Source organism: Protopterus annectens, chromosome 9.part0 (genome assembly GCF_019279795.1).
Source record: "Protopterus annectens isolate FY-2018-M chromosome 9.part0, PAN1.0, whole genome shotgun sequence".
NCBI lineage: Eukaryota > Metazoa > Chordata > Ceratodontiformes > Protopteridae > Protopterus > Protopterus annectens.
In genome coordinates, this window is record NC_056743.1 from 706,142,922 (window position 1) to 706,287,100 (window position 144,179).

The window sequence follows — 144,179 nt, forward strand, 5'->3', positions numbered from 1 at the left end:
ATCTGCCAGGACATTGGCAATATCAGTTGGTTCTGTAATTTTCATGCCGTTGTGCTGTAACTCAGAGCAGATCTGTGTGTTGCCATTGAGATTCTTGACATTGCTATAGAATGCTTTGTGGTTGTCCCTAGAATCAGTGGCAATTTTGTTTTCGTAGCTAGCTTTGGAAGATCTTATAAGGGATCACAGCTTCCTACTGAGGCTGACCAGGGAACTCCTCCACTCATGGGATTTTACTCTCTTTTGCAACAGTTTCTTCCTTCTGTTGTAGAGTTTGTTTATGGCAGGGGACCACCAGATTGCCTTCCTTTTTTTGGAGGATAGCGTCTTAGTTCTGTTTGGGATAGTACAATCCATGCACTCATGTAAGTGCTTATAAAGTGCATCTGTGTAGGATTCAACAGTCGTAACTTTATTGTCCATCTGCATGAGTGTCATGAAGTTCACCACTTCTGTCTTAAGAAGCATGAAGTTGGCTTTGGAGAAATTTTTAACCATGATTTCCTTAATGGGGGGTGGGGGCGGGATGTGGATATCTAGGGTGATTAGATTATGGTTGGATCTGACCAACGAGGAGTTGACTTTAGGTGTGGAACACCAGTCATTCATGTTGGTAATGACTAGGCCTAGGCCCTGGTGGGGGTGTGGATAAGTTGATCAAGGGCATTGGAATTTATGAATTTCAGAAAGTGTTGAGTTAAGAAGTTGGTACATGAGTAGTTTTCCCAGTTAATGATGGGGTAGTTGAAATTGCCCATTACTAGGGTATTTGGTTGAACCCTAATATTTTCCAGTATATCAAGAAAAGAGGAATGGGAATCCTGGGGAAAGGTGGGGGAATCTGTAGCAAGCCATAATTTGGATTGCAGTTTTGCCCAGAGTTAGTTGCACTTGGATAACTTCGGATGCATTCTGCTGAGTAACTAGCCTGGAGGTTCGGATATCCTTAATGAATATGGATACACTTCCGCCTTTGGTGTTCTGGTCCAGGTTAGGTGGCCAAAAAGTGTGGTATGAGTTATAGCCTGGTAATGCAGGGGTGCTCTCTGGAGCCTTGAACCAGGTCTCAGTCACTGCCCAGACATCGATGGTCTCCATTTTAAGTAATGCCTCAAGGGAGTGCATTTTGAGATTTAGACTTCTAGCATTGAGTAGCATTACCCTCAGTTTTTGCTTGCCTGTTCCTGTTACGATGGTGAATTTGTCATTTGAATCTTGTCTAAAAAATGCCTAACTATCCTGATCTGCAAGGCCATGGAGCAGATTACATTGGACCTCATTAATAAGGACATTGGCAACCTCCAGACACTCGATTCCCACACAGTTTGGTTTCATCAAGAGGAGGTCATTCCTGTTAAATTTGGTCAACTTCTTTGAGACAGTCACCAAGCCCATGGATGAGGGGAAGATCGTGCACACCACCTACCTTGACCTAGCCAAAGCCTTTGAAACTATTCCCCACTCAGGTCTAATTGATAAACTCTCCCAACTAGGCATCAATCCATATGTTACCAGATGGGTAGCAAGCTGGCTTGCTGATAGAACCCATAGGGACACCACCAAAAACAGTAGACCCGTAACTAGCGGTGTACCCCAGGAATCAGTCTTGGGGCTTCTGCTGTTTGGGATATACTTTTCTGAGGGGCAAGCCAAAACCAGTGAGCTATGGCTGACCAAGTCTGCAGATGACTGTAAGCTGGGTGGTGTCATCAATTCCCCTAGTGATGCGGACATCCTCCAACCCAAACAAATTACTGCAGCCAGAAACATGTCTTCAAACTGAATGCCAAAAAATGCATCATCATCCCCTTTGGGAGAGTGATGTCCCTACAAATTATCACATTGATAATAAAGTCCTAAGCATGCAATCAGTCCTGAGGGACTTGGGCACCCACGTTGATAGCAAACTGACTTTTGACAAATATATTCCCTCCATTTTACGGAAAGCATTCTACATGGTCCACCTCATTAGTAAGGGTATCTTATCCAGGGACAAGGTGGTCATAACATTCCTGTATTCTTCCCTTATAAGACCCATTATTGAGTACAGTGCCCCTTTTGGCATGTACCTCACAAAGCACATGCAGCAACTGGAGAGACCACAGAGGTTCCTCACCAGAAGAATCCGGGGCCTCAAACATCTACCCTACACAGATAGGCTAAAGGCCCTGTCCCTCTATTCAGTCTGCCACAGACTCCTCAGAGGTGACCTCTGACTGAAATACAAAGCAATCTCAGACTCTTTCCTGATGGGACTGCTGCATATCTGCAAGTCAAGCTCCACTCGAGTAACCCGCATGTGCGACCTCAACCTGGTCTGTGACATCAATAGGACTTGTTGGCAGGACAGAGTTTTGTCCCAGAGACTCCCCCTTTTGTGGAATAGACTCTCTCTCCACGTCAAGCAGAGTACTTCATTAACTCTTTTTAAGCGCAACCTAGATAACTGGATGGGGAACAGAAAATGCACCCCTGGGATTCCACCAGTGTCCCTACTGGACAGGGTCATTGGGTATTGACTTGTCAGAACATGGGCTAAATTCTTGGCTAGGCTTGTAAGGTCCTCAGAGCCAATAGCCTAGTAACTTCCTATGATCCTACATAAGGAGAGGTTACATAAAACAATACCAACATGCATATTTGTTGGGATGAAATGAAAAAGTACATCAACTGTAATGTGAAATCCACTATAATGTTGGTATCAAGCAATAAGGCATAAGGATGTTAAGCAGTCAGATAGGTATTGTGGCTGAATTACAAATATTATTAAATACACGTGATATAATATAATATAGTATAGGTATGTGTGACAAGTAGCATTTGCCAAAGAAAGAAAAAACAAAAAGGGGGTATTGGAGTGAAGAAGGAGTAGTTAGTAGTAAACAGCAGTTAGGGCTAAGCTAGTTGTGGCTGAGTGGGAACAGGAGTAGAAGAAGAGAAAGAGATTAAGGGTTAATGTTGACAAGAGATCCAAAGCAACTGAAATGCTTCCACTATGTTAGAACATCTTACTGCATGATCGACTCAAAAAAAAAAAAAAAAAAAAAAAAAAGGTGGAGGTATTGCTATTCTCTACTCCAACCAGCACTCCCTGCTCCCTCTCTCTATCACTTCCTCAGCCTTTCACTTAGCTGAAATTCTCTTAGCCAACTGTCAAATAAATGCGCATAATAAAATATCTATTGCCTCCATTTGCATTTCTCCTGGTAACAGCATTCCTATCTTAGAACACTTTCTCTCTTGGATCTCTCAAAACATCACCTGTGAAACTGTTGTCTTAGGAGATGTAAACATTGCCTGGAATGCCCTTACCACTGACTGTCCTAACTCCTCCATTAACCTCTTCATCTTCTCCCAAATGATTGCAAAGCCAACCTGATTAAACAAAAACAGCATCTCTAGCCCCACTTTAGACTGGGTCCTCATCTCCAGCTCCAATCTGTACCACAACCCCTCCACTCTTCCTGATACCCTTAGTGATCACCATCTCATCCCATAATTAGACACACTCCTCAACTACACAAGCTCCAGCAATGCAAAGATTGCTGTAAACTCTCAAACTTTAATCCTGATACTTTCAATATCCTGCTCTCTTTAATTAATTGGTCCTTCCTCCACAATCTCCCCCTAGTGAATGTTGTCCTAGCGTTTAACAAAATCTTCCTAGACATACTGAATTAACTGGCCCCATCAGAAAAATAAGGATCAAAACTCAATTTACACCTTGGCTCACACAAGCCACCTGAACCCTTGTGTGTAGAAGAGATAGTGCATAGAAAAAAATGGAACAAATCCAAATCCAGCACTGATCTTCATACCTGCAGAGAGCTGCATAATTTAACCAAAAGAAAGTTCACCCTTGATGAGCAAAACTGTTTTCATATACCACTCAATAATCCGCACTCCAACATCCAAAAATTCTGGCAATCTGTTAATAAGTTGTTACATCCCAGGTGTCCATCCTCCCCTAATCTCTGCCCAAGCAGCTCTCCCTCAGATTCTGCTACACTCCTAAATTCCTTCTTCATTGACTCTATCCGCAACCTTACCAATAATTATATCAACAACTCCACACCAGCTACTTTTACCAGTTCTCCCATTTTCTGTCTAAATCCTGTCCCCACATCCTACATCAAATTCCTTCTGTCCAAACTTAAAACATGTTCTCCATCAGCTGACAACTTATCTCTTCTTCTTCTTCTTTTGGCTTTTCCCGGTTAGGGGTCACCACAGCAGATCACTTGTCTGCTCATGACTGGCAGTGGAGTTTTACAGTGTTGAGTTGCCAGCCCGGTGCCCAACCTTCCATGGAAGGCACACACATGCACGCACTTGCACGCACTCATGGCTAGGGCCAATTTAGAGTATTCAATCTACCAACAGCATGTCTTTGGGATGTGGGAGGAAACTGAAGCACCTGGAGGAAACCCATATGACCACAGGGAGGACATGCAGACTCCACACAGAAGGATTGAACCGGAGAACAACTGACAACTTAGCTCTGCAGTTCCTAAAAATGGCTGCTAATTCTGTTGCTTTCCCTATCTCCGTATTAATCAATAGATCTATTAAGTAAAACTTTGTGACTGATATCTGGAAAAAATTCTATATTATACCCCTGCAGAAAGGTGGCAATGCTACTGACCTCTCTAATTTCAGACCTATTTCCATCCTCTCTCCCCCCTGTCTAAAATATTTGAAAAATATATCCATAAACCGCTCCTAGATCACCTTTTCCAAGAAAATCTCCTGACCCCCACACAACATGGCTTTCGCCTAAAGCACATCACTGCTACTACACCAACGCCCTTTACAAATACTATTGCAACAGCATGTGATTACAATAAACTAGTTTCCTGCCTGTTTCTTGGTCTCTCCAAAGCCTTTGATACTGTTTCACATAGCTTACTTCTAGCCAAACGTGCTTCCCTTAACCTGTCTAACTCTGCTATCTCTTGGTTCTCCAGCTACCTTTCAAATAGACTCCAGGCCGTGAAATGGCAATCTAATTTATCTTCTTTTCTAGCAGTACAAATGAGGGTTCCCCAAGGCTCCATCCTTGGTCCCCTACCTTTCAACATCTTTATTAATGACCTCCACATTTCTTGTTCACTCTCTTCCATTATTCAATATGCTGATGATTCCATAATCATCTGCTGCTCTGAAAATATCACACATTTTCATACCCTCACCTAAGTATCTCTCCTCTCTGTCAAAAGATGGCTTACTTCCCACCAATTACTAGTGAACCCAAAGAAAACTAAATTTTTCTTATTTCTCCCTAATACTCTTCAGCATCACAAAACTTCCTTTTCTGTCTCCTCCCTCAACAATACTGTCACCTCTCCTGAACCCCACTTTAAACTCCTAGGTGTTATTATTGATGACCATCTAAAGTTCAATCTCCACACTCAACTGTGCATTAATAAGACCCATAAAAACTAGGCCTGTTGTACAGACACAAGAAATACCTCACAAATTCTTCCAGACACTCCCTTGCAGAAGCCTTCCTACTCCCTACACTGCTCTATGCACCCCTGTTCTCACACACCTCCAATCTAATCTTCTCACTAAACTAGAACTCACCTATAACAAAACTGCCCAATGTGCCACCAACCTTCCTTACCACACTCATCACTGCATCGTCCTAAGAAATCTACAGTGGCTAAAATTCCATCACCAAATCTTAGTACCCCAGTTGCTCATGGCTCACTTGGTCTTACATCTACCATCTTCCTGTCCCTGTCTCTCCACACTTATCCAGCTGCATACTCCCAATTGCTCTCTTTGTAGCTCTCAACAAAACCTTCTGCAAGTTTATAAGCCCAATAAAAACACTAGCAAATTACTATACTCCTATTCCATAGCAAATACTTGGAATAAGCTACCTCATAATGTCAGATGTATCACCAACCCTACGACTTTTAAAATAGCTATAAAAGACTACCTCCTTAAATCATGGTCACGTCTCTGTCATGACCCAGCATAAGCTAATAGACTGTAGTCATCTCAATCAGCTACACAGTAGTCCTATCACTGATTTCCTTTCGATTTTTTTCTTTTTATGTGTCTCCTGCAGTTTTTGTACCAAATACTTATTTTCTCTGCTTCTCCTTTTCTCCCTACTAGGCTGAGTTTACACCATATTACCTTTTTTTTTCTCTGTTGCTGTTTCTCTGTACAGTTATTTGCTATTCTTTAGATTTCTCAGCCTCTTCTTTACTGTTTACTATCTTATGATCTCCTGCAATCATCTTCCTAATTTTATTTATAACAGTTCTTATTTTTATTATCCACTACGTTTTGTACATGCTCAATATGCTATTTTTGTCTTTGATATTTCTCTCTTATTTACATGTACTGTGTTTATATTATTTAGAGACTATTCACATGTAACAACTGACAAATTATTTTTTTCTGTAATACATTTATACTTATATACATATGTATCCTATATCAACTATTGTACAGTCTTATAAAATGTGTTATGTAATGTACTTTGGAGCTTTTCTCCTCGGGTCTCTGCTGAAAAAGGGCTCTGCCCAATCAGACTAACCTGGTAAACAAATGTCAAATAAAATAAAATAAATGTCTGAAGACCTAGAGTACTGAGTGTAAAAGCAAGAGAGAGGGAATTGCATTGCTAATGTACATGATTAAAGGTACAGGAAAAGAAGAGCTTCATCATTCGCATTACACTTAAGACAACAGTAAAATTCTAGAGTTACCGATAAGAGAATCTCTGCAGTTTGAAAGAAGGAGTAGTTGTAGGGCACAAGTGATTAAACAGGATAGGAAAAACAGGGGCATACTTTAAATTAAGTGGATGAGTGTCGAGATTTTTCTGAGTTTGATGTTCTCTGAGAGCAGATGGCATCTGGTTACAGAGTTTGGCCACATGATACGAGTAAAGGCTTCACCATTTTCAACTGATGCCTTGTCTTGGCAGACAGGGTATTTGCTTGATTCTATCTTAGTTCATCAAAGGTTCACCTCTGTGATCCTCCATTCATCGGACCAAAAAAAAAATGAATATTCACTTCAGCAAATGTTCACATCAGCAAATGATTTAACAGGGAAAGGAATTAGATGGCCAGCATAAATAAATTTGCCTTTTTCCCACTGTAGTATGATCTTGGAATTGGTATATATAGTTATGGTGGATGTGGAGGGTACAGCCTCCCACCTGGGTGGGTTTGACATACTGTGGTGTGTGTGACGGTCAAAATGCTAGTCGAGTAATTCCTTTCCCTGTTTAAATCATTCTCTGATGTAAATATTTGCTGAAGTGAAGGTTTAGTGTTTTTGGTTTGATGAACAGAGGTTCGTGGATTTGAACCTTTCATAAACTAACATAGACCCTATTTGCCTTAGAGTGGCATTCTCTTATGAACAGTACCACTTCATCAAGTAGATTTCTGTTCACTGTAATTCTGAGGAATTTTGTATTTGGGATATTATCCAGGAAAATATTGTTGGAAGTGGTAATAGAAAAATAATATGTGTGACTGGAATAACTCTGAGGTGTTTGGTATTTGGGAAATTATCCAGGAAAATATCCTTGGAAGAGGTAATGGAAAATAATACTGTATGTGTGACTGGAATAACTCTGAGAAGTTTGGTATTTAAAACATTATCCTGCAGAATATTGTTAGAAGAGGCAATGGAAAAATAATATGTGTGATACGACTAGATGTAGGTAAGAAGAGCATGATTTTGTTTTTTTAGTATAGAAGTCATGTTGTTATAATCAGAGTTTGTTTGAGGACTATGATTCCTGGGTTGCTAATAGATGGGGAATAGCAAACAAAGATGGCATTGTCTGTATACTGAATAAGCAAAGAGAGGGTAGCAGTGGTATGTAGATCATTGACAAATATATAAAAGACCAATGGGCCCAGCATAGTACCGTGAGAGACATTTATGTTAACACAGAGGAAGGAAGAATATATTGTTTGTCACTTGAAACATTCTGTTATTTGTGTAGCTATGGACCTTTTTCATAATGTTATTAGGGAGGCTGAGAAAGTGGAATTTGTGAAGTAGTTTACAATGTGAGACTGTGCCAAATGCTTCTGGGGGATCAAGATAGGTGGTGGAAGCCAAAACATTATTACAGTGTAGGTAGAGGGTACTTAGGAAATATACTAAGGCAACTGTTGTGCTGTGTTCATGGCAAGATCTATGCTGAGAGCTATAGAGCAGGTTTTGGTCCAAGAATTACTGTAGAAATTCTGAGTGAACTTATCCTTTCAATATCTTTGGTAATGGAGATAAAAACAATTGGCATGAAGGTGTTAAGATGGTTAATCTGCCAACTTTGAGTAGAGGTACTATGTAGCCTTGCTTCCAGTTTTCAGGAACTTGGGGATTTAGTTATGGACCTATTGATATTTATAGAGATTAGGAAGGCTAGTACATCTGTGACTAGTTTAATGAATTTGGCTTGAAGATTTTTAGTTGCTAGAGTGGTTTTTGACAAGCTGAGAAAACCAAAGAGTCAGTGGGATTGGAATGGAATTGAGTAAGGGGGTTACTGGGGCTGCTTTGAAGGAGGTAAGCAGCTGTGTTGATGAAATGGGAGTTAAAAGATTATACTGTGTTGTAGTCAGTCATTGGACATAGGGTTGGGTTGAGGTGATTTGCCAGGGTTTATCAGATAGTTAACTGATGCCTAGAAAGTATCTGGGTTTGATTTTGGTGTAATGTAAAACAGAAGTTTTCATTTTTTAAAACTAAAGGTTTAACTTGATTTCATACAGTTTTGTACAAATAAAAGGCCTGAAGGTCTGATGTGTCTGGTTCTGTTGCCACTGGTTACAGGCTCTGTCTGTTTTCCCTCACTGGCTGTTTTATGTTCTAAGTTAGCCAAGGTGCAGGTGTGGCTTTTGAAACATTTTCTTCTTGAGGGGAGGGGGCAGGCTCAGTCAGTTAGAATATATAACAAAACTGGGTTGAAGGTTTCTTTTTGCTTCATCTTTGGTAAGGTGTTTTAGCTTATGCTAGTTTATTTGGTTGTGTGCATCTAAGAAAGAGCTGACGCATAGTTTAGTTAAGGTGAAGACTGTATTATAGTAGGGAACAGTTGAGTTCTTACTGTAATTTCTAATACCATAAATTCAGTGTTAGTAACTGATGTCTTTATCGGTTAGTGTGCCAGAGTGGAAGATTTTTTTGGGATGGGTTGTAAGGATCCAGTGCAGGGTTGAGAAAGAATAAATGGTTTTGTTAAAGCAGGTTATGGTTTCAATAAATTGTGTAAAATTGCACAGGTTCAGTGAATGGGTATTACATGAACTGTTACTGGTTCCCCAGTTAATACTGACATTGAGTATGGTGGCTTCCAGTTTTATGTTTGTTGATACCCAGGAGAGGATGTCTTCTAGTATGGTGTTTTTTTTTTGGGGGGGGGATATATAGACCTAGGAGACAGGTATATTTCATTTTGTTTTATGACATGCAGTAATTAGTATTTCAACATTATCAAATATGGAAATATAGAAGTGTTGTTAAATGTATAAGGAGTCCACTTGTATGACAGCCAGCTCCCCCCCCCCTGTTTTCACTGTGCAATCTAATCAAAGTATGCTATAGCCCTGTGGAGTAATTTCATTGCCTTAATGTTTGATTTTAGCCATGTTTCAATGAGGACAAGAATGTCCGGAGCAAGATTTGCCATCCAGGAATGGAGTTCAATGATTTTATTGCAAACACTTTTCTATATTTAAGTGAAAGAGTTCTATGGTAGAGTTGTTTGGGGGATGAGATATGGTATAGTTAGCAGGGCTTGGGCTATGGGTGTAAGAGGTGGGAAGCGTGGAAAGACCAGCATTTGGATGAATGTCTCCAGCTCTTTGAAGTTTAAAGAGTAACAAGGCTATGAACAGGTGAGGAGACTTGGAGTTTTTACTTATAGGTAGTAGGCATAGATATTGTTTGTACTGATATGAGAAAAAGGTAATTGAGAATTGAAAAAGCATACCACCTACCTTTGACTGCCATAGATAGAGTTATGATGCAGTTTGTGTCTTGGTATGAGAAAGGGCAGGTGCTTTTGTGAATTTAATTGCCAAGAGAAAATGGTTGCAACTATTCTGAGCCTACCACTGTTTAAAGATGACAATTCACTGAAGCTATGAAAGATGTTGCTGAAGGAATATTACATGTAAATTGACTTTTCCAGTGGTGTTAAAGGTGTTCTTTCCTTGTGGTGTGCAGGTGTTTATTAATATACTATTAACTTTGGACAGTATTTAAGGATTATGTCTGGGTTTGGACCATGAAAATGATAACCATGGTATTTGTGCTACTGTCAAGTTTCAAAGTAAGGTTCCAGTGGGTCTGTCGATGATAATAACAGGTCAGAAGGTGAAGATAATTTTGAGAGTGATTTATTTTCTTTACTTGTAGAAATATGTTATGGGAAGAAAAGATGATTTTACCTAAGAACACACACACACAAACACACACACACACACACACACACACACACACACACACACACACACACACACACACACACACACACACACACACTTCTCAACTTCTTAATTCAAGAAATCTGGACAAAGCATGACAAAATTGAGGGGCAAAGGCCCAAAAATAAGGACATATTTTGAATATTGCTCTTATAAACTTAGAAAATTTGCTAGAGTAACAGGGTTTGTTTAACATACATTTTCTGAAGGATTTGAAGTCTGAAACTCAAGTGTATGTCATTATTTAGTGACTTCAGTCCTCAGATCATCCCAGTGATTTGCCAGAAAACCACATAGTGTATAAGGCACAGACTGAATATATGAGCCAAAAATCTGGACATTCTTCAAAAATATTGACTGCTGAGAGATATGGCGCACATATACACATACACATATTCATTCTAAAGGCATTTACTCACACAGTGAACCATTCAGCCATACATGCAGTCACACATCTACTACCACCGCTCTACCTCTCTACTCCTACCCCCCCAGACAGACATACAGACAGAGACACAGAAACAGAAACAGAGACACAGACACAGAGACACACACACACAGCCCGTCACATACAAACATGCATACACCACCTAACCCTACCTTGCTATTAAACTTCCTGGTACTTACCTCTCCTGTGATGGCTGAACCTGCCCTTTTGTCTACGTTCATCACCACAATGTGGTTTGAGTGACTATGCTAATTTACACAGTTGAATGTTTCTATGAATCTCTCAGCCTGTAGATGCCATCCTGGAAGCAGTTCCTGGGGGAAACAGCACATGGCTAATTAACGTATGCCTCTCCTCTGAGCTGCCTCATTAACATACAGCATAGCCTCAGTGACAGTCTGATGTTGTGCTGCATGTCTATGCAAAAGCATTGTATTAGTGCTGATTTTGAGTTCAAAAAGGTTAATGTACCATTATGAATTCCCTTTTTTTTATCAGGAGTATGAATTCCCCATGTGTTTTATTGTTTTTTTTTTTAAATCGGATGGAGTTAACTAAATGAGATTTGGACATTAATATGTGCAAGCTTTTCAGATTATAATGTAATAGTATATATTGATTATACAGTTTGGAGTTTTTAATTTTTCCCCATGACTGTTTGATTAACTTTTGCAGATACAATTAAGGGTTTGTAATTAGATATACTGACACACTGAGTGAGTAAAAACTGTTAGTGGTATAACTGTCCATTTTAAGATGGAAGTTTTCCTGCCTACTTTAATGTTATCATCATTATGTTGGATGGATGACTGGATTCCAGGACTACAGTGGGATTAAAGTTGTTTAATTAAGGATCATGGGTACTTTGATTACTATACAAAGGATGTTTTATACTTTACTGATCACTGAATAAATTGGAGAATAATCTTAACAGTTTGTTATACACAGTTAATTACTGAAAATAAGGAAGATGTTTTATAAGATTGGGAGTGAATTGGGTTTATAAACTCATATGTAATTATTAATCTGATGGTCAAGGAGCCAATTGAAAAGCACAGTCATATCATACAGTGCCAGTAGTTGTTTAACAGTGTCACCCATTAAGTAGATTTTCCAGCATATTCCAGATGAATATCTGTGATCATCCATCCAGTCATCCAGACTGGTTTTAAATACTGCCAGGGAAGTACTTAGTTTGATATGTACAGGGAGCCTCTTCTAGAAATAAGGGGCAGTTTGTGCTATGTAGTTGTTGGACCAGCTGTTATTGTTAATGTGGTGGTAAAGGTTTAGGTCTCTAGTATGGGTGTTTGCTTTACCTTTGGTTATACGTAGGTGAAGAGGTTCAAAGAGAGAGAGAGAGAATGTGCTTTTTCATAACATAAACGGCTAAACAGAGACTACTGCCCTCTTCCTTAATTGAGACTCTGAGAGGGACAGGGCTATTATTTTATCAGAGAAGCTGGGGCTATTAAGACTTGGGTTCTTTAGGTTGGGGGAAACTTTGAGATCCCTCAAGATGGTTTATGTGCTTAGTGAGGTACATGCCAAAGAGGGTGTTATATTCAATGTTAGGCCTTATAAGGGGTGAATAAAGTGGAAGTTCAACATTTTGGACCATGAGCTGTTACCATGATGGATACATCGTTAGAATTATTTTTTAACCATGGCAAATAATGTTAAGCCCGTGATTAACATATCAGTCATTTGCTTGTTCAAGCTCTGGCTGCAGCATGTGAGTTACCAGCAATATATTTGATAATTGCCTCCAGTCTGTAATCATCAGGAATTATGATTAGTCATAGTCTGTTGCTGTGCAAAAGAGGATGGATCCCAGGACAGAACCCTATCCCTGCCAGATAATATTGGTGACATTCTTCTGTCTAGCCCACATGTCCTTAACCTTAGTGGTATGGGTACTATCAGATAATCATTTAACTATTCCATCAGCTATGTAGGAATTAATCAGTTGGGAGAGTTTGTCAATTATCCCAGCATGGGGTATAGCATTGAAGGCATTGAAGGAGGTATGTACTGTATGTCATTTATCCGGGGCTTAGTAAACCTTTCAATGAACTTATAAAGTCATACTTGTTGTGTATATCCAGGGATACAAGGTCACCTGCACTGTTGTTGATTAGTTCAGCTAAAAGGAATTCCAGAGCCTTGCAGATACTTGAGATAATAGACTTTAGATCCCAGAATCAGAAGAGGTACCATCTTTATACAAGGACAAAACAACAGCTTCTCCCCTCACTTCATGGATGCAACCGGTGGAGAGACTCAGGCTGAAAAGCTGATGGAGTTGCTTCTCTGTTGGAACTTAACATTTCACAGCAGTCATCTAGAGATATTGTCAGGACCGAATGATGGTATTTTTAATTTGAGAAAGTGCAGAAAGAACTTAATCTACAGTGAATTTTGCTTGCACATAAGCTCCCTAATATAGCTGAAGAAGGCTTTATAGCTGCTTTTGAACTAGTTGCAACACTAACTTCATAGTTAATATTGCATTTCCAAGTGGTAAGCTTTGAGAGCCTACCAGTTTTAAATGTGTTTTACAATGATGCAGTGCAAATCTTTTTTATAGATGGCGACAATTGTTTTTTTCTTTTTGTTGTAGAGTCTGTTGATATAGGAGTTCTGACACGGGTTTATTTATTATTTTTTCCCTCTATTCACTTATTTTTGTCCAGCCACACCAGTGCCCAGTCCATTGCTGGGTCTACCTGCTCCTCCTTTCTCCTTGGACTTCTCTGAGGGAGCTGTGGCCAGTATGGATCTTAAAAGCATCCTGGGGAATGGTGCTGGAAACTGCTTTTACTTGCTGAGGGGGAGTTATTATGACCTACTCTTATTTCCCTGGCCCCCCATCCTTGCATTCATTATCAATGTCTGAGGGTTACTCACGTATGTGAACCACACCTCCCCTCTGGGAGCATCTCAGATGAATGTTCTCATCCCCAGATGGGCATGCCCTTCCCTACTTGCTAGCACCTCAGACACTAGTGCTGCTAATTAAACTCAGGTCGCTGGGGCCACACATATGAGTTTAGTTTTAAAACTGCAGTTATTCTTGATTCAGATGGGCACAGATGCCTGAATACACTTTTCTAACAGGGAGTAGAATTCAGAGGAGAAGTTAGCAGCCTCACTTACAAGGTTTACTAGATAGCTATACCACGAATGATTATCAGTAAGGTTGTTAAATAGTAAGTGACTGATTTTGGAGAAATGTTTGAATGCAGTGGAGTTATTGGATGCTGAGAAGCAGGTTTTCAGGGACAAGGTCACAGACAAATGGTCAGATACTGGATCCAGCCCCTTTGTCAAACGCAGATCATGTCTACTTAGCTTGATGGACGTCTTTGAGAAGGTCATCAGTAACAGATTTGGGCAAAATGATGCATACTGCTTACCTTGACATGATTAAGGCATTTGATAATATATCCCACTTACGCATTGTAAACAAACTCATGGATATAGTTATAAACCTGTATGTTATGCACTGGATAGCCATCTGGCTCTCACATAGGACCCAGGAGGTTAGGATTGGAGTGACCACCTCCACAAGGAGGCCAGTCACTATTGGAGTCCCTCAGGGCTCTGTGCTGAGTTTGCTTCTTTTTGGCATCTGCTTCTCTAAAGTCAAGGCCAATGTCAAGGGCTTCTGGCTGACCAAGTTTGCAGATGATTTCAAACTGGGAGGAATTACAGAATTCTTTCAAGACACTAACATTCTACAGGAAGGACTAACATAGACAAATTACTGATGCTAAAGTCATGGTTTAAAACTCAGTACTACAAAAGGTATAATAGTACCCTTAGGGAAGTCAGCAACCCTAGGAAATTACCTTGTCAATAGCAAACCCTAAGGCTAGAACCAGCAGTCACGGATTTGGGTACACATGTAGATAGCAATCTCTATTTCAACCAACCTATGTCTAAGGTGGTAAGAAAATCATTCTGTGTTGTTCAACTGATAATCAAGGGTATGTCATATAGGTCCAAGTAAGTGATTGTTCCACTGTATTGGACCCTCATCATACCCGTCATTGAGTATAATGTCCCCTTTGGTATGTAGCTGACCAGGCACATGCAACAACTGGAATTTCCACAGAGGTTCCTCACATAAAGAATACAGAGTATAAACTGTTAGATTTTATGAATATAAATCTGAAATTAATTATGTTGTAAATATGCTGAAAGAAAAGGCTTGCTTAAATGCAGAAACAGAGTTTACTAATATGTGATCAGCAGTCATACTAAATGACCATGGCTTGGAAAAGGAATCTGCTGAATGGACATTTTTCCCTTAAAGCCCTGTCTCTGTACTCTGTTATCTGCAGACTGACAGTGATCTATGTCTGGCATACATGAAATCCTTGGACCCCAGTCTGATAGACTTTTTGCAAATCGGCTAACAAATAATATCAGAATTACTAGATCCTGGGAGTTAAACATTGAGTACAACATAAATGGGTAATGTTGGACGGACAGGTATATGTTTCAAAGAATTCCCCACCTCTGGAACAGGCTTCCCATCTATGTGAAACAGGGATCTTCCCTAACCCCATTCAAGAGAAACCTGGACCACTGGATAGGAAATTGAAAATACACCCGGGTTTAGTACTTACATGTTTAAAGGCCACAGGCAGCCTGTAAATCTTGCCATAGCTTACATATGCCCCTTAAAATAGCTTCTAATGCATATAAACTTGTGGGATACAATTAGGATGCTTGGCTAAGCTTATAAAGGCCCCACTGGTCATTAGCCTAGTATATAACTATTTATTTTATTTTATTTATTTAACATCTGTTTACCAAGATTGTCTCACTGGACACCCAGTGTCCATTTTCAGCGGAGTCCTGGGGAGAAAAGCTCCACAGGTTACGGAGTAATTTAATAAGAAATAGTTTAAAAAGTTTGACAATGCTAGCAATAGTTATAAGAAATAACAATAGTTTAGAGAGCTTGAGAAGTTATCAGAAAATTCAAAGTAAAAAAAATAGTTAACAAGGTTTAACACTGCTTAATAATAGCTTTAAGAATTAACAAAAGTTAAAAAGAGTTTGACAAGTTGTTAGCAGAAAATTGTTCTCAAAAACATAGTAGTTAAGCATAGGTATAGTGTATATGCAATCAACTTAATAGAAATGAGATTGTACTAGACATTTACACTGTGTTCAATCTGCCTAGGCGTGGTGTATAAGACAGTGGAAACGTGTTTAGTAAGGGGGACTGGAGTAGTAGGCTGGAGAAGGTGGGTTCAGGGAGGGTCATTGCAATTACATAGATGGTTTACTTGAAAGAACAATTTAAGGAGTTTTTTGAATGTAGCAGTGTCATTTTATAGCCTGAGTTGTGGGGTAGGGTGTTCCATAATTGTGCAATTTTGTAGGGGCATAGAGATTTCCCTGAGCATTTTTTACATGGAATGACTTCTACTAGGGCTTTGTTACTGGATTGTAGTTCCCTGCTGGTGCTGTGGTAGTTTAGTAGGCCTATTAGGGCAGGGGTTTAGTCTGGGTGGTACAGTATCTGATGGGCTAGGTTGAGCTGGTGGTAGTGAAGTAGGTTTGGAAATTCTAACCAGTGTAGCTTATGCAGGGATTGACAGTGATGTGAGCGTGATTTAGCGTTGGCTTTGAACCTAGCTATTTTGTTGTAACAGATTGATAGTTTGTTAAGATCGGTCTTATTGAAATTTGTTAATACTGGGGGATGCGTAAAATAGGGTTGACAGGAGGTGAGTTATGGCTATGGCAGTTCTGAATTCTGGGGTTAGACATTTGTTGCTATGATAGAGGCAGCCTAGCTTTTTATGGACTTTCGATATGGTTAGCATTATGTATTTATTGTATTTAATCGGTGGTCAATTGTAATTTCTAGTAATTTGGCTTCAGGGACAGGAGGTATGGGGGTGTTATTGGCTGAGAGAATGGAATAGGTGGAGTCTATAGTCTTTGTTGGGTTGAATAGTATTTGTTGTGTTTTTTGGCATTAAGTATTTGCTGAGACTTGTTTAGCCAGTTTTCTATTTCAGAGATGGATTTTTGGGCTTGGGTTTGTAGCAGTTGGATGTTGGGTTTATAGGTTCATAGGTTGATACTAGTCTATCGACCCTAGGGCCTATACAAGCCTAGCCATAATAATTCCCTGGATATTTCTTCCCACAATATTTACTTCCCTGGACCCCCGTCTAGCAGGGTGACTGACGTGATCCCCGGGGTAAATTTTCTATCTCCCATCCAGTCATCAAGGTTCCCTTTGAAGAGGGTCAAGTTCTGCTTGACATATATGGGCAGTCTATTCCAGAGTATGGGGAGTCTCTGGGTCAGGAACCCATCCCTCCAATATGTTTTGTTCATTGTGATGACAAGCTTTATATCCTTGGAGCGTGTGGCTCTGAGGGATTGGGATTTCTTTAAGTGGAGCATATCCAACAGCTCAGGGTTTGACATGGCCTTGTATGTTAAGCAGAGATCGCCTCAGAGTAGATGATATGCCACAGAGTATAGCTGGAGTTTTTTAGATGGTCAGCATAGGGCATCTGCTTTAGGCCTGCGATTCTTTTAGTGAGGTATTTTTGTGGCCTTTCCAGCTGTTTCAGATGTCTTGTGAGGTGCAGAGCAGATGAGGGTGGTGTCATCTGCATACTGGATAATGTTGGCTTTTGTGGTTGCTAAGTGGAGTTGGTTTGTAAAGATATTGAATAGGAGGGGGCCAAGTATGTAACCTTGTGATACGCTGCATTTGACTGGACTGGGGGGGATAGGGAGTTGTGCCATTTAACAGACTGAGAGCAGTTGCCTAGGTAGCTACTGAATCATTGTAATGTAGAATTATCAAGGCTGAGGTCAGAGAGGGAGGATAGTTGTTGTGGGAGACTGTCTCGAATGCTTCGATAGATTCAGGAAGGTGGCAGAGACAAGTTTTCCTTGGTTTCTGTATGTGTTTATGTATGTTATTGTTAAAGCTAATAAGGGCAGTGGTGGTGCTATGGCCAAGTCAAAATCCATGTTGGGTTTGGGAGAGTAGGTTGTTAGAGAGTAGGTGGGAGAGGAGTTGGTGATAGATACAGCTTTCTAGAATTTTTGAAAGGGGTGAAAGGATTGCGATGGGGTGGTAGTTGGATATGTCAGTGGATGGACCTCCCTTGTGTATGGGGGTGATGTATGAGGTTTTCCATAAGGATGGAACATGGTGTTCATTGATGGATCTATTTATTAGTATTGAGATTGGCTAGGCTATGGCCCGAGATGCAAGCTGGAGGAATTCAGCTGGGAGGTTGTTGGCACTGAGAGTGGTTATTTTGAATTTGGTTAGTTGTTTTTGGATGGTTGATGTGGATACTGGTTTAAGTGAGAAGGGGTACTATTTGTTTTGATGTTGATGGTTGGTGGGGGATGGTGGGGTTTGTGTCATTTATAAGTTTCAGTATGAAGGAGGTAACATAGTTGTTGAAGTTGGATGCTATGTCAAGGTTGATACCTTCTGTGTTTGGTTGTGGTGTGGTGATTTTTACAGGTTGGAGAATATTGTTCACTGCAGTCCAGAATTTCTGTGAGTTATCACTATATTTACCTTGTAGGGGTTGATAGTGATTTTGTTTGTTTATCCTAATCTGTTTTTTTAACCTTATTTCTAAGTTTTAAGCAGGTTTGTCTGGTTGTGGTTGTTTTAAGTTGTTACCGGGCTTTCCAGGCTTTATCCCTTTGTTTTAATAAAGCCTTTGTGGTTTTAAGTAACCAGGGGGCACGGTTTCTATGAAAAGGTTAGTGGGGAAGTTTTTGTGGGATCGAGTATGTAACAGGGAGGGTGGGTTGTTGCATTTAAGTTTATGTTGAAGGAGAAACATTGGGTTGTGGTCACTGAGAGAATTGGGTAGCGTCCCACGTTGGTAGATAGTGTTGGGTTGGTTAGTGAGGAGGCAATCTAGTATGGATTCTCTTTTGGTGGCTTTATCTATACAGGTGGAGGTTTGGATGAGTTGGGTCATGTTATACAGGTTAATGTGGTTGGATTGTGTTGGGCACTGGGTAGATTTCAGTCTATGTTAACATTGCCTAATATTATGGTTTTGTGAGGGAGGAGAGGGAGGCCCAGTTGAGTATTGATTCTAGGGTGCTTATGTTGTCACCTGGTGGGATATATATTCCCAGCAAGTTTAGCTGCTCACTAACCAACCCAACACTGCCCACCAATGTGGGACTATGCATTTATGAATCTATTTGATGGGAGGGAATAGCAAGTGGGGTGGCACAATTAAGGGATAGATCTGTAAGGATAAGATCAAAAAGACTGACACCTTTGGTGAGGAAGGGAGATTATTTTGCCAAATGTAGTGACATTTATAAAGTCTGTAAATCTCTGGGAATATTTGTATTGGTAGCATACAGCTACCAGTTAGTGTGTGAATAGCTGAAGCCACTTACAAGAAAGGTGTTTGGATTGATGATTAACTATTCTAACTTATTAATATATTCAAAGAAAAGAAAGGATGCAAATGACCTGACAAACTAAATAAACAATAAAACTACAAAAAAGTTTAACAAATCACAGCAGGAAATAAGCAGCAACTGTGTGAAAACAATACCATTTGTTAAACTATAGTTAGTGCTTTTGCCTCACATTAACACAGAGAATTTTTCAAACTATAATAATGAAACCATTCATTCATATTTTAGCATCTGTTAAAAAGTCACCTGATTGATCTCATGACATTTTGCATTTCATTTTCCATAGTAAACAATATAGTCAAACAATTGTTTATGATTATTGAACAATACATAAACATTTTATGATTACCAAATGGTATTTGCCAAACCTAACCGCTGCACCACCGTGGCCACCCATACAATCTATTGTGAATAAAAAGCCCAAAAATACTATTACAATTTAGATTACAAAGAATGATATGTGTTTTCTCTTCAGAATGATAGAAACATTTCAATCATGAAAGCAGATTAGTGCAGAGTTTTAGTTATTATGGCTGTATTTTGACTACAGAATCAAGATTATATAAATGTGTTGTTGCCCCTACTGCTCCAATATTCTGGAATGCCATGAAATTGCTTTGAACAACCAGGTGGTCACTATAAGAAACAGATTCAATTGTTGAACAACAAAGGTGGTATATTGTGCACTATGTATATTCTGCCCCTGTTTTTACATAGGAAAAACAGACAGGATACTGAGGGACAGAATATATGAACATTTATATAAAATCAGAATGAGAAAAGAGACTAATGCCCTCTACAAACACATAAAATGTTAGCAACACCACATGTTCTAATTTTGTATTTTGGAACAAATGCCTTCTAACAGTAATGAAAGTTCATGGATCTTGTTACTGGGAAAACATGAATTATACTGGCAGTTGCATTTGAATGCCAATAACTGGCCTGTTCTCAATGAACATATTTCAGTAGCATATTTGCTTAAGTTAAAAGCACTGGAAAGATTAACCTTAAATACAATGTTTATATTTTTATATAGCTTTGTCTTCATTTTTTTGGGGAAAGCATTTTGTTCTATTTTATGTATATGTATGTATATGTATATATATTTTTTATTCCTTGTTTGCAAATTTTGTCAATAGAATTGACTCAGTGGTACACACTGTGCAAATTTCTTTGTAGTGGCTCCTTTAATATGATGTGTCATTTCCTGGGGGCTTGGCAGTCATGTGATTGAACACAACATCTATAAAATGTGTGTGTACTTCCAGCAATGTTTATCTGATGAAGTTCATGTATTTTTTGAATGAAAGTGCTTATCTCTCATAATTTTAAACGTTTTTATTTCAAAAAGTTTATGGATTCAAAGGCATGCATAACAGAGGGTTAAACTTCCAGTGAATGCCTCCACCTATGGGATCCACTCTGCTAGGAACTGCAGTGGCTACACCATGGCATAGTGTGTATAATAAAAACCCTAAATGGGGGTAGCATTCTCATCCCAATGGGTGGCGAAAGCCACACACACTCTGGCTAGGCTTGTAAATGCCCTAGGGCAGATAGCCTAGTATGAACCTATATATATATATATATATATATATATATATATATATATATATATACATATATATATATATATATATATATATATATATATATTGTGCTACCTGACAGTGAATGAAGTCTGCTGGAGGATGTGCAACCTGACCATGACAACGACTATGGGGACACCCTCTCCTTGGTGTAAGCACCTCCTCAATCAATATTGCTGTGGAAGTGCTAGCACTGCCTGAGCAGGATCTTACCCATCTATGGCTAGGTTGGCTAACACCAATAGATGACTAGCTATAAAGATGGCCCCTTCTCTGCGTTATCTGGTAGGGACAAGGGGCCAGCTTTATAGCCAGTCATCAATAGATGATTGACTATAAAGAAGGCCCCTTGTCCTTACCAGATAACCCAGAGAAGACCCAGCATGGTCCAATGTGCCATTCAGTCTATTCTCTGAATTACACTTGCAACTCAGCATGTAAAAATCAACTGCCAATCATTAGCGGACCGGAGTTCCGCTGTGGCGACCCCTAAGCAGGAAAAGCCGAAAGACACAACAAGAACAACAACAACAACAACAACAACAACACATACAAGTCATGCATTCCTATAGGTCAGCATGCACAGCCTGGATCATCCACTACTTCTCCCATGGCTTTGGTGAAACTAGTCTGTGCCTCCATAATGACCCCTACACAGGCGTGTGGCAGCTACTGACACCCCAACCTTGGTGGTTCTTTGGAACCATACTTCTGGTGAGCATCAGTACTACTCCCTCATGTGGATCCCCTTCCCATGAGTGCTGAGGGCAGATTCAAACATTTCTCTAGTAGGGGCCACTAGACTTCCCTGATGTACAGTGTCCCCATCCAGCTGTACACTTTCAGATGTTTTTCTGCGAATCCACAGGCAGAGAGACTGTGTCAATAATCTGAGTAGAAGATGTGGACATCACATTCCCTGTATTCTACACAAACTTTGCACCCTCCATCCGCCGTACTAACTCATCCCCACTATTATTATCTTCAAATCCACTAACATCAGAAGGGCAGTTCAACAGTGCTGGTGGCAGATAAAAAATCACCTGTGAATATACCAAAGAGAAAAATATCCAGTGTAAGTATGACCCTGCACCACAACTACACATGCAACTGATATCCTTATAACTATACCAATCTGACAGCAAGTAATAACTCTGTCTATGCCTTGTACAGATGGGTGTTGAACTCAAATCCCAGATGTACCTGTATGCTACAAGTGAGACAGCTATTATAAACTGTACTGTAATGTAAAGGTAAGGATGGGTTGCAGATATTGATAAAAGGACTACAAAGCTCTAGCATAGGTTCATAGGTTGGTACTAGGCTATCGGCCCTAGGGCCTATGCATGCCTAGCCATAACAATTCCCTGGATATTTCATCCCACAATATTTACTTCTCTGGACCCCTGTCTAGCAGGCCGACTGACATGATCTGCGGGGTGAATTTCCTATCTCCCATCCAATCATCAAGGTTCCTTTTGAAGAGGGCCAATGAGGCACTCTGCTTGACATGTATGGGCAATCTATTCCAAAGTATGGGGAGTCTGTGGGTCAGGAACCTATCCCTCCAGCATGTTTTGTTCACTGTGATGACACGGTTTAGATCCCTGGAGCGTGTGGCTCTGATGGATTGGGATTTCTTTAAGTGGAGCATGTCCAACATCTCAGGGTTCGACATGGCTTTGTATGTTAAGCAGAGATCACCTCTGAGTAGACGATATAGCTGGACTTTATTTAGTCGGTCAGCATATGGCATCTGCTTTAGGCCTGTGATTCTTTTAGTGAAGTATTTCTGTGGCCTTTCCAGGTGTTGCAGATGCCTTGTGAGGTACATACCAAATGGGGCATTATATTCTATTATGGGTCTAATGAGGGATAAGTACAGTGGGACAATGAGCTCCTTTTTCTGGATGAAAAGCCCTTAGTGATGAGGTGTGCCACACAGAAGGATTTCCTGACTGTTGTGGCAATGTGGTTATCGAAAGTGAGACCACTGTCCACCTGTGTCCCTAAGTCTCTCATCACACTTTCGATGTTTAGTGTCATGCCACCTATGTGGTAATTCATGGGTACATGTTTTTTTCTAAAGGGGATAACTATACATTTCTTGGCATTAAGCTTGAGCCCATTGCTCTGGCACCAGGCATCTGTTTCTGTAAGGCCCTTTTGTAGAGTATCCACATCATTTGGGGATTCAGTAATGACTCCCAGTTTGCAGTCATCTGCGAACTTTGTTAGCCAGAGTCCCTTAGTGTTGGCCTGTACTTCAGAGAAGTAGATGCCAAACAAGAGTGGTCCCAGGACTGAACCCTGAGGTACTCCACTTGTCACCTGTCTGGAGCCGGATTTGAAGTCAGCTACTTTTACAGTCTGGGTTCTGTCAGTAAGCCAGTTGGCAACCCATCGAGTGACATAGGGATTTATGCCCAGCTTAGTAAGTTTATCTATGATTCCAGAGTGGGGGATGGTGTTGAAGGTCTTGGCGAGGTCCAGATAGGCTGTGTGGACTGCCTTACCCTCATCCACAGCTCTGGAGACTGATTCGAAGAAGTCAATCATATTCAGGAGACAAGATCGGTCCTTTATAAACCCAAACTGGGTGGGGTCCAGTGTTTGAAGGTTGCCGATGTCTTTATTTATAAGTTCCATGATAATGCGTTCCATGCCCTTGCACATCAGGCTTGTCAGACTGATGGGATGGTAGTTCTCGGGATTCAAGGTGGATCCTCCCTTGTGGAGTGGGATAACTGTAGCTGTGCGCCACTCAGTGGGCACGAAGCCTGAGGTGAGTCTATGATTAAACATGACACTTAGGTGAGGTGCCAGTTCATTTTGTAGTTCATGTAGTACACAGCCTGGGATGTCACCTGGTCCCATGGATGCTGTATTCTTAGCTTTTGAAAGTGAGGTTTCTACCTGTGTGGCCGTGATTACTGGAATTTGGCAATCTTTTGGTATTGAGATGGGCCATTTAGGGGTGGGGGGGGGTGAGGTTGGCACTAAATCGATCTGCCAGGATATTGGCAATATCCTTGGGATCAGTAGATTTAATGCCATTTTGCTGTAGCTCAGAGCAGATTTGAGCATTGCCATTTAGATTCTTGACATAGATATAGAATGCCTTGTGGTTATCTTTGGCAATTTTATTTTCGTAACTAGCTTTGGAGGATTTTATGAGGGATCTCAGCTTCTTACTGAGGCTGATCAGGGAGTTTTTTGCATCCTGGGATTTTCCTATTTTCTGCAACAGTTTCTTCTTTCTGTTGCATCTTCAGTTGATCATTTCTGGGGTCTGTACAGATCTACCCTGACATCCAGCACTGCACTGTGGAAGAGGTATCACTTTTAAGTGAGGCCAGGAAAGTACAGTTGTGTACACTTACCATAAATGTAGATGTTCAAGTGTATTCACTGTTGCAGTCATCACATTTGGGGTATCCCTGCTGGGGCAGCCCTCGGCCAGCCCAAATACCAGAGGCTTAGTATTTCTGCATCAGTTGCTGTCGCTTGAGGACTGACATCAGGTTGTCAGTAGTATAAAGTAAATCAGCCGATGCCATTACATCAGTTTTTCTTGCCCTAACCTGTCAGGAGCCCCCAAGTAGGAGGGCAGGTTCTGGTGGAAGAATCCCACCAATGGAAAATAAATACCAATATGTCCCTTGTAAAAAAAGAAAGAGACTAAAGGGGGATGGAAGGAGGGAAACCAGGACTGCAACAGTGAATACATTCAAACATCTACATTTATGGTAAGTGTACACAACTGTACTATGTTCTTCGTGTTTCACTGTTGCAGTCATCACATTTGGGTAGATTCCCAAAGCTGAGGAAATGGGTGGAGCCAGTCAAGGAAACTAGAGGCTGGCTAGGATGCCCTGCAAGCCTGCAGAGGCAAACCCTGCCCTGGATTTGGAGAAGAGAGGCAGGTGGTAATGCTTGGTAAAAGTGTGAAAAGATGTCCATGTGGCAGCCTCAAGGATGCCCCTGGTGGGGACTCCTCTTAGGAAAGCTGGAGAGGTGGAGGCTGCTCTGGTGGAGTGAGTCCTGACTGGCTTTCCATGCTGTGTTTAGCAGAAATTGATGCAGTGTGCTATCCATTTGGAAATGGTTTGCTTGGAGATGGCTTTGATCAGACCTTCTGAAAGATTTAGTCCTGTCCAGGTAAAATCTGAGCTGTCTGTGCACATCTAGAGAGTGAAGAATCCTTTCCTCCTTGTTCTGGGAAAAAAAAAGGAAAGAAGGTGGGCAGATGAATGGACTGGTCACCACCTTGGGCATGAAGGATGGATTAATTCTGAGGGATACTCTGTCTGCATGGAAGATGATGAAGGGTTCCACAGCCATGAGTGCTTGCAGCTCAGGGACTCTTCTGGCTGAAGTGATGGCCAGAAGGAAAGCTGTCTTCCAGGAGAGAATTTTTAGCTTTGTAGAAGAAGCTGGTTTGAAAGGGGGCAGGGTGAGCTTTTCCAAGACAAAGTTAAGATCCGAAGCTAGCGTTGGTGCCCTTCTGGGGGGCCTCAAGTTGCTAACCGCTCTGAGGAACTGTTTGGTCAAAGGGTGTGAGAAGAGGGTCTGCTTAGTGGGAAAATGAGCAGAAATAGCAGAGGCATGAATTTTTTGAGAGGAGAAAGAGAGACCACTGTGTAGTAGGTCAGCTAAGTAATCCAGGATGAGAGGAATGGAGAGCTGTCCCATATTGGCTCCCTTAGCCTGGATCCAAGTGCAGAACATTTTCCATTTATCTGCATAAGACTTTCTGGTGCTAGGACATCTGGCCTCATGGATAACATCCAGAACAAAATTTTTATGTTTCTACATACAGCAATGGTCAAAAGCAACGAGGAGGCACCAAAAAAAGGCAAAATCGTGGAAAAACAACCACTACAACAAATAGAGATAGTAGCAAACTGGGAAGTACAGCTTGAAGAAAATGAAAATGAGCCTGGGACTGTTATTTCTGGTGAAGAAAACAACCACAGTGAAGCAGCTGTTACTTTTGGTGAGGAATACAACCACAGTGAAGCAGCTGGACATCCTGTTATTCAAACTAACCAGCAATGTGACTTCAATATATTTAACTTTACTGCTGTGACTTCTTCTTCTTTTGGCTTTGTCCCAGTTAGGGGTTGCCACAGTGGATCACCTTGTCCGCACATTGCTTGGCAGTGGAGTTTTACAGTGTCGAGGTGCCAGCCTGGTGCCCAACCTTCTACAGAAGGCACACACACACACACACACACACACACACACACACACACACACACACACACACACACACACACACACACCTAGGGCCAGTTTAGAGTGTCCAATCCACCTGCAGCATGTCTTTGGGACATGGGAGGAAACCGGAGCACCCGGAGGAAACCCACACGACCACAGGGAGGACATGCAGACTCCGCACAGAAGGCACCCCAGCTGAGGATCGAACCAGAGAACCTCTTGCTGTGAGGCAGCAATGCTAACCACTGCACCACCGTGGCTGCCCTAACTTTACTACTGTGACTATAGAACCTAATTTAATTGAACTTTTAGCAAGGGGATTGACATTTATACCAACGCAGAAAGCAAATGCAGGCACTGTACTGATGGACTTTAAGCTCTACATACGTAAATTAATTTACAGTTTTTATTTCATGGTTGTGAAATGAATAACGTGAATGAAAACAGGGTTCCTAGTGCTTTTAACCCACCCTTGCATCCTACACTAGCACTTTTTGAAAGAATATGTGAAATTGATTTTATAAATAAATTAAAGGGCTCCTATGCTCATGGGGGATTGCAAAAGAATATGACTAATGAAAATGTACTGTAACTAAATGCCTTGAGGCAAGGGTGGGGGGCTAGTATTTATGACTAAGGATGACTATAACTGTAGAATGGAGGAAATGCTGAAACAGGACAGTTATGAAATGGTGTCTTTAAATGAACTTAATGTAGCATACAGGAAAATAAGAGGTTACATTAATGATTTATTTATTTGCGGTCAAATAGACTTGGATATGTTTAAGTATTTAACAATGTCAGCACCTATCACACCTGTTATCTTTGGTACTCCAAAGATTCATAAGAATCTGGCTAACTCTCCTCTACGTCCCATAACTGATGGGAGAAATTCAGCCACATATGCTTGTGCTAAGGTGGTTGATGGTATCTTGAAAAAATATGTAACAATGGAACACCAAATTTGTAAGGACTCCTGGTCATTTTTAAGAGACATGAATTATCAGGAATGTAGTGAAGAGCTCAACTTTTTAACTGTGGATGTAAAAGACCTTTACACAGTCATCCCCCACAATTTAGGAATTGAATGGGTGGTAGATGTGTTCATAGATTAGTACTAAGCTAACTGCCCTTGTGAGTCATTTTAAGCCTAGCTAATTATCCCTTGTGAGACTCAAACCCTGCATCTTGTGTTTGTAAGGCAAATACCTTAACCATTAGGCCACCCTCCCAACCCTATCCATGGTGTTAGTAGAAAGAGGTGCCCCAGCAAATGAAACTAGATTAGTTGAAGAACTACTATACATCATTTTGCAGAACAATTTTTTCATGTTTAATGGTACATACTACCTACAGAAAAGGGGAGTAGCTATGGGGTTCCCATGTAGTGGTAGTTTCGCCAACTTAGTTATAGACTTCTAGGAGCGCCATTTTGTGTCTACCAGAAGTAACATCAAAGATAAAATCATGTATTATATGCAATTTTTGGATGATATATTTATGATCATAAATGGAGATGAAGCTATGGCTAAGGAAATAGTGGATGAGATGAATGCCAGCACATCCTTTCTGGAATTCACATCCATTTTTGACAGTGTAAAGATTGCTTACTTGGATGTGGAATTAACTAAGGACATTTTAGGGGGATGCTACTTATCTAAAATTCATAGAAAGAAAACCTACTCCAACTCATTTTTACATTACACAAGCTGCCATCCACAATACCAGAAAAAATCTATAGTCAAAGGTCAGCTGGTTAGGGCAGCACGGATGATCTCCTTGGATAGAGAATTCATGCAGGAATGCAATAATTTAAAACAAATGTTTGAAAGAAGGGGCTACCCAGAAGTGTTACTGCAGGGACTCATATAAGTAGCCCAAATAAAAAGAAGGGAGGGGCACTTCCCACCCATTTTGGGACAACCAGCCTTATTAGCTCATATACTTAGCCCTGCCACTACTGAGGGTAATAGTGCTGACATAAATATGCCAATGTACAGTAATAACAATAGGGATAAGAATGGATATATTGTCAGCTTGATTACTACATATACACCTTATGGTGAGTCCATAAGGGGCACCCTGTCAAAAAACTGGTGTATCCTTATGGGAGACACAGATCTTAGATCTAAATTGGGCACCCTACCAAGAGTTGTGTATAGAAAAGGAGCTAACTTAAAAAATGTATTAGAGAAAGAGCATAAATTGTACAAAAGGAACCCAGGAATGGTTAAATGTGAAGCTTGTGCCTATTGCAGGTACATAGACATAGGTAGGTACTATACAATTGCTAACAGGCATGTTTCACTCACTGCTAGATATGACTGTAACTCTAAAAGTGTGGTATATTTGGCAAGATGTCAACTCTGTCTGGCATTTTATATCGGAAAAAACGATCGTATGAACACATTTATAGTATAAATAGAAACAGAGAAAATAATGCTTTGGCCAACCACAATAGGGACAACCCTGGACACCACTTTAAATTTAAGGTAATCAACCAGGTGATGGAGGGCCCTAGAGGTGGGCATACATCCCCTTTACTCGAAAGACAAGAGTTATGGTGGCAACTTACCTTAAATGCACATAGTTACCCAGGCCTTAATGAGCAGTGTTCTGTTATGTGTTTACTCAAGCTTAAAAGTTTATTACGCTGAATGAATTTATGAAATTCAGTATAGAATGTTCTTATAAGATAATATAATATTTTATGTACTTATAGGTTTGTATGGATGCACCTTTTTGATTGTTTTTTATATATTAATAATTCTCCACTTTGTGCTTAAACATTCTTTTAAAGAATATGTAAATAGCTTTATAAATATGTATATGCCTTTTAACAATCAGTTTTAAACTTGTGATGTAATGCAGTTTATTGGTCATGTGATTTCTTGGTTTTATATGGAGGGGTTTTACTGTTTGAATTTGTCTGAAGAAGTTCATTTGATTTGAGTGAACGAAAGTGCTCACAGATTAAAGTTTTGGTTTGCCTTTGGAGCTGTGGCCCTTTGTTACTTATTTTATTAACATCCAGAACCTGTTTACTTAGAGTGGCAGATTGGTTCTAGGTTAGGGAATAAGCCAAGCTGCCAAATTGAGTGTCTGCAATTTGTGATGCATGAGTTCCCCTTCCCTCTGGGTCAGGAGGTTTGGAATCTGAGGAAGATGCCATGGAGGCAGTGGGGACAGGCTGCGCAGCAAGGGGTACCAATGTTGTCAGGGCCAGTTTGGAGCTATAAGAATGGTCCTTGTTTTTTCCTCCCTTATTTTGAGCAGTACCCTAGGGATGAGAGGTAGGGGAGGAAAGGCATAGACCGATAGACTGACCCAGGGGAAGGACAGGGCATCCATTTTCCAAGCCATGCAGTGATGCTCCCTGGTGCAGAATTTTCTGAGTTGATGGTTGGTGTGGGAGGCAAAGAGGTCGACCTTCGGGGTTCCCCATTTCTGAGTTATTACGGTGAAGTTGAGTTGCCATTTATGTGGGTCCAGAAGGTTTTTGCTTAATTGGTCTGCCAGAGAGTTGAGAGAGCCTGGAAGGTATTGTGCTAACAGGTGTAGATGCATAGAAGAGGCTGTGAGCCAAAGGGTTATGGCCAGCCTGCATAGAGGGTAGAAGTGAGTCTCTCCCTGCTTGTTGATGTACCACATTACAGTGGTGTTGTCTGTTTTGATCAGGAGAACACAGGTGTTCTGTAAATTTCCTCAATATAACACTCTACTCCATGCATCTAGCTTCCACCCCCGACATATCATCAGGAATATCCCGAAGTCTCAGTTTCTCAGGGTCAAAAGAATATGTTCTAGTACTGCCACTCACAAGTTTTTTAAATCGGATTTATGTGCCAGATTTAGAGCCCGAGGATACAGGGTTGGTGACATCCATGTGACCAATCAGTATGTGGAATCACAGGACAGATCTGAATTATTAAGATATAAGGAACGGGTTTCTGCTCAGGGGTCACAGATTAGGCTAGTTACCACTTATGGCAAAAATACCCAATCCTTTATGGATATAATCTCTACACACTTGAACATTTTGGGGGGGAGGGTCCTTTTATGGACATCTTGGATGATAAATGTGCTTTTTCTTTTTGTAGGGGCAGATCCTTGGGGTCTTTGTTTAGTCATTATAAAAGGGCCCAGCAAGAAAAAATATTGACACAAAGGACCATCACTGGGCATAAGTTGGTAGGTTTCATCTCTGTGGTCATTGCTCAAGTTGTTCACATATATATAAAACCACTTGTTTCTCTAGTAAAAACACTTCAAATGTTTATGACATAGATTTCTTTGGCAATTGCAGCTCAACTTGAATAATTTACTTGGACAGCTACTCTTGTCAAGCTTTTTATGTGGGACAAACTTCTAGGCCTTTCAGGCTTAGAATTAGTGAACACTTGAGTGATATTAGGATACATAAGCAAACTAGTGCATTATATAAGCATATCTGTAACCATCAGACTGGTTCGTTCAGATTTACTATTATTGATTGTATTGTGCATAAAAATAATGATCTAGCTGGTTTACATCAAGTTTTGGACATCAAAGAAAAAAAGTGGATTGTCAATCTGGGCGGGCTTCTTCCTCCCGGTTTAAATGAACAGTTTTGATTACTTTATTTGTGTACTATTTTCATTGATCTCTGTCCTAATTGTACGCCTATATATCTATGGGCTGCTTTTGAATGCAATGGTCTTTATTATTTTTGTCACACTGAGGAAGGCTGTTTAGCCGAAACCGGTTTGTGCAGTTTGTTTTTATTGCATATGTATATGCAGTCTGTTATCATGGTGTATATTATGTGTATTTTTTAATACACTTATTTTCAAACAGGATTTGTGCTGGCTCCTTTTTTTGGTCTGATCAGGAGAACCCCTGGAGAGAGAAGGGGTTTGAAAGCTATCAAGGCATGCTGCACAGCCATAATCTCTTTTTGACTGTTGTACAGAGGGATTACCCAAGGGCTCCATTGGCCCTGTATGCACCTGCCATCCAGGTGTGCACCCCAGGCATAGTCTGATGCATCTATGGTCAGGGTCTGGGTGGCAGGGGGGTGGGGAGAAGGGCAGTCCCTTGCTGTGTAATCATGCTGTTTCCCACCAAAGAAATTCCTTTCTGAGGCAAGGAATTATAGGTAGAAGAGTTTCCAAGTCTTGCCAGTATTGACACTAAAGGCTCTTTAGGTACTATTGAAGTTTCCTCATGTGCAGTCTGGCACATGGAATGAGTAGAATGCAAGATGCCATGAACCCCAGAGCTTGCAGGATCTTCTTTGCAGATGGCTGGGGCCTAGTGACTAGTTGAGAGAAGTACGTTGTCAGGAAAATTTGTTTCTCTGGTGTAAAGAATGCCATCTGGGATGCTTTGTCCAGACTTGCCCCCAGGAAGATTATCCTTTGGGTGGGCACCTGTTTAGATTTCTTTTCATTGATTATGTATCCTAGGAAGGTTAGTAGTGTCTTTACAAAGGCCAGGTGCTTGAGCAGCTTTTCTTGGCTGTCTTCCTGAATAAGGCAGTCATCTTAGTATGGGTAAATTTGAATATTTCTTTGTCTGCAAAAGGCAATGGCTGCAGCCAGACATTTTGTAAAAACTCAGGGAGCAGTAGATAAGCCAAAGGGAAGTGCAGAGAACTAAAAGTGTTGAGATCCTGCCTGAAGCGGGGATATTTCCTGCATGATTCCCTGATAGGAATGTGGAAGTAGGCCTCTTTTAGATCTTGGTGGCTAGCCAAGCGTCCTTGGAGAGCATGGGTAGCAGCTGCTGGAGGGTGAGCATTTTGAATTTTGGGATCACCAGGAAGGTGTTTAGTATTGATAGATCGAGGATGGGGTGCCAGGTGCCCTCTATTCTGGGCACCAGAAAAAGTCTGGAGTAGAAGCCTTGGTCTATTTGTTCTGAAGGAACATGCTCTACTGCTCTCATAGAGAGAAGGGAAAGTATTTTGTTTTGAGCCTCTGCCCACTGATTTGGTGGCAGATCTGGGAACCCTTTTGGGCTTGGAAGGGTATGGAAGGAACGTTTGTATCTCTGAGACACAATGTTCAGAACCTGTTGGTCCTCGGTTATGGTGGCTCAGGTGTTTGAGTGAAATGAGAGTTTTTCTCTTAGGGGTAAGGGAAGGTGTGCAGAGGGGGGAGGAGGAGGACGGGAGTCATTGTGAGTTCTTACCATAAAGGGGTGGCTTAGAAATCCCTGGTTTTGAAGTGGAGGGTAGTCCACTGCTTAGATCTCTGCATTTCCTTGGGCTGCTGTCTGGGGGGGGGGGTCTGTTTACATGGGACCTAGGCTGGGCTGGTTTACTCAGAGCAGGAAAGGACCAGTGCTTGGAGGGACAATGCCTGCTGAACCTTGGGGGCTGGACTTCCAAGAAATCCTTAACTGTTTGCATAGATTTTGCTTTTTCTTCTATCTTTTTTTAAGACCTCTTCTGCCTTAGTGCCAAATAAGTTATCTTTGTGCAAGGGGGCATCCAACAATTTAGATTTGACATGGTCTGGCAGGGGTTATTCTTAAAGCCATGCATGTCTTCTAATGATAAATCCAGTGACTGCTGCCCTGCAAGAAGCTTCTAGGGCATCAAAACCACAGTGTAAAGTGTGTTTAGTTACTTGGCTTGCAGAATGCATTAAGTCTTGTAAATCTTTAGATTCTGTCCAAGCAGGTAGGGAAGACATTTTTTGTTTAAGGAGTTCCAGGGTATGTTGCTGAAAGTTTAGCATATGGAACTGACAATTTAGTGCCCTGAAAGCAAGAGTAGCCGAGGTGTATACTTTTTTTACCCCATCTGTCCAATGCTCGGGAATCCCTGTCTGAAGATGTGGGATTCTTAGCAGAGGTTGCTTTAATCCCTTTTGGCCCTTGAGAAATGATCTCTGGATCAGCTGTTGGATTTTTAAAAAAGATATTTGTGTGAATCAGGGACTCTATAGTACCTGACTGGTTTTCTGGGAGTAGGAGGTAGGGTGTCAGGAGTCAAGCTGGATTCAAGGAAAACATCATCCACAACATCTAGGACTGGGGGGATAGCCAAGGGTCTGTGTTGCGGAAGATCTAAGAATTCCCTGAGTTTCTTTTTAGACTGCGGGTAGTCCTGACTCTCCCATTGGAAATGCTCCCTTAAACTATGCAGGGTTTCCCCAAAGGGAAAATCCTCTGGGGGAGAGGCTGAAGGAATGGAGTCCTCTGCATCAGATTCCTCATAAGTGGAGAGGGGTTGCATGTCTTCATAGTCAGATGCATCAGATTCATCTGACTCTTGTTCAGACAAAACTACAGGGGACAGATCTTTTTTCTTTTTTGATGGGGTAGCTTGGCTTCCCTTGATCAGCATTATAAGGTCTTCTGCCATTTTAAGCATTTGAGACTGAGGCAAAGTAGCAGGTGCCTGAGAGTGGATAGTTAGTTTCATGGGTGTGGTTCAAATCCTGGGCCTAAGAAACTCGGAAGTTTTTGAAAGAACGGTAGTCACGAAAGATGACAGTTTGTGTCGAGATTCGGTAGTGTGAAGGACTTCCTCGGAAGCTGGTGCCTGCTCAGTGGCTCCGGATCCATCCAAGGCAGAGATGACTGCAGGATCCTTAGTCAAAGAAGAGTCTTGCGGCATACTGGACTCTGAAAGGGTCTCAGTAGTGGCCTACGACTCAACAGAAGCGGGCATCAGGGGCTGCAAAAGCGCCTAACTGAATACCGGAGGACTGATGACTAGTTTAGCGGAAGTGTCGTCAGTAGGTTTGGACCTGTGCGATCTGTCTCTGTCTTTACCTTTATGTTTTTTAGGAAGATCTGCTGTCGAATAGCTTACCAAAGTTATATCAGAGTTCAAAGACTGTAAACAAAAATATCTGGCTACAATAAGGACCCGACGATGGATAGTTCTGGTGTTGAACAAAGCACAGAAGTGACAACGGGGGACATTGTGGTCTGGGCCTAAACAAGTGATGCAGCAAGAGTGGAAGTATCAGTGTGGTATTTGCTTTCCACAGGTGAGACAATTGTTAACTTTTTCTGACATTGGTTAGTGCAAGAAAAAAGGTTCCCCAATGGGGTACTTAGCTTTAGAAGACTTCAACTTCAATTCGGAAATGAAAACTCAGGTAGTGGCCGACCGGCACTCGTGCAAACTGCTTCTGCTTCTGGCTCCATGGCAAGAAAGACTGATGTAATGGCGTCGACTGCTTTAGTTTATACTACTGATGGCCTGACGTCAGTCCTCAAGTGACAGCAACCGACGCAGAAATACTAAGCCTCTGGTATTCAGGCAGGCAGGGATAACCCAAATGTGATGACTGCAACAGTGAAACATGAAGAACATCTCCTCCTTCTCCAGAAAGGAAGGTTCAGTAGATGGTTCATTAGATGACCCACCGCCTGTTACCCCACCTCCAGTGCCAGGAACTCTGCATTGTGGGTGGCAAAAAGATTGCATCCATCACCACGCAAGTGACCATATCATAATTATGACCCTGACCACCCACAATGTTAACATTTTTGACAATTTCACACAAGACTTGCCATGGATGGGCTGGTCAGTGGAATGGGCTGCAAAGAGCTGGCTACCAAGGAGATACAGAGCCTCTAGTACCATCTCATTTTAATCATCTGTAAACTTGGGCTTGCTGGTAGAGGTGGAAACACCAGCAGATGCAGTAGATTATTTTCTATTCTTGTTTCTTAGGCTTAGCTCTATTGGCATAGAAAACAGTGAAATTAACAGCTGTGGTCCTACATGGGCCTTAGAAATACTAACAGTAATGCTATCCTAAAAGAGGGCAGCGCAGTGGTAAACAGTTAGCGTTGTTGCCTCACAGCAAGAGGCTCTCTGGTTTAATTCTCAGTTGGGGTGCCTTCTGTGCAGAGTCTGTGTCCTCACTGCATTCATGTGGATTTCCTTTGGATGCTCCGGTTTCCTCCCACATTCCAAAGACATGAGGTAGGTGGATTGGACAGTCTCAATTGGCCATAGGTATGAGTGTGTGCTTGTGTGCCTTCTGTGAATGTTGGGCACTTGGCTGGCAACATAACACTGTAAAACTCCACTGCCACTCATTCTGCAGACCAGTGATCTGCTGTGGCGACCCGTAATGGGAGCAGCCAAAAGAAGAATACTATCCTAACAGACCATGTAATATGCCGTACTTGGGCCTGATTTCTACATATCTCTGTACATAGCATGCTGGACTTGCATATCTCTATCTACAAACAATCTCTATGTGAATGTCTGGCAGGTATAGATTCATAGATTCGTCGGTTGGTACTAGCCTATCTGCCCAAAGGCATTTATAAAACTAGCCAGAATGTGTTGGCTTTCGCCACCCCCTTAGATTAGTTCCCTGTGCCTCTGTCCAGCAGAGCCACTGAAGTGATTCCCACGGTAAGCTTTCTGTTTCCCATCCACTTGTCAAGGTTTCTTTTGAAGAGTGTTAGTGAGGAGCTCTGCCTAATGTAGACTGGGATCTTGTTCCAAAGCATGGGAAGTCTCTGGGACAGGAATCTATCCCTCCAGCACATCCTATTTATTGTTGTGGTGAGGTTTATATCCCTAGAGCGTGTGGCTCGAGAGGATAAGGTTTTCTTTAGGTGCAGCATGTCCATCAATTCTGGGTTGGACATGGCCTTGTATGTCAGGCAGAGATCACCTTTGAGTAGGCGGTATGCAACCGAGTACAACTGGAGTTTCTTCAGTCGGGCTGCATAGGGCATCTGTCTGAGGCCAGTGATCCTCTTGGTGAGGTACTTCTGTGGTCTTTCCAGCTGTTGCAGGTGTCTTTTAAGGTACATCCCAAATGGGGCATTGTACTCTATGATGGGTCTAATGAGTGATGAGTAGAGGGGCACAATGACCTCTTTTGATCTGGATGCGAACCCTTTTGTGATTAGGTGGGCCACATAAAAGGATTTTCTAACCACTTTGGCAATGTGATTATCAAAGCTGAGATTACTATCAACCCGGGTACCCAGATCCCTTATTACGTCTTCCGTATTTAGGGGACTACCACCTATGTGGTAGTTTGTAGGTACTTTGTCTTTTCTAAAGGGAATGACTATGCACTTTTTGGCATTTAGCTTGAGGCCATGATTTTGACATCAGGTATTCGTTTCAGTGAGGCCCTTTTGGAGGATGTCTCTGTCAGCTGGAGAGTCAATTATACCCTAGTTTACAGTCATCTGCGAACTTGGTCTGCCATAGTCCTCCTGTGCTTGCCAGTACGTCTGAGAAGTATGTGCTGAACAGGAGGGGTCCTAGGACTGAGCCCTGGGGAACACCACTTGTAACCGGTTTAGAGTTGGACCTTGCTCCCGCAACTCTCACCATGTGGGTTCTGTCCATGAGCCAGTTGGCAACCCATCTTGTGATGTAGGGATTTATGTTCAGGCTGGTGAGCTTGTCTATAATACCAGAATGGGGAATGGTGTTGAAGGCGTTAGCGAGGTCTAAGTAGGCTGTGTGTACCACCTTTCCCTCGGCTTCTCAAAGAAGTCCACCACGTTTAGTAGGTATGATCTGCCCTTACCAAAGCCAAAACTTGATAGGGTCTAGTGTTTGGAGGTTCCCAGTGTCTCTGTTAATGAGTTCCATGATGATGTGCTCCATAGCCTTGCAGACCAAGCTAGTCAGGCTTATAGGGAGATAGTTCCTGGGGTCTGTTGTGGCTCCACCTTTGTGGAGCGGAATAACCATTGCTGTGCACCAGTCTATGGGTATGTAGCCTGTGGAGAGGCTGAGTTTGAACAGTGTGTTTAGGTGAGGGATTAGTTCATCTTTGAGCTCATGTAGGACGCAGCCTGGGACACCGTCTGGTCCCATTGATGCTGTGTTTTTGGCTTTGGAGTGGGCTGTTTTAACCTGAGTGTCTGTGATTTCAGGGACTCTACATTCTTCTTGTATGGTTATGGGCCCTTTTGGAGGTGAGAGGAGGGTGATGTTTGCACTGAACCTGTCTGCCAGGATGTTGGTGATATCAGTTGGTTCAGTGTATTTTGTGCCATTCTGCACTAACTTCGAGCAGATCTGAGCATTGCCACTTAGATTCTTGACATAGCTAAAGAATGCCTTGTGGTTATCTTTGGAGTCCTTGCAATTTTTCTTTCAAAGCTCACCTTGGATTATTTTATGAGGGATCGTAGTTTCTTGTTGATACTAATCAGGGATGTCTTCCCTTCTTGGGATTTTACTCTTTTCTGTACTAGTTTCCTCCTTCTATTGTATAGCTTGTTTATGGCAGGAGTCCACCAGTCTGGTTTCCTTTTCTTGGAGGAGTGAGTCTTGGTTTTGCTTGGGATGGCACGATCCATGCATTCTTGTAGCTGCCAGTAGAATGCATTAGTAAAGGATCTTGCAGCTTGGACAGTGTTATCCTTCAGCATGGGGGCTTTGAAACTTTCCACCTCAGTCTTAAGTAACGTGAAGTTTGCTTTTGAAAAGTTTTTCACGGTGGTTTTCTTGTCCAGGGGTGGGGGCGGAATATGGATATCCAAAGTGATTTGTTTATGGTCAGATCTAACCAGTGAGGGGTTGACCTCTGGTGTGGAACACCGGTCGCCCATGTTGATGATGACCAGGTCTAATATGTTGTCACCTCTGGTGGGAGTGTTGACCAGTTGAACCAGGGCATTTGAGTTTATAAATTCCAGGAAAAGCTGGGCAAGGGAGTTAGTACTTGAGTTAGTACTAGTATGTGTCCTGAGGACATCTGTCCCCCCCCCCCCCCAAAAAAAAAGCACAAGTGTATAAGTGCAACTTGACAAGCATATTAGCAATTCAGTATCAGTGGTACAAAGATTGTGGATAATCACATATGCATAAAGAATACAACAGTAGACTGCAGTGTTGCTACAACCTGCTATATAACAAGCCATATAACAAGCCTGCATTCTGCTACATCCATTACACTTGCAATTTACCCCTTAAGAGAGTTTTGCACAATACATTTAGAAGCACTGACAAACTGACAGCACTTTTAGGTCTTGCATTAAACAGCAGACAAGAGGCTACCCTTGGACAAATAAGTCTATGTGTACAAAGTAGCATAAGCAGATATCTTATTTAGCAACAAAAGTTTCAGCAAATGTAGAATTGAAACATCAGTTACTGATGTTGTCTTCCTTTGTGTGGTGAGGAGCTGTGCTCCTCCTTGTGCTTATACCATGTAGATTCACCCCACTTGTCATGATGATTATGCTGATTAGGGATAATCTTATTATTCTTTTCAAATCACTCAATTTTTGCAAGATGAGCAAACCTTGTAAACATTGTACTGATTTCCACATCATGGAATACACTCAGTCACCTGAGAACCTACAGTAAGTGCTGCACTTGTGCAGTCAACCCATTACTTCAGGAGTGTGGAAACTGTCATCACATAATTAACCATCTGAAGATGGAGTTACTACAGAGCATAAATTTACAGCAGCAGAGAAAGAGGTGGAGGACTGTCATGTTTCATACCTTAAAGTGACACTGTAAATATAAAAATACAATATCTATACTTTATTATTTGCTATCTGTTATGCAAATTAAGTGCCCTTTGACATCTGATGGTACACACAGGATGGAACATATGAGATTTGTTTTTGCCACCAATTCTGTGTCGTCTTTCTTGATATTTTTCAAGGTGAGACATTATGGCTGGAGATGGAGAGGACAGAGCTCATTTTAGACTGCAGAGGTGGTGCGAGGCAAAGTCCATGGGTTTCCTGGACATGTTGCATAAGCATTACAACAAAAGGCTCATTCGTGCTAGAGAGCTACACTGGGTCACAAAAAGGAGGAGAGGGATAGCGCTGTCGATGCAAGTTAGGGCACAGTCATAACCTCCATACGTTAAGTATATGATCATTTAGTTACCAAATGCCCTGTTAATGCATGCCACCATTATGCCCTTCTTATGCCTCTAGCCCCTGCAGAGATCAAAAGGAATAGGCAGATGCACAGCAGCAGACTAGATTGCCTAAGAGAGCACCTCAGTGAGTTTAGATGCTGTCATAAACGTCTCTATTTTAATAGTAACATTTGTACTTATAAAAATAATTATGTATAACTTTTATATATCAGTGTTATATTTATCAGTACTGACAGGGTATTAGTATGAGTATGCAGTTTTAGAAGTGCACTTATGCATGCACACTCATATGGGTGGACAGGTAGGTCATCATATTACGTCTATGTGCTTTGATATTGTTAATATTGCTGTGAGTTCAATTCCCATCTCCTACAAAAATGTTCTGTTGTAATGAATGACTATTTTATTTGCTGTTCCAAAAATATGAATGCAACATTCATAAGCAGTCGTTTTCTGGACTTTTCAGAATATACAATAGAAGTATGGACAGATGTATTGTGCAGCCACCATGTTTATTATGTATATGTATATTTCTTGTGAAAGCACATATTGAAGCACTGGCCACAGTATGTTGATAAATATTTCCTGCCATTAATATTCGCATATCAGATTGCATGTGAAAATGGCTTTTGGCCTAGCTTCCTTCTACATATGTTATATTTGACAAACATGTTGAGGAAATTCCTGTTTAAGTACTACTACTATCCAATGGGTATTCTGCTTAACTGTACCAGTATCAACATAGTTAGGAATAAAATGCTGGTTGTGTTTGTATTTCTCCTTTTCTACCCTTTTTATCACTATACTTTTCTCTTGCATACTTTTAATTTGTTTATTGCATTGCTTTTCTCTTTTTCTTTTCCTAGTATATATTATTTTCCTAGCAGTACAGAAATCTGCACCTATCCCACTGACAAGGCCTGTCATATCCTCCACTGATGCCATCAGAAGCACCCAGCACATCTGGGTCCCAGCCTGCTACAGCTGTCTCCAAACCTTCTGTTCTCTGCACCACCTGCTTCAGGCAATCCTGCACTAGAGTGTGTTACATTGGTATCTGCCAGTAGCAGTGCAACTGGAGGTGAAACTTTTATCACCTGTCAGAATGTTGGCTGCCCACATCATCTCCTGACACAACCATTTTTGATGATTCAATGAGCTTTGTCCTTGCTCACCACTGTCTCCCATCTTGTGAGACAAGACCCAGTGGTGATGGTACTGAAGGTGATGAGTAAGCTCCCACTAAACCTTAGCTGGCAGAGACTGCATCTGTGAGCACCGATCATATTCCCCAACCTGGCATTCCTCTCCCTTTTGTATCCTTGCCCACGGCTGCATGTTGAGTAATCTTTCCCTCAACTTTTCTTCCCAATGTTTGCCTAATTTCTCCATCATCATAGTGTTTTCCCTCCTCATTGCATTACCCTATACCATGCGGGTGATGTCTATCTTTCCCTGTTACTAACCTCCCCCTCTTACCCACATCCTACTTACCTTACTTTCTTCCTCAACTGTCCATTTTCTCACTCAAAAAAAAAAAAATGAAAATAAAAGTAGAAGAGCACCTGTCCCACAAAAAGCCTCCCACCCATATCTCTCAACTTCCAACATATTTCAAAAAGTAATGTTAGTATCACAAAAAGTATTACAATAACACATTTTATAATATAATTATAGTCTAAGAAAATCATTAAAACATTCCTATCATCAATAAATACATTCTGTCAGTGAGTTTGGCACTTTCTAAAAAAAATATTTATGTATTCTTATAGGACTGTTGAGCTAAGACATTAAGATGTATGCTCTTAACCCACCTCCATCCAGCTCATTGCTTGTGTGCTATTCTTTGCTTTCTTCCTATTTTCATTTCTGTCTTGTACTCCCATTTCTAGCCCTCACTCCGGTCAAAAATAAATATACACACCACACAAGCCCAAAATAAACTTATAAAACAAAAAATCATCTTTCTCTGGTTATACCTTGCACAACAGTTCACAGAGAGCAGCACTGATGCCCATACGTACACAGAAATGACAAAAAGGAAGGAAAATCCATATTGCATGCTAATAAAGTGCCATCTATCAGACAAATGAGCTGAGCAGTGACGTGCATCAACAGGCAAATATGACCATATTGCCACTGCAATGGGTGCAGGTTCTAATCCCCTGAGGATGTTTAATAATACAGTAAACTCCCAGTTAACTGGAATTCAAGCAACCAGAACTCTCAAGCAACCAAAAAAAAAAATCGAAGAACTACAGTACAATTTTCATGTGTTGCACTTTCTGTCTCCAGCCCCCCTCCCCCCCTGCAGAAACATACCTTATGTTTTTAGAGCTTTAGAGTTTTGAAAAGGAACAGAGGAATAAATTCCCTCTCCCCCCAACCTAAGAACAAGTCAAACCAAACAAATAGTGTAGGGTACAGTATTAGTTAGGCCTGTTTTTAATAGTAACTCTCAAGCAACCAGAAACTACAGTTATCCAGCATCTACCAATCCCCATGGGTTGCCTGTTAACTGAGAGTTTATTGTATTTGTTTTTTGTCTGCAGCTGTGCTCCATTCCCTTAATTTTATTGTTTACCCTTGCCTTATGAGTGCTTCTGTGGAATTCCTTGATAATCTGCTATTACTGAGAATATGATTATCAAATGTATAGGTTCAAATCTATTCTGCTGTATTTCTTTTAAGTTCATAGATTGTTTCTAGGCTAATGACCATTAGGGCCCTTACAAGCCTAGCCATGCACTGCAAACCATTTGGATCCTGAGTATCATGGGCATCTATATGGGGGAGTTAAGTAAGGATTTGTAGGGTGGGGAGTGTTAGGATAATACTTCTCTTACTAATAGCCTCTATCCATAAAAAATATGGGGGCCAGACCAGGGGCAAATTTATGATTTTCCATCCAATTGCCAAGGTTTCATTTGAATAGAGTCGGGGATGAACTCTGCTTTACATGGATAGGGATCTTATTCCATAGCACAGGGATCCTTTGGGACGCATACCTGTCTTTCCAGCACATTCTGTTTATTTCACAAGCAAAGTTCAGATACCTGGATCTGGTGTTTATGGTGCTGTTTGTTTTGTGCTTGTTCATAACATCCATCAGGGCTGGGTCTGAGGAAGTCCTGTAAGCCAGGCAAAGATCCCTATCAGTAGATTGTATGAGACTCAAAACAAAGACAAAGCCTTTAGGTGATCAGTGTTCCAATGGCTGCACATGTCTGGTTAGATACATAGCAAAGGGGGTATTGCATTCAATGATAGGTCTGATAAGAGCTGAGTTGAGTGTTACTATAACTTCCTTGGACCTGTCTGCCATATCCTTACCTATATGTTGGGTGACATAGAAAGAGTTTCTTTCTATCTTAGCTACATGTTGGTCAAAGGTCAGATTGCTGTCTACATATGTTTCCAGATTCCTTACTACTAGGTCAACTATTCGGGGTGTTTTATCAATGCAGTAATTAATATGGGTTGACAGTTTCCTAAATGACACTATAATGCATTTTTGGCACCCAGTTTAAGGCACCAGCCTTTTGTATGTGTTAAACCATCTTGCAAGATGTTTGTATCTTGGGAGGAATCCCAATTTACAATCATTTGTGAACTTGGTGATCCAGAGGTTATGAATATTTATTGTGACCTCCAAGAAGCAGATGTCAAACAGCAGCAGGCCCAGCACAGAGCACAGGGGTACTCCACTGGTGACAGGTCTCATATGGAGGGGGGTCTTACCGATACTGACTTCTTGGGTCTTGTCTATGAGCCAGCCGACAATCCAGTGAGTCATATAGGAAATTATGGCTAGCTCAGACAGCATGTCAACAATACCTGAGTCGGGTATTGTATCAAATGCCCTGGCCAGGTCAAAATTTGCAGTATGTACTGTTTTACCCTCATCCATTGCCTTGGTGACTCTCTCAAAGAAGTCTTCCAGGTTAAGTAGGCACTACCTCCCTATAACAAAGCCAGACTGGGATGGGTCCAGTGTCTGTGGGTTGCCATTGTCCTTGTTTACCATTTCCATGATAATTTGTTCCATGGCTTTGCGTATTAGACTAATGGGTCTGTAGTTCCCTGGGTATGTTGATGGTTCACTATTCAGCAGGCAACTTGTTTTTATCATGTGCAACATTCACCTGAAATGTCTTTTACTGCCTTCTTCCCAATTGATGACTCTGTGACATCTGGCAATGCAGTGGCTCAAGGAATATGATTCGCAAAGGCATGTATTAAAATCCATTCATGTGTATTTCTCTTTTCTTGGTATCATGGGCCAGATTCCAAAAGATCTGCTCTCAGTGTAGTGACCACTTACACTGAGAGCAGGTCTTTTGGAATCTGATGCCCAGTGTAAGCTTGTTTATAGATAGGCCTTACACTGAATTAAGTCACTTACACTAAGACCAAGTCTTTCGAATCAGGGCAGACTTACAATGAGAGCAAATCTTTTGGAATCTGGCCAAATGTCTTGTGGTCCCCTGAAATGAGTTTTACTGATACCTTCCCTGTGGGTGATTCTAGACATTTCTGGTTAATGCATTGGTTCAGGAACTCTGATTCACAAAGACATGAGTTAAAATCCATTTGTCTGCATTTTTTCCTTTTCTTTCCTTGCTATCAGGTGTAATATTTCCCTGAAATGTGTTTTAACAACACCTAGATGGGTTGCAAACTGGCTCAAGGACAGAACCCACATGGTTAGAATTGCTGGAGCCATGTCAGACTCCAAACCAATTACAAGTGGCGTCCCACAAGGCTCAGTCCTGGGACCTCTCTTGTTCGGTATATATTTCTCAGAGGTACAGGCTAACATGGAAGGACTGTGACTGGCCAAGTTCACAGATGACTGCAAACTGGATGCCATAATCGACTCTCCAGCCGGCACAAGCATCCTACAAAAGGGCCTCATAGAAACAGACAATTGGTGCCAGAGCCATGGCCTCAAGCTAAATGCCAAAAACTGTATAGTCACCCCCTTTGGCAAAAACAAAGTGCCCACAAATTACCACCTAGGTGGTAATCCATTAAGTACAGAAGAAGTAATTAGGGACCTGGGGACCCAAGTTGATAGAAATCTCTCATTTGACAACCACGTGGCCAAAGTGGTTAGAAAAACATTTTATATAGCCCACCTAATCATGAAGGGATTCACATCTAGATCAGGGGAGATCATCATGCCTCTTTACTCATCCCTCATCAGGCCCATAATTGAGTACAATGCCCCTTTTGGGATGTACCTTACCAGACACCTACAGCAACTGGAAAAACCCCAAATGTACCTCACCAAGATGATCAAAGGGCTCAAACAGATGCCATATGCTGCCCGGTTAAAGAAACTCCAGCTCTACTCAGTGGCATGCCGCCTGCTCAGAGGTGATATGTGCCTGACGTATAAAGCCATGTCCAACCCAGAATTAATGGACATGCTGCACCTCAGAAAATCCAAATCCCATCGAGCTACGCGCTCAAGAGACTTGAACCTCAGCACTGAAATAAATAGGACATGCTGGAGGGACAGATTCATAACCCAGAGGCTCCCTTCACTCTGGAATAAAATCCCAGTCCAGGTTAGGCAGAGTCCCTCATTGACTCTCTTCAAGAGGAATCTTGATGAGTGGATGGGAGATAGTAGGTTTACCCCGGGTATCACTTCTTCTGTCACTGTTAGACAGAGGCACAGTATACTAACCTCGAAAAAGGGCATAGCAAAATTCATTTAAAATGGGTGGCGAAAGCCAAACATACTCTGGCTAGGCTTATAAATGCCCTAGGGCAGATAGCCTAGTATGAACCTATGAACCTATGAACCTATACCTTCATACAAACTCAGACACTACAATCCTGTATGTAGTGGCAAAGGTGAAATTAATGTATGCCATCATGCACCTCATAAGATGAATAAATTCCATTTCTGTGGACTAATGACCTCACAGGGCTGTTGGCAAAGCTGAGTAGCATCCTCATGAAGGCATACAATACAGCAGTCAGCTTCATGTTGGACAAGATTGCAGCACATTCTGCCTGGGTGATAGTATGGCACATCTGCTGATTGATCCCAAGTGCTGCTCACTTGATGGGGGTCAAGTGTGGCACATGCTGATGTTGGTCTGTAGATTACGTTGTGTGTTATACTTTTAAGAAGCTTTCCCGTCAGCAGGCATGTACATACAAGTACTGAGCATGTTCAAGCAAAAGTGCCATTTTGTTGTGAGCGGTCAAGATGTAAGCACACCTGTATGTATTAGTCAGTCAGTTAGTTCGTTTAAGTTTATTTTTCGTGATATCCATCCTGATGTGTTTGTATATAATAAAGTACTTAAACGAATACCCAAGCCTCATCATCTTATTCAGATATACAAGATGAGTAACATAGTGTTAGAATGGGATCCAGAATCGAAACTATGAGGAGCACATTTAAAGTTGGAGGAATATATAAGAGTGGATCATCCCTACTGCTCAAATGACTCACAAACAGGTCAGAAATTAATTCCAGGTACTAAAACTTGCTTAAATGATTTTTTTACTCAACGAATATAAAACAAAGCACTCAAAATGCTGAAATCAAATTTCTAATTAAACAAAATGTCAGAAACTGCAACATATTGATAAAAATATTCAAAATAATTATGAAATTGTTTCAAACAATATCCGAATTTCATAGTATACAAAAAAGAAAAACAACCATATTTTTTTTTGCTATGTGCTACTTTTTTACATTAACTAATTTCATCTGAGACACGCCTCCAGGTGCATCTGCAGTTAACTCCTACTGACAGCTCTAGGCATCAAATATTGCTTGTTCATATTTGCATCAGTAATTCCAGAACCATGGTATATGCAGCATTTTAAAAGATTTCATCTTAAAGCTTACATAATGGCAACTTAACTGCATTATTATTTGATCTCTGTCTAGTGCAGATAAAGAGAGATTAACTTGTTTTTATGATATTAATTTACATAGATATAATTTTCACATTTTTCTAAATATCTCAACAACCAAGTAACACAGACAGAACTCCTTAGCCTGTTATGAAAGATCTCAGCTAGATGTAAAAAATGCTGCTAAAAGTATGAGTGTAACTTGAATGGTTGTTGAGATATTGTAAGTTGCTTGCAAAATATTACAAACGTAATACTCATTGTGTTTACTGTGACTTACAAAATTCAAGTTAAGACCTAGAACCTAAAAAATACGGGTCTATATTGTAAGCGCAAATGCTTACGTTGTCGAATATGGCATGATCGACACCTATTAAGCAAACCACAAGTACGCCGAACGTGGGAAACCGCAAAATTCAAAATCCCGATTCGGCATAGTTGGTCCTTCCACGGTATAGCTCCGTAAGGTAAGTGTGCAATAGTTACGGACCTTAGGGTTAGGGTGGGGGTTAAGGTAAGTGCATAGATAGTAATGTATGTAAGGGTTAGAAGTAGGGTTTTGTTAAGTGTATGTGTGTGAATTATTTATTTTGTTTGGGTATAGCTTACTAAGGTAAGTGTGCGATAGTTACGGACCTTAGGGTTAGTGTGCGGGTTAAGGTAAGTGCATAAATAGTAATGTATGTAAGGTTTAGTGCAGGGTTAGAAGTAGGGTTTAGGTTAGTGTATGTATGTGGTTTATTTATTTTATTTTATTTATTTATTTTATTTATTTATTTTTATTTTACATTTGTTGACCGGGCTAGTCTAGCTGGATATATGTCCTTTTTCAGTAGAGGCCCGGGGAGAAAAGCTCCATTGGTTATTACAAGTTTAAACAGAGTTAGGCAATACAAGATTATAATTTATAAACAGAAATAGATCATACAAGTTATTACAGATATTATGATGGGAGCAAAAACCAAAAATGTAATAAAAAAATGTTTTTTTTTTTTGGATTACAATAATCATACAGTATATATGTGAAAACATATATCTACATAGATGTTATGTAAAAGAAAAGCTATCAAGGAAACAGGGAGAAGAGAAAAAAAGAATTATGGAAGAAGAAGAGAGAGAGGAAGAAGGAAAGTTAATCTGGATTAGTGCAGGAGCAAAGCCAGTGTTTATTGAGATACATGTTCAGTAATAGATTAATTATTTTGTTTGGGTGGGTAGTATGTAGCGAGCGGTGTAGTAGGAAGTATGTTTTATTTTCGTCACTGGGTGAAACTGTGTTGGCCAAACAAAACAATTCGGTCATCTGTATTTCCGCATTTTGAGGTTTCAGTGAATTGTGCATTCGCTTAATAGGTATCAATTATGCCGTATTCGACAACCTAATCATTCACGCTTATAATATAGACCCAAAAATACTACCATTATAAAAATAGTTTATGCTGAAAGGTTTGCCATTTATACTTCTTTCATAATCCCTATGGTTCCAGAGATATGAACATTTGTTTGAAATGTGAGGACATAATTTGATTCTGTCAAAAGGCTTAGGCTCTGCCCATTGGAAGTTACAGTGCAAACTTCCACAAGTCCTTTGGAGTGAATGAGTAAATTAAAGCTATTCAAAGTATCCGAAGTGTGCAAAGTGTTGGCAAGTGTCTGCATTATTACAGTACAGTTATTTCGCAAAGTACAGTCATTTCAAAGAATATTTCGCAAAGTACAGTCTTTCAAAGAGTTTACTGTGCATTTGAATCTATTACAAGTACCTGGTGTATGTGCATGTTCATACATAATTACAAGTACCGTATTCACATTGTGTTTAAGCATAATTTGTTGGCATGGCAGAAGGATTTCACAGACTAAGTCCACTTGTGTTTGATAACAATATTGCAGAAAATTCGAGAGTGTTTCAGCAAAAGCCATAGAGATTTGCCAGATATATGAGCTCACAGAAAAGCACACAAATATGCTTACCAATGATAAAAGCATGCTTTCAATACTTTCCAGTGCTTATGTAGACAGTATGCAGCATGTAGTTAAAACATGCAGGCCAAAAGGTGTGGCAGCTTCAGTGAAACCTAGAGCCTTTCTAGCAAGTTCTAGTGCATGCTGTGTGAGGCAGACATGCTCAGTGAAGCACAAGGGTGTCAGCTAAATCAAAGAATGTGCCCCCACCTAGCCTCAGTCAACTGCCATAATTGTGGAGGTAATCATGAGCCTAAAAGAGAAAAGTGGTTAGCTTTTGGTCAGCAGTGCCACAAATGTAAAAAGTGGAATCATTTCAAAAGGTTTTGTAAATCAAACAAGGTTCATTCTTTAGTTATAAAAGAGAATTCAAAGAGACAAGTTGATCAATTAAAAAGCTGTAACCCTACTTTTTATGTTGACAGTGTGTCTGTGCTTGGCAAAACAATGCAGTAGATTTGTGGGCAAAGAATTAAGTATTTTGTACTGTTTGGACTAATGGGAGACCCGTAGAGCTCAAAGTTGCTACTGGTTCAAAGTGCAATGTTATGTCAGCAGAAACATTTCCTAGAGTAAAAGCTGGTGAGAAACTTGATTTGGCAAAGTATGCGAACCTTGTTGCTTATGGTGGTAAAGAAATTCAAGCCGAAGGTTCAGTAAGTGTTTTCATGTTGCTCTGCTGGGAACAGCTATGACTTGCAGTTTTATGTAGTCAAGAGACCCATGCAGTCATTATTAGGCCTCAGGGACAGTTTGAAAATGGGGCTGCTTTCATTTAATAAGAAGTCCACCATGTAAGCTTAAAGGCTAACAGCAAAAATTTCACCCAGACTATTTTTTTCTGACTATGCTGATCTTTTTGAAGACAAACTAGGCAGATTCCCAGTTCTGTACTCCATGAAGCTAGACCCTGAAGTAAGCCCAGTTATCAGGCCATCTTGGATAGTTCCAATAGCTATGCAGAACAGAGTCAAGGCTGAGCTAGACAGAATGGTTCAGCAAGGAGTTATTTGTTCAGTAGAAGAACCAACTGAATGAGTATCCTCCATGGTAGTAGCTCATAAGAAAAGCTCAGATGAAATTAGAATATGTATTGATCCAACAACCTCATCATCCAGTGTGCACAGTTGAATAAGTCACTATTCTTATGCCAAATGCCACTGTTTTTTCTATCTTAGATGCAAAAAAATCATTTTGGCAAATTTTGCTTGACTGTAAATCCTCATTGCTAACCACATTCAGTACACCATTCGGAAGGTACAAATTTCTGAGAATGCCATTTGGAATAAATTCTGCCAGTGAAGTCTTTCAGGATGCGATGGAGCAAATTGTTACAGGCTATGTATGTGGTATTATAGTTGATGGTATTCTTGTAGGAGGAAATGGTGAAGTCAAACATGATAGAAACCTCAGAACAGTTTTAGACAGAGCTCATGAAGTCAGTCTTAAGCTGAATCCTCAGAAATGCAAATTTAGGCTACGTGAAGTTACTTATGTTGGTTGTTTGTTTACCAGTTCAGGCTTATGACCAGATCCTTCCAAGCAAGTGACAATTCTTGAGATCCCAGCTCCAGACAAAATGTCCAAGCCCTACAATGTTTTCTTGGCATGGTCAACTATCTAGGCAAGTTCATTCCAGACTTGAGCCAACTTTCAACACCACTCAGAAAGCTGACATCCAAATATGCATCTTGGTACTGGTCAGAACAATATCAAAGAGCATTTGATGCCCTGAAACAGAAAATTGCCAGTCCACCTACTTTAAGATACTATGATGTTCACAAACCAGTAACTCTTTCCTGTGATGCTTCTAAGTTTGGTCTTGGTGTAGTTATTATTCGAGTAGGTAGACCAGTAGTATGCATCAAGAACTCTATCCCAACCTGAAATGCAGTTTGCTCATTTAGAGAAGGAACTCTTGGCAATTATGTTTGCATGTTCGAAGTTCCATGATTATGTTTATGGCCGACCTATTCAAATAGAGACTGACTACCAACCTCTAGTCACTATTTTGAGAAAGCCAATGCATACAGCTGCTGCTAGATTGCAACGCATGATGCTCACCTTGCAAAAGTACAATTTCGATCTTGTTTACACAAAAGGTAAACTTTTTTATCTAGCTGATACTTTATCCAGATCATCCAGAAAAAAACACTGAACAGCATGATAATGAGAAACCTGATTTTGAAGTCATGGAAGTGAGAATTTTTTCTTCCACATGTCTTGATGAGCTTAGAACTCACACAGCTTCAGATCCAGTTCTTCAGAAACTTAACCACTTCCTCAGTCAAAGATGAACTTCAAAACAATCTTGCTTACCAGTAGAATTGCAGCAGTATTTTCCTTACAGAGACGAGATTATGTCTGACAATGGTTCATCATGAAAGGTCCAAAAGTGATTGTTCCAAAATCCTTGCAAAAAGAATACATTAAGATCTTGCATTGTGATCACCCAGGAACTGATTCTACCAAAAGAAGGGCAAGAGGACTAGTATTTTGGCCTTCTATGTCAGGAGATACTGACAGAGTATTTTCATTGTGTTCTGTATGTAATAGTACTAAACTGCATCAACAAAAAGAACCGCTTCATCCAAGCCAGATTCCTGAATTACCTTGATTGACAGTAGCTACAGATATCTTTGAGTGGAATGGTTAACATTATTTGGTATTAGTAGACTCTTATTCAAATTATTTTGAGATTGGCCTACTTCTGAACTTAATGTCCAATGCTGTGATCACTAAGTTGAAAAGAGATTTTTCTGTCCATGGTAGTCTGCACAAACTCATTTCAGGCAATGATGCACAGTTTACAAGTCAGCAGTTCAAGAGATTTGCTGAAACATGGGACTTTGTTCACATTATGAGTAGTCCTGAATAACAACAGTCAAATGGCTTGGCAGGGCATGTAGTTCAAAGCGCAAAACAGCTGTTAGAGAAATCAAAATTAGATATTTTTCTAAATCTCCTGAATCTCAGAAACATTCATTGTGATAATCATCTTGGTTCACCTGTCTAGAGACTTATGTCGAGACAAACCAGAACTACATTACCGATCAGTAGCAATTTGTTAGTTCCATGTCATTAAAACAACAAAGCTTTGAAAGCTCAACTCCTGAAAAAGAGTTAGTCTCAGAAATCCTATTATGATAAGATCACCAAACCACTCAATCCATTAAAAGAAGAGGAGATAGTGAGGATGCAGACAGCAAAAGGTTTTGGTCAGATTGGATTTGGGAAAAGTTTGTGTCAAGAGCCAAGATCGTACATTGTGGAATCACAAGGAATAGAATTTAGGTGGAATTGGAAACATTTATTACCGGTGTCCAACCCAGTGTTACAGCAACCTGCCTGTGATAAAGACTCTAGTTCTCAGACTGATTTTTCCAATGTTCCAGTTCCAAGGACATTCCAGCAAATATCCCTGTCCCTTAGGATACCCCTGAGAGTCCTAAAGCAGAACATCCATCTGTGATTGTCCCTGTTACTAAACCCAGTCCTCACTACTATATTACAAGATTGGGTTGCATTTCCAGTCCTAGTTCCAGATATACGTCAACCTGGACATGAATGTTATTTTGTTCGTTATTGTCTGCATAATTTACATGCCTATTCAAATGTCATTATCATTGTAAGACACCTCAGTAAAGAGGCAGGATGTAGATCAGAGTGTGTGATATACCTTTAAGAAGCTTTCCAGTCAGCAGGCACATGCATATAAGTAGTGAGCATGTGCAAGCAAGAGTGCCATTTTTGTAGTGAGCAGTCAAGGTGTAAACATGTATGTATGTGTTAATCAGTCAGTTAGTTAGTTAGTTTAAGTTTATTGTTCTTGATATCCATCCTGATGTGTTTGTATATAATAAAGTACTTAAATGAACACCCAGGCCTCATCATCTTATTCAAATATACAAGATGAGCGACAGATAACCCCTGAGAGGATGCACTATGATAGGTATATCTACAGCATGTGCAATGTAATTATCTGCTGCTAAAACTGTAGGGGAATTATTGATGGTGCTGTGAGCCAGAGGGAACCCTTCCTCAGCAGGGACTGTGAGCTGTCAGACTGCATAGCCTCACAGCTGCAGATTCATCAGTGGAGATGGCCACACCATCACCCTGTACTGGGTATTGCAGGGATTGAGGAAAAGTGCAAGCTTCATTATGATGATATGTCATGGTGGCCTTGATGAACTCTATGCAAGGGAAGTGTTGGTAAGACAACAATGCTCCAAAAATGTGCATAATTTTCCATACAGGCGGAAATTGTCCAGCTTCTGCCATCTACCTCATCTTCCAGATATGCATACACATGTGAATACTTGTCACAGAACTATAGACTGTATGATACTGGGACTAACATAATGACAGTTATACACACACTGCTAACCTACAAAGATCACACAGTAAAGAAAGAGATAATTGCAAGGGTGTGTTATGGCAGCTGTTAGGCCAGATATGCAACTATATACAGAATGTGCGCATGCCAATAGACATGTACAGGGTAAGCCAGGCACCCCTGTTACCAATATTTGGGTCACCTTTGTAACTGCCAGTGATATGACCTACTGAAGTACTGTGGGGTGGGGAATATGAGTACAGACATTTGACTGTTGTACTCCTCACTATAGACTAACACATACATTAGACAGTCCATAACAGTAGTGCAACAGTGATAGCCATGTGCAGGGACATGTTGTCTTGATCTTATCAGTAGCATTGTTGTAGTACCGTATGTAAAAATGAGACATATGCAGGTGCACACATTCGTATTACTAGGCCTTTTGTAATGTGAATTCCGGTGGATAGGTGTGCATCCTTAAAAATGTACACAACTTAAAACAATTTTTTGAAGTGCTTTGTGCTTCTTTAGAGTGCCAGTAGAACACAATTATGCTACTATTCATCCTAATAATACTGCTTATATGTGCAACATGTTTATTTCCAAATCTGCATGATTTAGTCTAAAACATGGCAACATGACTAAGTAAGGTTGTATTTTCTTGAGCAGCATGCATGTTTATGAATCACTATATCATGTGGTGACATGTGTGGCAGATGGCTCAGCTGGTACAGGCCAAGATTGTGTGCTGGAGAAATGCTTTGGTACCCAAATCACATTGCATCAGCAGTAGATGTACTGAATAAATCACATTGTAGAGATGATTTGTAGGCCACCTTCTTGTTCCTTATAAAAGTGACACCATTTTCAGAGAAAATTTGGGAGAATGGCAGCTTCTGCTGATTTTCACCATAGAGCACCTGTGCAGTCTATTACAGATTGCAGGATGTTGCCTCATCTCCTTCAAAGCTGTTTCAGGAAGTGCCTACTGGACCTCTATCATGGTGTATTTAAGAAAGTGTATAGCTAGCATGACCTGACTGAGGAGGTGTCCAGAGTCACAGGCATTAGCAACAATTGTTTTAATGACCTGTGGTGCAGGAACTGTGATGACCTATGTGCATGGAAAGAAGCAGTTAAGTAGAAATGTCCAGAATGATATAACAAGTATCTTTCTCACAATTGTTATATTTTTATGTTTTCTCTTTTTTCTGTTGTATGTTTGGTACAATTACTGTTATTGGGAAATAACTGTCAAGATTAACTTAAGAATTAGAGCTGGTTCTGTGTTATGTGGAGGCGGTGGTCATTGTGCTGCATGTGATATGCCAAAACACTTTGTATAGGTTTCTGTGGGATACTATTCTGTGTTGAGACTCATGCTGCATCATGTCTAAGAGACTGTTATTACCTCGTGTGTCCCCTTGTATACCTGTGCAACATACTATTTATGTTTCTTAACATATATGCAAGGCACACACACACACACACACACACACACACACACACACACACACACACACACACACACACACACACGCACACGCACACGCACGCACACACACGCACACACACACACACACACACACACACACACACACACACGTGTGCTGCCTGTAATTAATCTAATGGGAAATACTTTTGGGATTGTACAGATTTTTCTGGCATCTCACCTTACAGTTATTATGGCTCTCTGATATGCTGTTTCCTTTTCAGCATGAGCAGAGCATGACTCAGACAATGTTGCCTTTCACAGGAGGAGGGAGAGGTTTGCTGCCAGCCTATGGTAAGTTCATCTAACAACTGACATATCTGATACATTCTTCAGTCTAATCTCAGGAAAATTCACTTACGACAACCTTCTCATTTTGTCTACTCATGGCAAGCTCTGGATGATAGCATCAGTCATCAACCCCTCCACAGTGTCCTCCCCCTGCTAAGATTGTGGCTGGATAGAGTTCAATGTTTAGCCATTCAATTTTCATTTCTTTTGATGGTTGAACATAGACCCGGGATGGATGTCTGTCAAGGACAGAAACAACATGACAGCCACTTGTACCCCACCCTATCTACAAACATGTGTATTCCCTTCTTCTTCTGTTACATTACATATCCTGTGCATTGTCCAACTCCCTGCTCATTACCATTTGTGCACCCTGTGTTTGTTACTGCACACTCTCTCTCTCTCTCTCTCCCCCATATTATGTGCATTTCCACCCCTGTATGTATGTATGTACGTATGTATGTATGTATGTGATGTTCTTTGTTTGTCTGTCTTCCCCATGCACATTTGCTAATCCCCTTTACTACTATACTTTCCCCGTTACCCTTCCGCTTCTTCCCATCTCTCTAAAAAATTATAAAAAAATAAATGGATCCCTAGTTGCAGAAAAAAAAAATCCTTTCTTTTCCTATCCTGCACGCTCCTATATTTTGTTCCTGTGTGACTGCCTGCTTTCTCCTCTCCTTTTCCTACTTCCCCTATACCTCTTTCCTTTCCATTTAGGAATTTAGCAGGTGTTTAATAGTGACGAATAATATATGGCTACTTAGTTGTATAACCCGCTGTACCACTACAGGACATGATAACATCCACTATTACAAACATTCCTAATGGGTAGAGCTCATGTTTGTAGTTCTTATAAGCTCAGTCTACATAGTGAATGGCTGCCCTGAGGAATGTTTTTTGCACTTTGGAGCATACATTTTAATGCATGATTTTTGTACACTTGTACATTTACACTGCATGGTGAGGCCCACTTGTATACTTTCTATGCGTCTCATTTATGTACTGTACAGTACAGCTAGCTGCCCATAAGTGTTCTCTTTTCTCTGTCTATATATTTACTCTTTGTTGATCAGGTTAGTCCTATTAGGTAAATGACCTCTTCACAGAGAACCAAAGTGGCATTGGAGAATGGAGATATTTCGCCAGGGCATTGAGGAAATTCCCCTACTCTTTTGCATATGGGGATGCTTTCTGTGGTGGCACTTCTGGCTTTCAGTCCGAGCATGAAGGTGGCTCAGAAAAGCTGAAAGAGAAAATGGAGTGTGTCACAAATAGCAAAAACGCTACTGCTGTTGACAAAAATGTAATGAATCTGTAGAATTTGGGGATGTAAACAGTGAACAGGATGGTCAACACATGTCAAAGGAGTAAAGTAGTGAATCAAAGGCAGGAGAACCTTTGCAAGAAGGTGACATAAGTTGCAGCAAGGTTGAGAAGGTATCTGAGCTTTGTCATAGGAGAGTTATCAAAGAAAAAAACTCTGGTGTCACTGATGGATTCAGAGGACATTTTTCAATAAAACCTCTTTAGAGAAGAAGAGTCAACACAAGAATATGTTGTTACAACCCTCCAACTGGGAGGGTTGCGGGATGATTTGCTTATGGACTTAGTAAATGTAAGTGAACCAGACAGCGGTAACGACATTTTGTGGGGAGATTTAATAAAAAAGATAAGAAGGAGGACATTCAACAAGTAGAAGAAAGAAAGACATATGCTGAGATGGTGAAGGTTGGAGTAGAAAAAGGGAAAGAAGGAAAAAAGTAATTAATACGGGAAGAAAAAATCTTTTACAGTACGACTTGAGAAAAAAGAAGAGGGTGAATTGGACAGATATAAGGTATGTGATGAAATAATTACACCTTTAGGATGTATGTGTGCCTTCTGTGAAAGGTTGGGCAACTCGACACCATAAAACTCCACTGCCAATCATGAGTAGACAGGTGATCCGCTGTGGTGACCCCCAACTGGGAAAAGCCGAAAGAAGAAGAAGAAGTCTTTCTATAAAATGTTTTATATGTAAATGAATTCCAAGGGGCGCAGATTTTCTTTTATTCATATTCCCCTAAAAAAAATTTCCATAATTTGCCCAGTCTGAAAAATAATGTCACAATATGTCTCTTTATTTATATAAATAAAGGCTCTTATCTCACTGGATTTGATACTTAAAGGTGTAATTATTTCATCCCATACCTTATATCTGCCCAAGGTGTTTGGGAAACAGATTTTTTTCGATCATAGAGCAGTCTGGATTGCATTAAAAGGTAATTCTGAATATCTAAGAATAAGAAAGAAAAAAAGAATTAACAAACTTAAATGGAATGATAAAGGAAAGATTGATGTATTAAATTTATGTCAGTATCATATGGAAATGAGGATTTTTTATAAGGATTGATCAGAATGGTGGTTCTATTTTAAACAAAAATATAAAATGTATTATAAAAGTTGGGAGAACAGTAAAAGAAGGTAGGAAAAATAGACTATAAAATTAAATAAGGACGTATGATAGTTTAGAAAGAAATGAAGATTTTTTTCATTAAAGAACTAGAATTATATAATTTAAATAAGATGAAAGTAATGCATTTACTGTATAAGCAAAGATATTTTTGCAAGGGAAAAAATAAATTGTATCATACTTGAGCAAATGTATTAAAAATAACAGTATTAAGAGGTAAATGAAGGATACTTTGGGTATATTACATAATAAACAAGATAAGATTGTGGAAATAGAAAAGTATGTTAGAATAACTTTTAGAAGACAGATAATACAACTTAATAATAAATGGAAAGTAGATACTTGTTCAGAAAAAGATATTAAGGATTTGAAAGGAAGATTAAGGTGGAAGAACTAGAAATATTTTAAAGATGGTTCATTTAGAATCTGCAGCAGGTCCAAATGGAATAGAATATGGAATGTATAAAAATATGACACTAATGCAAAAAAAGAGAGATTTAAAAGTGTTAAATGAATGGTTAAGTAAAGGATAGAAATTGAAAGAGTTGTGTAGTGGTATAATTAAATTTATATGGAAAAAAAGGTGATAGGTATGAGATTCAGAACTGGGACCTATAGTTCTAAATAACATGGATTATAAGATCTTTATGGAAATTTTACAAAAACAAACTGAAGAAAAAATAAGTAAGATTATAAATGAGAATATGTATGGTATAGAAGGTAAAAGGGTGCAATATTCGTTATTAATAATCAGAAAATTAGTAGATGATATATCATATAGAAAAGTTCTAACAAAATGAATGGTAGGTGACTTAAGTAAAGGTTTTAAGTCACTCTAACACAATGTATTATGTAAAATATTTGATGTTTATAAGTAATAAGATATGAGTTAAATATAGTTAAGGTGTTAGTAGATGGTTGGTTTAATGAAGAAATTGCACTCAAAAAGGGTATAAGGCAAGGATGCCCACTGAATAGTATACTTTTTGTGCTAGTAATGAATGCAGTCTCTGCACATGTTAATTGAGAAATAGGGAATATGAGATATACATCTAATGAAGGGATAAATATGCCAATTATTTTAACATATGCAGATGATATTATTCTGGTTACAAAAAATGGGAAGGGAATGAGTAAAGTGATACATTTTACAGGAATTTATACAAATGATAGGATTTTCTATAAATAAGGAGAAGAGTCAAGGATTAGGTTTTGAAGGTCTGTTAGGAGATATTAAAGTTGGGAGGGTGGCCTAATGGTTAAGTTGTTTGCATTACCAAACACAAGGTGCAGGGTTTGAGTCTCATAAGGGATAATTGGCTAGGCTTAAAATGGCTCGCAAGGGCAGTTAGCTTAGTACTAATCTATGAACATATGAAATACAATATGTCAAGCATAAATGTGCTTGGAATAAGTTTCAGAAAACAGGAAAATATGAGTTTGAAGTGGGAAGAAAAATTAGAGGCAATGAAAAATATATGTTTGTTTTGGAAATCATTTAGATTATCATTTAGAAAAAAAAAAAAAAAATATATATATATATATATATATATATATATATATATATATATATATATATATATATATATGGGAGCACTTTACATGCTTGAATTACTGAAAGCTCGAATTGCATATGGTCGAGACCATATGCTCGAGCTTTCAGTAACTCAAATGTATAAAGTTTTAAAAAATAACACTTTACTTACATTAAAACATTACTTACACACAGATGCAAGGATCCCTTTATGCTCTGTGTGTAAGTAATGATTTCATTTTTTTTGCGATGTTGACAGGAAATGGGAAATCTCCCATTTTGCACTTCCGCATATAGTGTGAAATGGGAGATTTCCCTTTTCCTCACTGTAGCCCAATCTCAGAGTTGGTATATTTAAGTAGGGGGTGTAGGGGGCACAGGGTGGGGTGAAGCCCCCCTGCAAAAGTGATGTTTGACTTTTTTTTATTTTATTTTATTTTTTTACATTTCATTTTTGGAGTTCAAGTTTCCGAAAATCGAACTTATGGTCTCGATCATATGAAGTTCGGGTTTTTGGGAATTCGAGCTTCTAATGTGAATCCATATATATATATATATATATATATATATATATATATATATATATATATATATATATATATATTGGTTCATGTCATTTGATCGACAGTTCATTTGATCAACAGTTCATTTGGTCGACAGTTCATTTGATCGACAAGCATTTTAGGTGGGGGACTTCGCCCCCCACCCCACCCCTAACTATATCAACTCCAGGGTCGCACAACATTGGGGAAGGGGGCAAATACTTGTCGATCAAATGAACGATCAAATGAACTGTCGATCAAATGACATGAACTCATATATATATATATATATATATATATATATATATATATATATATATATATATATATATATATCTATATGTATATATATTTGATTGATTCAATCTTACTTGCGAGAATTGCATGTTAAGCAAGTGTGTTCAGTATCTCATTAATATAGGAGAAGGAAGTTTACAGTATTATCTTCACTTTTATTTGGGGATCAAGATTAAACCCACTAAAAAGAGATATTTTGTATATAAAAAGGAAGGTGGTTTGGTATGCTAAATCCAGTAGTGCATACAGCTTCATTACACTTGTATAAAGTATTAAAATGTTTAAAGGTTAATGATGCTTCATTATTGATGAGGATATTAAAATTTAAGTATAAAATAGAATTGACAAATTGTTTGAACTTTAAAAGAAAGAGATTATGCTGTAATGATGAAATAAACAATTACCAAGATAAAATTTTGCTCTGAAAAATAAAAATGAATGAGACAGAAAATGAAAGAAAACAATGGTATGATAATATTATGGCCAAATACTTTCGCATATATCCATAGAAATAAATGTGTAAAGATAAAAATATTGCAGTTCAAGCAAGAATGGAAAGATGTAGAAATATGTTGCAGTGGCAGTATTTCTTATGGAGATTAATGATATATGAGCTACCGGTGAAACTGAATATGCCTTACAAAATTACAAATAACAGAAATTGTCTATATTGTAATGAATTTGAAACTAGTGAACATGTTGTTTAGAATGGAAAAGGGTTATATCATTATGGAAAAAGATGATGGATTTAAAATATTTAGAAGGTTTTACAGATATAAATATCTTAATATGAATATGATTGAATATGGATATTATAAGGACAGAGCTAAAATTTATGTTAACAGAATTAATAGAAAAATGCTTTGTATAATATGGCTGATATGGAATCAAACAGTGAAGGAAATGCTGTTTAATGAAAAATGTGATTAAGCTAAAATGTTAAAAAAAAATAAGATTTTGGCTATGGAAAATAGAGTGAGAGTCTCATAATGTAAAATGATTATGACCTTTAAGAGAGAAAACTTTGATGTTTTTCTATTATGTTTGTAGATCTTGTAAATAATGTACATATTGTAAATAAGGTAAATTGTATATATGTAATGCAAATAAGTATTGTTTTAATTAAATACTACTACTTTTGTGTAACTGCTTTGCTCTAATAACTTCTATGTATTTACTCAAATGTCAAAGCTATATTCTATGTATTTAAAATACCATGTAAATTCTGGTATCCTCTGTTTGCAACCATTTTTTGAACTTGTCTTTGAAACTGTTTCTCTATGGAGCTTACCCACGGTCATCCACTGAAAATGGGTTATCTCTCAGTCGGACATACCTGGTTAACAAATGTCAAGATTATATAAATAAATGGTTTATATGTCTAACAAGTGTGTGTGTGCATGCACATATGCACTTGTCTGTATGTCTGATGAGTGTGTGCACATGTTCTGCTCCCAGCACAGTGATGGCTGGAAGGGCAGTGTGAGGCATGGCGACCAGTGAGACTGGAGTTGAAATGAAGGCTGGCTACTTGGTATTACTTGAAGAGAATTCAGAGGATGTATTTAAAAAGAAAGAAAATGTTGATGAAGTCATGGAAGATACAGAGGAGCTATTTCAAAGGAATTTGTTTGACAGTTCGAGAGGAGACCAGTTGCAAGAATAAGCTGTCATTACAACCCTCCAGTTGGGAGGATAGCAGGATGATTTATTGATAGACTTTATGGAAGACAATTAGCCAGAAACTTTAAAAGATTTATCTTGGAGGGAGATTATGGACAAGATCCTAAAGGAGAAAGTGAAGGATATACATAAGAAAATGTTCACAGAAACAGTAAGGGAGAATGACTCCTAGATCCTGGCACCAGACAAACAGCTTACAGTCACCCTGATCTTGTCCAGTTTAATGAATGTGGAGTTTGTATGGCTAATTATACATTCAGCTTTGACTAAGACAGTTCCCAGTGTGGCAGCAGGCTTAGTGGGTCTTACTGAATTGGGCCTATTTCCCTGGTGAATCTTGGCAATCTTTATGGAGTTGTAGTATGTGGGATTAGGGAAGGAGTAGGTGTTGCCAGGTGTGCTGAAGAGCGACACCTGTTAGACTGTGTTCTACGACACTTTGACACATTTTCAACATAAGTTATAGACTTATTGGCATGTTGTGGCTGATATGGTATTGGGGTGAATGATACTTGCCAATAGTAAGCTAAGTGGACAGTCTTCTAAGTTTGCTCTCTAGTATGAGCAGACAGGATAAACTGGGATGAGCTTCCAAAGTTTAATGTACAGAAATGGTGGGCCAGTCTGTCTAATAGCACAACAGAGAAAGGGTGGACATGTGATGTCTCACAATAGCAGAATTAGTCACAGGTCAGTGACAGCTCCAAAAGATTAAAATCTTTTACTGTTCTGTTTACTTAAATAATAAATGTTACATCTCTGCTCTTCTCACAGATCCTAAACTTAAATTCATTGCAGTTAAAACAGAGAACAAAAAATAAATATTTGCTTACTTGCCCTAAACAATGTACTTTTAAAACTATAAATAAATATAATAAAACAAATTTGTGTTAAAGTAAATTGAACAAATTGCAACAAATAAAAGCAAAATAATAAAAACAATGTAAACCTTAAAGTCTCGCAACAGTTGCAGTCACAGGTCAGTAGCAGCTCCAAAAGTTTATGTGTCTGAGACACTGAAAAATTAGTCAATTAAACCCTCCAGACTTCACCAACAACTGCTTACCAAACAACCACATTTGGCTAAGAGTCATGCTGATTTTTTATAAGAAAACACCCAAACAAAAATAAGTAACTGATGCTCTTTAGTGGCATTGATATTGTCACTATCACATGGCAGATGAGCAGAAAGCAACAGATATTTATTAATGACATTAATATTACTATTATCAAATGATAGATGAGTAGATACTCAGAGAGTAGTGTTTAATTGTAGCCCTCCGGGACCTTGTAGGTACTGGTGTGTGTCACCCAAGAAACATATCAGTGGTACTGTCATTTGCTGGTAATGTTTCAAAACATAGGTTAAGGTTAACATTTTATTTTTGTATTCACAGTTAAAATATAGTTCTAAAAATTAGCAAAGCCTGGTACCAATGTCTCCCATTTGTTGCAGTAATTACTGGTTCACTGCTATCAACTATGTGGTAGGACTTTTGGCTGATTAAAGTGTTATTTTGATGCTCATTTTTCTCCAACACAGTCTGTCATCTTTATAAGGAATGTTTCTTAGCCTTTTTATGGCACCTTCATATCCTTTCATCTTGTCTTTTTTTGTTTGTTCTTCTGGATTTATTCATCCAGGATAATGCCAAGGATTCATTATGTAGCTACTATATCACATTAAGGGCCATGGTAAAGAGTCCTTGTTTCTGCAATGTGTTATTTTGTGATTCACAGACTCATTAACTGCAAAGAGGAAAGACCTCGCTATCAGTTAATTTACATATTTATGAATCACTAATCTCTACTGTGAAGTGCAGGTCAGCACTCCCTACAGTAGCTAACATTGGTGTCTGCATCGTTTTAGCATAGGCAACCTTCCACTCTCAGTCACTCTTCCACACAAACCACACAGTAAAACATGCACACACACCACATACCCCATTCCTGTTTCTGTTGTCAGAGCATCCATAATGCCTCCTTTTCCCCTGTCTTAGTACTTCATAGATGATTACAATCAGTCCTTAATGCCAGATATACAAGTTTCACATTTTATATCTAACACTACATGTATGGTAGTTCAAATCTGTTACCCTAGGAGGAATTACAGTTCATGGTTTTGGCTATGTTTTGACATCTTGTGCTATGAGGATGAGAGGTCTACAGAACCTACCAAGTCCCTCTGCCTTGTAAGTGACACACTGCTGCAGGTATTGAATAATACCCGTGATCCTCATTATATGTAAAAAAAAAAACTATTGCACTAAATTATTAGTTAACACAGTGGGTAATGTTGAGAAATCTTGTGCCAAAGGTGCAGTGGTGAAATCATCTTTCAAGCATTGTACTTTTATTTTGTTTTGTTCTCAATACATAAAGTGTTTAGATAACATCCCTGGTGTCTAGTGGCACTTAGGAGTAATGTCTTCAAGTGGAGGTGATAGGGTGCCCAGTTAGAATAACTTTTACTGCCTTTTATGGCATGATAGTCGAAGTATTCCTAGCGTCTAATGGTTCCTGCTTCATGTTTTTTTAACTGCCCTTAAGGGACATTTTATGGAATACCCATGATGTCTAGTGCTCTCCTAACAATGAACAGTTCTCACTGGTGGCTAGTGGTTCTCCCCCACCCATTGTTGTGGGCTTTGCTCTTTAGTCCAAGGGTGTGTGGAACCTATTTCATCTACCCCTCCCCACCCACATACACACACATATGCATCCCCACATTCCTTCAATTCTCTCTCTCTCTCTCACACACACACACATATACACACACACACACACACACACACACACACACACACACACACACACACACACACACAGCCCTACCTAACCTCCCTTCCTGCTACCTCCCAAGCAGACACAAACTCACACATGCACTCGTACATTTAGCCCCCCCACGTACACTGATGTGCACACCTTCTACCTCTACTTTACCACTAAACAACTCACCATACTTTTGCATGTCTTAATGCAAAAACACCATGACAGGGCTGCCTATGAATTCAAAAAGGTTACCTTAAGGTGTATTCACTGGTGGTAACCTTTATGAATTACCCCCATTGTGTTGTTGTGTTGCTGAAGTTAAATTTGCATAATGTGCTGGATGATTTAATTTGAACAAAATGATGTGACTACGTGTTGCAGGCTCTCAGTATACTGTTCAGCTGCTTTTTCTAGTGGATGACTTTAGTCTTGGCAGCCCTGGTTGCCTTGCTAATATTTTGCACAATGCATTCCACTAGCCCCGTGCATCATTGCCAAAGTGGACTTAATTTTCCTAGGGGTAATTCCTTCATACTGTCAGAATTCTTTAAACTGGCAGCTGGTAATGGGTGGACAGTCATTATTTTTCACTGCAACTCGTATGCCAAATGCAAATATTTTATCAAGCATATGTATCACTGTATGTGAGGATGTGGAAATCACTGCATTTACAATGGACCTTTTGTAATCATTAGAGACAAAACAATTAATACCTAGTATTTATTGCAAATTGGCCCATAAAAGCCAGTGCAGAAACCAATCGATGCTTCCTTTTCTAGTGTATGGGAACAGTTTTATTGTGTTATATATTTGCTTGGCATACCAAATGGAGCAGGTTCTTAGTTTACCAAGCATTACAAGACTGAAACCTTTAAGTTAAACCTTTTATTCTTGGAAAGTATTATTTATTCCTTGCATTTCTTTAATGTGCTCACATCTGGATCATCACTCTTTTTGTGACAAGTGTCACAACTGCAATATTCCTTAGTGAAGTCTTTCCCAAGCAGTACATGTGAAAGTGCTTATATGCCCACACAATAGCTATGACTTCCAGTTCAGTTTGTCTGTATCCCTTCTCAGCATCAGATATCTGTTCTCATACAACTTGATCCTCTGATACTCATTCTATATCTGGATTAATATTGTATTAAGTAATTTAGAGCCTGAACTGACTTCTAATGTAGGGCTGATTTATCAAATAAGACATTGCTATGACTAAGTTCAACCCATTCGCTAACATGTATAGTGATTTATTTTGTCTTTTTACCTAAATAAATTAATGATTTTCCTCATTAACACCCATAGTGGTCCTGTGATTGTGCTGTAGCCTTTTGTAGTCCTAGACCTCTTGTTGCACATACCCAGAAAACTCCTAACTACTTTTGCATTGGTTGAAATTGCCATATAACATATTACTTTTCTCTTTAGATCTAGTGGCATGCCATTATTAGAAAATATAACTCCATAGAAATAAAAGTGAAGCCTGATTGTCACAGCATTCCCTTTCTGGAACAAAACCATTCTCTGTTAAGCTGTTTAATCCCTTAGTCAATGTTATCATTATCGCCTTAGTCTACAGTATCACTTTTCTTTTTAGATCCTCTGTAAAACTTATATTACCTCAAACAGTAGTCTTTGACACCTCAACATGCTTATGTTGGGGAAATTGTGATGTGTCTGCTACATGGGTTAAGTTCAAGTTATACATATTCAAACCTAAGGTTTAATTTACTGGACACATGTTTTCTATTACTTTCATGTATAATTCACTGCGGATGTCAAGCCATTCTGTCTGGATGATTCTATTCGCAGTTCTCATATCAACACAAATTCTGATTTCATCTGAACTCTTAGATGTAGGTGGTGTTACTATAAGTGCAACCCTTGATGTTGATACTTTCCTATGGTGTCTATTTTCTAGAGCATCTCCAGCAGTTCTTTGGCCTTTTTAATTTAGTTGAAGGAGAGGAGATGTTCCTCTAAGACAATGCTATCGGGACCATCTCGGCCTGTGGGCAGTTTTGGCTTGAAAGTCTGTAATATTCCCTTACCATAAAACAGAAGTTTACACTCATTTAGCTGCATATTCAGTTTGTATTACTACTGTCAATTTTCATCTACACTGCTCAATTATCTGTACTAGTGCTTTGACAGTTGTATACTTTAACAAGTTAATTCCTTCATCTTGTAAAACACTTGGAAAGGACTTTTGTACTTTCTATGTAACATCTTCTTCTGCAGTGAAACAACTTCAGTCTGAAATTGTGTGACTGATTTGTATGTACAGAGTTTCATGTCAGACTTCTTCAGTGCTAACTTTGGCCTCAGTTTATAATAAAAAAAGGCTAAAAGAGCGACTGCTAACCTGATAAACATGTTTTTTTTCCTGCTACTACCTGGGCGACTGTCCGATCTAGCTAAACTGCAAGTATTTCTGCTTCTTGAACTGTTTTAAACTGTTTAAAGTTGTTTTTGCACCTGTACTTTTAAAGTTTGTCCTGTTTGTTGCATTTACCTGTTGAAATTACACACTCAAGTGTGCTACCCTGTGCTGCATATTTATTGCATTTTCCTGCTGTTTGTTGCAAAAAAGAAAAAAAAGAAAAAAAAATATCCTTGTTTCCCATCTTTCCTGACCTTGAGTAGTCCAAATACAGGCTTTGCTGTATTCTGGACTTTTGGAAAGTTCGTGTGCTGCCCATTTTCTTTCTTGGATAAAGGGAGGCTTCTTTGTTCACCAGTGGCAGTGGGGAGCTTAGAGCAGCCTATATATCCCTGGAGGAGTGTTCCCAGCACAAGAATCTGGTAGTCTAATGGCCGTTTTGGGCCAATTTCTAGCTCTTTCAAGTCCCCCTGTATAAAACCCACTTTGGCGTGGTTTTTGCGCTTGTTACTACTCAGCCAAGCTCCTCGTGGTCCTGCAGAGTGGTGCTAGCAGCAGAGAGGCTAAAAGAGCGACTGCTAACCTGATAAAAGTGTTTTTTCCTGCTACTACCTGGGCAACTGTCCGATCTAGCTAAACTGCAAGTATTTCTGCTTCTTGAACTGTTTTAAACTCTTTAAAGTTGTTTTTGCACCTGCACTTTTAAAATTTGTCCTGTTTGTTGCATTTACCTGTTGAGGCTACACACTCAAGTGCGCTAGCCTGTGTTACATATTTATTGCATTTTCCTGCTGTTTGTTGCAAAAAAAAAAAAAAATTATCCTTGTTTCCCGTCTTTCCTGACCTACAGTAGTCCAAATACAGGCTTTGCTGGAAAGTTCGTGTGTTGCCCATTTCCTTTCTTGGATAAAGAGAGGCTTCTTTGTTCACCAGTGGCAGTGGGGAGCTTAGAGCAGCCTATCTATCCCTGGAGGAGTGTTCCCAGCACAAGAATCTGGTAGTCTATTGGCCATTTTGGGCCAATTTCTAGCTCTTTCAAGTCCCCCTGTATAAAACCCGCTTTAGCGCAGCTTTGCGCAATTTTGCGCATAGCAGCATCGGGCAGCGCCGCTTAATTGGGTTTAAACCATTCTCGGCTCCACAAAGTCTGCTCTTCTCTTTTTCCCTTAGAACTGATCTAGTTCTCATAATAAACAGCCTATTCCTACTCTAAAGCCTGGTACTTGCTCACTAAAGCAATTATATAAGTCAGCACTAAAAAATTAAAAGCACTACACCTTCACAAACTCCCCTTGAGTACCTTGTTCCCCATTGGCCCTTTTTTTCAATTATAAAGGAATTCCCAATACTATTCTAGCATGTCCAAAGGTCAGTTGTCAATCTCCTCTCCGGTCCAGCTGGTGAATCTGGGAATCTTGAGGCAATGTTACAACTGCCTCATGTACACAGACAACCCTCTCCTCCTCCCAACAAATTCCAACACATGTGAGAGATGCCACCATATTGCCAAACTGGAGGCTAAGCTCTCTCAACTCAGTACTGGCGTAACCAGTCAGGAGGAGAAGGAAACCACACTCACTACAATTCCAGTCTCACATAGACCTACCACGACAGCAAACCAAACACATAAACACATAAAAATATACTCGGAGGCTCTAAATAAAAATCTGCCTAAGCAGCAGAGAACTCCAAAGCAGACACCCAAGCAACCGCTACCCCAAAACGAAACACATGCAACACATAGCTCACAAAGCCAGTGTGCCGAACAGTCACAGCCCTTAAGGCTAAACAACACACCTGATACACTTGTAATAGGTGACTCTATCATCAGGCACACTGACGTCCCGCTCACCAAGCTAAACAAGGAGAAGGTCACGGTGAGCTGCCTGTCGGGCACTAGGATCTGTCACATAACACAAGCACTCAGGTCACTCCAAGGCAAGTACAAATATGACTCAGTCATTGTCCATGCTGGTGTGAATGACCTGAGACGTACCTCCCTGGACTACATGAAAAGACATAGAGGAGCTCTCTGAGCATGTAGCCCAGGCCGGTATGACCCTGACCTTGAGTAGCATCTTACCCTCATCAAGAATGATGCCACAATATGAAGACAAGATGATCAATTTCAACAATTGGCTTAAGTATTGGCGTCATTCAAAGGGGATCCAATGCCTGTCAGCCTGGGATGACATGCTCGACAAGCCACGATGCTTCGCTAGGGACGGCTTGCACCTGTCACCCCTGGGCTTTCGGATATTGGCAAAGGCTCTTGCCACCCCCATAGTGCCTTTTTTAGGCAAGGCTCAACAGACAAACCCACCTCCATAGGTATCACAAAGGATAAGAAACTAAGAGTAATGCTACTCAACGCCAGAAGTCTAAACCTCAAGATGCACACACTTGAAACTCTCCTTAGCATGGAGAACATCGATATCTGTGCAGTAACAGAAACCTGGTTCAAGGCTCCCAAGAGCACCCCAGCACTACCAGGTTATATCTCATACCATGCTTTACGGCCCTAAAACTTGGACTGAACCACAAAAGAAGGGGGAGTATCAATATTCGTCAAAGATACCCACACCTCCAGGTTGGTGGCACAGCACGAAGCATCAGAGACTATCCATGTGCAACTAACAGTGGGTAAAACTGCCTTCTAGTTTATAGCCTGCTACAGACTACCCTCTCAAACCCAGGAATCCCACTTGGCGTTCCTGAGAACACTAGAAAATATGAAGATCTCGCCAAACAAAATTATATTGGGTGACTTCAACTACCCAAACATAGACTGGGAGCATTACTCTAGCTCCAACACCCTAGCCCAAAGGTTCCTAGAATTTATAAACTCAAATGCTATGGAACAACTTGTTACCACTCCCACAAGAGGGGAAAACATACTGGACCTGATCATCACCAACATGGGGGTTCTGTGCTCCAGACCAGAAGTGTATCCCTCACTGGTAAGATCAGACCATAAACTAATCTCACTGGATATTCACATCCCGACCCCACCCCCTGCCCAGAAAACCAAAGTGAAAAACTTCTCTAAAGCAAATTTCACACTCCTCAAAACCGAGGTGGATTCCTTCAAAGCCCCCGGGCCTGTGAAAAATACAGCCCAGACTGCAGAATCCTTTATAAACACATTCTATGAATACCTTCAAGAATGCATGGATCATGCAATCCCATATAAAACCAAGATCCAATCCTCCAAAGGTAGGCGTCCTGTCTGGTGGACCCCAGCCATAAACAAACTATACAATAGAAGGAGGAAGATAATACATGATAAAGCAAAATCCCAAAAAGGGAAGGCATCTCTGATCAGTATTAGCAAAAAACTATGGGCACTCATAAAATCGTCTAAGGCCAGCTTCGAGAGAAAAATTGCACAGGACACTAAGGATAATCACAAGGCTTTCTTTAGTTATCTTAGGAACCTGGGTGGGAATTCCCAGATATGCTCAGAATTAGTCCAAAATGACAAAAAATACACCAAACCCACAGACATTGCCAACATCCTTGCTGACAGGTTCAGCGCAAACTCCGCCCCCCCACCAAAAAGGCAAATATCTATCCCAGCAGAGTGCTGCCCCCCTGACATCTCAGATGCTCAGGTAAGAGCCGCCCTCTCCAAAGCAAAAATCACAGCATCAATGGGACCAGACGGTGTCCCAGGCTGCATCCTACACGAATTCCAAGAAGAGCTAAATCCAAACATAAAACTACTGTTTAATCTCAGCCTTACTACAGGATATGTACCCAAAGAGTGAGGTACAGCAACAGTGGTCCCTCTCCACAAAGGTGGTGCCTCAACGGATCCTGGAAACTATCGCCCCATAAGCCTGACTAGCTTGGTCTGCAAAGCTATGGAAAGGATCATCATGGACGTCATAAATAAATATATTGGGGACCTAGAGACACTGGATCCTACCCAGTTTGGCTTTGTTAAGGGCAGATCCTGACTCTTAAACCTGGTTGATTTCTTTGAAACAGTCACCAAGGCCATTGACGAGGGGAAGGTGGTCCACACAGCCTACCTGGACCTCGCAAAAGCCTTTGATACAATACCCCACTCCGGCATTATAGATAAGCTCACCAGCTTAAATATAAACCCCTATGTCACTAGATGGGTTGCAAACTGGCTCAAGGACAGAACCCACATGGTTAAAATTGCTGGAGCCATGTCAGACTCCAAACCAGTTACAAGTGGCATCCCACAAGGCTCAGTCCTTGGACCTCTCTTGTTCGGTATATATTTCTCGGAGGTACAGGTCAACACGGAAGGACTGTGGCTGACCAAGTTCGCAGATGACTGCAAACTGGGTGCCATAATCAACTATCTACCTGACACAAGCATCCTACAAAAGGGCTTCATAGAAACAGACAACTGGTGCCAGAGCCATGGCCTCAAGCTAAATGCCTAAAAAGTGTATAGTCATCCCCTTTGGCAAAAACAAAGTGCCCACAAATTACCACATAGGTGGTAATCCATTAAGTACGGAAGAAGTAATTAGGGACCTGGGGACCCAAGTTGATAGCAATCTCTCATTTGAAAACCACGTGGCCAAAGTGGTTAGAAAAACATTTTATATAGCCCACCTAATCATGAAGGGATTCACATCTATATCAGGGGAGGTCATTGTTCCTCTTTACTCATCCCTCATCAGGCCCATAATTGAGTACAATGCCCCTTTTGGGATGTACCTTACCAGACACCTACAGCAACTGGAAAGACCCCAAAAGTACCTCACCAAGAGGATCAAAGGGCTCAAACAGATGCCATATGCTGCCCGGTTAAAGAAACTCCAGCTCTATTCAGTGGCATACCGCCTGCTCAGAGGCGATCTGTGCCTGATGTATAAAGCCATGTCCAACCCGGAATTAATGGACATGCTGCACCTCAGAAAATCCAAATCCCATCGAGCCACGCTCGAGAGACTTGAACCTCAGCACTGAAATAAATAGGACATGCTGGAGGGACAGATTCATAACCCAGAGGCTCCCTTCACTCTGGAATAAAATCCCAGTCCAGGTTAGGCAGAGTCCCTCACTGACTCTCTTCAAGAGGAATCTTGATGAGTGGATGGGAGATCGTAAGTTTACCCCGGGTATCACTTCTGTGTCACTGTTAGACAGAGGCACAGTATACTAACCTCGAAAAAGGGCATAGCAAAATTAATTTAAAATGGGTGGCGAAAGTCAAACACACTCTGGCTAGGCTTGTAAATGCCCTAGGGCAGATAGCCTAGTATGAACCTATGAACCTATAAAAAGTGCCTTCCTTGACAATATATTGACTGTTGTTCCAATGTATGAAACACTTTATTTTTTTTTTATACATAATTTAATTTATTCATTTTGATTTGTACAAAGAATAAATAGGTTTAAATGTTTCAAAGTAGCAAGTATCACAAGTACAAGCACTATAATACAAAATAACAATTTGCACAAATTAATGATATTTTCCAGAAAATATGATAAAAAATTTTAATGTGTTCTGATCAAAAGTCACATATTTAAAATATTTTAGATAATATAATTTGTGCATAAAAAGAAGGTTTCTGAGATTCTGTTTTCTTACACTAGGAAATCAACCAGGGTGTATCTACTACTTTTTGAGTCCCTTTGATTATTGCAAACAAGCTTAAAAGTAACACATTTTGATAATAAAGTATAATAGACCTTATATACATGTAAACTTGTATTTTATTTTATCTATCAAAGATCCCATTTTATGTGATCTGTGCTGTCTAAACCCTACTGTCCTTATTTACGGTATACATTTGTGTATCACTTTCAATTACTGTATTTACTCTGTTTCATTATTGTTATCATATGGCAACATGGTCTTTACATTTATCTTTCCTGTCTTGCTAACTATTTCTCTTTTATGGTCTGCATTCATTGTACTGTGACTTATCATTAGAGCTTCTACTTCTGCAAACGTTTGAAAACTGATTATACTTTTTGCACTTTTCATACATGTTCCCCAGGCTAGGTACTTCTGCTTATGAGAACACTATGCACTACCTAGTATAAAATTTGCATTATGTTTTGTAACTATTTTTGCTGTGTATAGCATTTATACTCATTTTTATGCTTGCTTCACTAATTTCAACAAATCCCTTTTAAGTATATGTTTCTCTCTTGAATTCTGTTTTAATTAATTTCTTTTGGCAGTTTTTTTTTTTTTTTGAAATGTCAAGCGATCTGGCAAAGTCTGGTAATGTATTTTGGGTCATTTTCTGGCTCAAAACAACGCTTTTCTCCTAATCCTTCTGTTGTTGCTTGACTATATTATTGATTTCTTCATTGAGATAAGTAAATACAGACTCTATGTTAGTGCTCTGCGCCAAATGTAATATTTCTCTGTGAATTCATCTTTTTGACACACTTGATCTGTATCAAATCCGTAGCTAGGTGAGTTGGCATCCTGGCAGTCCTCTGACTGATGCTCCCTAATCCTGAAGTTGAGGACCAAAAGAGCATGATTGGGACTGTATTAGTGTCGAGTGTATGTGTACCTGCCCAGGCATCTGTGAGTGTATGTTTTGATCTTACATCTGTCTGTGTCTACAGGTTCCTTGCAGAACAGCATTGTGTCTTATTCTAATTGTGGCAGGTGTTTCAGTCAGAGACATATAAAGCAGTTGGTAATGAGCCTTTGCTCTGTGTCACGTTCACATGTTACTGAAGCACTGGTTATACTCGCATGTTACTGAAGCACTAGTTACGCTTGCATGTTACTGAAGCACTGGTTATGCTCACATGTTACTGAAGCACTAGTTACGCTCACATGTTACTGAAGCACTGGTTACACTCGCATGTTACTGAAGTACTGGTTACGCTCGCATGTTACTGAAACACTAGTTGGCTCCGTAGTACTATTAGACCATTGCACCACAGCACTATTAGCACTACCAGGCTAACATCTTTGAATTCACTCTTGTTTATGAAACCAGGCTACAGCTACCCGAAAACTATGAAATCTAATTATTCAGATCAGCTCAGGATTCCTATATAGAACATAGACAATTATGAGTGAGTCACCAATCATAAACAACTTATTATGTGTTTGAGACACGGATCCCAAGAAATTTAACTCAAGAGCGAAACTAGAGAGGTGAATCTTAGCATCCATGTTGAAAACACATATTAATAGTTTAGGATTGGAGACCTGATCATAATTCTTTGTAGGGTAAATACTACTTGTTACAGAAAAGAAAATGCTAAATGATTTGCTGTCTTTCAAATCTGTAAAGCACTTAGTGAGCACTGTCAAGAAGGTGGTATAACACAGTCCATTATAGTTACACTCACATTTCATGTAATTTCAATCTCCAGATTTTCATAGACTGTTCAGATTTTTGCCTCATATGTTCAGTGAGTTCCTCATAAAATTTGCATTTTGTGGACAATCACTGAGGATAAAAGACAGACATTTGAGTTTCAGACTTCTTATACTTCAGAAAATGCAGGTGAATGCATCCTGTTATTCTAGCAACTTTCAAAGGAAGGCAGGACATGTTACCACTGTAGAAACTAGGCAAAAACAAATCTTTTATTCTGCTGCTGTCATTTGCTTGCCAGTACTGGTAGACTAGACTTGACCTTAATAACTTAAGCAGGTGGTGCATAACAGTTTTTTAAGAGTGGGTCTCATGTCACTGGTGTTTAACTGGTTTGTCTTTTTCAAAATATTGTAGCATAATCAGCGTGCTCCATGTACTACATAAAACAGCTTAGATGCAAGAGGACAAAAACTGCATAATTTGACTTACGCGTAATTCAGTAGCAATCTGCATTTTCTTTATTTTTACATCTTGATTTGCAGATCAACCAGTAGCTTGTGCTGTCTGCCATTCTGGAACAATCTGTGATTGATTAACTATGGGGAAATGACTGAAACTGCAAAACTTTACTTAGCAGTTGCCACTTCCTTTAAGAAAGTTCCAGTCATGCATTAATGTCACTAGAGGACCTTACAGTGCATTTTTTTTACTTTTTCTATCAAGACAATTTGTGTATAAGTAAAAGGTTGTCTATGAAGACCCCTTGAGAAATGTTTTATAACACACTGTATTTCCCAAGATTCTATTCATCTGAAACTAAACCTGTAACTTGGTACTTTTTCCAGATGGGATCTCTTTGTGAGCCAGTTTGGAAGCTCAGCATCTGCTGAAGCTATGTCTAAGCAATCACTTATCTTGTAGGTTTGCCAGCTCTGTGTGAGCACATCACTGAATATGTTTGCATTGTTAAAAATAAAATGTATGACTTGGTGGGAGAGGTAGCAATACATTTTAATGGCAAATAAATAAATATAATGATTACAGTTATTGTAAAATGCTGGACAAAAGTCCAGCCTGTAAACCAAAGTATCACTGGTGTGCAGGCCTACTGTTAATGCTTACAACTGTTTTTTTTTTTTCCATAATAGATGTTTTAGTGCTTCAACTTCATTGCAGCAAAGTATTATTGTTTGATGCTTCATCTGCAGTGCATGATACATCATACCTCTCTCCCTCTCTCTCTCTCTCTCTCTCTCTCTCCTCTCTGCTGCTCTTCTTTCATTTTGCTGTACATTTTCATCACGGCAAGCTCAGTTTAGCCAAATATTGGTACAAATGTATTTTTACATAGTGACCATTCTGTATTGCATTAATGCACTCTGACGTATAGTTTGTATCCAAATAAGAGCACCAGAATCCTCATTAACAGAAGGTGCTCACTGCAAGTTCCTCATGCTTCAAAAAGTACCTGCTTATAGTCTTATCCGAGTCACAACCTCCACCACATTATTGTGTTTAATGTAATTATATGGGTGAATCCTCACAGTGCTATTTATTAACTTTGTTGTTATGGCATGTAATATGTTGTGTAGTCAGATTATCCGAGTCGCAACCTCCACCACATTATTGTGTTTAATGTAATTATATGGGTGAATCCTCACAGTACTATTTATTAACTTTGTTGTTATGGCATGTAATATGTTGTGTAGTCAGATAGCAACAGTGTAGGCTGTCTCATATTTTGCATACACACCTATGTAAAAATACCAGCAGAAGCAGACCGCCCATCTACCCAGACTGCAAGATCATTACAGCTAGTACCATACAGCCATCCCGTGCTTTTTCTTTTTCCTGCACCCACCCCATTTCTACTTAAATGTTTCTGTCAATTTGCTGTCATTACCTGTCAGCTCATTCTACATGTCTAGCACTCTCTGTAAAACAGTATGCATATTTAAAGTCTGTTCCCATTGTTTGGAATAGGAACATATGTAGTAACAATATTAGGCAAGCGATCATGAGAACCATAAGATGCCCAGCCATATACATCATTAAGCAGACCAGCTTAAACGATTGTGCCTCCCTTTTCAAGCACATAATAGTGTTCATCTCCCAAACTGAGTAGGGCTGTACAGGACAACCATGCTCTCTCCTACTCACTTGTCTTTCCTTTTTTGTTCTTTCCCATCATAAGTCCCTTGAATAGTTTGTGCATTCAAATAATGTCCTCTCATCTTATTTTATATTAGGCATCCAACCCTTTCACAATCCTGGTAGCCTTTGTCTGCATACATGTTCACTTCCATCATCTTATACGGTGTCAAAACTCGATAGAGAATTCCAGCCCTGACCTTACTATAGACTTACAGTACAACATTACCTTGTTATCTTTGGGTTCAGAGCTCCTTGGAGATGCAGTGTTACATCCTCTTGGCTTTGATTGCTGGTGTTTGCTCTGCTCCTTATACTACAGCTCAGGTCTGATTATTATCCCATTTGTTTTAAATGGACCATCCCAAGCACTTTACTCTAGCCAGTCTGCTGATGATATAGATCCTAGTTATTTGTTTGTCCTTTTCATTGTGTACCTGCACTGTTTTTGTCTGTTCAGAGTCGCGGCTAAAATGTTTCCATTTAGATTAGTCCACTCATGCCGATAACAAATGAATAGAGGGATAAATGAAAAATGTATTCATGTGTGCATATATGCATGTGAGATATTAAACTAGATTCAGCCAACTAAACACAGGTTCATATTCAATAACTTTGGTGTCATCAGTTTTACTTTCAAATAAACATAAATGCTTTGTAAATTAACTGCTGTGTCAAGTTTATACAGTAAAAGAAGCAAAAAAAAAATCCTTAACTGCAAAAACTGGAGGTATTTTGCCTGCTTTTCATGAGAAGCAAATATTTTGCACATTTTCATGGAGATTTCTTGAAGATAAGTGTCTACTGTTTTATCTCTATAGTTCTGTCTTTCATTCCCAGACCCCAACATACACATGTGCACACACAATATTTGAGGTGGCATATAAATCCCATTAGCAGCTTATACAGTGATTACTTTTACTCACTAGATGATCATCTCAAGATTACCAAGTAGGCAGACTACTAACATTAGGAATGAGGAAGAACTATGTCATGATTTAGGAAGCTGTATGTTGGACAGTAAATGAATGCAGCAGACAAAGATGATTGTCATTCTAATAGCTGTACAAATAAAAACCGTTTTCACCCTCTAACAATTAATGAATATGATTTTACTTGTTACTCTGACATATGACTAGCTGCCATTATTATAACATCAGTCAGAAATGAGTAAGGAATTCTGTTAATTTGTTTTCTTTTTTCTGGTTGAATGTATTTGGACAAGTATATTACAGACAATATATATATAGTTGAGTATTTAACAGGATGATATCTCAAATATATATTTTTCTTGTTGACTGTTCTCCTTTTTTCCTGCTGCTGCTGACCATCCTCCCTCTTGAACTGTCAGTCATCCTTTCCCCTTACATCCTGCTTACAGCAGTATCACACATGGAATGTTTGGTATTTACTGGGATTTACCTTGTTATATCTCACTTTTCAGCTACTGGTTTCAGAGCAAGAGCCATCTGGAGGACAGGGCTTCATTGACAGAGGAAGCATGATGTTTTCCTACTTGTGTGATGATCTGCTTGTCAGACCCATGCTCCCATGTGCTCTTCTTAAGGGTGCTGCTGTGAGATGTAGAGTTGGGGAGGGGGGCACAGATGTTTAGCTTGATTGCCTCTTGCTAGGTCTCTCACCACCAGTTAGAAGTCAGTCACACTTTGTGTTATGCCACCTCCTTTCACTCCCAGAATGGATCAGCTGCCATTGTCCATTCACTTCCTTCTCCCTTCTTCTGGTGCCGGTGCCACTAACTGAACACAGATAATATGGGTCACAATTTGGGCTTTATCCCCCTGTGCCACAGAGTTCACAGGTCAGAAATGTAATTCATATTCAAACAGTTCCTTCTTCCTGGGAAGGGTATACAGGGTGAATAATTTATTTTATAAGCATGGATGCCTGTGACATATTAAGTTTTTATGGTTCATGACATGCTTAATATTAATTTTTATTTAGACTGACTGTCCTCTTGTGTTCAGATGGATATTCTAAGCAAAGAGTTTCAAGTACTAAGGGGCACTTTAAATATTCTCTAAGAAGATGATAAGTTACAGAGAAGAGACAGACAAAGTTGTTGTAGCCTTAGTCTGTTTGTGAGAAATCATTGTACTTTCTCCAGTTGCTCCAGATAGGATGTGAGTAGGTTACAGGACAGGGTACAGTGTACTGTAAATCATCTTATAAGGGCTTTATAAAGACAGACAATTACCTCTCTTGCATAGGGGTGTAGCCAGGCATACTGCTTGTACTCTACAGAATACATTGTTTATTTGTGTCACATTGCAGCTTTTTCATACTGTATTATATCTACAAATGTCTAAAGCACTTCCTCTAACAACAGGTACATAACTTGCTTACAGACATGATTGCTAATGTAAAAACAATTATCTTTAATAGATTTAGACAGAAACAGTGAAAATTATGTGTACATTTAGTAACTGTTGTCAGAGACAACATTTTCAGAGATGAGCCCGTTGTGTTACATGCCAGGTGGGTTGGGAGGCAGTAAAAAGAGCTTGTGAGTACAAAATTGAATTTTCTGGCTACAGTCTCTCAACCCCACAGAGTAATGTTTTGTAAATGGTAGTAGCTATGCAGGTATCAAATGAAAGGTTATCATCTACAAGGACTACAAGGTCTTCTATTAGTCTGTCATCTTTTAGCTGTTGCTCATCAATACAAAACTGGTCAAATGTTAGAATACTATATTTTTTGATATTGTAGACAAGATCATTTCTACTGCATTATGTATGTGTAAACGTCAGTGTTGTTTGAATGGGGATGATGTCGGTGGGGTTAAGGACAATGCTCCAAGTTTTGTAGTCATCTGTATATTTGGTGAGGCAGACAGTGGTCTCAGTTCTGACATCTGAAGAAAAATTCCAAAAAGGAGTGGTCCCAAGGCAGAGCACTGAAGAACTCCACTGGTGATAGGGCATGGTGTGAGTAGAAGTCCTTGTGTAGTTCATGTTGTCCCAAGTAATTATGATTTCAGTGTTGCTCTAGTGATGTAGGAAACCTTGACTTTCATCCAGGTAACCTGAGTTCAGCTATTGACTCAAGCAATGATGAAAAAACAGGAAGGATGGGGTTCCACCATGTTTGGGGAATAGATTGTGCTGGCTAAAGGCAGATCTTTCATTGGGCCATGGTACAAGCCAGGGCTCAGAAAAATCATAGAGTTGGGTGAGTGGACAGACTAAAGGTGTGGCTGCTTCAGGACCTGAAGAAAGCACATCTTCAGAGATCACTCCGGTAGTTCACGCAGCCTCCAAGCATGATATGTCAGCACATAAGGGGTAGAGCCAAACCAATTAATCAAGCCAAGCCTGTTTCTATAAACAGCAGTGTAGGCCTCCTGGTCCACTAGCCACATGTGGGAGCCATGTTATCACCAACCTGGGGAGGGTTGGTAAACTGTACTCAGAAGGTTTAAACAGACGCAGAACTGACAAAGAAATGTGTCTGCTATTTGAGTTGAAAGGAACTTAGGGGAGTCGTGGTTTTGTTGTTGTAGGGGTAACAATCCCAAACAGGACCAATCTGTGAAAGAAAGAAAGGAAAAGTTATAAGGGTTTAATTTACATTTTGATCCCTGATCTTATTCTGACTCCAGCACAGGGTGTGGTGGTAAATAATTTACCTCGATTGAGGTAAGCAGAAAAGACAAATAAACCTGGATCCAAGTTAGTGTTTATACTCTCAAAAATGTTACACATACAAGATCTACCTTTTACAAAGCCATACTTGGTTAGGTCATGGAGAAGGAGGTTTCCTGTGCCTGTCTGAATAAATTCCATGATGATTCTTTCCATCATTTTACACAATATGCATGTGAGGCTGGTCAATCTGTAATTATTAGGGTCTGTGGAACAGCCTTCCTTGTGGTTTTGGACCACAATAACCTGCTTCAAGAGCTCAGGGACATAGCCCCCTATGTTAAGATTGTGCATACAGGTGTGTACTAGGCTATTTTTCATTGCACAAACTAGGTTTCCTGGTATCTCATCTGGTACCACAGAAAAGTTGCATTTGTCCTTACTAATGGTGATGGGTTTCATTTAAGGTTTAATTTCAGGTGGGATCATGTAGCAGTAAAGAACAGTGGATAAGGTCTCCCTCCCTACCCTGACATTTTCTGCTAGCTTATTAGCTATATCTGCTAATACATATCCAAGCATACATATACATAGATACACACACACACACATACACACACACACACACACACACACACACACACACACACACACACACACACACACACACTCATATACTTAACACATAGAAATTTATATATAGACTGATAGATATACACACACACACACACATACACAGACACACACACACACACACACACACACACACACACACACACACACACACACACACACACACTCACACTCATATACTTAATACATAGAATAGATACACACACACACACACACACACACACACACGCACACACACACACACACACACACACACACACACACACGCACATTCTGATTGTAGCTGTTTTGTAAGAATGAATTTGGGCCTGTGGATAGTTATTCCAAAGTCCAGTTCTTCAGAAAACATCTACTAGAATTAATGTGGTTAGCTGGAAACTTTTCTGGTAACTGATGATTCAAGGCCAGTGAAAGGTTTTATTGGTTAATTCTGCAAAGCTCTCCAAACCTGATGATGTAAGTTCAACATGTCTTTTATTGAGTGCAAGCTGCATTTCATTTTGAATAATGTATTTCCTTTGCCATTCACAAACAAACATGCTCTGTGAGAAAGCTTAGAAAATAGACCAAATGTCTGCCATGTAGTTTATATGAAAGGCAGGTCTGATTATGTAACAGTTTTGTACTTCCCCTAAGAAGCTGTAATTGCTCAACTCTCTGCAGAATTAGCCTGATGTATCTGTCACAAAAGAAAAAGGGGATGCACACAGGGTGTATTTAACTAGGGAATTTTCCTTAACAGAATCATGTTTAGAGCTTCGTAGAAAGTACGAGATTAATTACAATGGTCTTAAGGTTTATCTCAGTGGTAAATTCTGCACAGATGAATACTGGAAAGAACTAACAGTTCTATTTCAACAGGAAGGAAAAGCATGATTGACCACAACAGTCTGTGTGCCAAGATATTTTCTAATAGTTTTTTTTGCATGCACACGTGTATGTATGCATGTGAAAGGACATTCCTTCACTAACTCTAAATGGTTGTTTAAGTAAGGATGGATTTTAATTTACTAAAGAGTCTTTGCTGTATTATCCAAAAGATTTAAATACTCATTACCAACAAAGTCTCAGCTGGTGGTCCAGAACCTAGGACTGAAGCTTAGATATATGTACTGAATAAGTCACTTTCAGAAAACATTTTAAAGTGAACTTTCTTTAAAAGCAGTTTAAGGCTTCCTCTCCTCCATCTGCTAGCAAATTAAAGAGAAAAAATGTACATATAACAAAGGAGCTACATGATGAATTATTGAGTAATTAAATTATCACAGCATCTTTTTTTTTAAATGCAGTGTACATTTAAATTACAGTCCGAGTGGTGGATTTGTAGTTTCATAGTGACCGAGGTCCTGGTTTATATTTTCTGCTAATGCAGTTTGTTTAATAATAAGAAAATCTTCAGAAATACTAACACATAGCTGCTGTAAGATTCCCTCTCTCTTTTATATATATATATATATATATATATATATATATATATATATATATATATAAAATGCGTGTGTGTGTGTGTGTGTGTGCGTGTGTGTGGATAATTTAATGTAGCCCATTAAACAGCATCTTTTTAGGAGATCAGAAACCACAGTAACTACTTAAAACCTGCATTGACATCAGGAGAAGATAGAAACTCCACACAGACTTTGACCTAGAGGTAAAGACTGACGTCTAGACCCTGGAATTGCAAGGCAGAGGTCTTACAACTGAGTCACTGGGCTGTCCGCCATTGAGTCTTTCCCTCCATTTTATAAAATAGTTCAACAGGGCAGTTTTTATCATGTGTTCAGTATATCACTTACATTTATAATGTTTGGATTCTGTTTTCAAAATAACAATAAATATGGCAGTATACCTGTGATTGAAGGATATTGCTGAGATACTGGATTCATTATATACATGCATCTTCCTGCGTGTTGAGAAAGGATTTTCACTCTCCTTTGACCCTACAATGGATTAACTCAGTAATCAGAGAATGAAAACGCATTTATAAGACTCTTATATGGCATTATGGATACAGTTAAAGCTATACAATGGAAATCATAACATATAAATTAAATCTAAAGAGGTTGCATTCTGGCTAACTTAAAGGGATTAAGAGTTCAACCTTCAAATGGAAGATGCAATTGTTACATCACTTGGCAAGCAAATAGCAAATTCATTCATCAGGTACCATTTCTTTCCAATGGCTACCATAACAATTATGTACAAACTTTGCAGAAATCAACAGGTTACAGTTGAGCTGACAAAACATAAACATGACACACAAAGATAACAAATGAATTGGTAACCAATGTATTGCCAATAGAGCACAGTTGATAGTACTAATCTCATAGCAGACCAAAATACAGTATACATAATGATGGTCATTAAGCCACCTCACTTCCTAGGAGAAGAATACAAACTTCATCTAAAAATGAATTTGAGGTATCAAGGAGTACACTTCCACTATACATATTCAAACAAATGCTTACCTCAGCATACGGCCTAAGATGCCAACAGCCGGTACATAAAACAAAGTTAATGTCATACAGTGGTGATGGCATTCTCTGTCTTTGAGCCATAATTGCTCCATGGCAATACATGAATACTGTATGTTTAAATGCTAATTTACAACCTGTGATGTACTGTGACCAACTATAGTCGGTCTACCCATGAGTAAACTCTTACAGCTCTTAACAATTAATGTTGACAGCTGTAGTTTTACAGTCAATGATACAAACCTTGGATAGCAAAGTGTGTTCCAGCCACTCAAAAACACATCTAACATAATGGAGGCATATCCAGTACAGAGTGCCAAAACTGGCAGCCTTGATGGAACAGTTATGCTTATTTTAAAGAAAGATGCTGAACAACTCCATGATCTGTCACAGAAATATAGCATACACATCAAAGAATGACCTGCAGATAGGATCAAATATGAAAATTAGCACTAAAAGGCGTGAGTCTTTTCATATGTCTGTAGACTAAGAAATTAAATAGCAGCCTAAAGAGACATCCATACTAGATTCTAACCCTTGCAGAGGTTACCTCAGTTGGCAGAACTGCCAAAATCAGATTAGTGTTTATTAGCAATAAACACAAATTGCAGAAAACAAGCTTCTCAGTCTTTGAAAACATGTATACAAGCAATGGTATGAATCCTCACCTAATTAAAGTCACAGATGTATAAAAAATGACAAGTCCTCAAAGGAAAGATAACTTTTACAGATTCCTGGGAATGTTAAACTATTTATATCCCTGCAAACTAAGATTCATAAATAAGTCACATACACTATGAGGTCTGATAACAAAGGAGTGCCCTAGACAAAGGACTCTAATCACCAGACAATCTTTGAAGAACTAAAGTTGCTGGCTGCTATGGATATATATTTAAAATTATAATGAGGCAAAACAAATCATAAGCCTAGTGGTAGTTGCATCTTTTAAATACATAAATATAGCTTTGGTGCAGGAAAACAGACTCTGAGTTATAAAACAGTAACAGAATGCTAGTCCCAATGCAATAATGCAAACTGTGAGATGTTTGCAGTGTCTAGGAAATACAGTATTATCACATATACTTTTATGGTAAGTCATTCATCATGGTAATTTACCACAAGTCAGTTATTTGTATGAAACCACTGCATGCCATAGCTGCTGTACTACAATACATGCTTCTCTAAACAGAAGGATATAACTTGCACAGTGATTTACTGACCTGGATTCTTGGTAGTCCTGGCCAACACCTTTGCTGACTGCCTAATGCAGGTAAGTCCATAGATGGAAATGAGGAAGAAGTCAAAGATTTAAAAATGTACACTGTGGCAATTATACACTTCTGCCAAAAGAGGTAAGGTACTATGCTCAGAGAAACTGCAAATTACCCAAAACTCAATGCACTGAAGGAAGTAATCTCCAAAGGATGTCAAGAAAGCCTGCTAGACTTTCCAGACAAGTCACATGCTTACTGATCTTTTATGGATGAAAAAAAGCTAGATATGGAAGCAAGCTGATGTGGAATAAAGTGAAGTTCCTACACTGGAAAAACTCCCTTATCAGCCTCAACAAAAGTTTGAGATCCCTCATCAAATCCTCTAAAACTAGCTATGAAAACAGAATTGCAGCAGATAGCAAAGGCAACCACAAGGCCTTCTATAGTTATGTAAAGAATCTCCATGGCAATACCCAGATTTGCTCTGAGCTACTGCACAATGGTACCTCCTATACTGAGCCAACAGATATTGCAAATATACTGGCAGACAGATTTAGTGCTACCTTTACCCCTCCCCCCCAAACGACCAATCACAATACCAGTAGATTGCCAGGCACCCAGTATTACTGCTGCACAGGTTAAAACAGCACTGTCCAATTCCAAGAATGCAGCTTCTATGGGACCTGACAGTATCCCTGGCTGTGTTCTATATGAACTACAGAGTGAACTGGCACCTCACTTGTGTGCCCTGTTCAATCACAGCCTCACCTCAGGCTTTGTCCCTACCGAATGGTGCACTGCTACAGTCATCCCTCTCCACAAAGAAGGAGTGACTACAGACCCCGGGAACTATCGTCCCATTAGCCTGACGAGTCTGATATGCAAAGCTATGAAATGCATCATCATGGACCTAATAAACAAGGATATAGGGAATCTCCAAACTCTGGATCCTACACAGTTTGGTTTTGTGAAGGGTAGCCTGCTCAACTTGGTCGACTTCTTTGAGTCAGTCACCAGAGCTGCGAATGAAGGTAAAGTGGTTCATACAGCCTACCTTGATTTGGCCAAGGCCTTTGATACCATTCCCCACTCAGGAATCATAGAAAAACTTACTAAGCTAGGCATCAACCCCTATATCACTAGGTGGGTTGCAAACTGGCTCACAGATAGAACCCACAGTGTGAAAGTAGCTGACTCCAAGTCAGACTGCCAACCAGTCACGAGTGGAGTCCCACAGGGTTTGGTCCTGGGTCCTCTTCTGTTTGGTATCTACTTCTCTGAAGTCCAGGCCAACATGAAGGGACTCTGTCTGACAAAGTTCGCAGATTATTGCAAGTTGGGAGCTATTATTAACGCCCCAAGTGATGTTGACATCCTACAGAATGGCCTCAATGAGACCAACGACTGGTGTCAGAACCATGGCCTTAAGCTCAATGCCAAAAAATGTGTCTTCATCCCCTTTGGGAAAAACCCAGTTCACTTGAATTACCACATTGATGGTAGCCCACTGAACACAGAAGGCATTATAAGAGATCTGGGAACACAGGTTGACAGCAACCTCTCTTTTGACCACCACATTGCCACTGTGGTCAGAAAGTCCTTCTATGTGGCACATCTCATTACTAAGGGTTTTGCATCCAGGAAGAAAGAGGTCATTGTCTCCCTCTACTCTTCCCTCATTAGGCCAATCATCGAATACAATGCCCCATTTGGCATGTACTTCACTAGACACCTGCAACAACTGGAGAGGCCGCTAAAGTACCTCACAAGGAGGATTCTAGGCCTTAAACACTTGGCCTACATGGACAGACTCAAAAAACTCCAACTATTCTCTGTCTCATATCACCTACTTAGAGGCAATCTCTGCTTGACTTACAAAGCCATGTCTGACCCAGCTCTGTTAGAAATGCCACATCTAAAGAAATCCCAATCCCTCCGCACCACACAATCCAGAGACCTCAGCCTCATTACCACAATCAACAGAACATGCTGAAGGGACAGGTTCATAACCCAGAGACTGCCTATGCTATGGAATAGACTTCCCATACATGTCAAGCATAGCACCTCACTGGCCCTCTTCAAGAGAAATCTTGATGAGTGGATGGGAAATAGAAAATTCACCCCGGGGATCACTTCAGTGGCTCTACTCGACAGAGGCACTAGGCACTACGTTTGGATGGCACGATGCCAGGGTAATCCTATGGGCTATGCTTGTAAAGGCTCCAGGGCCGTTAGCCCAGTATACACCTATGAACCTATAAGAGTTATATTTAAGGGTAGGCAAATGTTTATTCCTGAAACCACGACTAAAGACTTTTTGAAAGAACTTCATAAAGGCCATCAAGGCATTGAAAGGACATGAAGTCTTGCAAAAGAATGTGCTTGTTAAATAAAACTTAACAGTTGATTTTGGAAGAATGTGTAAATCCTGGAATATAATGTGTTGAATATTAAGATGCCAACCCAGGGGAGTTTTTGTATCCAGATTCTGTGCAATTAAAACAATGACAATATATTGTTTTTGATATTTTTGAAATAAACTGTTGTCAATATCTGCTAAATGTAGAAAGATCCTCTAATTATCCAGTTATTGATGGAATGGGTATGTCTGTATGAAATCTGTATGCTGCAGAGACAATGTGGTTCTACATATTCTCATTTGGAAAACGTGATGAAATAATGACTGGAACCTAACATGCAAGTCAGGCATTTTAGAAATTCACCACAGGATGGCAAATGAAACATGTGGCAAGTTTACTTTATCACCCAGAAAGCAATACATTTAAAAAAAATGAATACATGGCATTTAAAACCAATTATCATGAAAACCTTGAAACATAGAAAAAGCAGCAAAGATACTCACATGTCAGAATGGGTTAGTCTAGGCAGTAAAGATCATTAACCTCACCTAGAAAATGTATTATGACTGCAATTGTTGCAGAAAACTTTCCCCATTCTGCCACAGACAACACATGAGTGTCCAAGATAATAATAAGAAAACTTAATACACAGGAACTGTTTACAATAGTGTGAAGAAACCACACATCTCAATTTCTTTGCTCAAGAATTCTGGACAAAGCCACAAAAACAAATTGCGGGAGAATGGCTCAAAATCAGGAACACTTTTTAAATATTACTCTAATTCACTTAAAACATTAATAGAGCAATACATTTTGCATTAACATGCATTTTACGTACAATAAGAATGAAATTTTAATGTTTGGCATTACTGCTTGACGCTTGACTGTAATCCTCAGTGATCTATCATAAAATCAACAATTTTATGAGGGACAGGACAAAAATATGAGACAAGCAAAAAGAAACTCTGCAAACTCGGGGCAGCTGAGAGATATGGAGGAATCAGAACGTTTAATTATGGACATTCCAGATCATAGGATGATAGGAAGTTACTAGGCTATTTGCCCTGAGGTCCTTACAAGCCTAGCCAAGAATTTAGCCCATGTTCCAACAAGTCAGCACCCAATGCCATTGTCCAGCAGGGACACAAGTGGAATCCCAGGGGTATATTTTCTGTTCCCTGTCCAGTTATCCAGGTTGCGTTTAAAAAGGTTTAATGAGGTACTCTGCTTGACATGGAGAGGGAGTCTATTCCACAAAATGGGGAGTCTCTGGGACACAAATTTGTCCCGCCAACAAGTCCAATTGATGTCACAGACCATGTTGAGGTCACGTGTGTGGGTTACTCGAGTGGGGCTTGACTTGTGGATATGAAGCAGTCCCATCAAGGTGGGTCTGAGATTGTTTTGTATGCCAGACGGAGGTCACAGAATGCAGTGTAGAAGAAGTTGGCTTCAAAAAACCATTCCTTGAACAACACATACACCAAGAAGGATCAGTCTGATGAATCACAGTCACAAGAGGCAGATAAGAAAATTCTGAATGACCATGTTGAAACAAATGCCTTGTTGTGCATATCAAGACTGATATTAAAGAACTGAGCAGTTCAAATTCTGTGTGTACACAGTCACATAAGGCAGGAAATATACCAGCTTACTCCCAGGACTGTTTATTGTTAAGTGATAGGAACGTTCCTCCCCTTTTCCTTTCTTAACTGCTCAACTCATTTGTTGCTGTATGCTTTTATAAACAAATTAATGCAGAAGTAGGCAAGTATCAATGAAAATGTACCTCATATATTCTCTAAAGTAGATTCATGAAAAAGTATTCTTTTATTATTTATTACTTTGCAATAAAGGGGAATACTATTATATGCTGTAAAAACTTTACTTTACTGCAGTTAGACTATCTTACAACACCTTTCCCATTTGCCACTCTGAATGATGCAAAAAGAAAGCAAAATAAGAAAACTGAACATACATTTGTATCTCAGCTATTACTTCACCTGTATAAAAAATGAACGAATGAATGTACAAATAAATAAATATGTAACAAGCCTTAAAACACTGGTGATATTGCACAATAACAGTATGCTTAGATCAGTCACAGAAAATGTTTATTGGCTGTAAGTCACAGCATATTAGCCAGAACATACTGCACTGTTGTGGAATGCTTTGACCCACATAACAAAGTAATAGGTTCATAGGTGGGTACTAGGCTATCTGCCCAAAGGCATTTATAAGCCTAGCCAGAATGTGTTGGCTTTCGCCACCCCCTTAGATTAGTTCCCTGTGCCTCTGTCCAGCAGAGACACTGAACTGATCCCTGGGGTAAACTTTCTGTTTCCCATCCACTCGTCAAGGTTTCTCTTAAAGAGTGCTAATGAGGAGCTCTGCCTAATGTAGATTGGAATCTTGTTCCAAAGCATGGGAAGTCTCTGGGACAGGAATATATCCCTCCAGAAAGTCCTATTTATTGTTGTGGTGAGGTTTAGATCCCTAGAGTGTGTGGCTCGAGGGGATAAGGTTTTCTTTAGATGGAGCATGTCCATCAATTCTGGGTTGGACATGGCCTCGTATGTCAGGCAGAGATCAGCTCTGAGCAGGCGGTATGCATCCGAGTACAGCTGGAGTTTTTTCAGTCGAGCTGCATAGGGTATCTGTTTGAGGCCAGTGATCCTCTTATTGAGGTACTTCTGTGGTCTTTCCAGCTGTTGCAGGTGTCTTGTAAGGTACATCCCAAATGGGGCATTGTACTCTATGATGGGTCTGATGAGCGATGAGTAGGGGGGCACAATGACCTCTTTTGATCTGGATGCAAACCCTTTTGTGATTAGGTTGGCCACATAGAAGGATCTGGCACTTTGGCAATGTGATTATCAAAGGAGAGATTACTATCTACTTGGGTCCCCAGGGTCTATATCAGAACATTGAAGTATTAAAACTTTGAATGTTCTGATATCGAACACTATTCAGTGAACGCTAAGAATAGCGAAGCTGCAGAACAGCGAATTCTTTCCTTGGGAAAGAATTCAGTTGGCCGTTTCTGTGGCTTTGCTATTCTTCGCGCTGTAGCAAACAGGAAAAGAGTCCAAACAGTTAGCAAACCACAAGTTCGAGCACAAAAAGAAAGCAGAGCCAGCTGAAGCCTGAACGCAGGTTTATTGTATAACAAATAGACAGCGTTTTCACTACTTAACAAAGTAGCTTCCTCAGAGGTTCGCGCTGTGGTGGAAAGTTACGGGTTGGGTTCAGGTAAGTGTGCGATTGTTTGTACATTAGGGTTAGGGGAGGGTTAAGTGAGTTAGGGTTAGGGCGCAGGTTAGGCGTGTGTGCGATAGTGACAGACTTTAGGGTTAGGGGCAGTTTAAGGGAGTTAGGGTTAGGGCGCGGGTTAAGTGAGTGTGCGATAGTGACGGACCTTAGGGTTAGGGTTTGGGTTAAGGTAAGTGGGTAGATAGTAGTGTATGTTTAGTTTAGTGTAGCGTTAGATGTAGGAATTTAAGTGTATGTGTGTGGTTGCTGTTTGTTTGATGTGCTTGTGTTGTGTGTATGTGTTTCAGAGCAGCAAATTTTTTCCATGGGAAAAAATTCGCTGTTCTGAATGTTAGATATTTTCATGTTTAGATGTTTTGGGGCCGATGAAATAGCATTCGCTATTTTCATCTTTCGATAACGTGATATAAACACAGGTCCCCAGATCCTTTATTACGTTTTCTGTATTTACGGGACTACCACCTATGTGGTAGTTTGTAGGTACTTTGTTATTTCCTAAGGGAATAACTATGCACTTTTTGGCATTTAGCTTGAGGCCATGATTTTGACACCAGCTATCCATCTCAGTGAGACCCTTTTGGAGGATGTCTGTGTCAGCCGGTGAGTCAGTTATAGCCCCTAGTTTGCAGTCGTCTGTGAACTTGGTCAGCCATAGTCCTCCTGTGCTTGTCTGTACCTCTGAGAAGTATATGCCGAACAGGAGGGTTCCTAGGACTGAGGCCTGGAGAATGCCACTTGTAACCGGTTTAGAGTTACTCCTAGCTCCTGCAACTCTCACCATGTGGGTGATGTACGTGAGCCAACTGGCAACCCATCTTGTGACATAGGTGTTTATGTTCGGGCTAGTGAGCTTGTCTATAATATCAGAATGGGGAATGGTGTCAATGGCCTTTGCGAGGTCTAGGTAGGCTGTGTGTACCACCTTTCCCTCATCTATAGCCTTGGTAACTGTCTCAAAGAAATCCACCAGGTTTAGGAGACATGATCTGCCCTTAACAAGGCTGAACTGGGTAGGGTCCAGTGTTTGAAGGTTCCCAATGTCTCTGTTAATTAGTTCCATGATGATGCGCTCCATAGAGTTGCAGACCAAGCTAGTCAGGCTTAAGTTTCTGGGGTCTGTTGTGGCTCCATCTTTGTGGAGTGGAATAACCATTGCTGTGCACCACTCTATGGGTATGTAGCCTGTGGAGAGGCTGAGTTTGAACAGTGTGTTTAGGTGAGGGGTTCATTCATCTTTGAGCTCGTGTAGGACGAAGCCTGGGACACCATCTGGTCCCACTGATGCTGTGTTTTTGACTTTGGAGAGGGCTATTTTAACCTGAGTGTCTGTGATTTCAGAGGCTCTACATTCTTCTGGTATGATTATGGGCCCTTTAGGTTGTGAGAGGGGGGTGAAGTTTGCACTGAACCTGTCTGCCAGGATGTTGGCAATAACAGTTGGTTCAGTGTATTTTGTGCCATTCTGCACTAACTCCGAACAGATCTGAGCATTGCCACTTAGATTCTTGACATAGCTAAAGAATGCCTTGTTGTTATCTTTGGAGTCCTTGGCAAGTTTTCTTTCAAAGCTCGCCTTGGACGATTTTATGAGGGATCATAGTTTCTTGCTGATACTGATCAGGGATGTCTTCCTTTCTTGGGATTTTACTCTTTTCTGTACTAGTTTCCTCCTTCTATTGTATAGCTTATTTATAGCAGGGGTCCACCAGACTGGTTTCCTTTTCTTGGAGGAGTGAGTGTTGGTTTTGCTTGGGATAGCACAATCCATGCATTCTTTTAGGTGCCCATAGAATGCATTAGTAAAGGATTTTGCAGCTTGGACAGCATTATCCTTTAGCATGGGGGCTTTGAAACTTTCCACCTCCATCTTAAGTAATGTGAAGTTTGCTTTTGAAAAGTTTTTCACAGTGGTTTCCTTGTCGGGGGTGAGGGTGGAATGTGGATATCTAAAGTGATTTGTTTATGGTCAAATCTAACCAGCAAGGGGTTGACCTCCGGTGTGGAACACTGGTAGCCCATGTTGGTGATGACCAGGTCCAATATGTTGTGAGTGTTGATCAGTTGTTCCAGGGCATTTAGGTTTATAAATTTTAGGAAATGTTGGGCAAGGGAGTTAGTACTTGAGTAGTTCCCTCAGTTAATGTTTGGGTGGTTGAAATCACCCAATATTAGGGTGTTTGGTAGGACCTTTATGTTACCCAGTGTTTCCAGAAATGCGGAATGGGGGTCCTTGGACATGGTGGGTGATCTGTAGCAAGCTACAATTTGAATTGCAGTTTTGCCTGTTGTTAGTTGCATGTGGATAATCTCTGAAGCATTGTGCTGTGCTGCTAACCTGGAGGTGTAGGTATCCTTGATGAATATGGATACTCCCCTGCCTTTTGTATTTTGGTCTGGGTTCTGTGGCCGAAATGTATGGTATGAGTTGTAGCCTGGTAGTATTGGGGTGCTCTCTGGAGTCTTAAACCAGGTTTCTGTTACTGCACATATATCGATTTTCTCCATACTGAGGAGTGCCTTGATTGTGTGCATTTTAAGGTTTAGACTTCTGGCATTGAGTAGTATTACCCTCAGATTTTTGTTACTTGTGCTATTTACGGCAGTGGGTTTGTCTTTTGGTGTTACTACACATTATACAATGACTGGCTATTAACATTCGAAAACGAGCACACTGATTAGTCAGCCCAGTTAGTATGCCCATTTTAAATCGAGCATAAAACGTCCGGACACTTGGCCTTTCTTCCATTAATATATGCTATGAAAATTTTACTTTTGCTCCATTTAAAAAAAAAACTTACAAAAATCAGATACATCAAATGAATGATAGAAATGGGATAGAGACAAATACAAGGATAATTAGGTATGTTATAGAAAAGTAGACAAACGTACATGATTATCCTTATATTTTCTCTCTCCTGTCTCTCCTGTTCATTTAAGATCTCTAGATTTCATTTCTTTAATTAAAAACAAAGTAAAATAAGCAACGGAGATCTTCGTTTGTCTGTTGCTTCCTTTATGTAGCACTGATGTACTGCATAATGTGGGAATAAAAGTCCCATACACATGGACAGGATATCAAGAGAGCCCCAGGATACTGAAGGAAAACGTGGAACAGCAGCACTCTGCCATTATGCAAGGCCATTATTTAAGAAAAGTAAGTACGTTTTTTCTTAAATAATGTCTTTGTACAATAGCAACAACCCATGGCTGGGTGTGGGTAACACTGGATTTACCCAAAGTTGGCTTTGTTTGGTCACTTGGGCTTCGCTCTCATTATCAGATCATGCCAACAGTGGGTAAATCCAGTTTTACCCAAACCCAGCTGTGGGTTATTCCTATAATAACATAAAGCTACCATGCTTTGTTACCTAAATATAGCATCAGTTCATACCTTGATCTTCTCTACAGTCCTGAATATCACATTAAATCTTTAGCAAAAGTTGGTTTTGGTGCTCCAGAGGCAAGAAGGTCCTCACACAAAAGAAAATGTGTTGGCTTGTCACATATTCTTCCATATGTTGCATACCTTTATTCATTTAGGATAAGCTATTGTTTCTTCTATTATTTACAGTAACTGAATATATTACAGAAAGCTTTACCTGATACCTGATCACCAAAGTACATCCCTTTTCACTCTATTGGTAGCTCCATTTATTCAGGTTTACTATAAAAAGAAGCATATGACCTTTGGTGTTACTGGAATCTAGTTCAGGGTAGGACATTAGCTGCAGGTGTTATTTGTTAGTAATTGTATTCTCAAAATACTAAATGAAAAGTCACTGAGATCCACTGATGAAGAATAAGAATTATTCTGGATAGTAAACAGGGAGTTCTTCTTATGACTCAAGCAACTTTTGTTATATAAACCAGTTTTATTTCATAATAAAATGTGAAAAATGAGACACTGGGATACAAGGTGTTACAAATCAATGGATGATGATGTGTTTATATATTACTGAATGTCATATTCCTTTTTTATTTTTATTTTTTTAAGAAAAGAATAATTTCCTGCACACAGTTCAGAATTTCAGTTTGGGCTTGTGAAAACACAATACTAGCTGATTCAGTGTTTTTTCACATGTAGCTTCATAATATGGGAATATTCGCCACATATGTCATGGACATGCTTTTGAATGCTACCTACTGTACTTCATTCACTATTATGAAATCATAACGCAATTCTTGTACCTGATTAATTATAACTTTATTCATTTTATGACTTAGTTACACGAGACAGTGGGAGGTGCAAAAATCTTTAGAGCAACTTAATTGCATTTAATATTATGATCTGAACTGTAAGTCAAATGAATGGGTCTATATTACATCATCAAAAAGTCAGTTAACTGAATGGCACTTACATCGAAAATGCCATTCATCGAATTCGCTCTTGAGGTGGTCTGCACCCCCTCACCCCCCTGCTAATTATATATACCAACTCTGAGATCACACTACACTGAGGAAAGGGCAAATTTTCCAGTCTTCATTGTACCGTGATCTCACTATGAACAGTTTGATGAACGGCATTTTTGATCTAAGTGCCGTTTGCTGAACTGACTTTTCGATAATGTAATAGGGACCCAAATGAATGGTCATTTATTTTTGTTACCATCTGTTGGTGAATAAAGTAGAATTAGGTCCTAGGATCACTGTTACAAAACCCATCATTTTAATTATAGACCTTATCATGTTTTTTGACAATCTTCTGATATGAACTCAGTACAGAACAGTTTTTGAAGATGTACCCATGCTATCGCTCAGCCCATCAAGATCTACAGTGCAATATAGAGTTTTGTGTGTATGTGTGTGTGTGTGTGTGTGTGTGTGTGTGTGTGTGTGTGTGTGTGTGTGTGTGTGTGTGTGCGTGTGTATGTTTGTGTGTGCGGGTATGTATGCTTGTTTGTGGTGAGCAAAATTAAAGAATAATAATTTATAGAAATACAGCCTGTAAAGTGAAAGGAATTCAACACTGGTAATATATCTCTTGTTTCCTGTTTTTTTTTTTTTTTTTTGCTATGGGGTCTGGTTTGAGGTTTCTCTGCTTCACCTCCTATGGCAGTGGGGTTTTCTTGTGCCCTTACTTTACTCTTTACTCAATACTGCAGATTCAAACTGCTTTACCCAGACTTAGACCCTTCAGATGGGGGTCACAGCCCCCCCCAATAGTTTGAGATGACAACTTCCATGGTAGGACAGCAGGTCTAGGAGCAATCACTGCTGTTCACAGAGGAAGGCTTGTTTAGATTGATCCCTATCTGTGCACTAACGATGATACACTGCATGGTCAGGAGTGGGTGTGCAATGGGCTGTTGCATGGAATGCCCCCCATCTCCATAAGTGACTCTGTCATAAGCCCTGTCCATCCTCATAGACTGATGTCTTGCTGGTTCTTTGGTTTTCACGGGTGAATCTAATGCTGGAAAACACCTCCCAGCATGTGCCTCTACACCCCCCCCCCCCCAAGCAGGCATGAGTACACCATGCCTTGCCATTCTTCTTCTTCTCAGTCTTCCTAACTCCTGCAGGTGCCCTAGATGTTAATCAGACTCAGGTTATCTAGGTCAACGTCAAGGCTTTATCCCTCTGCACAACTGGAATAGCAATTTAACATAAGTGTTGTTTGATTAGGTTATAAAGTCAAACGGATTTGTATAACTTTTGGCTTATGCCTGTCAGCAGATTGTCAAAAATTCATAGGAATGCTGAATCCCCTTTCAGAGCTACACATTACCCATGATGTCTCCCTTGGTCCCAAAGTTATCTGACTAAATGCATTTCTTAACAAACTATACCTCTTATACATCTTTCTGTCCTCCCCACTACTCAAATGTGTTCCTCAAGGACTGATTCTTACCCCTTCTGTTTTATATATATATATATATATATATATATATATATATATATATATATATATATATATATATAAATGTCTATCTAATTTTCTTTACATTCCTCTCCTCCAATACTCAGATAACATGGTCATCTACTGCTCCAACCACTTCCTAACCATCTTACAGCAAGACCTAAAATCTGACTTCAATCACCTCATTGAGTGAATTACTTGTAAAAACCTCATGATAAATATATCTATTCATACTGTGGCATCATCATTGGTGAAGGTAGAATGCTGATCAATGCAAGGCACAAACCTGTAAGTGATATATATATATATATATATATTCAGAGAGATTCATGTCTCTTTCCCCATAGTCCAGTGAGCTGCACCTCAGGTCATTTACATCCACATGACTATGATCGAATTATACTGGTACCTGTGATGCAGTGACTTAAATGTGTGCAAGATATTGCAGATCCTACCACGGGATAGGCAACTAACTTTTATCTTCTGCTTGCCCACCTTGGTAAGATGGCTATCTATGTGTCATACAATAGAATCCCCTATGATAAGAGTAGTTGGTGAAGTGTTTGCTTACCTTATGGACTTTGCTGTTGGGCATCATTGGGTGTTGGCTTATGAGTGGTGTTAGGTGTTCCTTTTGGTATGTGCTTTAGTGATTGCTGATGATAGGCATTGCAGTTTGATGATTTAGGAGATCTTTGAGGTTTGGAGAGGTTTCTTTTAATGCCTTAGCATAAGAAGGTCTATGTGTGTGTGGTAAGCTTTATTTGTGAAGGATAAAGTGTGTTTGTGTTCTTGACAACCTTGTTCATAAGTGAGAGTTTTGCCTCCATTGTTATTATATATGCACATCTCTCTCATACTGTGTTAGTTTCTTTAAGGATTAAGAGATTACTTAAGTATATGAAACAGTTGCTACATTGTCTCAGGATGTTCATATCTACCAAGCTGGCCACAGAGACATTAGAAAATTGCAAACCCATGTTGTTAGGACCTGTATTAGGAGTGGACTATTATGGTTTTGTGTCTTGATTTTACAGGGGTCACCTGAGTGGTGTCTAGGGTGAAGGCTAGATGTTAGATAGTGCTATGATCTGATATTAATGCTGTTTTGCTCTAACTAGCTTTAATAAGCTTAGCTTTATCCAAAGCCTTTCTGTGCTACAGGTTACCGTCCTAAGTACTAGCTTGTTTTGCTACTATATAGGATGCTGCTAACCACCACTGAGCAGTGGACAGCTGTGTGAAAGGTCTAATTTATAGCTTACAGAAAAAGCTGAACACTAATTTCTGTAACCTCTGTCCAATAAAAAGCTATACTTTGAACTCCCTTCAATGCTTCCCAACTCAGAGAGAACAGTTCAACACCTTCTGCCACAAAATGGATGATCCTGGAACTTCTTAATATAAAAGCACAAAAAAGTAGCTCTCAAGTGCAGATTAACACCCGACAACTAAGGCCCTGTATATGTCTCTGGCTGCTAAAACAATCATACTTTAAGCCTTCCTGTGTGTTTCCCAATGCAGTCTGACCAGGCTACTTTACTACTGCTACTAGTACAGCAGTTACTGTCTTCTTAATGTAAAAACACACTGGTTAGCCAAAAGTGAAAAAGATACCAAGTAGTTGCAACAATTAATTACCACTTTAAGCCCCATTGTGTGTTTCCCAACTTGGAGAGACCAGGCTACTTTACTACTGCTACTTGAGTTGCAGTCCCAGTCTTCTTAATGTACAATCACACTTTACTTAGCCAAAAGTGGAAAGGTATCGGAAACAAATCGAATAACTAGCTACAACAAGTAATTCTCTCTTTAAGACTCCCTGTGTGTTCTTGGACTTGGGCAGACCAGACTAACTTCCAATTCTCACTAAAATTGTAGTTCAAGGCTTCTTAAAGGAGTACCACACCCAAAGACTCAAAAAACATGTTTAAAACATCATGGTATGATGTTTCCTACACTTTAACAGCACTCTGGGATTATTTACAGGATTTTAAATATTTTTATATGTAATTCCAGACTCTGACCACCTGGAGGCTGGCATATTGACGTGATTTGGATAAATCAGGTTGCCATCCAGTATCCCAGAAATCATTGTTTGGCTCAAAAATGTTACCTCATGCAGGCCTCCGTTTGCCTAAAGTTCCTGTCATTTCATAGATGTTGCATGTGTACAAAGTACTGAGTAAAACAGAACAGTGTAAGTAACATTCCCTGCTGCTGGATGACTACTTAAAACAGAAACAGTGCAAATGCCACAGAACACACTGAAAGTGATGTTTACTGCTGCCTTTTTTCTAATTTAGTTTAAATGACACTAATTTGTGAGACAATGAATTCCAGTCCATTTACTTCTCCCCTCCCCCATAACACTTAGCTTTCCTGGCTGTCAAAGTCCTGAGGGTAATTTGACCTGGTAGTTCCATTGATTGGCAGATCTCAGCAGGATGCTTGACTCGTGTAATTTAATCTTTGCTCTAGCATTTCCTTTGTTAGAGGGGACATTTTTTTGCTGCACTATAGCCATGGCCTTACTTGACTTCAATCACATCCAGTAAGGTCTTGCACCAAGGAGCTAAAGAATAAAACATTTATACTATTAACCAGTTTAGATCTTTATTAATTTAAGTGTTAAGGTATCACTTCATGCTTCCACCTTGTTAAAAATTGAGATTTACATGTGCAAAGTGTGTTGGTATGCAGTGTTTGCCTTCATATATTTTTACTCCACTGGTTGGTTTGCAAAAAAAACCTTTTGCAGTATCCCTGGATTTGTCTTTGTACATACAAACCACATTGCTATATTTTCCCCTTCCTTTTTCTTGTGTCCAGAAATCACTTATAACAAAGTAAAATTTTTATTGATTTTTTTTTTTAAATAAAGGACATCAAGGTTAACTTACCTTGAATCAGATAAAGGATGCCACTGCAAAGAATCACTGTTGAAATATTTGCGCATGGACAAAATCCCTTACTAAATCTATTTGCCAGCCTCCAGTTCAATTGGTGCTATGGCTTTAATATACTGGTGTGTTTGCTCATGCCTTCCAAATATCTCCACGATTACATACCACTTTTGCGGTGTAGTAACCATGCGACATGCCCATACACCTTTAGCCATCAATATGCAGCTACTCCTGTTTATGTGAGTATGTGAATTCATTTTCAGACTTAAGGTGTGGAAGCTGCACTGAATAATTCTAGGTGCTTGTTCAGATTTCACATGGTGCTTGCTTAGAGCTACTCTCATGTTAAGCCACTATGAATATGTTGCACTGCCACCTCTGATACCAGGGTAATGTTTTAATCTTTCTATTCCCGCACTGCACACTAACAGTATCTGGTGCAAATACAACAGAGAAGTATGCAAGCGATACACCACCTAAGCATCATTTGCCGTGCAGAATGTACAAGTATGCATACCAAATTTCTGTGTTTCCAAACATCAGTGTTACTACACTACTACTGAATAAAATGAACAGCACGTAGGCTGGGGGAAGGACAAGGGAGCCATGACATCACAGAATGGGTGGGTTTATTATTTTAGTTAGAATCAGATGACGGCTGTGGTGATGTCACTTTGGGGGAGGGAACTGATTAAAAAAAAAAAAAGTACCTGCACTGCCTGGCCTCGATGATGTCAGTAATTGGGCGACTCCAGCAAGCTTTATTCAAACGTGAGAGAATCATTTTGTAAGTGAAACCATCACAGTATGAGAAGGTAGGCTTCTGTTAAAGAAGTAAGGGGAATTATAAAAATTGTAAATGCTTAATTGTTGTTGCTTTACAGAGGACAATGTAAATAGGGAGGAAAACGGCCGTGAAGTTGAGGAATACATTAGAGAAACCTGTTGTACTCCTTTAATGTAAGAACATGTTTTAGTTAGCCACAAGTACAAAGGTACCAGTACAAGTCTAATAACTAGCTACAACTAATTACAAGGTGAACCAAATGCAGACAAGCCATCAGTGAGGAACATACACACATTTAAGGCAATTTCAAAGTGCACAAACAGTCTAAGGGGAGAACCTTCCCATTTCATTCTTTCAGTAACCATTAAGACAACCAGAAGAGATAAAACTGGGAGGAGCTTATATTGTGAGATATACAGAAGATGAATCTGGGAAGAGCTTCCAAGGCCAAATATACTGTGATGCCCGTGCCCTGGCTTAGCAATCAAGGAGCCTCAATCCTCACCACTAACACCAGAGAGGGTGTCTCATATAGGAGGAAAATACACACAGTAAAATACAATTTCCCTTAACTGAACACAGAGATCACAGTCAGTCTGGGGCTGCTTGCTCCCTTGCTCCCCAGGTCCCCAATAAGACTCCCCATTGGCACAGCTATAGGGTCCAGATCTCAGCCTAGCTGGCAAACTAACCTCCAGTACCCTCTCTGTCCAACCAGTGCTTCATTTCCCTGCCCAAGTAGCTCACACACACACACACACACACACACACACACACACACACACACACACACACACACACACACACACACACACACATTTTGAGATAAGTATTTATACAACTTCACAGACACTCCTGGGAAAGGCTGACACAGATTCACCAGCTGTGCCCCTTCACCCAGACTATATGGTAGTAATTACTGCCACCATCAGCTAATAATTATCAGCTACCCAAAGGCCCTTAAATTGGTGCCCAATTATTACTGTGCAATATTATTATCCAATAGTAGTGTGACTAATCAGTCAAGGCTTATTAGAGTGGCCTTGTATGATAAACTCTATAAATATGCAATGTACTCTAGGGCCTAACTTATCTCTACACAAACTAGCCACAGGTAAAAGGTTTTTAAAATATTTAATAATAAATAATTAAAACACAAGACAATACTACTACACCACAATGCTATTCAAGAGTTCGGAGATCACAGAGAAACTTATAATAATTCCGTAGTGCAGTTCTGACATACAGAAAAACACTTATTCTAATCTTTATAGTCCTAGCTATTTCTACAAGAAAACATACCTCTAAAGTAACTTACTTACACAGAGTAAGGCAGTGCTGAGTTGAATATCAAAACAAAAATGCTTACAGCGTCTGTCTGAGCAATAGTTTTTAAACTCACTAACAAACATTTCTGCTGGGCCCTCCCAGATTACATCATTTTGACACTTAGGTTTTCACAGTATAAGCATTACATCATTTTGACACTTAGAGTTCCCAGGCCAACAGGCTACATTATTTAGCAAGCTCAGGAAACTACAACAATGAAAGACATTTCACATGTACACTCTAGTAATTATTCCTTAAGTTAAAACAATAGAAAGAATGTGATAGCCCAGACTAAATGGCTCCAAGCTCTGGAGATCAAAGAACATACAAAACATAATTTTAATTTCAAAGAACATTTGAAATGCTTGGCTTAGTTTTCCTTATAGCAGATGGCAATGTTTCTACACTGTTGAAACAGTATTTCTTTACATTTAAGACACAAGCCTGTATTTTACATTTATATTTACAAATGCCAGAATTGTGTATCAAATTCTATTTGGCTAGGCTGGCAGCCTTCACCCATCTCTACCCAGTCTTCACATATACAATAGGAGCAGGCAGATTAAAAGGCTCCAAGTATAATAAAACAACATGAATAAAGGAGGGTAGATGAGACAAATTTAGAAAAACACTTAGGACCAGAAATACCTATGCCCAGCACATAAACCAAAAAACACTGCAGACTATAAAATGCTTTAAATTAATAGCTTTAACTTCAGATAAAGAGCAAATACAACACACAAAACTAATTTAAATGGTAAGATAAGTGCAATTATAATTGTAGTCTTATGTGAGACATTGGATAATACTGTGATGACCCTCCACCTCTGGGCCAGTAATCAAGGAGCCTCAATCCTCACCACTGACAACAGTGAGGGATGTTCACTGGGAGGATAATAGATACAGACACACTATCTGCAGATACAGCTCTCTGCATCAACCACAATCAAGCACAGTTTCCTTTAAGAGCACATGGGGAACACAGTCAGTCCAGGGCTGGTTTCTCCCTCTTTCTCCAGATCCCCAATAAGACTCCCAACTGGCACAGCTATAGAGTTGAGATCTCAGCTGAGTGTCCAAACCAAGACCTCCAACACCCTCTCTGTTCAACCAATGCTTCATCTCCCTGCCCAAGTAGCTGACATACACAATCCTGGAGGTTTGATTTACACACACACACACACACACACACACACACACACACACACACACACACACACACGCACACAGACAGACACGCAAACACACACACACACACTCTCACACACACACACACACACACACACACACACACACACACACACACACACACACACACACACTCACATGCACACACCCGGGAAAGGCTGGCATAGATTTACTACCTATGCCTCCTTCTGCCCAGACTATAAAGTAGTTATCCCTGTCACCAGACACTCCTGCCAGCTACCTTAAGGCTCTTCCAAGGGTACTCAATATACTGAGTGAAATTAATATTAATACAAATGGTAGTTTGACCAAGAGCAAGGCTATTAGGAGTGGTCCATGCAGTGTCACCAAATACGTATGCAAATACTCTCAAAACTTAAATATCTCTACAAAGATCAGCCACAATGAAAGGTTTAAATATATTTAATAATAAATAATAAAAGAACAAGAAAATAATAAGTATATATTCGCATTGATATCAGAGTTCAAATCACAGGAAATATTTAAAATAACATTGAATGTCAGGCTTAGACAAATAAAGAAAAAGCAATATCTAAATGAAGCTTCACTATATTCCTGACTGAATCTAAGAGAATTATACTATTCCCTACATACTTAATAGAGCAAGGCATATGATTTGGTGAATGGTCCTTCTTGTTGTCAGGCACAAGACAGAATACAGAATGCTCAGTCTCGCTAAGAAAATATTACTTCTGGGAAAGCTTGCAGAATGACATCACTTTTGGTCATCTGATTTATAGTTCCCATGCAAAACCCCATTGCTGGAAGCTGGCAAGATTTAGCACCCGCCTGTAAAAATACACATACAAGGGCTTTTGTTCTGATCTGTGGCAGGTGCTGGAAGTCATAAAACAATTTCATACCTCCATGCTTCCAGAGTAGTAGTTAGTTCACCCGAAGACAATATAGAAAACTTCCTAGTACAGACGTTGTGCCTCTGGTTACATTGAAACCTGTGAGATAGCATCTTTATGGCCTAACCCATAAAGTGATTTAATTTCTGATGTATTTTAAAGTTTGTTGGACTGAGGTTAACCTTCCATTTTCCTCTGTTAAAACATATACATTTAAACAGTTACAATAGTGCATGTACATTTTTGTTCTCTCCAGTAGGGCACACTGTGGATATGTTTCAAACACAAGCACTTTACAAATATCTTTTCAACACAAACATCTGTACAAACCAGTTTGATATACACATGGCATACAGTTTTAATACACCTGTAACACAAGCATCTTGTATAAATCAGTTTGGAGTTCACAAATGGCATATAATTATTTACAAAATTCCAGCTAGCTGTGAAGGCAGTACCTCCTATCAACATAAATACCATCTAGTTTTACTTGGCCTTCACTCTGTACATAGCATTGGGCACAGAACTTGACTTTTCAAGTGGTGGTATAGTCAAACCTCAGGAGATGTCCTTGGTAGGTGTGGAAATACTCTCAAGCTTCTGAATGGATACTCTTCAACTAGAGAGTGTATCAGTAAAGAGGACCACACAACATAACTGTGAGTCACAGAAATGAAAACATTTGTTTGTACAAATGCAAGTAACAATTACTGAGTATCCTGCATTTTTGAGTCATTGAGTGTACTGCCTGATAGGGTACCACCTACGGATTCTGTAGTATACTGGGAGACTTCAACATTCACACAGGGAATGATGAAGATGCTTAGAGGGTTTTGGTTGGCTAAAATGTCATTTATTTATTTACTTACTTGCTTATTCATTTATTTAGTTATTTATATATCTATGTGTATTGATAACTCGCCTGCTGACCTGGACTGTAATCCATCTTCCGTGGAAGTATAGGAAGCAAAAAAAAAAAAGCATAATTATTAGAGCTAGCATTTTTAAGGAGTTGTGAACATTATTTGTTAGCAGGATGAAAACACATAAGAATAGATAGTTTAGCACACTGACATCATTCAGAAAAACTTCGGAAAAATAGGCCTATCTAGTAAAAAAAAAAAACAAATTAGAGAAAACAGCATGGGCAGTAATCATGTGCAGTATGAAAAACTCAGTAGGGTATTTCTAGCATATGTATTGGTTATGTATAATATTCATGATTCTCATGTACACAGCATATAATGACCACACCAAAAAGAAACAACAATTTGTCAATGCCAAATGTTGGTTTGCTGAGCCATGGATATATTTTATTACTATGTAATAGCAGATAATGTTCTCCAGGTATTTTGGTTTTTAATCAGTTATTTAATAACATTGAAGATGATCTTAGAAATAGAGAAGGGTGTAGTCACAAGCTATTACTGATTATTTGTTAAGAAGCACACTGTACATCTACTGTGATGTTTTCTACTGTTAATAAGTGAGCACAGCTATGACTGTTGAATGAGAGTTCGTAATCTGGGGAACTGTTGACAGGACAATGTTATGAGAATGCTGACAGTGCAATATGTAGTAGTTGTTTACAGTTTTACTTGTGCTGGGCATGTTTGTACTGACATTAAATAAGCATGATTGTGGTTATCTAATGATAGCCTGTAACATGTAGAATTGCCACAGCAGCATTATGAAAACCTGACAGTGTAAAATAGAGCATGAAGCTTACTTTGTATACTCTTACTATGTTGTACTCTGCTGTTATTAAGCAATTATCAATATCTCTTAATGACAACTTGTAGTCTAGTGAATTCTAAGGCAACATAATGAAACACAGCCAGTTCAAAATACAGCAGAAGAACATTTTTCATTTTATACTTTTACTTGTCAGGTGATGACCTGCACTGAAATTAAATGATTGCTTAATGATTTCTTATAGCATGTCAAATTGCTGTCATACCAAAGTTATGGCAATGTTATCATGGCAACATTATGACCCATCTGCGCAAATACATGAAATCCAACATGCCAACAACCACATTGCCAATTGCTGAGTGTGGTTTCATTTACTGAGTTACACAGAGTTCAGGAGCAGCATCGCTGTTGTACTTTTTCTCTAACACATACCCTTGTTAGGTAATTCTGTCATGCTAATGTGTTGTATAATGTTACAGATGTAGTGTTGCATGTTGTTAGCTCTGCAACAGAATGCTATCTCATCCTCATGATGCTAAATAATCACTTTAGGCTTAGGAGCTGCTGACCCATGCAGTCTTTCTATAACAGATGGAGGGTCAGAGAGAAAATCAATAATTTTGGGAACTCTACAAATATCACATGATGTTGATTAATCTGACCTTCCTTATTTTTTAGAACAAAATCAATATTATTCTCTTTTATAAAAATGTTGGCATGATTAGGTAGTCCCATCCTGCTAACGTCTTGTATAATATTAGTGTGGTATTGTTGCATGTATTTACCACACCAGTAGAACTCCATGTTACTGGCTCACAGTTTTCAGCTGTCTGATTATATTCAAGCACTTTTTCTTCAGGCATTAATTCAGAGGATACACAATGACTTGCCAAGCTCTGTCAATCACTTTAGGCTATAATACTAGTGACTTATGCAGTCTTCCTACATACAAGCACAGAGTAAGAAGGAAAATTCAGTACTTTGAGGAAACTCGGTGAAATACACAGTGCGCCTCTTACAGTGCCCCTCATTAATCATACATTTCATAGACTGGAGAAGCATCTTTATTTTACTCCTTAATATATCACATTAGCTCTATTAAGCAATCCCATTGTCCTAATGAATTGTATGATGTTACCATGATGCTGTTCTATGTTGTTACCATGTTAGCTGAACTTTTCATTACTGTGGTAGCAATATACACAACATTACCACAATGGAATTGCCTAATTGTGCAAACTTTCTGGATCTTTTTAGGGCAGTAGCAGAAAGAACTACATTTAGACAGCAGAATGGGAACCTTGTTTACTTTGCTGTTTAATGGGAAAATATTGTAGTGCTGTTATGTGATAACAAATGTTATCCTGTGATACCAAATTGGAGATGTGCATAAAACATCACTTATACTCTGTAACAAATGTATTACACTAATAAAAAGCTGTGTCTTAACTGTGAATGTGCAATACATAATGAAATCAGCACTGCTTTGTGCTATGCACATTGATTCACATGGGGTTAAGTAACATTTACCTGAGTGGAACAGTCATAATTTGATTTAATACATTTTGATGACAGAGAAACAAGATAAAGCATTTTATATTGACTCCAGGAAACAATATTTGGCATTGTAATATAGCACCTTAAAATATAGTTAAGCACACTTTGTTTGTGAGACAAAATGTCAACAACTTTGGTTTGAAGTTCCTGTTACAAGACCTAACACTGCAAGTAATTTGTGCTAACTGCCAGCTCATAGTATATATCTCTCTATTTCACTTGTACTTACTTAATTTAGAAGTTATTTGAAGTTATACTCGTTTGTATATTGCTTACCAGAGGCTCTCCATGTGAAACAATACATTATACCTGTGCAAGCTTGCAAGCTAACATGAAAACAAAGAGTATCAAGACAATACTTGCAATGTTCTGGGTAGATTTATGTTGAGTTTAAGGAAAAGGAAGGAAATTTACATGGGAATTTTTTAATGCTCAAATTCCATTAAAGTGTACTGTGTAAGGTGGTATTCACATTCAAACGCAACACTATTTAATTAAATTCTTAACATGCTCCTCCTTCTTCAAAATGACATAACATTTCCAAAGAAATGCTGCAGCATGCAAGCATTGTCAGTAGCTGGAAAATCTTTAGCTACATAAAAGGCACCAGCTTAAGAAATGTGATACTGCCATTGCTACTACTGTTTAATGATTACTGTAAATGCTGACATTGTTTAACCTTCCCTTAATTAATTTCTTAACACTGACATTTTACCACTACAGAATGCAGATAAAGAGATTATCTTTAACATTGTACTGGTATTTTTTCTCTGTAATGGCATAATAGTACACCTCAACAAAACAGAGCTTCATTAACACTGAACATTTGCTAGATTAAAGACCTGGAGGCTGTAAGAAAGGATTATTATAACCTTTCTGGAATATTAGGGGTATATACTAATGAAACAATTAAACCATTGTTGATATACACAACAAATAAAAGAAAATACAAACAAATCTTGAGAGTATTACCAAAACCATATACAATATATAATAAGTAACTACAGGTATAAGTATACACCTTTTACTGGAACATATTTGTAAAATATTTTAACAATAAAGAAGACCACAGAGATGCACCTAGAAAAAAAAACAGCTTCTGAAAAGTATAAACCAATAAATCAAAATATTTAAAAGTAACATGCTGGAAATATTTAAATATTAAATGAGTCTCCAATATGTGCATTATAGCAATTTTTTTCTATAGACATTTATATTACCTTGCCATCATTCCTTAGAAACACAAATTAAAAATGGGGGGGGGGGGTTGATTGCACTACACCTGACCCTTGCTCCAATAGTAGATGAAAACACCAATATCTGTGTAGCTTCACACAAGCAACAGTGATCTAGTTGGTAGGGAGATAGCTGTCTGATAAAAAAAGGCAAGCAGATATCATCATAGGCAGCTGGTATACCCTTTCTGATAATTTCTCTCTCAGCTTCCTTATACTCAGCTAATTATTCTCAATCACAGAACTGAATGCTTCATATTACTTTACAGCAGGGAGGGGCACCATTATATTGTCATCCTGCTCTTAGTGGACCTGTCTGACATTTTATTCACTTTTCCAGTCTGCCAGTGTTCTGCAGTTATATAGCTCCCAACTAAACATCATTATCTACTGCCAGCTGTATGGATTAGTGTAAAGTAGACTCAGTGAAATATGTGCACTCATGCAAGATGTTGCAAAACACTGAGCATTTATGCACTGTTACTATAGGTAGCAGCTGGAGAGTTGGTTTATTTCCATATTAAACCTAGCAAAGCAATGACAATATGCACCACCATTTTATGGAGTACACTCATAGCTATCTGTGGGAGGAGTGGGTCTGTTAGCACCACAGCGGATAAGTACTGCAAGACTATGTGTGTGTATGCGTCTGTGCGTGTGTGGTGTATGTGTGTGTGTGTGTGTGTGTGTGTGTGTGTGTGTGTGTGTGTGTGTTGTGTGTGTGTGTGTGTGTGTGTGTGAAAATGTGTGCATGTCTGTGTACATGCATGTAGGTGTCTGCAGAGCAGTGTTACATGGGTTGGTAGGAGAAGCACTATTGAGGGTGCTCTAATTGCACTATGTGTTCAACCTGGAGACATGCAAATAATGATCCTTTGCTTCATGCAGCTCTTGCATATTTCTAAATCACCTTTTGTCAGTATAGCATGATTAAAGCACAAAAGCAAAGCACTAGTAGCCCTCTAACACTATGTTTTATGAATATCACTAGTGATATAATAAATAGTTTTGCTGAATTTTGAACATCAGAAAGGCATTTTAAAAGGAAGATGCTGCCATTACCAAATGCAAGTGGGATGACCAAAATAATCGGTTTCTTTTGTTTGGGTTTTTTTGTGTGTGCGTGTGTGTGTGTGTGTGTGTGTGTGTGTGTGTGTGTGTGTGTGTGTGTGTTGATCTTGTGTGGTCAACTTTAATAACATCACTGTTTGTGTCATTTATTGTTTTTCAAGAGATAAACACACACACACACACACACATATATATATATATATATATATATATATATATATATATATATATATATTACATACATGTTGTCAAAATACAATTTGTTGAATGGAAAAAAATGCTAGCACAGCTGATCAAAAATGAACTAATTGAATAGATCAGCTTTGTTATGGATCCAGATTGCGGTTACACTTGGATCGTGGAAATTGCCCTTTCCCCACTGAAGTGCAGTCTTAGAATTGGTAAATATAATTAGCAGAGGGTGCAGGGGTACATGGGTTTTCTTTTTTTTGTTTTATTTTTGATCAAAATGCTGACCGACAAGTTGTTTTATCAATGTGTTGCCTTTTTGATATATTGACATGCATCCATTTATATATATATATATATATATATATATATGTGTGTGTGTGTGTGTGTGTGTGCAACTAATTAAGTTCATTTGAGATCATAGTGTAAAAACTCAACTGTATATAATGAGTTATATGCCAAGCATCATTATTGATGGCATCACTGTGGTGGTGGTGCTGCAGTAGCATTCTCGCCTCACAGTAAGACGCTGTCCTGTTCGATTCTCAGCTAGACCGTCTTCTGTGTGGAGATATGCGTGAATGGACATACCTTCGATGAAGGTTGTGCATCAGGGCTGGCAACTCGGCACATAAAAATCCACTGCCAATCATTAGCGGACTGGAGTTCCACTGTGGCGGCCCCTAACCGGGAAAAGCTGAAAGACACAACAACAACTCAAGGCATTCATTATTATTTAAACCATGGGGAGTAAAGGATGAAATAAAGCACCATATTTATTTCCTGGTGTACAAAATATATATATGCAGCACTCTTGAAAAAATGAAAATGTTTTAGCAAAGCAGCTCAAAAATGATTGACATGCAAATCTTTCACTCTGTAATCATTGTAGTTGCAGACATGAAGAACTCTTCTCTCTGTTTTATTATCGTTATTATTTGTGAAAATATAACCCTAACTGTTTTTGGATATGTCAGGTGTTATTTCAGTGTGTTATATCAAATGTTAATAATATGGACAGCACTGTTGTTGTATTTGTTTTTACTGGTGTGTCACACATGATTTGTATTGCATGTAAGAAATTATTTTACAATATCCAAGTCTGGCAGCCACCTGATATAATAATTTGCTATGCATGCCAGCACAATTATTATTACATTTGTATTCTTTCCTGTGCATACAGAATGATTACATACCTTAACTTGGAAAACATTAGAGACTTAAGTATGTCCATTTCCACTATTAAGTTGCTAATTTAACTATACTTTCAGCACACTGGTATGATTAGGTAATCATATGTGCTGATGATGTTATCATGGTATTGTTGCATATTGTTATAGCACTTATAGAACTTTCTGTTACTGCTGTAACAACAAAGGGACACATTATTGTAATATGATTGCTCAGAAATGCTACTGTGGTTCATGTTTCTATCACACTAACAAGAATGTTGCAGTGTTAGACTGAAGAAATAGAACTTTATTTGTTCTGCTTTGTAATGGGGAAACAGCATAGCACTATTCTGTGCTAAAAAGTGCTATTCTGTGATATCTAACTTGTGCAATGCATAAACAGCATTTATATACTGTATTAAAGGTGCAATATTCATAGGTTCATTGGTTCATAGGCAAGTACTAGGCTCTCTGACATTGTGGGCCATTTTAAGTGAAGGCAATTTCTGTTTTTGTGCTTGAATTAAATGATCCCATTTGGTTAGAGATTGGCCTTGCCTGTCCCATTGTCAATAATTATATTTTGCTCCTAATGAGAATGACTGGGATCAAACCTTAGATAATTTCAGGGGACCCATGCATGGGATAAACCATTTAGGAGCTTCCTGTGTCCATTAACACTACAGGTTACAGTCCTTGGGGTAAATGCTCTTTCTTACCCATTTTGGATGCCATTTGACTTGCTGATGTGCAGTAAATCAATCAGTATTGGGTTGGAGAATTCCTTGAATGCCAGAAATGGATCACCTCTTAGCAGTCTGTAGAATACCAAGTATAGTGACAGGGTTTTGAGTCAGTCCATGTAGGACATGTCGTTTAGGCCTTGTATCCTTTTAGTAAGGTATCTCTGTGGGCATTTCAGTTGTTGCATGTGTCTGGATAGATACATGCCAAAGGCAGCATTATATTCAACAACTGGTCTAAAGATAGCTGACATCCATAGATCTAGACAGAATCCCTTTGTTTATAAGTTGTGCGATATAAAATGATTTTCTTACAATAAAGGGCAATGTTGGTCAAAAGTTAGGTCATAGTCCACATAAATTCCCCGATCCAGAACAACTGGGTCAACTCTTAGGGGTGTATTGCCAGTGTTGTTGTTCCCTGGGGTAGATAACTTCCCAAAGGGTACAATAATTAATTTTTTGGCATTTAGTTTCAGTCCATGATTTTGATATTAGCTATTTATTTGGGACAAACCTTCCTGCAGAATGGCTAAGTCATTTGTGGATTCAAGGACTGCTCCTAGCTTGAGTCATCTGCAAACTTAGTCAGCTAGAGCCCTTTGATATTGGCTTTTAATTCAGAAATGTAGATGCCAAACAAAAGAACTCCAAGTATAAAACCCTAGGGACTGGTCTCTTTGTAGAGGTAACTTCCCCATGTTGATTTCCTGCATTCAATCTCTCAGCCAATTGGCTTTCTATGTTAATATAAAGTTAATAAAAGGTTGTGCCTTAATTACCATTATGTAATGCATAGGGAATGTAACACTGCTTTGTGCAAAACCAAGTAATGCTCACAGTGGATATTAAACATCTGTTTCCTAGTTAGAGATTTAATATTTTGCTTTATCCTTTATGGTATCAGAAAAGCATAAGAGAAAGCTACAGAATCATTCCGGAAAGCACCATTTGAACTGTAGTACTGAATAACTGCATTGACATTGTTAGTGAGAAAGAATATGATGGTCTGTTATGTTTCAGGTTTGTGCTAAATGACATACCTCCTTATTAAAATTAATGATAAATATATTGTAATTTAATATGCTAACTGCCACAATTAGATCAACTATCAATTTCAGTTATACTTATCTATACTGGAGGATCTAGTCAAAGTTCTATGCATTTTTTACTGCCGATCAGAAAAGATGGAAGTGAAACAATGCATTGCACTTGTCTATGAATACAAGCATACACACACACACACACACACACACACACACACACACGCGCGCGCGCGCGCACGCACACACACACACACACACACACACACACACACACACACACACACACTCTTATTTACAAATGCATTTGAATAAATCATCTTAATAACCTTATAAAGATTTTAAAGTGTAAATGCTGCTAGAATTCTTTAGAGGTTTGGGAAGGGGTTAACATGTGGGGTCTACAGAAAACTTGAACAAGGTATCTTCACATGAACTTCAGCTTCTCATTCGTGGAAAAGGTTTATTCAATGATCCATTCTGTGAAGTATTTGGGTGGAGAGAAAGTTTGAGGTACAGGGAATGTTAAGCAATGTTTAGTAATTAATTATCAAAGGTATCACTAAACGAGGGTGACCTAAAGAATCAAAGGAGGTCACAGTAGTGTGCTTCAATTGTGGAGTAAGGTATACATTTTTTGGATGTGTGGTACATTTGTTCTAGCTTTTTCAGAAGGCAGAGCATTAGTTTGATATAAACAGCACAGTTATAAAGTAGCCTGGAGTGTAGAAGAGAGCACAATTGCAGATTTTTGGGGTCTACATTAAATAGTATCTTACCATGGAAAGTCTGCCTACTGACTGATTGCATCTTTTAGCAGCCATATTAAGCTGGCCTTCAAAACAGAGCATAGCAGCAAGGATTGCCCCTAAATATTTTATTTTGGTATTGTGGGGAATTCTATCACCATCGGAAGTAATGTTTGGATTTTTAGAGAATTGGTATGTTTGTAGTAAATACTATAAAGCAACATGAAGTTACTTTCTATTGCACTGAGAATATGGTGGGAGTCATTATGTCATGTCTCAAGTTGGATGAAGTCAGCCTATAACTTTAAGTACTTATTTGTTCATAATTATTATTTGTTTGCATCGAGCAAAACAATGTCATAGCATACTGGATCATAAATAATTTGTCATAGTGCACAGGCAGAGAATTAAGATATACACTGAAGACTAGTGGTCTCATTACTGAGCCCTGTGGAGCTCCTTTATCACTTCCAGTCTCAGTGGATAGTTCTAGATAAAACTTGTATCATGAGATAACTACTAATCCATAACTGCTAAGCTCTATCCCTGTAAACAAAATAAATAAATAAATAATAAATAAACGTAGCTATATGTACCCCTGTAGAGAATGGTTGATTAGCTTTTTTATAAGACCAGAGTTAAAGCTAAAAAGAAACAATAAATAAATAAATAAATAAACCAACAAAACACAAAGTTGACTTTAACAGGGATGCAAAATAACAGTATTTTTCAAGGAGCAAGCCCTCCTGTACCCCCACATCCCCACATCTCTAAATACAGTATATATATATATATATATATATATGCGATGACTTAGCTTTGGGATTATAGAGAAGCTTCCTTAGCTTCTTTACTCTAAAAGATCAATAACTGTAGTGAATTAAATTATTCATCTAAAAATGAAGTCAGTTAAAAAAAATTGTTCTCATTTCAGTTAACTTTGAAGTGCTATTTACTATGTATCCCTTTAATATCTGTATGGATTATGCTGTCAAAAGTCTTGGACAAATTCTGATACTATTCTGTCTTTATTAAATTCATTTCTGAAAAATTCTGTGACAGCCAGTAGTGATGCACTGAGTGAAAAGCCTTTGCAGAATCATTGCTGTAAACCTTTTAATATATCATGGCCATGTATGAGGGTACTAAACTGCACATGTACTAATAAAACTGGAAATTTGACTATCATATGCAATATTACAATAAGCTAGTACTTTTTTGACTCATACATGGCCATGATATCTTAAAAGATTTACAGCAATGATTCTGCAAAGGTTTTTCAGTCAGTGCAGCACTACTGGCTGTCCCTCTAGCCATTTCAAAAGAATCTTTAAATGAGTTAGATACGCAGGTAGAAAAATTCTGTCCAACTTCAGGTCTTCGTTTGAACAAAACTAAATCTAATTACTTAGTGTTAAATAAAAACAAAGATTCTTTAATAGATGAAAATCATTTAATTGGCAAACAAGTCTCTACTCTAGATTATCTGGGTATCACTCTTTGCAAAAATATAGAAGAAACCTTAAATGTAAACTATACCAATATTATAAACATGATAAATACTTATGTAACAAATTAAAACAAAATTAATATAATTTTTGATGATAGATTACGGTTAATAAAAATGATGCTTCTACCAAAAATCCTTTATATAGCGCAAGCTATACCTAAAATACCAGATAAATATTTTATAAAGAAAATTAATACACTTTTATTAAAATTTGTTTGGCATCCTAAAAGGAATAGAATAGCATTCTCACATCATATTAGACTGTGGGATCAAGGAAGAATGAATCTTCGAGATACTGAGACTTATATTAAAGGTTTTATATTTAGAATTATAATAAACTGGATAGACCCAAACAACTCTTCTAACTGGAAAACCTTACATACTATTATCTACCTAAAGGAAAATTCCATAATAAAAAAATCTTATGGTAGATGATCAAACAAACAAACTATGGCATATTATTTGCATAGCCTTTCAATATAATATAGTAAAACCTACTAATCTAGAATTTATAAATTACATTGTTAACAGTTTTAGAAAATTCATTAGTGGCAACATAGACTTAAAGTTATAGATGGACTTAATAACTCCTTTTAACTCCACAAAACCTTTTCCAATAAAATACATAAGAATATACTTGTTACTTGGGAAACAAAAAAATTAACTTTTTGGCTTCATTGTATTACAAATCAAAAAGTTATGGATAATCACCATATAATGAATACATATGATCTTTCTTCTTCTGATTGGCTTGTTCTTCAAAGTATATTGACACACTCACAATATCTATGCAGAATAATTAACAACTCTCCATTTAAGGTCATACCACATTTTATAACCTATTTGAATGATATATATAAAAATCATAATTGGAAAAATATAACCTCAAAATTATATAAACTATTAATAAATTATAAAGTTAAAATTGGTCAGAATTACTGGAATTTTATTATCAAAGGACATTCAATAAATTTAACCACAGAAAGTAAAACAAATTTATTGTATTCCATTAAACTAACTTCTCATACACAATTTTGGAAAAATATACACCTGCAAGTTTCTGCATAGATCATATTTTACTCCCAATAGACTAGCCAAACTTGATAATACCAATAATTCTACCTGTTGGAGAGGTTTACAAGTATGTAAAGCAGACTGGGCACATATATTTCATGATTGTGTTAAATTCACAAAATTCTGGGAAGATATTAATAATTTCTTATCAGCTATATTTACAGATACATTTGTATTAACAAAGTCATTAATCTTACTGAATATTAATGAAAAAATGGAAATGAATAAAAATGATTTGTATTTATTATGGACAACAACAACATGGACTATACTAGCAATAGCTAGAAAATATGTCTCTAGAAAATGGAACTCCATCAATGAACCAACTTTTGAAGAATTTTTAAGTCTCCTGAATGAAACAGCATTAATGGAAGTCAAAATTAAAGAAATGAGGATTAACCCCAGGACTTGGAGTAATAATCCATGAAAGAAGATATTTACTCTTATTGAGACATTAAAAATGGCCTCAGCAGTCTCTTCATGAAAAAAAGAGTCATCTTGTCTAATCATCATTCATATTTGAATCGATTTGATTTTCCTTTTTTTCTCTCTTTGTTATTGTTTAATATACTCTCAGGCCAATGTAAATAGTGTATATAATTTGTTATTCTATGAATTTATTGTTCAGTTTACAAGCAATTATTGTTACGTTTTGAAGAAAAATAATAAACACTTTTGAGTAAAAAAAAAAGTTAATAAAAGAATGTTTTCCAGTTATAGAGGAATCACAAGTCTCATAGTCCCAATAATTGAGCTTTTTATTCAGGGGAAACAATGTGCATTTCAGCCTACCCTTAAAGAGTAGATCTTCTCTTCATTCTTGCAGATATTAGTGGGATTATTAGATGTAGTCAATATAACTATATCTACCTATTTATACTCCAAAGCAAAAAAAAAGTGCACAAAGTTACTAGAAAAGGTGCATGTGTAAAGATAATAAAAACAAAAAGAACACAGCACCAACTGTCAAGTAGATAGAAAAATATTTAAAGTGAAGGCTAAAACACCAGCAAGTAAACCATATTTTGCTCCAACTAAGTAGAACTTCTTCAGTGCAAACATTTTAACAAACCAACTTATATTTAAAGGAAGAAAAGCAGGAAATAGGGAATAAATATATTATACATTCAACATGTTAATTAAATCAGAACAAATTTAATAAGAAGTTATGTACTTACCATAACATTCCATGTTTGTTGTCCATCTTGCCTACATTCTTGCAGGTTGGGTAAAGAGCTGATCTCAGCTCTGACTCGGCCAAATACTAAAGCTCAAGAGCTTCCACTGGCTCGAGGCTAACCACTATCCCATGATGCTGTGGGCCACATCCCCAGATCTTGTTTGCAAGTGAGAGATTTAGACTAACCCAAATCAGTATACCAGCAAAAAAAAAAAAAAAAAAAAAAAAAAAATATATATATATATATATATATATATATATAAAACTATATGCAGATATTTGGCATGAAAGCACCAAATCATCATAACTATGTACATAAGTAAAGAATTGTCCACCAGCTCCTCTAGGAACACAGGATGGGGGTAGAAGGGAGGGACGCAAGAATGTAGGCGAGATGGACAACAAACATGGAACGTTATGGTAAGTACATAACTTCTTAACATTATGTTGTCCTATCTTGCCATAATTCTTGCAGGTTGGGATAGCATCCCTAGCACCTTTATCCCAGGGTGGCTCAGGAAAGAATACTCTTCAATATAGTGGATCCAAAGGAAGACCTGTTCCAGTAGGCCACATGCACTTTGTAATGAGTGATGAAGGTATGAGGTCTCATCCATATGGCAGCTGCAAAAATAGAATCAATAGGAAGTTTGGCCTGAAAAGCATAGCACGTTGAGACTGATCTTGTGGAATGTCCTCTTATCTTCCTTGGTAGTTGTTTGTTATTCTTACTGTAAGAGAAGGAAATGCAATCAGTAAGCTGCTTTGACAAAGTTACTTTGGAAACTGGCAATCCTTTCTTTTTATTAGAAAAGGACACAAAAAGCTGGTCAGATTTCCTGAGGTCCTTTGTCCTATGTAGGTAAAAACATAACTACCTATGTACATCCAACTGATGCAGGTTAAATTCTGCCTTGTCGCTGTAGTTTGGAAAAAATACTGGCAATTCAATGGATTGGTTTATATTATTCTCTGAAAAGACTTTTGGGAGAAATGAGGGATTAGTTCTCAAGGATATCCTATACTTAATGATATACGGGGTACAAACAGAAAGAGCCTGTAGTTTCGATACCCTTCTGGCAGAGGTTATGGCTACTAAAAAGAGAGTCTTTCATAACAAATACTTCAAATCATGGTTTGTGGTATGAGGTGAGAATATGACTCACTGCAGGGGAAAGAGAATAACACCTGGCTAAGCATGGAACTGGAGCAGCCATGCTGTCAACTTGAGGGCTCAGATAGACAGATAGAACCCCCCCAAAGAGTGGGTCAAGAGGTCTGGAATTGGATCCAGAATCCAATGTTCCTCCAGCAGATGAGTTCAAAGAAAGGGGAACCAAACTTATCGAGGCCAGTAAGGAGCAATGAGGATTGTACTGCTTTTTGACGAGCTGGCTTTCTGCAGTATTTGGGAATTAGAGGAAAAGGGGGAAAAGCATAGAGAAGTCCCAGGGGCCAATCATGAACCAGTGCATCCCTGGGTGACTTCATGTGAGGGGGAATGAGATCAATGTAGTTGCTGCATTTGGCATTCATGGACGTGGCAAAAAGGTTGCAGCAAGGCTGGCCCCATTTCTGGAAAATCTTTTGCACAATCTCTGTCTTCAGGAACCACTCATGAGGCAACAGAGTAGCTCTGCTGAGTTTGTCTACTATCACGTTGGATTTACCCGGGATGTGCATTGCTATCATAAAACGTTGAGAAGCGATCACCCATTGCCAGACTCGTTGTGCCTACCGACATTGTAGGTGAGATTTGGTTCCTCCCTGCTTGTTTATATACCACACTACTGACATTCTCTGTCTGAATTGCAACCGTCCCTGTGGGTAGAGAGTCCTGAAATGCCTGCAATGTGTAGAGCACCACTCTCACCTCCAGGATGTTGATGTGCAAGTGGCTTTTGTGTTCTTGCCATAGGCCTTGGACTGTCATCCCCAGATAATGCCCCCCTACCCGATCTGGGAAGTGTCCATGATCAGTACTGTATTCAGTTGGGGAAAAACAAGAAGGCTGCCCTGATACAATTGGTCTGTCTGCAGCCACCAAAGGAGATCTTTTATGCAAGATTCTATGATGACAATCTGATGTGAAAGAGGAAGATCTTGTAATGACCACTGAGCAAATAGTAATCACTGCAGGACCCTCATGTGTAGCCATGCTAGAGGAACTAGAAGAATAGCTGCTGCCATTGTACCCAAAACTTGCAGCGCATATCTGGCCTGAACTTTCGTCTTTGGTATTAAAATTCTGACTTGCTGATGAAGGGACTGAATTCTGTCTGGGGTAATCTTTGCAGTCATATTTCTTGAATCCAGTTCTGTGCCTAAGAAGGTAATATGCTGAGACGGCGACAAGGCAGATCTTTTTAAATTTACCGTGATGCCTAGTCTTGTGCAAAGTGACATTGTTTTGTCTCTCTCCTGGAGTAGTAGATGCTTGGTGGTGGCAGAGAGGAGCCAGTCATCTAGGTATGGAAACACCTTTAATCCCTGACATCTCACGTGAGCTGTGACCACTTCCATGCATTTGGTAAACAGTCTGGGGGATGCAGTGAGACCAAAGGGCAGGGCTTGAAATTGGTAATGACTGGCTCCCAGCTGAAAGTGTAAATGTCTCCTGGATCGCCTGTCCATCTTTATATGGTAGTACACACCCAGGAGATATATTGAGCACATCCAATCATCTTTCCCGATAAACAGGAATATTGAGTGTAGAGTGACCATCCGGAACTTTGACTTCTTCACTGCTTTGTTTAGCTTGCTGAGATCTAGAATGGATCATCAGTCCCCTGTCTTTTTTGGAACTAAAAAGAATCTTGAGTAAGTTTCTGACCCAATTTGGTCTGCAGGGACCTCTTGGATGGCTCTTTTTCCTAGCAATGAGAGAGTCTCTTGTGTTGCATAGTCCTTTTGACCGGGTTGGACATCTGATAAGGAACAGTTTATTGGGGGAATGGAAAATGGTATGTAATAGCCTCTGAGTGTAATTGTTTGTACCCATTTGTCTTGGGAAATTTCCTGCCAGGTGCTTGGGTACAGTGACAATCAACCCCTGACTGCCTCCAGAGAAGAGCAGGTGGGCCTCCTTTCAGGAACACAGGAAGGGCCTGTCAGAGAACGTATCTCTGTTGCCCTGATTCTGCAGACCCTCTCTGCCGCGAGGTTGGGAACTTCCATTATAACTTCCCCTTCTGATCCTGGGGGAAGAGTCAACACGTGCATCAGAAAAACCTTTTTGGGACTTGCCGAACCCCATCTTTCTTCCCTTTTGACCTTTGGGATAAGGTGTAGACGGGGCAGAAAAATGGACTCCAACGGCAGGCAAGGTTTTTCCGTCCTGCTTGCACCTGGTCAAAGTATCTTTCACCTTTGGTCTAGAAAGGCAGAAACCATCAAATGGGGCATTGGTGAAGGAAGACTTGAAGGGTTCGGCAAAATTGCAAAGGCGCATCCAGGAATGCCTCCTCAGAAAAATTCCTGTTGCAGCTGCTCTGCTCGCTCCATCAGCCACATATGAAATTAGTCTCATGGAGGAGTTTACGATGGAATTGAGGGTAGAGAGCTGACAGATACTTTGTCTGTGGACCCCAAAGCTATGGTACCCTGAAGGGTATCTCCAAGTTCTTTGAGGAGATCCCTTTGAAGTCTTATAAAATGGGTAAGTTAATTCAGTGGCCGGAGGGTGAAGGCCACTGAAGAAAAAGCACACTTTCCATGTCTGTCCATAGTCCTGGATTCTTTGTTAGGAGGATGAACAGATGAATATGTCTCGGTAGCTCCTTCTTGGGGACCGCTGACACCACCATCGGATCTACAGGGACACCCTTAGTCAAAAATTCCTCCTCTGAGGGAGCAGTGATAAATTTGTTAGGCCTCGTTGTAAAAGGCTCCACTGTATCAGGCAATGTCCAGGCCTTATGAGATATGACGCCTAACAGTTGGTCATATGGGGGAGTTACCCAGGAGGTGGAAGGGCAAGACCCAAAAGCCTTCAGGTATAATGATTCATCCTCTGAAGGGTTGGTGGGCTTCCAGCCACCCCTCTGTTTCAGGATCTCAAGGATGTCTGCAAAGGAGACATCCTCAGAGGGGGACCGTGGGGACCCTTCTGACTCATCCAAATTGGTATCAGAAGTAACAGACTCAGGGGAGTCTATGTGCTTCCTCTTGCATAGTGTCTTCCAAGGGACTTCCTCAGAGGCTCACTCCGGAGAAGTTTCGGAAGAGACAATGCCACCTGCAGGGGCTTCATGAGGTTCTGGGTCTCTGCGCTTGGGAGGGAGCAGTGGTGATGAGATAGACACTGGCACCTGGGAGGGGTGAGAAGTTGGCTCCAAGAGCAGGGCTGTCTGAGGAGACAGCAGTCTCTCCATCAGTTCAAAAGCCCCCCTGCCCCACTATGCGGAGACCCTCTGCTCCAAAGAGACAGAAGGTCGACTCCGAGGTGGAGCAGGTGGCTTGAAACTGAGGTAGGAGCTGAGCTCAACCTAGCTGAGGCACCAAGGGGCAGAGTCAGGTCAGATGACTGTCCGCGCCAGCTCCCCTCCCTGGACCTGACTGGCGAGCATCAGCTTCTAGAATCCTTGATATCGGAAGGAGCTGAGGACATCACAGCCAAAGTCAGAACTGAAGATTCCAAAGGTGGTCTCAGCGCCAATGGTTCCATGCTATAGGATCCAAACTCTCTGGCTCCAAAGACTCCAGAGTGATAGCAGGAGGAATTGATGAAGCAAGCTTTGTATGGGATGGCTCCAATTCCTTTGGGTCCGGAGACAACAACATTTTTGCCAGGGCCGGTGTTCAAAGCAATCTCTTCACCACCCACTCCACATCTTCATCAGAAAAACTCCTGGAAGAACAGCTGGACAAGGAAGGAGATCTACCTCTCTCCAGGATAGGAGATCTCAGCGTTGGAGAGATTGGCTCCAATAAAGGAGACTGACTCCTCGATACTTCTGTTGGCTCCATGGACACTTTTGGTGCTGAAGAAGAAGTTCCAGATCTATCAGAATCGAGAGCCCTCGGTTCTGATGACACAATCTTTTTTGGTGGCTCCAAAACTGGAGCTGTTGCAGCCAGTCGTTTGGGTGACTTTTGACTGAGTTGAAGAAGGGGAGGATGATTTGGAGATCTGAGAGCTGTCTAAAGCTTCCTGAAAAGGCCCTTTCAACAAACCCCTTGCCATTAATTTATTTCTATGCTCATGGAGCACCCTGCTTCTGAACCTGTGACATATGGTGCAGGGGTCCTGTAAGTGGATGGCACCGAGGCAATAAATGCAACTTGTGTGCCCATCTGTAAGAGACATCTTTTGTGTGCATCTATCGCATGTTTTGAACCCTGACTGCTTATGCTCCTTGTGTTCCCTTTCTCTATCCTTGTCTTTGGACATTATGTGGTAAGAAAAACAAGGACAACACTATAGAAAAAATGTTAAACTACCTAAGCAACAGAAACTACCTCTATATCTTATTTTTTCTTTTCTTTTTTTTTTTTTTTTTTTACAGCAACAAGCAGGAAGAAGGAAAGGAAGAATAAGAATCCTTTAACTTAAACAGATTCTAACACAGAGACAGGACAAGGAAACAAGGGGGAAGAGGCCCTCTAACTTAAATGGGCCACGAGAACCCTCTAAGTTCAACAGAAACTCACACCGGGTATGGGAAGGGGTTTACCACTAACCACAGTTATCTAATGCAGACAACACAATAAACTAACTCTCTAGAAATAAAGAGAGTAGAAGGAAAGAGTTTTAGATAAATTAAACTAACAGAAACTATACTTAGCCAACGAGCCAGCAGGAACACTTCTGGATCGCTTGAGTGGTAAACGAGATCTGGGGATGTAGCCCAGAGCATCATGGGATTAGGGGGTTAGCCTCAAGCCAGTGGAAGTTCTCAAGCTTTAGTATTTAGCTGAGTTGGAGCCAAGATCGGCTCCGAACCCAACCTGCAAGAATTATGGCAAGATAAGACAACATAACATTATTAATTATTTATTTATTTGACATTTGTTGAGCTGGATAGTCTGACTGAGGAAATGCCCTTTTTCAGTGGAGGCCCAGAGAGAAAAGCTCCACAGTACAATTAAACAAGAAAAATTGCATGGTTGAAGTAAAATACAATAAAATAATTAAACAAATGTCCATTACAGTACAAGCAAGAGACATCAGCAAAAGAGACATTTAAACTAATTAGTGAATATTGAGTCAGGTAATAACACAAAATTGGCAAAAACACATTAGGAATATTATTATTACATAATAAAATTGTTACATTGAAAATTACCAATAATTACAATTTTAACATACAAATACATACACATGTCAGTATGTAAAACCACTTTATATATGAAAAAAGTAATCAGAAAATTATACTATAACCAAGTTACTCTTCAAAAGAAAGAATGGCAGACTCTTGGGGGCCAATGATATCATTTTAAGATAGGAACCATTTAAAAATCATGTTAACACACAAAAGACAGAAATTATTTTTTGTTATATATCTAATTTAAACCAGTACCCAGAGTGGCACCTAGGAGGAGAATCCATCTTTCCTCCTTAGAATGCAAAATATGTAATTTATCCACTTTAATAGGAAAAGTTGACACCAGAAAGCCAGAGGTTTCCACCACAAAGAAGGCTTTGCAGCTCCCTGACATAGAAGGCTCTTAAGATTACACTGTTATTTAATGACACACTACCTAAATATTATGTGGTGCATGGAACACAACTACAAAACTAGAATGTGGCCACTTCTTACACAGTCAAAGGTAGCAAAGTCTAGAGTATAGATGCACGTTTGTTGTCTAAAATCTCTTCTTACAACCCCACCATGACTAACCACACTTTGCATGAAGTACACAAACTGTGATGCTATTGAGTGTTTAGTTTCCAGAATTATTCCACTTACAGGGACACTTTGTATATCACTAGCTGTCTGCTTCAAGGGCACAGCCTACTGTTTGCTTGCTTAAGCCACCATATTGTCTTCTTGTTCACATGCAGTGCATCCTGGTCATTCAGCTCAACTAGTATGTGTCATTTCTATTAGGGTACAGCACTTAAATAAGTTAAAATCTGATCTAGACCTCAACCCATTCATAAATCAGTGCAAAGCCTTGTTTTCTTCATTTCAAGGAACCACTGTAGTTACTGGGTGGGATGGTGTGTGGTAACTTGTAACACCACAGACATATGACCTGATACTCAGTTATTAGCTGATGTTTTTGGTGCCACAGTGACTCCCAAAAGACATGAAAATCATTGGGGGGGATAGAGACATGAGAGTGACCCTAAACCCTTGTCAGGTAATTTGCTTATTGTGTTTCTAACAGTTTAAGCTTGTCATTACTAGACATCTTTTCTTGTGTGTTTACCTTAACATTTGAATTTATTTTCTGACTTTCTTATTTCTTTAATTTCTTTATTTATATTTGTATGCATGTATGTATGAATTTATTTATGTGTTCATTTACTTACTTATTAACCAGTTAAGTGAGCTAGTCTTTCTTTTCACCCTTTTAAGATGTAACTGGACTTATAGCAGAGCAATGAACTGGGAAAAATAAAACAGCGGAGTAACAAATCTGTTAAATTTTAAATTATAGTATTGGCTTCAATAGAAATAGGCAAAAAAAAAAAAGCAATTTTGCAAGGGGGTCAAACCCCCACATCATCTCATATCCCCACATCTCCAGATATACTAACTCTGATATACCACAACCTTGGAGGTAAGGAAAAACTTCTTTACTTAAACCATTATACAATCATACTGATTTCAAACAAAATGGAGTCAATTAAAATGAGTGACTCTTCTGGTTTTTGACTTTCCTCACTGGAATAATAGCAAAGGATCAAGTCATGACCACATCACGTGTGTAAAAATAAATACAGCACAGCCAGTTTAGTGAAGCCAGTCACCCTGCATGGTTCCAGAAGGTGGAAGGAAACTGGAATACCTACAAAAACTTCACATATAGGAAGAACATGGAAAACTCCATACTTTCAGTGTCTAGTGGGGCTGGTGGACAGTACTGAGCCCCAGACCCTGGAGCTGTTGAGCAAAGATCTTGTCAGTAAGCCACCATGCTTCTTCTGAGCCAGCCATTAGAAATGCTTGATTTATGCACATATTTCAAATAACCTTCCTCTCTAAGGCACACACAGACACACACACACACACACACACACACACACACACACACACACACACACACACACACACACGCAGCAAGAACGTTTTATTAGGGTGCTACCAGCATACACAAGACTGTACTCTCTGCCCATGGTGCAATACTGAAGTATGGATGGCAGTTTTTCTCAGCCCTGCCCAATGCCCAGAATAAAGTAGGTAAAACTCGTCCTCCAGGTTATTTGCCAAGTGTCAAACTATGTCTGCAATTCTTTTTATTTTAAAAACATATATTTTTTTCTTTTGCTGTTCTCGCAATATATTCATCTTTTTTTGATGACCAGCTGGCCATTTAACCTGCATAGCAGGATTCCAGCCACCTCATCTCATCAGCAAACCTCTCAGCTGTCTAGATTTTCACAGAATGTACAGATTTTTGCCTCATATATTTGGGTAAAATGTGTGATTTTCTGGTAAATCATGGACTGAAATCACTAAACAGTGACATACATTTGAGTTTCAGACTTTGTATTCTTCAGAATGTGCATGCTAACACAAGTCCTGTTATTTTAGCAACTTTCTTAAGTTTATAACAGCAATATTTAAAATCTTCCCTATTTTTAGTCCTTTGTCACCCCATTATTTTAGGCTTTGTCCATACTTCTTGTTTTAAGATGTTGTGAGGTATACTTATCAGTTTATGTCCACAGCAAGTAGCTGACTGAATTTCATGCGTAATTCTTCTACTTTATGATTAGGTTTCAAGATCCTCCATTTGAAACTGAACTTGTATTTACACATTCTCTGAACATGTACCATTGTTCTGACATATGCACATCTGAAATTCTTATCGGTCTGGATTACATCTGCTTTGCCATTATTCATATTTTATGTAGCGATTCAAACCAGTGTGGCTCAAACAGCATAGTATGCTATTCACTATACTCCTTACTATGAATGTGAATTTTTCAGCATTGTTTATAGTATGGAAAGTAACCTTAGAGAAATCATTATTTGTTACATCTCATAAGTGCTTCATAAAATTATTCTCTAGCTGCTGTGGAAGAGTGTATCATAATGTAACAGTGGTGAGTATATACCAGTTCACAATGGTGTACTACCTTTGGCTGCATGGTATGTCTTTGTAAGAGGGTAAATGTAATTGCATTAAGCACAATTACTGTATGGAAACAAAGTGTGTTCACTTATATTAATACAATCTACTGCAAAAAAGTTTGCCCACACTATAAAAAGGCGTTGTCAGCTACACTTTTGGAATGACTCATCTAATGCTGTTTTCTGTCATTAAATGTGCTGGTAAATTCTAGTCACACAGGATGATATTTCTTGACTTTCACATAAGCATGTTAAATCACTTTAGAGTCTTTTACTACATTTCAGTGCTTTATTGAACTTACAGTGCTGTGTATCAAATTATAGAAGCACAACGGAGTTAATCATGTGCTATAGAGCATATTGACACAACGTTTGTTGAATATGCCGTAAGATATAATAACCAGAAGGAGTTGATCTGTAAAGCCACATAAACAACTTTCACATTTATCCTGCAGTATAACTGATCTGGCATATCAGATTAAAACTAGTTATACTCTGTGAGATGGATCTAAGGACTTTACCAGGTATTTTTTTTAAATCACAATAAGGAAAAAAGAAAAAAAGTACACTTTTGTTAAGAATATGAATCCACATTATTGCAGCATTTGTTAATTCCTAAAATACAAGTAAACTTTTTTTGCTTCTGTCCCTAAAATGTTGCTTCTTTTACATGGTATTGTAAAATAACTGTTATACAGTCAATGTTAACTAGTATTAGAGAACGGGTGACTGGTAGATCACACCCTGAATGGAGAATGAACGTTCTCTAGCAGGGTGTTAATCTATAGGCAATGCCCGCTGAAAAAACAGTCCACCACTTCATGGCAATATATCAAGCTGCTGTTGAGCTCGGACTAAAAAAAACTAATGACTACCATTATTTTACACTCACCAAGCAGTGCTTTTGCTGTTTAGAGAGTTTAAAATAAAAAAGAAAAAAATTAAAATAAAAAAGTGTCCGCGTGTGTGTGTGTGTGTGTGTGTGTGTGTGTGTGTGTGTGTATATGTATGTGTTTGTATGTATTTATGTTTGTGTGTGACAATGTATACTTGTATGACAATAAGAGAGAACTTGATCAAGCTATTATTTACACTCACTAAATAGCATATTTGCTGTTTAGCCAGTGTGAAAAATAAATGAAACAGAAAAAAAAGTGTGTTCGTGTATGTGTCTTTATGTTTCTGTCTGCATATGTGAGTTAATGAGTGCATAAAAGTAGAAGAGACTGTGTGTGTGCATGTGTGTGTGCGTGTGTGTGCATGTGTGTGCATGTGTGTGTGTATGTGTGTGTGTGTTTGTGTGTGTGCGTGCGTGCGTGTGTGTGTGTGTGTGTGTGTGTTTGTGTGTATGCATGTGTGTATGTGTGTGACAGAGAGGGAGAGAGAGAGAGAGAGAGAGAGAGAGAAATAGAGAGAGAGCAGCAGCAGCAGCAACAAAGGTTTGCATACCTTTCAATCTCTTAGCTCAAGATTTCTGGATAAGGCTAAAATAAATAGGGGACAAAGGCTCAAAATAGGAACATATTTTAAGTGTTGCTGTTACAAAATCACAAAGTTACTTGAATATTAGGATTTGTGTTAGCATGCATTTTCTGAAGCAGAGGGGTGTGTGTGTGTGTGTGTGTGTGTGTGTGTGTGTGTGTGTGTGTGCGTGCGTGCGTGCGTGCGTGCGTGCGCGTGTGTGTGTGTGTGTGTGTGTGTGTGTGTGTGTGTGTGTGTGTTTGTCGTTATTTAGTAACTTCAGTCTCCAATGACTGACAACAAACTAAACGTTTTAGGCATTTAGAGACCAAAAAATAAAGTATCTGGATATCTTTTTAAAGTGTTATGCTTTGGATGTAAATGTTTCCTTCAACATCATTAACATATACTACAGCAACTATGAAACATTAGGCAGCGGAACTATTTTACATCGAGACTATATAAAATAATTAATACAGTAATAAAAAAAAATTAGTAAGTAATACACAACAATTTTACAGACAGCCGTTTGTCTAAGCACAATAATCCCCTCCAGGGTGTGTGTCATTATGGAAATAAAACACCACTGGGTAGGTGTTATTTCCACAATAACATACACCATGTTGGGCTTTATTGCTTGCTTTAAAAATGTGCATGCTGATTGACCGTCTCAATCAATATGCTTATTGTAAATCCATAATATACTAACAGAAATAAGTCTGGCTGCACTAACAACCAGACAGATCATATATAGCTCTGTTTATGTTTGCAGAACATCCCACAGTATGTCAACAGTGATGCACTACACACTGTTACAAGACCACAAGAGTTAAATTAATATGCATCTTCAGCAAGAAGTATAGTTTCCATACTACTCAAAAGAGGTACAGAAATGGCATCAAACAGCAAATTCTTGCAAGGTGTCCCTCTAATTATATTTAATTTCTGCCACACTAGTACAGTTATATTCTTTCTTTTTTTGTGCTATGATTTATACATTTGTCAGGCAAGTCTCTAGTTTCAGCCTATTTACTATTCAAAAAATGTGCATGTTGATTTGACAGACCAATCAGTGTGCTCAATGGAAATCAACACAGTTCTTTCATTCATTTATTATTTATTTATTTGCATTTGTTTACCAGGAAGGTCCACTGGGCCAAAAAGTGCCCATTTTCAGTGGAGGTCCGGGGAGACAAGCTCCACAATGATGTGTACAAAACCTACAATTTGATAAAAAACACTAGCTAACAATGTAATACATAAAGTTTGAATAAAAAAGGTTAACGATTATAACAGATTGATCTGTTAAGCTAAGGTAACACTGTGATACTTACAGTTTGATAGAAATACAGATAACACTTATATCAGATTAAATTGCATAAGAGTTTTAACAAATAAGGAAAGACTGGCAAAGTACTTCTTCGAGACAGTCACCATGGCCATAGATGAGGGGAAGGTAGTTCACACAGCCTACCTTGACCTCACCAAGGCTTTTGACACCATTCCCCACTCGGGAATTATAGAAAAACTCACCCGCCTGAACATAAACCCCTACGTCACAAGATGGGTTGCCAACTGGCTTACAGACAGAACTCACACGGTAAGAATAGTGGGCTCCAGGTATGACTCTAAACCAGTCACAAGTGGTGTCCCACAAGGCTCGGTCCTTGGACCCCTACTGTTTGGCATATACTTCTCAGAAGTACAGGCAAACACAGGAGGACTATGGCTAACCAAGTTCGCCGATGACTGCAAACTGGGAGCCATAATTGACTCTCTGGCTGACATGGACATTCTCCAAAAGGGCCTTACTGAGACGGACACCTGGTGTCAAAGTCATAGTCTCAAGCTAAATGCCAAAAAATGCATAGTCATCCCATTTGGGAAAAATAAAACACCTATAAATTACCACATAGGGGGCAGCCTCCTTAATACAGAAGAGGTAATAAGAGATCTGGGGACCCAGGTAGATATTAATCTCTCCTTTGACAACCATATTGCCAAAGTAGTTAGGAAATCCTTCTATGTAGCTGATCTAATTACTAAAGGGTTCACATCTAGAAATAAAGAGGTTATAGTGCCCCTCTACTCGTCACCAATCAGACCTATCATAGAGTACAATGACGCATTTGGGATGTACCTCACAAGACACTTCCAATAGCTAGAAAGACCACAAAAGTACCGCACCAAGAGGATTACTGGCCTCAAACATATGTCCTATGCAGCCCGACTGGAAAAACTCCAGCTGTACTCAGTCGCATATCGCTTACTCAGAGGTGATCTCTGCCTGACTTACAAAGCCATGCCCAACTCAGAACTGATGGACATGCTCCACCTAAAGAAATCCAAGTCATTGTGAGCCACTCAGTCCAGTGAGCTAAACCTCGCCACAACAATAAATAGAACATGCTGGAGGGATAGATTCTGTCGCAGAGACTTCCCATGCTTTGGAACAAAATTCTTAACTACATTAGGCAGAGCCCCTCACTAACACTCTTCAAGAGAAACCTTGACAAGTGGATGGGTAACAGAAAATACACCCCTGGGATCACTTCATTGGCTCTTCTTGACAGAGGCTCAGTTAATTAATCAATGGGCGGTGAAAGCTGACACACTCTGGCTAGGCTTATAAATGCTCTCGGGCAGATAGCCTAGTACCTACCTATGAATCTATGAACCTATGATTAAATCTAGCTATTGGCAGTACAATATAATTGATGATACAGGAAGAGGCATTGCAGCTATGTCAAAAATATCGTATAGAAAATACATTTACAAAAGGGTAAACACATTTGCTCAAAAGTATAGAAGATGATTATCTGCAAAAGAGGTAAGGGTGAAGGGATAGGAGATAGAAAGGGGGAAGGAAGAGAAAGTTGGTGTAGAAGAAGGGAAAAGACTAAGGTCAGGTTATGGGTTGTGAGGAGTTAGCACAGGGGCATTGCCAGCATGAGGAGAGATGTTTCAAGGATTTTTTAAAGCTTGATGTATTGCTAGTATATCTAAGTGAGGGTGGGAGAGAGTTCCATAGTTTAGCAGTGGAAAAAGAATGGAGCCATTGTCCAGAGGTGAGGCTGGGTTTCTCTACCTGTAGAAGCATTTGATTTTCTGAACAGAGAAGCCTACTTGGGTGGTATAGAGTAAATAGATTAGACAGGGCTGGGCAACTGGATGGATTATGTATAAGTTTATGGGCAGTAAATAATTGAATATATGAGAAGTGATGGGGTAGTTCTAGCCAATTTAGAAGTTGAAGGGAGGTGCAGTGGTGAGATAGGTGTAGTCTATTGGTGACAAACTTTGCAATTTTGTTATAGCATGAGTATAGTTTGGATTTAAGACTGAGCTGAATATTGGTGAAGAGAGGAGTACCATAAAGAAGAGAGGGGAATAGGAAAGAGGAGCCAAGGGCTAGTTTAGAAGAGTAGTTAAGAAATGTTTTGCGTCAATATAGCATGCCCAATTTCTGGTGGGCTTTTTTAGTTGTTATGAATGTACATGTCAGATGAGAGGTGTTCATCTATTGTGATACCAAGATGTTTAGTAAGTGTGACAACCTCAATAGGAGTGCTGTCATGGGAGATAATAGAGAAAGTGTCTTTGCTTATGGTGCAGGACTTCTTGGGGGGGGGTGAATAAAACTAGTTTAGCTTTTTTAGAATTTACTGCTAGATGGTTGTTGGCCATCCATATTTCAGTGGAGCTGAGGGCTGCTTGGGTAAATTTCTGAAGTTCGTTTGAGGAGTTGGCAGTACAGATGATAGTAGAGTCATCCACATATTGGATGACTGTACCGTGAGTGACACTAGAGTGAAAGTCATTGATGAATATGATGAAAAGGAGTGGGCCTAAGACAGACCCTTGGGGAATACCTGTAGTGGTGTTAAGAAAAGGGGAGAAAGAGTTTTGCCACTTTGTAGCTTGTTGCCTGTCTGTGAGGTAGTTAGAAAACCAGAGTAAGGTAGGGGGAGAGATACCTATGTTGGATGGTTTTCTAAGAAGACGGGGATGAGAGATAGCATCAAAGGCCTTGTAGAGGTCGAGAAACAGAGAGGAGGTAAGTTTTCTGGCATTACGGGCCGGATTGATGAGTCACAGACAGAAATAAGGGCTGTAGCGGTGCTGTGCCCTTGTCTAAAATCATGTTGGGTTGGAGATAGTGTGTTATTGTCAATTAAATAGTTAAGGAGTTGGCCGTGGATGCATTTTTTGAGGATTTTTGAGATAGGAGAAACGATGACAATGAGTCCAAAGTTGGAGATGTCTATATTGTTTCCTCCTTTGTGTAGTGGTGCTTTTTTCCAAATGGATGGAACACAAGCCTCTTGGATGGACCTATTAAGAAGTATACTGATGGGGTATGTAATGGAATGTGTTGCTTTTTGTAGGAATTCTGAAGGCAAGATTCTTTCTCTGTGGCTAAGCAGTGAATTCAAACAACTTAAAAAAACTTTTTCAGAAGTAAATTACTCCATGGAGCAGACAAAAAACCCAGCTTTTAATGCCTGGACCACCCCAAAAACTCTATAGCATAATTAAATAGTTTTATAAACTGAAATTTACACCATTATTTAGTGACTTCTACCTCATTTGATTTCCACCCCCTCCCCGAAAAAAAAAACACTGCCTTTAACACAACAACTGTATGAAGCAAACATATGGACATTCTGGAAAAAATCTAGGCAGTTATGAAGATACTCTACTGATAGAGTACCTTCATAGAGCATGCTCAGTACACATGTTGGATGCTCCAGACTAGTAGAATTTGGTGGAAGAGCACTAAAGTCTGTTAATATAATAACATTATTTAGAAATGGTAAGACTTTTTTCTTGCAGAGAGAAAAAATACCCCTGAAAAGTATTTTTTCTCCAAGAGGGAAAAAGCTAGGAGGCTGAAACTCTGCAGATGTGTACAGTACTATCCACCCTACAAAGGGGTAAGGCAATCCTGGTTCTGGCTTAACTGCCAGTTTCAGAACTTTTTTCTTAAACAATGTCATTGTATAATAGCAATAAATCAATCCTGGGTATGGATAATACAGGATTTACCCACAATTTTCTTTGTTTAATCACCCAGGCTTCACCATCAGGATCAAACCATGCCAGCTGTGTGTAAATTCTGCATTACCTATGCCCAGTCATGGATTATTTCCAAAGCTGTATTAACATTAACATTTTTGTCTGAAAATTCAAATTCTGATTACAAGCGCACACACACACACACACACACACACACACACACACACACACACACACACACACACACACACACAGACACACACACACACACACACACACACACAGAACTTAAAAAACATGGGATGCCTTTCCAAATTCCTTTATTTAACATCATATTTCATTAGCAGCTATACTATAGAAGACATGGTTCTGATTTATTTTTTGTAAAATAGGAAGTCTCTTTGTTGCGTTTTGCGATGTTTTATTTTTCATTGTTCCCCCATGTTGCCACTATATCCACAACCTCAGAATGATGACGTGGAGTATCTGCCAGGATTTTGTGTACAATAGGCAAAAAGTTTGGTAAACAAAATATATTTTTTCTTCAAAGTTAGATAGCAAGTGGATAGGAGCGAAGCTAGACAACAAACAAATATGGTTCAAATCCAACACAAAGCCCTTCAGAGTTCCAAATATTCCAAGTAATCCAAATAAAACCACCAAGTCCTGTGGTATATATGTTCTTTATTCGACAGACAAGCGCTTTCGCTGAGTACAGCTTCTTCAGGTCAATTCAAAAAACAAAGTCAAGTCCCATAATATAAAGGTAATCCAATTAAATTACAGCAAAGTCAATTAAACATTTAAAAGGGAAATGTGATGTTAATAAAAACATTTAAAAGGGAAATGTGATGTTAATAAAAACATATAAAATAATGCTTCAAATTAAGACCTGTAAAACACTTATGATGAAAACATATATATGAGAACATGTAAGGGACAAATATGTATATAAGTGGAACTGTATATGTTTATTAAAATAATGTACTAATGTGTACAAGACTCACAGATATGAGAACTAGTCTATTATGTTATACCTAATTACTGTTATGTGATGCAGGGTGTCTATTTAATATGCCTACGTCTCCTAAGCCTGGGTTTGATAGATGCTCTCTCATTCAACCCTGATCCATGGTCAGCCCTCAATCTAACTATCCAATCACTCTCCCTGCTTTCAGTGTAATTCCTTAGGTCACCTCCTCTCTTATTAGCTATAGATGTTGAGGTGTCATGGTAACCACTGGGTTGAGTACACTATTTTGGTTACCACTGATATATCCTCTTCTTGTTTCCATGCTTAACTTCCTATGATGCCATTTGGGGTAGACTAAGCTGTAGGAATACTAGGGAGAGCCAAGCTTAACAACAGTTTAAAGCACAAAATCATTTGTTTTCTGTACCCCAAACAGTTTAATTGATGGTATGTAAGGTAAGTGGATAAATTTTAACTCCATGATGTTCCTACTTCAGTTTGCTGTAAAAAGTTCTCATATCATCTTTACAGTACCACAGCTGGCTCATCTGGTACCATGGATAGTTATCCAGACTGACACTATGGCATGCTAGAATTAAGGACAAAAAATAATAATTTATTAATTAACTAAAACAAGTACCTTGTTACAGTTACTGAACTTTACCATAAACACAAATTCAGTATCAACATTCATTTACAAAGCCTCAGTATCTCAAACCTTCTTAAATTAACACAAGTAGTGTATTTCCAACCATTGACACCTACTGACTGAGCCCTCTAACAACTTCTGCCCAGGATGGTATTCCTCTTCACCCTGTTCTTGTTATGGTTCTGTATCTTTAAGGCACTTACTGTCAACCTTTTTATACCCTGATAGAAAATTAAAATGAGATTAATTAGAATTTATGTTTGGAGGTTTTTCTTTGCTTAGTTAAAGTGATTTGGTCTCATGGGTATCTAAGCCTATGTATCTCTGCATGGGATTGTTTAAGTGCTATGATGCATTTTCCCTTTTAGCATTCTTAATTTACATGGTCCATTTCTTAATAATTTGCTTAATAAAACTGATATTATGACTATGACCTCATAGATGTAGTCATAGTGACCTCATCCTAAGGATAGCATAGGGAGGTATCCACTGACATTAATGGATTCATCTGCACACATGCATAAGGCTGCCCATTAAAGTCTATGAATGTTCCTTGACATTAAGCCTACCCTGGCATCTTTGGGGATTTTGTAGATTTACTTAGATCACATTTTAACAAAAAGTATACAGAATGCTTTAAGCAACAGCCCAAATACATTATGACAGTAGGAGTCCACAAATGCATCACAATACATAGTCCATCACATGCCATGATGTACATACAAACATGAACAAAGCATTTGACATTCTCTCACTTATTTGCTTCTGTACAAGTCCGATATGCTTATAAACTAGAGTCTCTATTTTTAGTCAAGTGACTAGTGATGATTATATTTTAACTCCAATCTGCTTAGCTGGGGTGCAGTTCTAAATGGCAGAGGAGAAAAATAAACTAAAAATTCCATTTAAAATGAATACATTTTCAAGCATGTGTCTACACATGCAGAATGTATCTTTTTTTGAATACTAAGCCTTCAATAGCTGATTCTTCAACTCTTATAGGTTGAGTTCACAGACTGTTGGCGGAGAAACCATTGGTGGGAACTTCACTGAATATTATGCTGACTTTATTTAAGTACCAATAGGGATTTTGAAGTTAGAATACAGCAGTAGAGGATGGATGCACAGCCTTCATGTAAGGAGTGCGAGGCAACTTTGCCTTCAGGCAGAGTTTTCATTTTCACTTTTTCCAATTTTTCCTCAGATTCACCTGATTTAGATGTTGGAATTTTATTTTTCGTATGATTTGGTTGAGTCCATCGGCAGAATGATTGTATTATTATAAAGCAGCCTCTAAAACACACGGTTTGGTCCTTACTTCCCTAAGACACTCCAGAATAACCCATAACTGAAGCTTATCAGACTATATTTGAATATCTTTTTAATAAGTACATACTATCTGTAACATGTACATACATGACTGAAGTATTTTTTCCTTAGAAAGTTTTGCTATCTTGGCTATTAGTTGAGGGCTTTGATCTTGTCTTTGATGATCTGCCTTAGCAATGTGATTCTCTTGAGATGGCATGTTTTACACAATAACTTTTCTCTGTCCAAATGGTGGATTTGTCAAGAAAGAGCTGGATGACAGTTTGGAAGTCAACACGACTTGTACTTTCTACTTCAGTTATTTCTTCATTAGTTGGTAGTTGTTATTTTAGAATCATGTTTGAGAAACTTCTCAGTGATTATTGTTTGATTATGTCTTTGTCTGCCTTGAGTCAATGGGTTTCCATATTCTGTTATTCATTAACAAGTCATATGGCTGCAATATTGTATACATACACATTTTCATTTAATTTGTTGGTTTTCTGAGTTCGCCAGCAAATCTGTTTTTGGATGCTTCCCTAATTATTTAATTAATATCATCTGACATTTTAACATCAGTCTTGCTTATATATATATATTAATGTTTTTTTACGTTACTCTGCTACTTATTGTAAATATTTTATCACTTGTCAGCGAATCTATGTATTTTTCTAACTTTGTTAGTATGTCTGAAATCTCACATCTTGGCTCATTACTTATTTTAGTCTGTTTACTACAATCCTTATTTAATGTACCATTACTGTTTTATGTATGTATATTTTATTTTTCACTTGTAGCATTTTATTGTTATTTCAATGTGCCAATGGGCATATCAACAACTGCAGTTAAAGCTTGTGTTTCTTAGGTGATATTATTTAGCAGGCTTTATCTTGTCTCCCTTTTTCTTTGAAAAAGGAGATGTAGAAATAGTGTAAAACTGGTAACAGACTTAAGTAGTTAGAAGTCAGCAATGCAATTAAGATCTGACTGCCAAACTGATTCTTGGCCTCTTGAAGAAAAGTGAGGCGATCAGCCTTGGTACCTGTTACCATTGTATGACCATGGTGCAGTAAATAGTGAAACTGCAAACCAAACAAAAGAACATGGTGGTTATTATGGTAGGATATCATACTCCTGTAAGAGTCTAATGAAGAAAGCTCCTTCTGGAAAGATAGTATGGAGTAAATCCACATGTATCTCAACATATCTTTGCTGCTTTTCATGAACACAGTCCTATAAAAGACAGTAGAATGCATTTGCTCCACTCTTCCCCGCCACTGGTAACAGTCAGCATAATATAAGACACTATCAGTGCACCATAGTGGTAAAGTGCAAATGTACTTTCTTGGCTCGAAGCACAGCAGATTGCACAGACCTGACTGAGGAAAAGGGATTGAACAAATAGAGGACATTCTTTACTTAAATTTGAAACACATTGCTGAATACTTTATACTCTGTATAATCTTGAACAGGTGATTTCCGGATACTGCCATGGACTCTTACAAATGTTGTTTGATACCAAACAGTTGGCATACAGGGATAGATTCCAGTTGTGGTAGCATGCTGAGAGCTAATAACATAAAAGAATCACAGCTCTGACTTGCAGATGTGATGCACATTTTAAAATTGCATTGGTTCTCAGAGATTTGACATGCATAAAAGAAAATTACAGTGATATATAGCAATCCTGAACCCAGGAAACCTATCATACCAATGTTTCATATTGCCTGAAGACTTTGTGAGGTATTCAAAAACACAAAATGTGCTGTGCAATCCTGTTTCTAGTAGGATTGCTCAGTGTGATATGAGTCAGAGATTTAATCCGTCTTTGTGGTTAATGTGGCATGCAAATGTGGAAGTCTGGGGGCATATTTATGTGCTCTGATCCACACCTGTATACCAGGATTGTGTGTGTGTGTGTGTGTGTGTGTGTGTGTGTGTGTGTGTGTGTGTGTGTGTGTGTGTGTGTGTGTGTGTGTGTGTGCGCGTGTGTGTGCGTGTGTGTGTGTGTGTGTGTGTGTGTGTGTGTGTGTGTGTGTGTGTGTGTGTGTGTGTGTGTGTGTGTGTGTGTATCTGTGCAATACAAGTGCATAATGTTGGTCATGGAAACACAACACAGTTCTGCCGTTGTTCCAGCTGAGTTAAGTTTAAGGGTACAATATTTGTCAGCATGGAAGGAGATGGCCAACAGACTATGCTGCTTTGCCAGGGATGGTCTGTGCCTCTTCCCTCTAGGTTGTGAATATTAGCTAAAACATTGTCCTCAGCCTGTAAAAACTTTCAATATAGCAATTAAAACCAATAAAATCTAAAGGTGTTACTGCTCAATGCTAGGAATCTTTAAAAAAAAAAATCCACTTCCTACAAGCTGCCATCACCCTAGGGAATGCTAACATCTGTGCATAATAACTCCCACACTTGTAAACCATCTACTACACAGCCAGGGACTAAAGGCAGATAAATATACCTCAAGGCTGGTCAAACAAGATGATGCACTTGAGCTTTTCCACATTCAGATTACCACAGGTAAAAATCTCATACCACTTCCTTGCAAGCTATAGATCACCCTCTCTGACCTGCACATGAGGTTAAGCTTACTGGAAAGACTCACCATCCAACCCAATGCCATATTCATGGCTGACTTTAATTACCCCACTATTAACTGGGAATTATACATAATACCAAATGTGCAGGCAGAGAGATTTCTGGATTTTGTAAACACAAACCCTCTGGACCAGACTGTCAATACACAGATCAGGGGTGCAAATATACTAGAATTGGTTCTTATTAATATGGAAGCGTATTGCACACCCCCTAGCATGATGTCCCCTCTGGTGAGATCAGACCACAAAACGGTCTCCTTTGAAAGAAATATAAAACCTGGAACCCCAGCTAACACTGGAATGTTCCAGAACTACTTTGAGACTAACTTTCTTTTATAGTGATAACATGGAAAACTTTCAAGACCCCTTAAAGCTGAGAGTACTGCTGTCTATATGGAACTATTCATAGAAACCCTATATAACCATATTAATAGCTGTAAAGAGGCAGCTGTACCCAACAGAAATAAGTACAGAACTAACTCAAAAATCAAGCTACCCTGGTGGAATCACAGCATAAATAGGCTGTATAACAGAAGGAAAAAAATCATGGCAAAAAATAGGAGGTATAGCACCCAGCAGGATGAAAGCACTCTCATCAAACTTAAACAAACAACTCATTGGACAAATAAAGTCCACCAAAGCCAAATATGAGGTGCATTTATCATCAGTAATCACACAGAGTTCATCTGACATGCCAAAAAGGATGAATAAAGGCTTTTTAAATCCTACTGGAGGTCTACTGATGATTTTTTTACTATACAAAATACTTGGGAGAGTCAACCTTAAGTAATCACCTGACTAAGATTAGCTACCACTTTGGATGTTAAGATCCATCACCTAGATATTAAGATCTACACTAAAAACCCTGGGAAATGTTTACCTATCATGAAAACTGTAAAATAGCAATGCTACTGAAATCTTTGCAGGAGATCTTAGATCTTATACAAATTACACCATATCTGTTGCAGCATATAATATTATGAAGAATACAACACAGCTGAATGTGAGAACTGGGACATTGACAGAACAGACTGAATCTGCTGTACTCCACTCTTGAATGGTCCTGCTCTACCTCCCGAACATACAGACTACCTCCTGCAAAAGCTCAGTTGACTTACCTGGACTTTCTCTACCCAATAGTCTGGGCTTACCTGAAACAGAACCTCTGTGTGAAACCCCTAAACTGTTTTTCAGTACATGTATGTAGCCTTATACCTAACTCAAACATCTAAAATTCTATATTTTTGTAAACTGGTCCCTCAGTGTGTGCAGCTCTGCAGCCTACCGCAGTACACAACAACTCCCCTCTCACTGGTATTTAGTAACCTCCATCCTCCTACCCTTTTCTGTACCCCTTTGAAGACTTACCCTTTATCTCCATTTACTATTTTTTCCTTCACCTTAGAGTCTTGTCATTTTGCTCTATCCCCTCTGCCTGCCATTTCTCCTTTTTCCACTAGGTGTCAGCACCATCCCGCCTTCTGCCTGCTCCTAGTCTATTAATTTTATTAACAACTTTTCCTCTAAATACTTCAAAAGCCAAACCTCCCATAACTCTACTCCACCTTCCCTACCTTATATTTTTCGAGTGCTGCTCAAACTCTACTTATTTTTCTACCCAGTCTTACTGTACCTCTACCTACTCACCTTTGCTCCAACCTGCAGTGGCTGATACTTTTTCAGCTGGACTCTTCTGTCCTGTTGCTCCATCCCGCTCCATTCGCCATATGGGCTCACTCCGCTCCCCATACCCTGCCCCCAATTCCCACCCACCCCCAGTGGTCCTACATTTATTGCCATCCCGTACTCCCTCCCTCCCTCTCACATCACCCAATCCCCCCACAACTATACTCCTCCCATTCTCTTCCAGAACCACCTCCCCCTCCAGCAACCACACCTCATTAATCAATTCTCATCCCCACCCACCAACCTTACCTAACTCTGTCTAACCTACAAATTCTTTCACACCTCTAATCAAACTACTTTCTAAGATGCTCTCTTTTCCTACTACAATCCCTGCCCCTACAATACTCCTACTCCCCATTCTTCTCCATCTCTACCATACCACCTCCTATAAAAACCTTTACCTAAACCCTCCACATCAACCACCACCTCCCTACCCTACTCATCATTTCCACAATATCTCTCCTTCTTTAACTCCCTTTCACCCCACCTTGCTCTCAACATTAAAACTCTTCCAAATCCCCACAAAATACTACAAACCTAAACCCACCACCTTCCATCCATTCCTAACCAAACACACTCCTAACAAACTTACTCACCTTCTCTCCTACTTCAACTTAGCAGGCGACATTCATCCCAACCCTGGATCAAACATTTCACAAACAAATAACCTTAGCTCCAACAACAAACCAAACTGTAAATACCTCAAATTGCTCACCATCAACGCCCAAAGTTTAGCTAATAAAATTACCCTCTTTCATGCCTGGCTTAACCATAATTCTCCTGACATATTAGCCATCTCAGAAACCTGGTTAAAACCACACATAACTGACACCGAATTCCTTCCCCTCAGCTTTCATTCTCTCCGATCTGACCACCTAAATAAAAGAGGTGGTGGTCTAGCACTAATCTACTCCAATCACTTATCCATCACTTCCTTCCCAAATCCTATCCCTTCCTTTAATAATACTGAACTAGTATCTGGCATTCTAAAATTAAATGACCATAAATGTATCTACATCATCTCCCTTTACATTCCTCCTGGTAACAACACCAAAACCTTTCAATATATCCTCTCTTGGACCTCCTCAAACATTAACTATGAAACCTATATAATGGGAGATGTAAATATTGACTGGCAAAAAATCAATAACCATAATCCCACCATATCTATCAATCTCTTCAACTATACTCAACTTATTAATTCTACCACCAAGCCCAACAAAACAAACCTCACAGGCTCCATCCTAGACTGGATCATGGTGTCTCACCCTAACAGAACCACTACATCTGGTGTCACCCCCGACCCACTAGGAGACCACCTCCCTGCCTTCACCCACAGAAGCACTTCCTCTTCCTCTTTCTCCCACAAACTCTTATATACACACAATTTAACTAACTTTAATCCTTCCACCTTCTCGGACTCCCTCAAAAACACTAACTGGAACCCACTAAAAACCCTACCCCTAGACGAAGTCATTGAACAAAAAGAGTTAAAGCCAAGACTGCTCCTTGGCTAACCAAAGAAACCAAAAAAATCATGTAACAAAGAGATAAATCATGGAAAAGCTATCTACATCATAAACAACCTGAATTCCTACTTAAATACAAACAGCTACGAAACCTAGCCAAAAAACAAGTCATAACAGATAAAAAGTCCTACTACAACCATCTACAAATAAATCACGCAAAAACCCCTAAACAATTCTGGAATTCCATTAACTCTCTCCTTAAGCCTGGTACAACTAACAACCCCTGCCCTGACACTAGCAAATCTGACCAAGACATTGCCAAACTATTCAATACTGTCTTCACCTCTTCTATTGCTGAACTAACCAAAACCTTCCCCAACAACATTTCCCCACCCCCCTCTGCCCAAGTTTCCTATGCCTCGACTCCTTCAACTCCTATCTTTGAACTTAAACCTGTGTCTACCTTCCTTATAAAAAAACTTCTCTCCAAACTCAAACCTTGCACCAATGCCCCTGACAACATCCCCTCCTCCTTCTTAAAAACAGCCTCTGACAGTATTGCACTACCTATCAGCATCCTGATAAATAGATCAATGCTCGAGTCCTATGTACCCAAACTATGACACTCTGCTTTTATTCTTCCACTCCATAAAGGTGGCAAAAACTGTAGCTTCTCCAACTTCCGCCCCATAGCCATCCTCTCATCCGTCTCCAAAATTCTTGAAAAATGCATTCACCTGCAGCTCATGCTATTCCTTACCAAATACCAGCTGCTCTCTCCTACCCAACATGGCTTCCGCCCCAGACATAATACCAACACAGCCCTTCTCTCCTTTTTACACTCTGTCAATTCAGTACAAGACTCAGGCAACTTAGTTTCATCTGTTCTATTAGACTTATCTAAAGCTTTCGATACCATCTCCCACTCTCATCTACTAAATCATCTATCTAACCTCAACATCTCCCCAAAAACTCTATCCTGGTTTTCCAGCTACCTCTCAGACAGGTCCCAAGCTGTGAAATGGGGCAAAGCCTCCTCCAGCTTCCTTCCCACCCCCACAAAAGTTCCACAAGGGTCCATACTTGGCCCTCTGCTATTTAACATCTTCATTAACGATTTCCATAAAGCCATTCCCAATACCAGAATTGTCCAATACGCAGACGACTCAACTTTGATCTGCTATGCCTCCAACCTTACAGATCTCAAGTCTCTAACTCAAACCACCTTCTCAACAACTGAAAAATGGATGCACCAAAACCACCTCTCATGTAACACTAACAAAACTAAGATTCTTCTATTTACTCACTCCAAATCCACCCCCACCCCCACAGAAAAAAACTAATTTAAAATTACTAGCCTAAACAACTCCATCAATGACATTGTTTCCTCCGCCAAACTCCTAGGGGTCACCATCGATGAACACTTAAAATTCAATACCCACATCCATCTTAACATCCAGAAAACCCACATAAAACTTGGCCTATTGTACAGAAACAATCAATTCCTCTCCCCCTCTACTAGACAGACCTTGGCCACTGCATATCTCCTCCCATCTCTTCTATATGGGGCTCCTCTGCTTACTAATTTATCTTCCACCTTAACCTCTAAACTGGAAGTATGCTACAATAAAATCTCCAAATTCGCCACCAAGGCAAATTCCCGCTCTCATCACTGCACCTCCTTACAAACTTTAAATTGGCTTGAACTCCCTAATCAACTAGACTACCTCCAAATTGTCTCTGCCCACAAACTAATATTCCAACCTACAAGCTGCCCCGCACTATCCAATATTCTTCAACCATATATTCCCCCCAGCCCACTTAGATCTTCTTACCAAAACCTTATTTCCATCCACAAACCCAAGCGCCCAGCTGGTCAACTTCTACTCTCCTTTTCCCTAGCAAAAAAATGGAACGCCCTGCCCTCTACTCTGAGGAAATGTGACAACCTACACTCCTTCATAACACAACTCCATTGCTACCTACTCACTCAAAGAAAATGTAACTGCACTCTTCATTCTTTTCCTCCCAAGCTCTCATCTTCCTTCTCTCCCGGGTAAACTTCATATCTTACTAATTTCCCCCTTCATCCTTCATTGTTAATGCAACAAATATATTTACTCCTGACATTATACTTAATGCCACTCATCCTCCAGGAGAATACTCAATTTTACATCCTAGTTACTTAACTATGAATGACCTCAATATTGAATTCTTTTACCAGATGTCTGTGGAATTTCCACCTATTTTGACTGTAAAAAAAAAAAAATGTTTTTCTTTGTATTTTAAGTTTTTGTATTTTTTATTTGTATTTTCATTGGGATGTAACATTGTACTGTGGAGCTTTTCTCCCCGGGCCTCCACTGAAAACAGGCTCTCGGGCCCAGTGGACCTCCCCAGTCACCAACTCTAATAAATAAATAAATAAACTTGGCCTCCAAGGACAATGACAGCAACAAGGCATTCATTAGCTATGTCTGCAGCCTCACAATACACAATTGTGTGCAGAGCTCATTGTTAATGGAGCCACCTATACTGAGGGGGAAGATATAGCAAGCCAACTGGCACACAAATTCATCTCTAACTTTACCCCTCTCCCCTCCCAGCCTCCCCTCAGCAAATATCATCACATGTAACCCCCTCTACTATTGTTAGGTAACAGGTCCTTGATACTCTCTCTAATGCTAAGAACACTGCATTGATGGGCCCTGACAATATCCCAGCCAGCCTTCTAAGCATGCAACATGACCTATGAGGCCCTATGGAATCTATTTAACTGTAGCCTCCAACCAGGGTTTATATCTCACAAATGTAGACCAACCACCATTATCCCTACAAAGCCATGGAAAGCATTATCATAGAAATTATCATTAATGACATAGGAAACTCTATAGTGAGAGTGTAGTGTTTGTGGTCATTGCTGGTTGGGGTTGCCAGGTCTACAGCTTGGAGAAAGCACCTCATTGGTTCTTTTGAACTTTTTTTTAAAGTTGTTTCAGGTTTCAACTTTCTGTTACTTAAGAAGTTAACTTGAGTGTTTTCTGCCATTCCACACAGAGCTATTGGAGAAGAAGCACTGACTAAAACTCTGATCTGTGATATATAACAATAAGTAGACAGATTTCTGCTTATTTTTACTAGTTATTGGTTATTCTAGATATTTATAGCACTTTTATTGCCTGTTGCATGCTTTATTACTGTATTTTATATTTTGGCTCACTGCCTGTAGTGTTTTCTGCCTGAAGTGATAAGCTCCTTACCCCACCCCCATTGGCATCTTGTCTTTATACCTGCTGGCCTTGCAGTTGCCCTCCCCTACTTTAAATTTGATCTTGGACACTCCTCCCAGTCTAATGTCATTAGCTCATTCTATCTAATACAGAGAGAACATCTGAGAAGGCCAACCCACTTAGTTTCTTTCCTTCTGTTCCTCTTTTCTCCCTTTAAAAAAAATGCCTCAATCTCCTTGTGTTCTGACTGTGCTTCTCAAACTGTTTGGAAATATAGAGTATATTTTAGTGCATTTATTAAAACTACATTTGCCTTAATATTGCTACAACTCAAGTGCTCTAGGTTGCACTGCATCTGAATTGTTTTATTGCTGTTTTAGCTGCTTTTCTGTATATATAGACTTTTCTGTATATGTAGACTAGCTACTTATTCTACTGTATTACTGCCTCTTAAATCGTGTTTCAGTTGTGCACTTGCCTTGCTTCATTTAAAAAGTTTTAAATGGCTAATTTTGTAGAGTTTTAATTGCATTTACTGTTTAGGGCTATACACTCAACTGTGTTAGCCTTTTCTGTGTTTATTTGCTGTATTATTGCATTGTTTAGTCTGTTTTAACCAAAAAAAAAATACTATCTTGTTTGCTCGTTTCCCACATTTCCTAGCTAGTATCGTCCAGATCCCAGGCTTTGCAGGTTTCAGGACTTTATTTTCTGTGTTCAGAGCTATCCAGACCTTGTTGTGGTAGAGGGAAGTCCTACTGTTTACCAGTGGGAGTGGTGAGCATTGTACTGCCTAGCTAACACTAGAGGAGTGGTTTCCAGCTCTGAAATTGTAATTTTATTAGCCATTTTGGGCTGATTTCTATCCCTTTCAACTTTCTGGCTTAAATACACGTGTGTTTGTGCATTTTTTGCATCGTGCAGCACCACGGCGCTGCGGTTAAACTCCAGGTGCCAGAAAGTCTGCTCTTCAAATTTTCCCTTAGAACTAGCTGGTTTCTCAGTAGTAGCATTAAAATCTGAACCCCTGTGACTAGCACTTGCTCTAGAATCTGCTGGAAAACACTAGGAAGTTTTAAACTGATGCAAGCATTCAACTCTCCTTGTTAATAAGGAAAAAATAATCTTAGGTACTAAACAGCTTATAATTGCAAAGTACCTTGCAAAGGTAAGGGAAAACAGCTCTTGTACTTTACAAAAAAAGCACCTAAACAGGCATGTCCAAGGGTCAACTTCCGGTGATTTCTCCTGTCCACCTGGTGAATCTGGGCATACTGGGGCAATGCAGCAACTACCTCATGTACACAGACAACCCTCTCCTCCTACCACCCAACACTACAACCTGCGAGAGATGCACTTACATAGCCAAACTGGAAGAAAGCTTTCTCCAGCCAAGATTGTGCTACAGTCAAGAGGAGAAGGTTAACACCTGCACTACACCTCAAGCATGACATAGCCCTTCAAAACCCACACCATAGGTTCATAGGTTCATACTAGGCTATCTGCCCTAGTGCATTTATAGGCCTAGCCAGAGTGTTTGTGGCTTTTGCCACCCCTTGACATGAGAATACTACGCCCATTTAGGGTTTAGTTTACTGTGCCTATGTCTAGTAGTGACACAGAGATGACCCCAGGGGTAAACCTACGATCTCCCATCTACTCGTCAAGATTTCTC